Below are 114,129 nucleotides of genomic sequence, written 5' to 3' on the forward strand. Positions count from 1 at the left end.
TCTGCTGAAATCTGCTTGGCTTCTTTTTTCTTTTTTTTAATTGAAGTATAGTTGGTTTACAATATTGTGTTCGTTTCAGGTGTACAGCAAAGTGATTCAGTTATACATATATACATATTCTTTTCCATTATGGTTTATTACAGGTTTATTGCATACAATTCCTGCTTCGCTTCTAAAGAGGGGATTCTCACGTGACCACAAGTTGCCCACCCACTAGAAGCCTGGCATTCAGTGTGTGGCCCCATTACAGTGCTTGTCTTTGTCTCATGGGCTCTGATATATACTGGGAGCAGTTCGATGGACCCAGCTTGGGTCAGGTGCCCTCTAGGAGCCAAACACTGAGCTCAGTTGATGAGAATCATCCTCTGATTAGCTGGGTCCAGATCAGGGCCTGACCCTGGGGTAGGGGAGCGTGGGAGCCACCCGCCCCCCAGAAGGAACAAGATGATTCTGGAGTAGGAGTGGGGTGCTGGGAAGACCAGCATAATTCTTCTGTTACCACAGACGACTACTGTAGTCTGCTACTACTACTGCTTTTTCTACTGTGCCTACAACAACAATGACAACAACAACAAATAATAATAATACCTTTTATTTATTATTGAGTCCATGCTAAGGAGGCAGCACTGTGCCAAATGCTTGGCCTTCCTAATCTGCTCCCCATCACAAGCAGCTCCACATTCTTCCTACCGGCATTAGCTCCATTTCCCAGAAGAAGACGCTGAGGCTTGGAAAAGCTGAGTACGTCACCCAAGTTTACACAGCTAATAAGTGACGGAGATGGTGACCCAAGTCCATCCAAATCCGAAGCTTGTGTGGTTTCCAATCGCGCTTGTGCTGGGGCTTGCAAGATGAATAAACTAGGAGTCTGCCAGGTTAGACTGGAGGGATTAGGGAAGGGTGTTTTAGACAGAGGGAAGGGCACTGCTAAGCTATGGAGCAGTGGGACACCACGTTGCGACTGGGAAGGCAACTCAGTAAGGCCATAGCCAGGCCAGAGAGCCTCATGGTAGTTCTCTGTCCAGGCTGCGTGTTAAAACACCTGGGGGGAGGGGGACTTCCCTGGTGGCCCAGTGGTTAAGAATCCGCTTGCCAGTGCAGGGGACACAGGTTTGAGCCCTGGTCCGGGAAGATCCCACATGCCATGGAGCAACTAAGCCTGTGCGCCACAACTACTGAGCCTGTGCTCTATAGCCCGTGAGCCACAACTACGGAGCCTGTGCGCCACAACCACTGAAGCCCAGGCACCTAGAGCCCGTGCTCCGCAACAAGAGAAGCCACCGCATGAGACGCCCGTGCACTGCAATGAAGAGTAGCCCCTGCTCGCCGCAACTAGAGAAAGCCCACGCGCAGCAACGACGACACGATAAGGCCAAAAAAAAAAAAAAAAACACCTGGGGGGATGGGGTGTTCATTAAACACACCCAGAGATTTTGATTGAATTGGTCTAGGATTGGGTCCCAGTGTCAGTAGTTTAAAACTATAAATAGAAGCAAAAGCAAAAACTCCTCAAGAAGTTCTAACATAACAGCACAAACATGGTAGCAAAGTCCAGATTTTGGAGACAGATGACTTTTTTTTTTTTTTTTTTTTTTTTTTTTTTTTGCGGTAGGCGGGCCTCTCACTGTTGTGGCCTCTCCCGTTGCGGAGCACAGGCTCCGGATGCGCAGGCTCAGCGGCCACGGCTCACGGGCCCAGCCGCTCCGCGGCATGTGGGATCTTCCCGGACCGGGGCACGAACCCGCGTCCCCTGCATCGAGCAGGCGGACTCCCAACCACTGCGCCACCAGGGAAGCCCTATACGATCTCATTTAATCCTGACGACCACACTTCAAAAAAGGCTTCAGAGGAGGAAACCGAGGCTTCCTGCAGTGGACGTGCCCACAGCTCACCCCCTGCTGACTGGCAAGAGCTGGAAACTGAACTTGGACCTCTGGGACACCAAAGCCCGTGTTGTAGATTCCAATCACATCCATGCTAATAACAAGCTCATGGGGGAAAAAAAAATCAAACAATCATAGGGCTTGTGCCAGAGTGCTGGAGTCATGGATTATTATTTTTTCTTTCATATCTCTTGATTTTGTTACAGTAATCAATCTTCACTTGAGAGTAGAAAAGATACTTATTTTCATAGGCTAAAGGAGCTTGAAAGAATGCTACACTATTTCTTCCCACCCCCAGCTGTCTGTCTGGCAAGAAAATAAAAAATGTTAGGTGAAAATCAATGAAAAATAAGGAATTCTTTGATGAATGGGAAAGGGAAGGGTTTGTAGGAGTGACTGAATCAAGAAACATGAAAGGGGGCTTCCCTGGTGGCGCAGTGGTTGAGAGTCCGCCTGCCGATGCAGGGGACACGGGTTCGTGCCCGGGTCTGGGAAGATCCCACTTGCCGCGGAGCGGCTGGGCCCGTGAGCCATGGCCGCTGAGCCTGCGCATCCGGAGCCTGTGCTCCGCAACGGGAGAGGCCACAACAGTGAGAGGCCCGCCTACCGCAAAAAAAAAAAAAAAAAAAAAAAAGAAACATGAAAGGGTATTAAATAGTGACGTCGCCACTTTAACTAATTAGTAATATGAATGTGTTGCAGTTAATGGATTAATCTACATGGTACAAGCTGCCTTCCGTCGTCCCAGTTGATCTCAGTATCTAACCCAAGAGGCAGGCAGGACACACTGGCCTTTCCTGCTTACGTAGGAACTAAGTTACAGAAAATCAATGATTCCTTTGAGTGCTCAAAGTGACTTGAGGCCGGAATTAATGCAACCCAGATCAATGGTGCATCTTACCTTGTCTTATTCCTTTTCTTGAGCACTTTTCCCCCTGGCCAAGGTCCTTTGTGATAGTGGCACCTGTTCTGTTATCTGGGGACAGTGCCCCACCCTGGGGAGGGCAGAGACAAGGACGTAAGTACAGCAGAGAAAGGAGGAACTGCACTGGCAGTGTGTAGGTATTTTACTCAAGAAGAGGCATCAACTATACGAGTTCTGCCACCAAGAATAAAAGAGCAAAGGAAGGTGAAGAAATAAATGGGTGAACACACCAGTCAGGGAGCTGAGAGGAGAGGCAGCAACCTGTGTTCCCTCCTCCATCTGCTTCCTTCCCTCCTCGGGCAGGTTGCTGGGCTGAATTTGATGTTGATGTTTAAAGGTTTAACATATTTGAGATAACATGCCCTGAAGAACAAGCCGTGATTAGGGGCTCAGGGGGACAACCTGAGGATCCTTTCCTTTCTACTCTGGATGAAAAACCCTCAGAGTTGGTTTTTTGTTTTTGTTTTTGCAGTACGCGGGGTTCTCACTGTTGCAGCCTCTCCCGTTGGGGAGCACGGGCTCCGGACGCGCAGGCTCAGCGGCCATGGCTCACGGGCCCAGCCGCGCCGCGGCAAGTGGGATCTTCCCGGACCGGGGCACGAACCCGTGTCCCCTGCATCGGCAGGCGGACTCTCAACCGCTGCGCCACCAGGGAAGCCCCAGAGCTGGTTTTATTAAGTGACACAGAGGGAAGAAGACCGTGTGACAATGGAAGCAGAGATTGGAGTGCTGACGCTCTAAGCTGAGGATCCCCAGCAGCACCAGAAGGTGGAGAGAAGCCTGAAATAGATGCTTCCTCAGAGCATCTATTTGTTACAGCAGCCCTAGGAAACTCATACAGGCAGCATGAGCAGTATGACCTACTAGGCAGGTCCTTTCCCGAGGGAATGGGATTGCTCTGATGGGCAAATTTGGCTCAAGGACTTTTACCCAGCCCTTCCCCATCCCCACTCCTGCCCAGGGGACAGCCAGGCACCAGTGCAGGTCTCTCCCCGCCGCCCCCAGCTCGCTCCCATTTTCCCCTCTTGCTTCTCAGAGCACCTGACCGGACACCCTCATATCTCAATGGTTCTCAAGCTTTCACCTTTTTGGCTTCATCTATTCCTTTTTCCTTTCTGTTTTTTTCTCACGTCTTTTGAAGCAAATCCATCCATCCTGTCATTTCACCTGTACGTATTTCAGCATATATCCCTTAAAACAGGAAGTAGTGTTTTCTAGCGTAATCTCAAAGCCACTAGCACACCCAACACATTTGTTGGTGAATAATTCTCTAGTCTCCTCTAGGCCTTATGTACACTACTAGGTTGTCTCCGAAATGTCTTTTTGAATGAAATAATGCCATTTGCAGCAACATGGATGGACCTAGAGGTTCTCATACTGAGTGAAGTAAGTTAGAAAGAGAAACAAATATCATATTATATCGCTGATATGTGGAATCTGAAATATGACACAAATGAGCTTATCTATAGAATAGAAACAAACCCACAGACATAGAGAACAGACTGTGGTTGCCAAGAGGGAGGGGGCTAGGGGAAGGATGGGTTGGGATTTGGGGTTAGCAGATGCAGACTATTATATTATATATAGGATGGATAAACAACATCCTACTGTATAGCATAGGGAATATCAATATATTCAATATCCTGTGACAAACCATAAAGGAAAGAAATGTAAAAAACAATGTATATATATATGTATAAGTGATCACTTTGCTGTACAGCGGAAATTAACACAACTTTTAAAGTCAACTATACTTCAGTAATATAATCTTTTTGTGTGTGTGTGTGGCTGCCTTGGGTCTTTGTTGCTGCTCATGGACTTTCTCTAGTTGCAGCAAGCAGGGGCTACTACTATTCATTGCGGTGCGCGGGCTTCTCATTGCGGTGGCTTCTCTTGTTGCGGAGTGTGGTCTTCAGCAGTTGTGGCTCGCAAGCTCAGTAGTCGTGACGCACAGGCTTCGTTGCTCTGTGGTCTTCCCAGACCAGGGCTTGAACCCGTGTCCTGTGCATCGGCAGGGGGACTCTCAACCACTGCGCCACCAGGGAAGCCCTATTTTGTATTTTTTTAAAGATTTTTCATGTCAGCTGCATTCTCATACCTGCTTGTGACTTCAGTTGGTTGTGATTAATTGCTTCGATTGAAGTGTGAAGAAAATCCAGCCTCACACAGGGCATGCAGTTGGGAAAGGGAGAGAAGAGTATTTTCCTGAAAAGTATAGTCCTCATAAGGAATGGCCTTTTTTAAGAAAAAAAGAAAAAAAAGGGAATGACCTTTTTTTGGTAATTATGGACATTTTTCTCTGTTGCTCTGTGAAAAGCAGACAAATTTCTTAAAGGAAAATTGGAAAGTGGAATGTGAAATCATCTCTGAATTTTTCGTACACTGTTAGATTAAAGTCCATTGGTCTATCTTGTACTTTGAATGGATCTTTTATTCATGCATGATTTTATAACATCCTACATGGGTCATTTGGAAAATATTGATTCAGTGAGTTATACACATCTTCCAGATGTTGAAATGTTCCATTAGTCAATATTTTTTTTAAAAAATCTCATTTGTTACTATCACCGCCAATCTCATCAGAAAAGTCCTTCAGTGTTGGGAAGCTGCCCAGCTCACAATGGTGGATACATTTCCTCAAATTCTAATTTTTGTTTGAAAGCTTGAATTTTATCATTGGCGATAAATCGTGTCAAATGCACTGAGCCTGTGCAAACCTCACCTTCCTTTCCAAAAAGTCTGGGAATCCTAATGATAATTTCCATCATTTATCGAGCCCTTGTTCTATGCTGAACGTCTTATTAAGCAATTTACGTACCTGTTCTTGTCATTATATTCATTTCTACTACATTCCTGAAAGGTATTATTCCTCCTATTTTACAGATGAGGAAACTGAGGTCCAGAGAGGTAGGTACTTGCCCAAGGTCACACAGCTAGTCGTACTCTTCTATACTCTCAGAGTTTCAGAAAAGAATTTTCCAGGTAGGACAGGTCTAACTGAAATACTCTGACCCCTTGGGCCCAAGAGTTAACTCCTGCTTGTCAGAACATGTATCCATTGGTTCAGATGGGGAAATATGGGTGCCCCCTCAAGATATAGCCATCAAGGCTTAGCTCAAATGTTACCTCCTTGGAGAAAACTTACAGCCTCCCCGGGATACAATAAAAAGTCTCTTAGATGGGCTTCCCTGGTGGCGCAGTGGTTGGGAGTCTGCCTGCCAATGCAGGGGACAAGGGTTCGAACCCTGGTCTGGGAAGATCCCATATGCCGCAGAGCGACTGGGCCCGTGAGCCACGACTACTGAGCCTGCGTGTCTGGAGCCTGTGCCCCGCAACAAGAGAGGCCGCGACAGTGAAAGGCTCGCGCACCGCGATGAAGAAGAGTGGCCCCCGCTCGCCGCAACTAGAGAAAGCCCTCGCACAGAAACGAAGACCCAACACAGCCAAAAATAAAAATAAAAATAAATAAATAAAAATTAAAAAAAAAAAAAACTGACTTCCTTCAGATCAGCGTGAAGGTTGGGACATTTAAAAAAAAAAAAAAAAAAAAAAGTCTCTTAGGGCTTCCCTGGTGGCGCAGTGGTTGAGAGTCCGCCTGCCGATGCAGGGGACGCGGGTTCGTGCCCCAGTCCGGGAAGATCCCACGTGCCGCGGAGCGGCTGGGCCCGTGAGCCATGGCCGCTGAGCCTGCGCATCCGGAGCCTGTGCTCCGCAACGGGAGAGGCCACAACAGTGAGAGGCCCGCGTACCGCAAAAAAAAAGTCCCTCATCACTTATTGATTGGTAGTTAAAAAGTGCTCAGCACCATACTCCATGTGCTAGATGCGTTACTTTGTTTCCTCCTGGCAACAGGCTTGCAAAAGAGGTGGTAATATCCCCTATGTTAATTTCCTGTTGTAACAAATGACCACAAATTGACTGGTTTACAAATTATTATTTTATAGTTCTGTAGGTCAGAAGACTCACTGGGCTAAAATCAAGGTGTAGGCAAGGCTTTGTTCCTCCTGGAGGCTTTAGGAGTGAGTCTGTCTCTTTTCTAACTTCCAGAACCTCCTGCATTCCCAGGCTCATAACCCTACCTTCATGTTCAAAGCCAGCTGCTTAGCATCTTGAAATCCGACCCCCCCACCCTTGTTACTTCTCTGATTGTCTGACCTTCTGGCTTCCTCGCTCCTTTTTTTTAAGGATCTTTGTGTTTATATGGGTCCCACCCACATAATCCAGAATGATCTCTTCATCTCAAAGTCCTCAATTTAATCCCATCTGCAAAGTTCCTTTTACCACGAAAAATTCAGAGATGATTTCACATTCCACTTTCCAGTTTTCCTTTAAGAAATTTGTCTGCTTTTCACAGAGCAACAGAGAAAAATGTCCATAATTACCAAAAAAGGTCATTCCCTTTTTTTTCTTTTTTTCTTAAAAAAGGCCATTCCTTATGAGGACTATACTTTTCAGGAAAATACTCCTCTCTCCCTTTCCCAACATCTGCACAGGTTCTGGAGATTAGGAAGTGAACATTTTTGGGATGAGATTTTTCTGCCTACCACACCTCCTTTTACAAGAGTCATAGAAAGTTTAAGTAACCTGCTGAAATTCACGCAAGCCAGTGAGTGGGAGACTCAGGATTTTATTTCTGGCCTGTCTTGATTCTGGGCTCCTCCCTTGTCTCTTATTGCAAGTTTGAGGGTTTGCTAAGGACTGCAGGGCCCACAGTGTTTGCTCATATTTTCCTTTTCACATTTATCTCCTGGTATTGAAATGATGTGGTACCACCATTAAAAACAAACAAACATAAAACATACTGTTTGTAATCCCTGGCAGTCCGGTGGTGAGAGGACTCCAGGACTCCATTGTAGGGGGCACGCCACGAGTCTGATCCCTGGTTGGGGAACTAACATCCTGCAAGCTACCCAGGGCGGCCAAAAAAACCCCCAAAAAAAAACAACCAAAAAAAAACCCACCCCCCAAAACACCCCAATAGTGTCAACGTTACAAAAAAACTTGTGGTAATATCTCTGTAAGTGATTTGAAAATTAGAACTGAGTATCAGTGATCATAATTTTGTTTTGTTTTTTTTTTTTTGGCTGAGTTGGGTGTTTGTTGCTGCGCGCGGGGGCTACTCTTTGTTTTGGTGCGCGGGCTTCTCATTGGGGTGGCTTCTCTCCTTGCGGAGCACAGGCTCTAGGTGTGCGGGCTCACTAGCTGTGGCACGTGGGCTTAGTTGCTCTGTGGGATCTTCCTGGACCAGGGCTCAAACCCGTGTCCCCTTTTTTGGCAGGCAGATTCTTAACCACTGTGCCACCAGGGAAGTCCCATAATTTTGATTTTTTGTTCAAGAACTGTTATGATGAAAATCATATATCAACCATTATGTCACCAATGTGTTTTCATATCCCTCCCTGTCTTTCTCTATATGTAGGCAGAATTTTTCTGTGGTTTTAACCACAGCATGGATACAGTATTGTGTTGTTTCCCTAGCTTTTTTTTTTTTTTTTGGCCGAGCCGCGGGGCTTGTGGGATCATATTGCCCTGACTGGGGATTGAACCCGGGCCACCGCAGTGAGAGCACGGAGTCCTAACCACTGGACTGCCAGGGAATTCCGTTCCCAAGCTTTTTGTTAAAATTTTTTTTCAAGCATACAGAAAAGTTGATGGTACCACTTAGATCCAACAACTGTTAACATTTTGCATTATTTACTTTCTCTCCCTCTATGTCTATTTGTGTGTGCTTATATAATTTTATTTTTTGTTGCACCATTAAAAAATAGCTCAGGTATTATGACATTCATCCCTAAATTCTTCAGATGCATATCCTAACAAAAGAACATTCTCTCACATGAGCGTAATATCATTATTATATTATGGAAGTTACCAATAATTCACTAAAATCATCTATATCCAAGCCATACGCAACTTTCTCCAACTGTCAAAAAATATTTACCAGGTTAAAAAACACCAGTATCCAATCAAGATTCACGCACTGTATTCGGTTAAGTTTTTTTTTTTAATCTCTTATTTTATGTTTAGAATTTTGTGTTGAAGTATAGTTGATTTAAAATGTGTTAACTTCTGCTGTACAGAGAAGTGATTCAGTTATACGTATATATGTTCTTTTTCATATTCTTTTCCATTGTGGTTTATCGCAGGCTATTGAATATAGTTCCCTGTGCTATACAGTAGGACCTTGTTTTTTATCTATTTTATATATAGCAGTTTGTATCAGTTTAGCTCTTTTATTTTAGACAATCCCTTCCCTTTCTTATATTTTTCATGGCATCCCATTGTTGCAAAGACCAGGCCCTCTGCCTTATGGAATGTGGCAATGGATCTTACTGTTGATTCCCTCTGCTCAGCACGGGGTCTGGTAATAGTAGCCTCTGTGTCTGTTTGCTGAGCACTTGAAAACAGCGATCATGGTTATGAATAAGAATCACAGAAGCTAATGTTTATTGAGGGCTGGTGCGTTCACACGCACCTAATTTGATCCTCACAGAAATCTTGGGAGTTAAGAAATTTTATTAGCCTCATTCACAGGTGAGGAAACCAAAGACCTAGGAAACGGAATTAACTTGCCCGAATCACTCAGCTAGAAGGGACAAAGTAGGTGATAAACTGCATGGTCAGGTAGGGGGTTCACTGTTTCTTGAACCAATGACCCGAAAGCTGGTCTGTCTGTATGCGTGCATGTATGCGTGTGATAGTCAACGCTGAGTGCTTACTATTTGCCAGGCCCCAATCCTAAACGCTTTACCGGTGCGTTTTCATTTTTATTTCTTCAAAATATTCTCCAATGCCTAGCTAAAGGCGTGGCACAGAGTAGACGCTCAGATAGTGTTTGTGGAATGAATGAGAAGTGAATAAATTAATGAATGGACGGATGTGACCTCCATAAACCGGGACTACTCTGAGATCTTCAGCGCGCACTTCGGAGACCCCGGCCCAGGACGACCCTGGGGTTCGTGGGCGCGGGCAGACTTCAGGCCGCGGCTCCCGGGCTCCGGACATCCCGAGTCCCGCCCACCATCCAGGTGGCCTCCCGGCTGGTGAGAAAGCCGGGCCGACCGGGCGCTTTGGCGTTATCACCTCCGTCCACTGCCCTTTCCCCTCCGGCGCCGCAGCCGGCCCCGAGAGCTCCAGGTCCGCGGTGGGCGGGCCCGCATCCGCTAAGGGCCGCGGGCTCGCGGTCCGCCCCGGGCTGACTCCCGCCGCGCACGCCCACCTGTCGGCCGCGCCTGCGCAGCGCGCGCTCGGCGCGCCCGGCTCCCCGCGCCCCGCGGCACGCGGCCAGTGCGCAGGCGCGGCGGCCGATGCGAGTGTGTATGTGCGGGCGAGAAGATGGCGGCGGCGGGGGAAGCAGCGTGAGGAGTCGGACGAGCGCCGAGGCTCATTGAAACGGGCCGCCATGGCCCTCCGCAACCCGCAGGTAGCACCCGGCCGGTGCCCTCGGCGGGAAGGGGCCCCGGGCCGCGGGCGGGTGGGCGCCGGGGCGGACGGGCGGGCGGGCGCACCCCGGCCCCGAGCGAGCGTGTGGGAGTGGGGGAGGGCGCCGGGACACGCTGCCCGGGACTAGGCCCCGAGCCTCCCGCCGCCTCCGCGCCTCCGCCGCCTGCAGCCCGGCCCGCCCCGCGCCAGAGCCCACCAGGCCCCGCTTCAGAGGGGCGGCGGAGAGGGGGCGCCCGGGCCGGCCTGGAGAGGGCGTGGGGGGCGCGAAGGGGTTAACCTCGGGGCTGGACCGCGGGGCGAGCCGGCGGTGCAGATGGGGCCCTGGCTGCCCCGGGAGGCAGCCGGGAACCTTCGGGAGGCCCCGGGGCGGCACAGCCTTCCACGCCCTGTGGTCGCGTCTCTGCCCGGAACGAGCCACCAAGATTTGGGGTGCCTCGTTTTCCCCATGGCCCCAAAGGTTGCTTTCGCAGTTTGATTGACCCGGGGCGGGGGGGCGGCTTGCCGGTGTTCTGACTTTTAGACTCAAGTCACTAAGAAGCAGCCTAAGGTTACTGGTGCAAAGAAAACTCGAAATAACTCGCCAGGACCATACTTGTACCTGCCTTTGAGTGACATCTTTTGCACGAATCCGCCTCAGCCTGGCTGACACTACTAGCGCACCCTGTCAGAGCGGTATCTTAGGGGTCGTTTGTGATAATCCCGTAGTGGAAAGAAAGAGTAAAACTCACGCTTTTAGAGAGAGATGAGTGTAGAGTTGAACTCTTATTCCCACTCCCCCAAATACAATCGGTCTGGATAAAAATCGGCATGTGGTATTATTTGTCAGGCTTGCTGTGGACCGCTGATGTGTTGACTTCTAAGCCCTAGAAGTTATTGCGCGTTTTTATATCATCTCAGTGTGCTGTTGTATTAAATAAGGGAAAATGAAACAAAGTAGCTGTTGGAAAACTGGTGGCCGGTAAATCGTAACCCTTTCAAAGCAATTGGTTTTTCTTGCCCTTTTGGAAATACAGTCAGGTTTTAGTAGCTATTGGAATTAACGCGTGTCGCGGAATTTGAGACTTGATAACTTAAAAAAAATGAAATCTGACAGGAAGCAGCAATTCTGTTAAAACTTTTGGCACTTTAGTTTGCTCTACAACTTTCCGCTTTAAACTTTTGTTCACTTGTACATCTGCGTTTTAAAGTAACTCAGTATAGTTCTTTGCACAAAAAGAAGGGCTTAGTAGTGGTTGAATAAGTTTTACAAGGGTGCAATTCAAAGATTTCTTTCCTTAAGAGATTTGGTGTTTGCCTTTTTCTCACCTTAAATTTTATTTTTAAATTAAGCTTTGCTCTTATTTAAAAAAAATTTAAATTTTATTATTATTTTTGGCTGCGTTGGGTCTGTTGCTGCGCACGGGCTTTCCCTAGTTGCGGCGAGCGGGGGCTACTCTTCGTTGCGATGCGCAGGCTTCTCATGGCGGTGGCTCCTCTTGTTGCGGAGCATGGGCTCTAAGTGCACGGGCTTCAGTAGTTGTGGCTCGCGGACTCAGTAGCTGTGGCGCTTGGGCTTAGTTGCTCTGCCACACGTGGGATCTTCCCAGACCAGGGCTCGAACCCTGTCCTCTGCATTGGCAGGCGGATTCTTAACCACTGAGTCACTAGGGAAGTCCCCACTTCCATTATCAGAAGCACCAATCGCAGTGCAAAGTGAAATGTTAATGAGTGGTGATAATAGGTAAAAGTGATTGTAATTTCATTTACTTTCCTAAATGTCCTAGTATTTATGTTTTATACAGCAATATTGCCTATACACATCTTTAGAAAATTGGAGTGGCAACAGTTAGCTGAACATAATGCAGGGGACACGGGTTCGAGCCCTGGTCTGGGAAGATCCCACATGCCATGGAGCAACTAAGCCCGTGTGCCACAGCTACTGAGCCCGCGTGCCACAACTGCTGAAGCCCGCGTGCCTAGAGCCCGTGCTCCGCAACAAGAGAAGCCACTGCAGTGAGAAGCCTGCGCGGCGCAACTAGAGAAAACACAGCAACAAAGACCCAATGCAGCCAAAAATAAAATAAAGAAATTTGTAAAAAAAATTAAAGTGTGATTAAAATGCTTTTAAGTTGTAGCATGCAGAAGGTAGGAAAGGAAATAGTATGAGTTCTCATATTTTTCTTTCTTTTCCTAATTTTCTTTTTAGAAGAATAGTAATGAAAACAAGTAATGAAACGTGATAGGATTTAATGATTGGATCCTGCTTGAGTCAGGCTAAGCATTTTAATAATTTTGTTTTATTCAGTTACCTGCTGTCCTGAAGGTCCTGCCATAGTCATGGCCATTCATTAATTCAACAAATATTGGTTGGGCTCTCGCTTTCTGCTAAGCACTGTTATTTGTTATTATGCGTCTTACTTGTTTATTATTGGGGATATCAATCACAGATTAACAGTAAGGGTCCTATTTTCTTATATTAAGTTTTTATAAGGGTCCTATTTTAAAATTGGATTTTTAAGGTTACAATTTAAAACATTTATATAGTTTATAGCCTATTTCCATACCAATGATTGAACCCTTTTCCCTGGATTGACATGAAACAGTGCAAAACTTAGAAACTTTTCTAATGCCAGTAGTTTTCAACACATTTTAATAAATACAACGAACTTTGACAGTTGAAGTGAAAGTACATCTCTGACATTTGTTGGCATGAGGGAACTGATTTAAATGATTTGGGGTAATTAATTTGAACTGACCAATTCTGCCGTAAACCAGAAGAGATTTTTGTGATCATTGCAGTCATTTATAGTGAAAACTCTACAATAATGCTTCGTACATCCTATTTGGACATCGTGTGGCTGCTCCCGTCCCGGTCCTGTGCAGCGGGCTCCCCCTCATCTTTTCACTGCCTCACGTATAGCATTGTGGCGCCCACATTTTACACTGTGGAATTTCTTGGATCCAGTTGACAGCATATGGTAGAGTGTTGCTGTATCGTTGAATATCTTTGTAACTGAAAGTTAGTAGTTCTCCAAAGAGATACATTTTTATTGGAGTTTCATAGTGAGCAACTGAAGTAAATAAAATTATTTGAAATACGGGATATTTGGAGATACCAGTTTTCCTTTGCATCGTGACAGCAAAATCTTGAAACATGTCCTAAGACTAGATAAGCCATTTGAAGCTTGTGCGTTGATGGTCGCCTCAGTGGTTTTTACACAGGAGCAGTGGAGATGAGCCTTATCCAGGGCCTCACCCTCATCCTCTGGAGCCTGTCTTGTGGGGACCAGTGTCCTGAAATGAGCAGATAGTAAGTGGACCGCCTCATTCTAAATTCCTCTCTAGAGCAACAGTTAGGACATATATTCGAGAGCTTTTTTATGTGGAACTGAAGTGATTTGAATAGTGGTTTGCATAGGAAAACTTAAAGGATAAAAGAATTCCAAAGCTTAATGATTATTTAATGCCAGGCCTAGTGGCACATTTACTTTGTGCTGTGTTCAGAATATAATATTGAAGTAATTGAGAAAAGTTGTATCGTCTCTGCTTGAGTTATAGTTCATCAGGGTTATTTTTTGTTTGTTCTTGTGTTTTTACAAATTTCAGACAGGCAGATACTTGCTGTGAATGGATCTGGTTTTTCAAGTGGCCCGTTAAGGGTGGCTGCTGAGGACATTTCTTTTTTTTTTTTTTTTTTTTTTTCGAGGACACTTCTTACTGATGATACACTAAATACCGAAACAGTGGGAAGCGCTTGCCTTTGAATCTGTAACTGCGCTGTTACAGTTGTCTTTACTGCCACACATGCAAGAATCACTGTGGCACAAGACAGATAAATCTGTTTGCAATGGAATTTACTGGCCTTGGGCCACTGGATTACTGTCATTTGTCACTTTAGTGCTACTTCAGCAGTGTAGATGTTCATTTCCAAAGACTTACATGTGCTTGGACTGCAGTTTTCCTGTTTATTGAAGTGATCTCCCAATAGGTCTTTCTGTGACCGTTTCTGTCAGTGCAGTCTGTACTAAGAACAATAGGCAAGATAAAGGTAGCCCGTGGGGTAGGTTTATAGTACTATTTGTTTCAAGAATCAGGAATTGTAGAATCTATCGGAAACCTAGATGTGGAGTCTTCAGAGTGTAGACTTTTCATGAGTGGGCTACTTTCTGACTGTTTAAAAGCTCCGCAGATATGACCCCCTTTTCAGCAGGAGACCCAAGAAACCAATAGCTCCATGCTGCTCCCTGTTTTGAAAGGCGCTGTCCTCAGGTTGCCCTCTCCTGGGAACAGGGTCGGTGAGGTGTAGAGTGGAAGTGTGGTTTGGGGCAGGGAGTGAGAGGATACAGTGTGTCTTCCTGGACTTTCCGTTTCTGGCTCACTTGAGAATTGAGAGATGACCATGTGCCTGCAGAGTGTTAGCCCAGGTCTGCACCAAGGGTCTGCGCACCGGGGACGCCTGCTCTTGTCCCTCAGGCCCCTCCCTCCTGGGCTTCGTCTGCAGCTTTACTGGTTGTCATTCTTCAGATCAGTTCTCAATTTATTTTTCTGGTATCAGCTCAAGGGCCATCTCGTAAGTCTACACTCTTCTGATTTAAGAGTCTCACAAGTAGTGCATTAGAAATGAAAGTACCTCCTAATAGAAAGGCTGGTGCCCCACTCTGTGCCTTTGGTACCTGAGTTTTACATATAGCTGCCTGCCTTTCTCTTTCTCTTTCTCCCTCTCTCTCTCTCTTCCTCTCTTTTTCTGATGGTACAGTTTTGTTTCCCCATTTGTACTTGTTTTATGAAGAAATGCTGGCATGCCCGTGCTCTTTTGTGACAAGTAGTCTTTAAAGTTTCAAAAGATTCACCATGACAGCTGCAAACTCATTGGAGCTACTGTGGAAAAAAACCTTAACTGTTAATTGAATAATATTAGAGGTATTCCTGCTGTAAGGAACTGAATGTAGGAAAAAATGCGCATTTAAGATCGCACAAAATAGAGGGGTTCATGTTACAGACCTGTTACTGTGAACGAGCTGGCTGGGGTGGGAAGGGAGGGGTCCCATGAATACCATGCCCCCCCCCCCCCCCCCCCCCCCCCCCGCTCCTGGGGCTTTAGTCCCATGAGGTGCACTGGTTGCAGGGAAGCGGTGGGGACAGCTTTTCAGACCATTTTGTCAACTTACTCTCCTCACTGTTCACAAAAATAGAACTTTATCATTATTGTGAGTACAAGTCAAAAATACTCATTTCTGTGGTTTAAAATATGTTGAATAAAGCTGGATATCTGTATAAATTACAAGTTGCAAGCCATGGGCCTTGTGAACTAGAACTAGCACCGCCCAAGAACATGTAATACATGGCTCTGGGGGGGGAAGTTTTGATGGCCTTTTGGTCTAATGAGTTAGTCTGCATTGTTTAATTGTTCTTGCATAAGCATGATGGTATCCTTTGCTCTGGATATAAGCAATACATGTTAAATTTTATTATATTCATTTAAATTTAGTCAGGGCCGCTCAACTTGTGAATTTATTTGGTGTTCTGATAATTGTCAAGGGGATTTCTGGTGTTCCTCTTCTTTTGTGTCTCTCCTATTTTAGACAGTTCATAACTCCAGAGGAGTGAGGCAGTTGCCTCTTTTGAGAGACTTTCATTGTTAAAATATATACCCTTTCTATTTTTTTTGAAAACATCAATTTTTTTCTTGTGATAGGACTTGGGGGGGGAATAGAAGAGAATTTGAAAATGACATTTAATTCTGGAGTTTTCAGAGATTCTTGCCTGATGTTATACAAAACTTCTCTCGATATTTAAATAGTAATTCCCCTCAAGTGGCTGCCGAGATGTGTGTATTTATTTGAGACCCTGGAGAGTAGGCCTTCTGGGTAGATCTGATAATTGGATAAGGAATAACATACTTATCAAATTAAGCATTGCAGCAGTCAGCGCGTGGAGAAAGTTGTGCAGTGTGTAAGCTGCATGGTTTATGAAGTGCCGTGACTGGTTTGATCCTTACGGCAACTCTGTAATGTATTGTTATTAGCATCATTTTACAGATGAATAAAGTGAGACTCAAGAGGTTGTGGGACTTCCCTGGTGGCTCAGTGGTTAAGAATCCGCCTGCCAATACAGGGGACATAGGTTTGAACCCTGGTCCGGGAAGATCCCACATGCTGCGGAGCAGCTAAGCCCGTGCACAACTACTGAGCCTGCGCTCTAGAGCCCACGAGCCACAACTACTGACCCCGCGTGCCAAAACTGAAGCCCATGCACCTAGAGCCCGTGCACCACAACAAGAGAAGCCACCACAATGAGAAGCCCGCGCACCGCAAGGAAGAGTAGCCCCCGCTCGCCACAACTAGAGAAAGCCCGTGCGTAGCAACAAAGACCCAATGCAGCCAAAAATAAATGAATCAATAAATAAATTTTTAAAAAAAGTTTAAAAAAAGAGGTTGTGATGTGAAGTCGCATGGCTCTTAAATGAGCTATCAGGGACTTAAGAGCACGTCTTTGGACTTCTATCCTTTGCCTTTTCTACCTGGCTGAACTGATAAAGGCCTGATGTTTCACAGTGTGACTTCCCCATGGTAGTTCCTCAGTGAAGGTTCATGGAATGGGCAAATGAATGAAATAAAGGTTTACATGTTTAAAGATATTAATGTGTTAGTAATTACTAAGGGTTGCTAATCTGCTACTAATTATTAATTACAAGATTTTGTGTAGAGTGCATTTTGGTGAAAGTTCTTACTGATTTTATTTTTAATTAATTTATTTTTGGCTGCGTTGGGTCTTCGTTTCTGCGTGCAGGCTTTCGCTAGTTGCGGCGAGCGGGGGCTACTCTTCGTTGCGGTGCGCGGGCTTCTCATTGCTGTGGCTTCTCATTGTGGAGCATGGGCTCTAGGCACGAGGGCTTCAGTCGTGTGGCTTGCGGGCTCTAGAGCACAGGCTCAGTAGCTGTGGTGCATGGCCTTAGTTGCTCCAAGGCATGTGGGAACTTCCCAGACCAGGGCTCGAACCCGTGTCCCCTGCATTGGCAGGTGGATTCTTAACCACTGCGCCACCAGGGAAGTCCCACTGATTTTATTTTTAAATACAGAGTAAAGACTTGCAATTTCTGAAACAGAAATATTTAAAGTAAAAAGTATGTCCTTCTCTTCCTCCCTGATCCCTGGTCCTCACCTTGATGTCTGTCTTCTGTGCCTTTTTGTGTTTGGGCATTGTTGTTTTTGTTCCCTTGTCTCATAATGCGGTCTCTTCTAACCAGGTAGTCACTGAGCTGGAGTTTTTGGAGCTAGTCTTGTTTCTAAAACTGTTGAACGCATCTATTCAAGTATAGGAAGTGTTCTTATTTTTACCAAATTTGGCCAGGGGATGGAGCAGATGTTCTGGAGGTTAAAGTGGTTCCCTGGGACCCGTATACTGAGAACTGTAGAAGTGCTGTAGAAATTTATGACTATTAAAATGCCCAGACCATTATTTTAAAAAGAAATGATATTTTGAAGATGTTCAACCCCTTAATTATAGCAGCCATGCTGTTCAGTTTCTGTATTGTAAAAAAAAAAAATGTCTGATTCAAAATTAAATTCTTGTCTCTTGGTCAACTCTGCACTAAAGATTACTGAGAGGACAAGCCTTTCGTTAGTTGGAGAGGTTGACAGGTCATCAACCCTAGTGCATAGTGGGGAATTGGGTAATGAACCTGGGTTTCCCCCGTCTTCTCCAAAATCAGGCTTTGTTCACCTCTCTCTTTGTGTTTTTGTTTATTTATCATTATATATTTTTTTGCCACGCCATGATCTTAGTTCCCTTACCAGGGATCGAATCTATGCCCCCTGCAGTGGAAGTGTGGAGTCTTAACCACTGGACTGCCAGGGAAGTCCCTCCCACTTTGTTTTTATCAAAGTACTGCAATGGCAAAAGACAGAAAAAAATCCAAAAAAACTCTCCGATCTCTCATGTCAGGTCCTCTCCCCAGAAACCATATTCAACTACTTCTAATAAAGTGCAAAGTCAGGTCTTTTAGGGGTTGCATTCTGTGTCCTTTGGAATTAATTGGTAGGATACCAGACACCTTTATTCAGAACTAGATATGAAGGACTTTATATCTTTTGTAATTGTTCAAACAGAAAATTTTGGTGGCCAGGCATTAGCAGCATAGAGCTGAAAAGAGTGTTTCTGTGCTTTAGAAGTTCACAGGGTAGTGGGAGAGGGAAACAGGCTAATTGGAAAATACTGTTTTAGGGTGTTAATTCCTGTAACAGGTGTGAACAATACAGTCAAAAACTTTCATTCATTCATTCATTCATGCATGCATTCATTCATTCATTCAGCAGGTAGTTATTGAGTGGCTACTGTGTACCAGGCACTGAGGATGGAGTGATGAGCAGAGACGGGCATTGTTCCTCTTACCAGGGAGCTTACTGTCTAGTGAGGGAGACAGACGCTAATCAGATAATCACAGTAATGCCTGTGTCATTCCAAGCTGAGGACTGAGTCAGGAGGGAGGGCACAGGGTCTGTCGGCATGGCCCTGGGAAGTCAAGGATGGGCTCCCGGAAGCGGTGCCTTGGCTGATACCCAGCCAGAGACGGCTCTGCAGCTGGAGGGTGTGGGGAGCCCCTGAGAACTCAGAACGCTGGGTGCTGAGGTGCGGGCGGCCAGCCTTACCCCCGGGGAGAGTGTGGAGGAGGGCGGCATGCGCTCACACTCTGCCTGCCCTGCAGAACCGTCCAAGTGGGCTCACGGGGGCCTCCCACGAGCCAGCGTGGGGAGGGTGCCGTGGAGGTGGGGAGGAGTGGCAGCGTCACGTGGATTGGACAAGGGGGAGCATCAGGGGAAGCTGGGAAGACGACTCTCCTAGAAAGGCGACATTTGAGCAGAGAAGCACAAGGACAGGGTGTGTGTGGGGGAAGCATGCAGAGGAACAAAGTCTCAAAGCCTGTGGTACGCCGGAGCACGTGGGCTTGATGGGTGACTGGCGTGTAGGGTGAGGGGCCGGGACCGAAGTCAGGAGGGGCAAGGGACCTTGCGAGTCCAGCCTAGACGGCGTCTGCCCTTGTCAGCAGGTGGGCATCTGTGGGAAAGCATGGGTTCGAGGAAGTGGGTCGTCCCGCTCTCTGTTAGCGTTGCTAAGGGAGATGGCTGTGCAGAGGCCCGCTTGGGGTCCTGCATGGGGTGGCAAGGGTGTGTCCCTCTTCCGGCTCTCCTCCAGATCTCAGAGTGTTCGCTCTGCTCACCTCAGCACCTCAAGCATCTTAAATCTCAAAACTTTGAGGGGGGAAAAATTAGGACATTCTTTTGGAGTCATCTGAGGCAGATTAATGCAAGGCAAATAGCCCTTGAATATCCTCTGATAGTTGGATAGAGCCGTTAGGTGAAGGTCATTTGGGGACATTATTCCCTTTCTGTTTTGGGGGGGCACCTTTAAAACAAGCAATAGGTACTTGATTATGCTCCTAGAAAATAAAGAAAATATTAGGAAAAGCATCACCCCTAGTAACTCACGACTCTGGGATGAAGTTTGTTAATATTCTGAAATGCTTCCCTTTGGTACTCTTTGTAGTACATTTTAGACGTTTGGGATCCTTTTATGTAATAGTGTGTTTTAAGTTGTGATCCTTGGTCATGGTCTTCTCTCATCAGGTCACCTGGCATCCTGGTGGCCATCCAGACACACTAAGTAGGGACTCCTAATTAGGCCCCCAAGTCTGTGTTTCCCTCAGCCCCCCAGGGCCTCAGCCATATGCAGGTGTCAGAGCCTCCACATAGTTTCTTTTAAAATTAATTAATTAATGAATGAATTTTGGGGGCTGTGTTGGGTCTTCGTTGGTGCATGCGGGCTTTCTCTAGTTGCGGCGAGTGGGGCTGCTCTTCATTGTGGTGTGCGGGCTTCAGTAGTTGTGGCTCGCGGGCTCAGTAGTTGTGTCTCACGGGCTCTAGAGCACAGGCTCAGTAGTTGTGGTGCACGGGCCTAGTTGCTCCGCGGCATGTGGGATCTTCCCGGACCAGGGCTCGCATCCGTGTCCCCTGCGCTGGCAGGCGGGTTCTTAACCACTGCGTCACCAGGGAAGTCTCCCTCCACATAGTTTCGTTTACAGCCTTTTCCCTTAACCTGCTGAGCACTTTTCCATGAATAGGATTAACTAAATCTTATTTTGCACATTTAAAAACTTTTCCAGTCTAGGTTAGGTATGAACAACAACAAAAGATACAGGTTTGTGGCTCTCTGAGAGATAATATTAATTTTAGCACCGAGTAGAGTGAATTGAGGAGCCTGAAAATGTTGCCGTTTGAAGACCTGCCATACTGGGTCTTCAGAATGAGAGTTCAGTGTTGTTTGAAGTTCAGTAACTAACTCATTGACTAATTCCTTCTCAACAAACATGTATCCAGCTCTTGCTCTGTGTTGAGGCCTGTGTTGGGGTTCATAAGCTGCAAAACACAATTACAAATATATATATATACACACACACATACATGAACGTTATGTTCCCCGTAGCCACGAGAGACTGCTGTGCTCCGTGCAGTGAGATGGGGCCCTTGTGGACGGTGTGAGGGCAGCACAGACTCGGCCACAGCTCGATTGAACTGTGCCCGTCTGATGTCCCAGCGAGATGGAACAGAGTTCCTGATTCATCCCGAAGCCCATTTGTGATCAAGATCTCTTTGGGGATTTGTGCAGAGCATTAAGCCAATTTGCTGCCGGAAGCTCTTGCTGCCTTCTTTTGGTTGCTGCTCATGGATTTGTCAGCTTAGAAGTTCTTGTCTCCAGTTTGTCACAAATTGGTGTTAAAATAATCACTCTTGGTTCCGTCTTGGTTCTTACTGAATTCTTGGCTTTTCCATGCCACACTACACAGTGTGAGTTAAGTGCCAGGAGCACAAACTTCCTTTTTCATCTGTGACTAGAGTTCTATTCAGTGAGAACGAGCTAAGAGATAGCTTAAAAAAAAAAATCTTAAAAAGCGTTCTCTTCAGTTTTGGCTGGAAGTTTACTGGCTGTAAATTGAACTTCACACGCAGTGACACTGTAGCAATATCCTAGCCATGACTAGTCCTGGACACAGAGTTGCTGCAGCTCAGTTTGCAAAGAGTTTGCTTCTCACCCACTGACACATGTTGAAAAGTGAGTTTCTTTTCTTTTTAAGGTGGACAGAAAGTAAAATACGTTGCCAATTTGTTTCTTTGCCATTGATTTGTTTTTGGTTGAAAACAGATCTGAGTTAGCTTCCTCCCGCCCACGTATGTCGTGCACAGCGAGCCTGGAGGGTCCTGTGGACTTTGTTTCTGGGGGTGCCGTGTCTTTCCTCCCTGGTCAGTCAGCCCTTCCCGGAGGCCTGCAGCCTGCTGGCCCCGAATGGGCCAAGTGCCTGAGTGGCGGAAGGACAGCATGGCCCTGCCTGGCGGAGGGCACAGTACACAGACAGTCGTCTGGCTAGAGTCTGGCAGGTGTTCAGGGTAGGAGCACAGGAGCCCGGGAGGGGCCTGGGGCTCAGGAAGGCTTTCTTGAGCGCTGAGGGGTCTGCTTCCCCTCCAGTGGCCCCACTGTCGGGCACAGCATCCTGTCCTGCATGTGGGAGCAACTGGCTGGCTGTCAGGTTCAGGACTGCACGAGGGTTTGTTTTGGTGTTTCCAGTTCTAGGAATGAAGATCAGGATGACGGTGTGCAGAACCACACGGGACAGCTTTGCCCTCCCTAGAAATACCTTTATAGTAATGAGAGCTGATGCAGAAGAGGTGGGCTGCTCCTGAGGTATTCAGATCGGTTGTAATTCTTGGATTAAGAATGCAGGTGACCTCTAAGTTTCCTTTAAGGGTTTCACGACTCTCTTTATCTCTGTTGGGTAGTTTCTTGAATCCAGGTGACTGATCTGTGTATCAGCTAATAAGCTGTTTTGTTTCATTCTTTGGGCTGTTTCTCAACAGGTGTAGCTGAGATCAGAGGACCGTTACTGATGTAAATAAAATGCCTTCACCATAGCTTTCCCAGTCCCAGTTAGTGGTCCATAGCATTGATCCTTTGTTGGCCTGCTCTGAACAAATGCCGTTATCCCCAAATTCAAGAACCACAGAGCTGTCTACCTTCCAAGGTGGAGAGCCCAAATGTGTGTCAGCGGTGAGTGTGGAAAGAGGACTTTTCCATTGGCTTGCCTCAGTTATTTTTTGTGTTCGCCACCTTTGTCACCTTAGATATCTCAGCCAATGTCATCGTTTGTCCACTGGTTATTTATTTACTTTTAATAAATAAATAATTATTTATTTTTTGCGGTACACGGGCCTCTCACTGCTGTGGCCTCTCCCGCTGCGGAGCACAGGCTCGGGACGTGCAGGCTCAGCGGCCATGGCTCACGGGCCCAGCCGCTCCGCGGCATGTGGGATCCTCCTGGACCGGGGCACGAACCCGCGTCCCCTGCATCGGCAGGCGGACTCCCAACCACTGCGCCACCAGGGAAGCCCTAAATATTTATTTTATTATTTTGTTTTATTTATTTATTTTTGGCTGCGTTGGGTCTTCGTTGCTGCCATGGGCTTTCTCTAGTTTCAGCAAGTGGGGGCTACTCTTCATTGAGGTGTGTGGGCTTCTCATTGCGGTGGCTTCTCTTGTTGCGGAGCACGGGCTCTAGGCGGGCGGCTGGGCTTTGGTAGTTGTGGCACGTGGGCTCTAGAGCACAGGCTCAGTAGTTGTGGCGTATGGGCATATTTTCTCCGTGGCATGTGGGATCTTCCCAGACCAGGGCTCGAACCCGTGTCCCCTGCATTGGCAGGCGGATTCTCAACCACTGTGCCATCAGGGAAGCCCCATCCACTGGTTATTTTTTGAGCTCAGCTAAGTGCCACAAAAATGAGTACAAATAAGTCCTCTCTACCCGAGACCCTCTGCTGCAGCATGCCCCGCCTCAGTCCACGAGCTTGCTGCCTGGCCCTGGGCGGCTTTCGGTGCGGGTGATGTCTTCTCAGGATGGCCTGCCTCCCTGGCCTCTTTAAAATACAGCCTCCTGAACCCTCACCACCTTCTTGCCTTGCTTTCTCTTCGCAGCACCTACCACCTTCTGATACCCTGTATCTAATATCCTAACATAGTTATTTTGTTCATTTTCTCTCTCCGTACTAGAATGTAAGATTAACGAGGGCAAGGATTTCTTTTGTCCACTTATACATTCCCCGGGCCTAGAATGTAGTAAGTGCTCAAAAATATTATTGATAAATAAATTAATGAAAGATATAACACCGTCGGTATATTCAGGAAGTCCATGGTTGAATGTGGGAAAGAGTCTCACCACCTGTTGAAATCCAGAGTGAGTAGCTCATCAGTTTGTTAGGAAAGTAGTTCCCGAAGAGGAGACTTTGGAACTGAGTTCTGCAATGTGAGGAGAAGCCCGTGGCGCCCCTCCTGGTGGGAGAGAAGGCGCTCTGGGCAAGAGACCCCGTGTGGATGGCCCTGAGCCTGCAGTTCTGGGCGGGGGGTGGGGGGCGCAGCCCTGGGGCCTCTTGCGAGCTCTGCTGGAGCCTGTTGTCTTGAAAGGTCTCGGGGGCCTTGCAGGCCTGTTCCTAGGGACCAGAGTAATCAGGTCCACATTTTAGAGAAAGCAGTGTGGTGGCTGCATGTGGTTTGGAGGGTGAAGGATGAGTCGGGGGCAGGAAGACCAGTTAGACACTCAGTGAACCAGTTGAGAAGTGCTGAAGGCCTCAACTCAGCCTGGGGCAGGGGGTGGAGGAAGCGAAGGCCTTGGGATGAGCAGTTGGCACGGGATGCATAGGGAACAAGGCAGCTTCTTTGTGATGTATTTGTGATAATGCATTTTCTTTTTTAATAACCTAGGACTATGCTGTATGTTGTTTAGTATTTTTCCCCCATTTCTTGTATTGTAAACACTCTTGATTATTAAACATTTTTCTTCAATGTTATTTTTAAGTACTGTGGAGTATCCACAAGTTATATTTTATGCATGCTAAAAACAGTGATGTTTGGCATTTTTTGGCTCCATTTATTAGCTGTTTCTCATTGTGAGTGGATGATCTTATTTCCCAGAGTTAGTTAAAGCACAGTATTGTAAAGTGAAAGATGAACATCTTTAATTCATTGGTTACTTGGAGGCAGAATGGGAGATACATTTTGCTTAGTAATATTAAGGAAATGATTAGTGGTAAATTAAAACATGAAGTTTTTTTATGTTTTTATTTTTAAACTACATACTGATTTGATCAAAAGCAAGTTACACTATGAAATATTTGCAGAAGATTGAGGAAGATCTTTTTATGTAATATTTGTCAGTCAGCTGGCTCATGTTTGCTGAAGGCTGGTTTAGCTACTGCTCGTAGCTGCTCAGGAAGGCAGCCAGAGGGTTCTGACCCTGTGTACGTAGTGGGTGACTCAGCAGGTGACTGAGGCAGAGGGAACCACTGGGTTAGGTTCTGAGATGTGTGATGTGTTGAACTAGGTGCTGCACATGTCAGGTTCTGCAGGGGGAATTCAGGGAGTGAAGGAAGTGGGCAATGAGTGACCTTGAAAATGAATAGGATTTGGGCAAATGGAGAGAAAGGAGGAGGGCATTCCATGTGGGAGGGTGAGTAGGACTTAGGTTTCAGATTAACTTTTTTTTTTTTTGCCTTTTGAGTGATCTTACTTGGTATGAATCTCCTGGATCACGCACTCCACTTCTGTCTCAGGATACTTTTGATAACAAGTAAAAGAAAGCTCAGCTCTAACTGGCTTACACCATAAACTAGAGATCTACTGGCTCACGGCACTAGAAATTCTGTAGGTAGGTCAGGCTTCAAGGTTGGTTTGATTCATCAGTTCAGTGACATCTTTGAAGACCTGGTTTCTCTTCACTTGTGTTGTATCGCTATTATCCTAAGCCTAGTTTTCTCCCCAATGGCAAAATGGCTACAGTAGTTGCGGGCTTCACATTTGTGCCCAGCACACAAAGCGGCGCACGAGAGTGTGTGTGTGTGTGTCCCGGAATTCTTAGCAGTGCCCTGAGCTTTGTGCCCTCTGGGTCACCCTGAACCAAGTGCTCTGGGCTACAGGGGTGGCATGCCGTGCTGGCTCCCCTCTGGAGTGGGGGGTTTCAGCCTTCTGAACTGGGTGACCGTTATCCAACAGGGGAGGAAGAGAATGAACATTGGGAGGATGGCCGCAAAGTCCTTTACCTGACGCTTCATCCCTCCCCACACTTGTTCCAGGTTTCTCATTTCCTCCTGGGCTCCTCAGACTTTCAGACTCTGTCCTTTCTCCTTGGCAGGTCATCCTGGACTGTCTGATGGTTTCTTATTGTATCTTATAGTCTTCCTTACGTTTTTTTTTTTTTTTTTCCTTCAGTATGCGGGCCTCTCACTGTTGTGGCCTCTGCCATTGCGGAGCACAGGCTCCGGACGCGCAGCCTTAGTGGCCGTGGCTCATGGGCCCAGCCGCTCCGCGGCATGTGGGATCCTCCCGGACCGGGGCACAAACCCGCGTCCCCTGCATCGGCAGGCGGACTCTCAACCACTGTGCCACCAGGGAAGCCCCCCCCCTTTTTTAGTAATCTTATTATTGAGGTATATTCTGTGTTCAGAAAGGTTCTGCTCGTGCCTTTGACTCACTGAGATCCTGTTCTCTGGATCTCAGGTGTGGGTGTATGGGATGTCAGGATGCATCACTTAATTGGAATGCTTATTTCAATTCATGCAGTTGCTACTGTTTTTACCAGATAAAAATTTTTGAACATTTTGATGAGATTGTGCCAGGAGTTGGGGTATATAATTCAAGATAATCTTCAAGGTTTCTCATCTAGAAGATAGGAAGAACAGTGAAGTTTGCTATTGGCATAAGTGTAAAACCTGGTTTTGAGAAAATAATGGACCTTTTGATTTTAAGGTTAAACTAGAACATAACAGTGGAAGAGCCTAGGGGCTGGCAGCTTGAAATATGGAACTGCAGTATAGTTGGGCAATCCAAGTTGAAGATGTGGGTTTGGAATTCATCAGCATACTTGAAGCTGAGAATAGGTGAGCTGCTTAGTGGGGGAATATCCAGGTGCCATCCCAGAGGAGAGAGAATGGTTAAAGAAACAGGACCAAGTCTTGTAGAGTTACGGAATCCCCTGAAGGTAAAATTATTATGAAAAGTGCGTGTGAGAGAGATCTTATTACTAATCAAGTGCTTGATGGATTGACTAGCTTAAGGAGGTAGAATGATCTTGGTTTAGATTGGGAGGTCATTTTTGAAAAAGCAGAATGTTGGAGGTGAAAGATTTCACTGAGTGAAAAGAGCAAATGGGAAATGAGTTCAGTTACAAAGAAGTGTCTGTGGAAAAAACGTTTCTGAAAAGTTGCATTGGAGAGGAATTTTTCTATCAAATTATTTCTAGCTTAGTTGCATTATAGTTTTTCTTCTGATTGTTTGCCTTTAACTTGTTAATGATAAATAAATCCTTAAAAGCACTAAAATCGTTCCCATTTTAAAAACATTTGCTCTGGTTGTTCTTCATCAAGCAGTGGGTCCTCCTGTAGAGTGAACAGTCATCTCAAATTGTTTTATAGTTTCTTCTGTCTGGTTTGGGGGCATACTTGAGTGTCGAAATAGCTCTGCTGGCCCTCCCTCCAGTTGTCTGCTTAGTTTCTCCCATCCCTGAATCGCTGGGTGTTGGAATGCCCCTGTGTTCAGTGATTCTGAGCCCTGACTGCACATCAGAGTCACACAGGAAGCCTGCCTCCCACCATTGAACCCAGAATTGTGGCCTGAGGGTCCTCAGGTGATTCTAAGGTATAGTCAAGGCTGAGAAGCACTGCTTGAGGCCTTTGTTCTGCACAGCTGACCCTGTTCCCCTGCTTGGTGAGCTCTTCCTGGGGTTGGTTTTCTGTCTTTATATGAAAAACAGAGTATTGTGAGTTGATTGGGTGAAAAAAATTTCTTTTCTAGGATACTGAAGTCCTGAGCTTCACATACTTAACATAAGGGAGACTTTCTGGAAAGTCTTGAGTTTCATTTTTCCTTTTTTTTTTTTTTATTAAATTTATTTACTTATTTATTTGGTTGTGCTGGGTCTTAGTTGTGGCAGGCTGGCTCCTTAGTTGTGGCTCTCGGCCTTCGTGGTTGTGACGTGTGAACTCTTAGTTGCGGCATGCATGTGGGATCTAGTTCCTTGAGCAGGGATTGAACCTGGGCCCCCTGCCTTGGGAGCGGAGAGTCTTAACCACTTTGCCACCAGGGAAGTCCCAAGTTTCATTTTTCTAGTAAAAGATTTTTAATCGTAACAGTGAACTTACATAATTCAAGAATGGAGTGCAGTCTGTTGTTTTGGCTGGTAAAGTAAATGTACCTCCGTAATTACAGTCTTCGGAGGCTATTTTTCAACAGGCCATCAGGTGGAGGTTAAATTGAGAAAGTAAGCAGTGGACTGCTTCCTCAGTAGGCATGGTGGTCCTCACGCCCTCAGCACCTGCTTTTGCATTCTCTTATTTTCAGCAGATAGTAATTTTGCAGCTTTTACTGCTTCAACCAACTCTTCTAACTTTGGTTTTCATTAACAACCAAAGTAATTCATGAAAGGGAATATTCTCTATACTTCCTCCTTAAAATTGGAAGGAGAGGGGTGTGTGTAACAGCTAACATGAGTCCTTTTTCGTAGTCATCTCTAGATTTTCCAAGGTGTTTGAAGAGACCATTGGCAGTGACCATTAGATTAGAAGAAAATAATGTAGGTAGTCACACTTCGTTTTTCCTGGATGTCTTTTAATGCGTACCTCTGGTTTAGTGGTGCACTCTCCTTTCTGGCAGGTGGCCTTCAGTAGCCAAGCTTTTGTTGGTTTGGTTCCAGCATATTTCATTAAGTGAAAAGTCCTGTAGAACAGATGGATTTAGCAGGTTTCTGCTCATGGAGCAGTCTGTTTAGTGCAACACTAGTTTCCATTCAGCGTTGTGGGCAGTTATTGTCTGCCTGTAGTGTGGAGTTTGAGTAGGTGGTCAGGGGATCTAGGCAGTTATAAAGGCCAAGCCAGTCATGAACCATCTGAGGTTGGAGGCTTAAAGGAGCCTGTTACAATGATAACAGGTAGCGCAATACAAATGCATGCCTACTAGTTTAGGTGGTGGTGTGTAGCACTAGTTAGAGTCTTTGAACCAAGGAACATGAAATCTTAAAAAAAAAAAAGTCCTGATGTGTGAATATTTATAGAGTACTTAAGAATTCTACTTATGTAAATGAAAAATCAATGTTATGGTCTTTGGTCTTCAAGAGTTGTTTTTATAATATAGCTGCCTCATCCACCTTATTTATAGATGTGCGTCTAATTAAAGTCAGCCATATTGAGGTATAATTTAATACAATAAACGTACCAATTTTAAGCTTGCAGTTTGAGTTTTGACAAATGTATATACCAGGGTAACTGTCACCATGGTAAAGATATAGAACATTTTCATTGCCCAGAAATTTCCCTCATGCCCCTTCACCATGAATCCCCATCCCTTAGCCAGGCAATTACTGTCACTGTCCATTACTGCTTTCTGTCACTGTAGGCTAAGTTTCTGTTTTCTGGAATTTTCTTTATGTGGAATTATATAGAGAGTACTCTTCTATCTGCCTTCTTTCACTCAGCATAACGTTTTTGATATTTGCCCATGTTGTGGGAGTTCCTTCCTTTTCAGTGCTGAGTAATAGTCCATTGTATGGATGGACCACAGTTTATCTCTTCACCTCTTGACAGACATTTGTTGTTCCAGTGTTGACTATTATGAATGAAGTTGTTGACTACATTCATGTGCAAGTCTTTGTGTGGACATATGTTTTCATTTCTCATGGTTAAAATACCTAGAAGTAGAATGGTTGTATGTCATAGGGCAGGTGTATGTTTTATTTTGTGAGAAGCTGCCAAGCTGTTCTAAAGTGGTGACATCCTTTCCCGTCTGCAGCAGCAGTGCCTAACTCCCCTTCTGCAGCCTCATCGACACTTGGTACTGTCAGTCTTCTTAATTTTACTGTGCCTCAGTTTTAAAGGAAAGACTTTTTGTCCACAGGAACATGAGTCACATCTATGACAGAAAAGTGAATCTGTCTGCAAATAGGGAGTTCTTAGTGAAGTACGGTTTTATTTATTTTTTTAATGCATTTATTTATTTTATTTTTGGCTGTGTTGGGTTTTCGTTGCTGCTCTCGGGCTTTCTCTAGTTGTGGTGAGCGGGGGAAGCTCTTCGTTGCAGTGCGCGGGCTTCTCATTGGGGTGGCTTCTCTTGTTGCGGGGCACGGGCTCTAGGTGCACAGGCTTCATTAATTGTGGCACACAGACTCAGTAGTTGTGGCGCACGGGCTTATTTGCTCTGTGGCATGTGGGGTCTTCCCGGACCAGGGCTCGAACCCGTGTCCCCTGCATTGGCAGGCGGATTCTTAACCACTGTGCCACCAGGAAAGTCCCCTGAAATATGTTTTAAAAAAGAAGTTTAAGTAGGAAAGAGAGGGGGCAAGAAAGACTAGAGAATGCCTCCTTCATGCTGGACACAGGAGACTTACTTGGTGGTCAGGCATGTAGGGATGGGGAGTAAAAATGGACTTTCAAAAGGTTGACCTGCCCTGATGCACATCCATGGTTTGTTTTGCCCTTTTTTTTTCCCCTTCAAGATTTAACATTTTGGAAGTTGATTTTTCTTTAGTTTGGGAGACCACGTGATAATTGTGAATTATTTTTCTCTAGGTCAGAATAGGTATCCTCTTATTAATGTTTTCTGTAAAGCTTTAATTCTGTTTTCTTGATTATGTTTAAGTGTTACTTTTAAAAATTAAATGTTATATCGTGACTATATTAAAAGTTTATATTTAAAAATGAAAATTGTGCCCCTGCTGGCGCATCTCTGGCGATAGTAAAAACAGGAGAATAAGAAACAATGAGTAGTTCAGTTGGAGTTTTGTTGCCTGCTGACATCTGGGAGTGGAACTGTTGCTGTAGAGCAGTAGAACTAGAGGTCCTCGTTCCTCAGCCCTGGAACTTGTATTTGTTGTGGGCTTTGCTTTTCTTCCTCCTCTACCTGAATTTTTTCAACAGAACTCTTGAGCGCCTGCTATAAGCCAAGTACTGCATTAACTGCAGGCGATGGAAAGATGAATTGAACTTGGTGTCCCTTTTTTAAAACCAGCTTTATGGAGGCATTATATATGTGCAGTGAATTTCATTCATTTAATGTGTATAGTTTGATGAGTTTTGACAAATGTTTCTTTTTTATTGGTGTTCTGCTTTTCCCCTTCCCATCCCTTCCATTTCCTTCCTAGATTAGCACCAAGGTGATTGTAATGGATATGAAGATAGGTGGAATTTTGAACTTCTTTCTGCTAGGGCCATCCCAGATAACAAGCACTGACTCCCTAACTTATCAGCTCTGTTCCATGTGATAAAAGTCTGTATACCAAGTTATTGTATAATGAGGGCTGTTTAGTAATAGTTTAGAGCAAAACAAGTTAAAATTTAACTGGCATTGTGTAATGTACAATAGGCCTTGAAAGTTGGTAAAAGTGGATTTCTGTTAAGTGAATCATGTTTTCTAATTTGGAGAATGCAGTCTGTGCAAACAAGTTTTAGCTTAGACTCTCCACGAGAGCACTTAAAGAAATACATCCAACCTATCAAAAATCGTACTTGGAAAAGTGAGAGAATAACTTTTGATAGGACTTTAGTAGTCAGAATGAAATACACAAACCACATGAAGCTAACACTAAACTGTAGTAGGTTGACATTTGAATCCTAAGGAGGGATGCTCTCTGTGGGAGTGGCTTTGTCACCGTTTTTCCATTTGTTCCCTTCTCAGGACTCCTTGGCCCCAAGAAAGTAAGCAGAATCCTGCTGCTACCCAGTCAGTGGAGGAATCAGCCTTTCTCTGCGTCCCTCTTCCTTTGTCTGCTTCTGCCATTTGTAATGCTCTTTGCAACTTGCAGTCCACTTGCACTGTGACAAAACTATAATTGTCGTGATGTCCCAGACCTTATGTCTGTCTTATTCAAAATTTATTCTCATAATCTAGCACAGTTCAGTGTGGATCGTTGGTGCTCAATCCATACTGTGAAATCAATGGCATTTCTGCTGTGCGTTGACTGAACAGTGTCATCTCCAGGTGTTCCCCAGGCCACCCACACCACTTTCCAAAGTTAAGAGCACACAGTGACTGTTCAGTAGATGTCAGCTAGCGTCCTCAAGTACTGGGTTCTGATAAAAAAAAAAAGTTTAGTAAAGAAATCTAAATTTTTTTAATGCAAGTACTTACCTGATTTTTTTACTTCATTTATTTAGTTGAAATAATTTCATGCCATAGGATTCTCCCATTTAAATAGCTGTACATTTTGGTGGTTTTTAGTATATTCACAGAGTTGTGCAACTATCACCACAGTCAATTTTAGAACATTTCATCATTCCAGAAAGATTGTACAACAGAAACTAGCACAGCATTGTGAAGCAATTATACTTCAGTAAAGATGTATTAAAAAAAAAAAAAAGAAACTTCTTGTCCATCAGTGGTGACTCCCTAATCCCCTCCCCACCCAGCCTCTGGCAACCACCATCTACTTTCTGTCTCTAGGGATTTGCCTCTTCTGGACATTTCACATGAAGGGAATCATACAACGTGCGGCCCTTTGAGTCTGGCCTCTTTCAGTCAGCATGATGTGTTCAGGGGCCAACCACCTGGTAGCCGTGTTAGTCTGAGAGCATTTCCAAACCTGTGTTCTCCTGGTTATATCCAGGAGATCCTTTTGGAGCTGGGAAGAACTTCGGAGGTTGTTTAGTCTGGCATACCCTTATTTTAGAGCTGAAATTAAAGTTTTTATCACTTGGAACAGTTTATTAGCCCTTAATGTTTCCTCCTGTCTCCCAAATTCAGTTTCCTTGGGTTGGGAAAAGAGAGAGAAGACTTTGTACTTTTTGTGCTTGGTTCTGTCATTGAACCCTGCGAGGCTTGGCTTTGCGTCTGTTCTCGGGACATTGTCCCAGGGGCTGGGTTCACAGTGGTTCCAGTGATTGCCTTGGAACCTGTACAGTGTGTACAGTGCACACGCAGCAATGTGTTTATTGGTCATGCCTTTGTATCCTAATTTTTTTTACCTCAGAGGCTGACGTCTTATTTTCCTGAGTCCTTTTGAAGGCAGAGGACATGGATTTGGTGGCAGCCTATATAATTACTCGTGTTTCTGGAGATGGAGCTTTGGAAGCTGTGCTCCAGCGCCCCCTAGTGCCGCGTTCTGGTGGTCGTCCTCCGTGTCCCCTGCTTTCTGTAGAAAAAGCAGGAAGTGCTGTTTCCTGTGGCTTCATTAGAGCCGTGGAGAACCAACTGTAGGTCATGCGGGCGACTGGCAAATGTCTTTCCTTCTTCTTACCTCCCTTGGGCTGAGACTGTGTCTTTGCTTTCCTTTAGCAGGAACACGGTTATTTCCAGTTCGGTCTGCCCCTTCCCCAGGCTGTACAGCCCTAGGCCCTCTGGGGCCAGGCTCCGAAAACGCAACCCAGAGCAGCCATGCCCCCGGGGCTGGGCTGCAGTGAAGTGGCTTGTTTCCACCCTAAATGTGCTGTGGGCGTGCCCCTTTTCCTGATGTGTCTCTTTTCTTTCTTTTGTCTTTTTTTACTTAATAAATTATTTATTTTACTTTTGGCTGTGCTGGGTCTTCTTTGCTGCACGTGGGTTCTTCTGTAGTTGCGCCAGCGGGGGCTACTCTGTTGCGGTGCGCGGGCTTCTGATTGCGGTGGCTTCTCTTGTTGCGGAGCACGGGCTCTAGAGCGCAGGCTTAGTAGTTGTGGTATGCGGGCTTAGTTGCTCTGCGGCATGTGGGATCGCCCCGGACCAGGGCTCGAACCCGTGTCCCCTGCATTGGCAGGCAGAGTCTTAACCACTGCGCCACCAGGGAAGTACCTGTCCTGTCTCTTTAGCTTCCTGTAATCTGGAACTTTTCCACAACCTTTTGTGACATTGAGTTTTTGGAAGAGCACAGTCTTCCCCCTGCTTTTCGGTAACATTCTTCATTTTGCCAAACATCTAAAATAATTTGTGATTGAAGATTAGGAAAATTTGGGGGGATGGTGAGACTTGAACATTTTAATGGCAGTTGGCTGCCCTGAATTTCTGTGATAAACTCTTTGGTGTCACGAGACTTGTGATGCTTTAACCTTTACTCAGATATAGTTTTAGTTAAATAATTGTCACTAAAATGCAGGGCAGTGTGATTTATGTCCACTCGCTGGGGTTGCAGTTGAATAAATACTTGGCCTTTCTTTGCTTTTGTAGCTTTAACTTTGTAATTTAACTTTTTTTTTATTATTTGTTTAAGGTAAATTTTACTGTACAAGCAGTATTTCTGTTTGCCTTTTTGGAACAGTGTGGTTAAAAAATGCTTCTTCATAGTAATGCTTCCTGTAATGGTTTTTTAATGATGCAGATGATTTTGATAAGCACTGAAATGAAGTCATAGCCTCCAGGTTTATGTGGCGTATTTTATTATATCACTTCCCACAAATGTTTGAGTGGTTGCCAAAGAAACATGACTTTCTTTGCCTGTGAAAGAAATATTTACCTTCTTTTCACAGCACTGTGATGGCAGGAAATTGTCTTTTATCCTTAATCTCCCCTTACTTGAGACCTCAGTGACTTGACCTTTGCTGACCTTTGAGAATGAACTCCCCAACTATTCAGGCCTTTCTTTATCTGCAGTTACTATGTTTCATTTGAATTCCTGTTTGAGTCTAAGAAATATGTGTACAGATACATAGGAAAAAGACACATGTAGTTTATCTGCCGTGAGCATATGGGAAATACTCATTGTACAGGAAATAGAAATCCTAACCAAAACTCTGGGCAGTGAGTACCTTGCAGAGACGCTGATAATACCAGCTTCTTAGCAACTCCCTCTGTTATCTCAGTCGCAAAACTGAAAGGACTGTTTTTTATATTGTTGAAATGTAACTACTTATTTTAAAAAACTCATGCATTTTAAAGGTAGAAAATAGGTCCGATTAGGGCAAGAGGATGTGATTCATGTGTGTTTTGTTGGAGTTGTTTATTGATATATGTGGGCTGGTGTTACAGGAGTTACATTGGAGCTCAGAGCAGCTCTGGCTAGCAGTTTGCCAGGTGTTAAATGATACTTTAGCGTTGCATGTTTGATAGTTGGCAGTTGCTTATGGTATCTTTTTTGGATTAAATGTTTTCATCAAGTCCTAGTCTCTGTCCTCAGGGAGATCTTGAAACTAACATAGGTGCAAACACAACTTTGCAAAATGCGTATATTTGAATAGTTGTACAATGATTTGTTTACATTGACTTTTTACAATTAATATTTTGAATAGATATTTATATGGTTCAGAACTAAGAACTCTGAAAAGATATACGCTAAGAAATCTCACTCCCTGCTCCACTACCTCCACAGGGATCCGCCCCGCCCCCCGACTCTGAATAGTCGAGGGTTTTACTCCCTTCTTGGTTCCCTCTCCAATATCTATCTCTTTATGCAAACACAAATCAATATTTCTGTTTTCCCCTTTTTTTTTTTTTTTTTACCTAAAGAATGTTTTCTGTTTAACAGTGTCTTGGAGATTTCTTTTTTGCCATGAAAATTTCTTTCTTTTTTTTTTAACATCTTTATTGGAGTATAATTGCTTTACAGTGTGGTGTGTTAGTTTCTGCTTTATAACAAAGTGAATCAGCTATACATATACATAGGTCCACATATGTCCCCATATCTCCTCCCTCTGCGTCTCCCTCCCTCCCACCCTCCCTGTGTCTGGAGATTTCTGCTCTCTGTACTTGCTCCTTCCTCAGCCCCACCCCCACCCCACCCACCCAGTGAGTTTGGTGTGTGTGCTGTTCGTTTTGTTTTGGCCTCACCACAGGGCATGCGGGATCTTAGTTCCCTGTGACCAGGGGTTGCACCCGTGCCCCCTGCAGTGGAGTCCTCACCACTGGACTGCTGGGGAATCCGTGTCCTGCCCCGCCCCCCATGTGGATTTTGTAATCAGGTTAAAGGTGCATATCGGTGAAGTTGTTAACATGAAGTTGTAATGAGAAGGCACATTTAAAATCTATAGCAAAGTTTTTCAAATAATACTTAACAAATAAAGAATTAAGTAAAAATAGTAAAATTGAAAATAATAGAAAAAGGCTTTCCCTGGAGCCTTTCTAAGCATTCTGACTGTTGACCATGAGGTTGCTCCCAGCAGACTGGCACAGGGACTTGACAAGAAGGCTTGCAAGGTGTGTGTGTGGGGGGTGTCACGGTTCTATCGCCCCTCCCCCTCCACTGACAAGATTTTATTAAATCTTTTGGAATTTTAATTCTCTTATTGGATTAGCCAATTTCTCTTTTTTAAAAGACTTTATATAGGAACTCAAATAAAGAAATTTACTTAGAAATGTGATTTAAATGAGCATTTCATTTATTTTTATTTTTCCAAGAGAAAACCAGCGTAGGGACTTCACTGGTGGCGCAGTGGTTAAGAATCCTCCTGCCAGTGCAGGGGACACGGGTTCAAGCCCTGGTCCCAGGAAGATCCCACATGCCGTGGAGCAACTAAGCCCGTGTGCCACAACTACTGAACCTGCGCTCTAGAGCCCGTGAGCCACAACTACTGAGCCCATATGCCACAACTACTGAAGGCCGTGCGCCTAGAGCCCGTTCTCTGCAACAAGAGAAGCCACCACAATGAGAAGCCTGGGAACCTCAACGAAGAATAGCCTGTGCACAGCAACAAAGACCCAAGGCAGCCAAAAATAAAAATATATTAAAATTAAAAAAAAAAAACACAACAGCCTAAAGAGAATAACTTAGACCCAGCAATCCCACTACTGTGCATATACCCTGAGAAAACCATAATTCAAAAAGACACATGCACCCCAGTGTTCATTGCAGCACTATTTACAGTAGCCAGGTCATGCAGGCAACCTAAATGCCCATCGACAGACGAATGGATAGAGAAGATGTGGTTCATATATACAATGGAATATTATTCAGCCATTGAAAGGAATGAAATTGGGTCATTTGTAGAGAAGTGGATGGACCTAGAGACTGTCATACAGAGTGAAATAAGTCAGAAAGAGAAAAACAAATATTGTATATTAACGCATATATGTGGAATCTAGAAAAACGGTACAGATGAACCGGTTTGCAAGGCAGAAATAGAGACACAGATGGAGACAACAAACGTATGGACACCAAGGGGGGAAAGCGGGGTGGGGTGAATTGGGAGATTGGGATTAACATATACACTAGTATGTATAAAATTGATAACTAATAAGAACCTGCTGTATAAAAAATAAATAAATTAAAAAAAAGAATAGGGGCTTCCCTGGTGGTGCAGTGGTTGAGAGTCCGCCTGCCGATGCAGGGGACACGGGTTCGTGCCCCGGTCCGGGAAGATCCCACGTGCCGCAGAGCGGCTGGGCCCGTGAGCCATGGCCGCTGAGCCTGCGCGTCCGGGGCCTGTGCTCCGCAAGGGGAGAGGCCACGACAGTGAGAGGCCCGTCTACCGCAAAAAAAAAAAGAAAAGAAAAAGAACATGAGTCTTCATGTTTGCATTGGGCTCCACAGCTGCAGTGTCAGTCATCTTTTGGATCCTCTTTGTTACTGCTCATGTATCTCTTGAATTCATTTTCTGGAATTCTTAAGCAGCCCACCCCACCCATCCCTAGGGTGTATGAGTGTCAGAGAATTATTTTGCCTTTTGCACTTGAGTAATAAACTATAGAATAGAATTCTATGAAAACAAAAAGGAAATATTTTTTTCTTGGAACTTTCAAGGCATTGCTCTCTTGCTTTGTATTTATTTTGTTGATTCTACTTTAAGATCTTCTGTTGAGCTTGTAAATTTAGTAATTTAAATTTAATAATCTTCTGATTTCTGTGAATACTTTCTGGTTCCGTAATTGTTCCCCCCCCCCCCCTTTTTTTTTTAGCGTTACGCGGGCCTCGCACTGTCGTGGCCTCTTCCGTTGCGGAGCACAGGCTCCAGACGCGCAGGCTCCGCGGCGTGTGGGATCTTCCCGGACCGGGGCCCGAACCCGTGTTCCCTGCATCGGCAGGCGGACTCTCAACCACTGCGCCACCAGGGAAACCCCCCCTTCTTTTTATTTTTATTTTTTGCGGTACGCGGGCCCCTCACTGTTGTGGCCTCTCCCGTTGCGGAGCACAGGCTCCGGACGCGCAGGCTCAGCGGCCATGGCTCACGGGCCCAGCCGCTCCGCGGCACGTGGGATCCTCGTGGACCGTGGCACGAACCCGTGTCCCCTGCATTGGGAGGCGGACTCTCAACCACTGCGCCAACAGGAAAGCGCCCCTCTTCTTTTTAAAAATAAATTTATTTATTTATATTTTTGGCAGCGTTGGGTCTTGGTTGCTGCACGCGGGCTTTCTCTGGTTGAGGCGAGTGGGGGCTACTCTTCGTTGTGGTGTGCGGGCTTCTCACTCCGGTGGCTTCTCTTGTTGCAGAACACGGGCTCTAGGCGCACGGGCTTCAGTAGTTGTGGCGTGCAGGCTCTGTAGTTGTGGCTTGTGGGCTCTAGAGTGCAGGCTCAGTAGTTGTGCCGTGCAGGCTTAGTTGTTCCGCAGAATGTGGGATCTTCCCGGACCAGGACTGGAACCTGTGTCCCCTGTATTGGCAGGTGGATTCTTAACCACTGCGCCACTGAAGAAGTCCCCGGTCCCTGTTTTTAAATAAAAAAAAACTCTTTTAGGGCTTCCCTGGTGGCGCAGTGGTTGAGTCCGCCTGCCGGTGCGGGGGACGTGGTTTCGTGCCCCGGTCCGGGAAGATCCCACATGCCGGGGAGCGGCTGGGCCCGTCAGCCATGGCCGCTGAGCCTGCGCGTCTGGAGCCTGTGCTCCGCAATGGGAGAGGCCACAGCAGTGGGAGGCCCTGCGTACCGCAAAAAAAAAAAATATATTTTTCTGTACCCGGTCTTAGTTTCAGCATGCAGGATCTTCGTTGCGGAATGTGGGATCTAGTTCCCTGACCAGTGATCGACCCTGGGCCCCCTTCATTGGGAGCGTGGAATCTTAACTACTGGACCACCAGGGGAAGTCCCTAATATGTCCTTTTTTTCATGGCAATCTGCTTATTTTACCTGCTAGAATTTCTTTCAGGATACAGATTAGAACTTTAAGTTCTTTTCTGTTTCCTATGTTTTGTTTACGCAGATTCATTTCACCCTGATTTTAATAGTAACTCTCTTTCTTGCTGTTGATTGCTCCCTCACGTGTCTTGTGATTTTTTGTTGTCCATTCACATTCAAGGGCTGAAACCATTAGTATTTTCGTGGGTGTGTTTCCTTGGCAGGTAGGGAGTTTACTATTTCTCTAACAGGCTTGCCCTGTGAATATTTCCATTCCCCGTAAAAGTTCCCGTGTGCCTTTTTGTAATCATTTCTTCTCCAGGCCTTGGCAACCACAGGTCTGTTTTCTGTCCTTAGAGCTTAGCCCTAGAATGTTATGTAAATTCAGTCATGTAGCTTGTGGCCTTTGAAGTCTAATTCTTCACTTAGGTGATGCTTTTGAGAGTCATTGAGCAGTAGTTCATCATGTAGCTGTATCACATCCCCCTCTTGATAGACATTTGGGTTCTTTTCAGTTTTTGGTAGTTATGAATAGAGCTGCTGTAAACTTCAGCATACAGGGTTTTTTTTGTTTTGTTTTTTGTGGACATAGGTGTTCATTTTTCTTTGGTAAGTACTTAAGAGTGGGCTTCCTGGGTTGTATGGTAAGTAACTTTATAAGAAACTGTCAGACTCTTTTCCTGAGTGGCTGTATCATTCCGCATCCTTAGTTGCTTCACATCCTTGCCAGCAGTTGGTATTGTCTGGAATATTTTTTCCCATTGTATCGCTCATCTTTTTATTTTCTTCTGAGTAAATTTAAAGGTTTATATCTAGACTTAAAGATCTCTCTGCAGTGGGACTATAAAGGAATGCCAGGCAGCAGTGTCATTTCTTCCCCTACCCCACCTTTCTTTCTTCTTATTTAAAGATAACTTTCCCTTCCATTACTTTGTGTTATGCTGGAGTGAAATTAAAATAAGCTTTTCCCCAGTTTTGGTGATGTCTAATTAAGGCCACAATGACATTATTTCAGAAGAAGACTGTTTCTAAGTTGTTTTTGGGACTCTGCATTTTCACCATTACTGTCAGTGCACAATTTCTTTGTGGACTTTTGCAAGTGTACGTAAATATTATGTCAAGATGTTTTTGTTTTTAATATATATTCACGGTTTTGGTAGCTACTGTGAAAGAGCCCTCCAAAAAAATGTTTTCCCCAGAAATACTGGTACATTCATTCCTTTTTTTTTAAATAAATTTATTTATATATTTAATTTATTTATTTGGCTGCGTTGGGTCTTCATTGCTGTGCGTGGGCTTTCTCCAGTTGCGGCAAGCAGGGGCTACTCTTTGTTGCAGTGCACAGGCTTCTCATCTTGCGGAGCACAGGCTCTAGGTGCACAGGCTTCAGTAGTTGTGGCGCACGGGCTTAGTTGGTCTGAGGCATGTGGCATCTTCCCGGACCAGGGATTGAACCCCTGTCCCCTGCATTGGCAGGCAGATTCTTAACCACTGCACCACCAGGGAAGTCCCTACTGGTGCATTCTTACCAACAGATTTTGAGACTTAGTTTCCATTTACTCAGTTACAATAATAATGGTTATTATCTCTTTATATATGTTTAGATACTGTAAATTTCCCCACAATTTATTAGACTGCAGTTCTGTTAGAGTAGAGGAACCACAACTCTGCTTTTGCCATTTTTATATCTAATACCGATTGTTGTGCATGACACTTAATAGGCTCTAAATAAGTATTGATTAAGTGAGTGATTCTCTGTTGTAGAAATCAGGTCCTACTGATTCTTATCAATGACTTGTTTCTTGAAGCTTCAGGGAGAATATGAACTGCTTGGCGCTCGTCAAACTTCCATGTGGGTTAACCAGTTTTTCAGAAAGTAACGTTCAGAATTCTATGAAGTGAGAGTTCACAGCGAGGTTTGTGTCTGTCGAACAATATGTTTATCTGTGTATCACGTTCCAATGTACTTTTAAGGTAAAAAAATTACACATATATTTTTAAAGTTCATCCATCAGAATCACTAACATTTCCCTTTTTTGGGTTTCCCTGTCTTCCCGTTGGAACCATGTTTTTTGCTTTTCTTTAGTATGTATGGTAGGGAAAGCTGAAATGGAGGTAGTGACATGAGTCAGCCGAAAGGTAAATGGAACAAGTAGAAATGTTTGTGAACCAAAAAATTTCTCCTGCAAGCAGGAGTCTACTTACAAGTTTGGTGTACAGAGTTGACCTGTTTCAAAGTGTTGCCGAGCTGTGGTCCTAAGCCCCAGCTGAGGCCACCTGTCTCCGCCAGGGAGGTTCTTTTTCTGATCGGATTTGTGCAACCAATAACAAAACCGATGCTGAGACTGGAACAGCACAAGCTTTATTCAGTGGCCAAAGAATGGAGAAGCGGGAACCTAGTTCCAAATCAACTTCTCAACCCAATTTGGGCAGAGATACCAAATATATAGGAGGGTCAAGGTAACAGAGAGGGATTTGGAAAGAGTGGGAGGAATATTCATGACTTATTGGAGAACAGGGGTGTGGTTTGGACCTGGGACTGTTGCAGTTCTCCTTTTCAGCCCTTGTATGGGCTTTCTCAGTTGTCATGGCAGTCCTCAACTGGTGCCGGTGGGTGGGTCATTTAGCATATGCTAATGTATTACAATGAGAATGTAATGAGACTCAACTTCCGCTGGAAGTCACATCTTCCGCCATCTTGGGCCTTGTTGGTTCTAACCGGTTGTTTTTTCCTCTTTGCAGCTTCCTCCCGAAACTTAGATAAGAATAAGGTTTCTATTTGAGGGAGGGGCAGGGGTATGATTCTGGGGCAACAGCCTTCGTAACAAAAGTAAGCTCTATTAACCTTAGGCTGTTCTTTGACAATTTATGGAAAACCTAAGTATTTTATTATTTGTAATTGGAAAACACTCCATCTAGAAATCTGTTTGCAGATCCTTGATTTGTTTAATGGAGAAAGGGTGTTGGGGGTTCTGGCCCAATTATTCATAGGATTGAGATATAACACTTTTTTTCTGAAACTGTATGATTTGTGTATTTTATGTGATCAGTAATTCTCTTTTTTTCAGTATATTTTTGGAGATTTTAGCCCTGATGAATTCAATCAGTTCTTTGTGACTCCTCGCTCTTCAGTTGAGGTAAGACACAACTTTCTTTTATTGAGTACGTGCATAGGTTTAATTGATGGTTGTTTTAGTTCTTGTTTTTTAATATATGCCTTTTGATTAGGAGTTCCAGTGTACAGAAGAGTGTAGAGACTAACATGAGAAATGACTGAACCCACCAATCAGATTTGACTACTGTTAACATTTTGCTATATTTATAAATAGCAAAGCATTACAGTGGAAGCCCCCATTGTATCCTCTCATCCTCCTTCTCCAGAAACGCTGACTCTGCTGAAATTGCTCAACATTGTTTCCTGACTATGGTTTTCACCTTGTACTACATACATATGTATTGATAGATAGTACAGCGTATTGTTTTTGTGGTTAAAAATGTCACATAAGTGGTTTCATACTGTATCCATTGTTTTGTAGTTTGTTTATTTTAAGTTAAATATTCTTTAGATTTATCTATACATTTAGTTCTCGGTCTTTGATTTTAATTGTTAAATTGTTTGGTTTTTTTGGCCGCGCCCTGCGTGGTTTGTGGGATCTTACTTCCCAACCAGAGAATTACCCTGGGCCCACGGCAGTGAAAGCACCGAGTCCTAACCACTGGACCGCTAGGGAATTCACCGTTAATTGTTAAATATTGAACATACCTTCTCCCCCGTTGAGGAGTATTTAAGTCTTCAGTTCTTCCACTGTTACAAAAATGTGGCAGTAAACATATTTTGTCATGTCTCCTCATGCTCCTCTGTGGGTTTCTCCAGGAAATATTCCTAGGAATGGAGTTGCGAGGCTCTGTAAGGAATAAGAATCTTTAGTTTTATTACAGACTGTGCATCTGCCTTCTAAGTGGTTTTAACAGTCTCCCTTTCCATCAGCAGTGCATGAGGGTTTTTAGATCTCATTTTTTAAAACAATTCTTCTTTTTTCTTTGGAGCTGCTTTGGCTCTTCGTTGCTGTGCACGGACTTCTCATTGAAGTGGCTTCTGTTGTTGCGGAGCGTGGGCTCCAGGCACGCGGGCTTCAGTAGTTGTGGCTGGCGGGCTCTAGGTGCGCAGGCTTCAGTAGTTGTGGCATGCGGGCTCAGTAGTTGTGGCTTGTGGGCTCTAGAGCGCAGGCTCAGTAGTTGTGGTGCATGGGCTTAGTTGTTCCATGGCGTCTGGGATCTTCCCGGACCCGGGATTGAACCCGTGTCCCCTGCATTGTAAGGTGGATTCTTAACCACTGTGCCACCAGGGAAGTCCCTAAAAAAATTCTTGCTAATTGTCAGCATAGACATAGTTAAAATTTTTGTTAATCTGATGGGTAATAAATGGATTTTCATTATTTTAATTTGCATTTCGAGATTACAAACAATTGAGCACCATTACATTACTCATATGTCTGTTGGCAGTGTAGATTTCTACTCTTCTGTTAATTACCTGGTCTCTATCCCTTGTTCATATTTTTATCAAATGGCTTGTCTTTTTTTTTTTCTTTTTGCGGTACGCGGGCCTCTCACCGCTGCGGCCTCTCCCGTTGCGGAGCACAGCCTCCGGACGCGCAGGCTCAGCGGCCATGGCTCACGGGCCCAGCCGCTCCGCGGCATGTGGGATCTTCCCGGACCGGGGCACGAACCCACGTCCCCTGCATCGGCAGGCGGACTCTCAACCACTGCGCCACCAGGGAAGCCCCGGCTTGTCTTTTTTTAAAATTGATTTATAGGATTAATAATCTTTGGGAGTACATTTTTAAGTTTTAATGTTAAATGTATTGATTTTTTTTCCTCATGGTTTGTGGATTTTTGGTTTTTAAAAAAATATCTTTAAGAAATTCTTCCTTTCCTTGAGGTAATAAAGACATTTAAAAAGTTTTAAAGTTTTTGTTTTCAGTTGAGTATATAATGAAACTGAGATTGTGGTGTTGATCGTGTGTGTGTGTGTGTGTGTGTGTGTGTGTGTGTGTGTGTGTGTGTGTGTGTGTGTGTGTGTGTGTGTGTGTGTGTGTGTGTTAACCTCCCCCCACCCAATGGCAATAGCAAGTTGTCCCAACACCATTCACCCTTTGCTGGGGTGCCACAGTCAGGCCGCACATCTCCACATGGGCTCAGTGGGTTCTGGTTCCCCTGTTTTAATTGCAGCAGCTTTATAATCAGTCTTACGATAGGACAGGCACCCTTTTATACTTACAGGTACTTTGTCTCTTATTCATCCATAACTCTTCCCTAGGAATTTATGATCAGCCCTTGAGGTTCCATGGAAAATCCTACTGAAATTTCAATTGGAATTGTGTTAAAATTATGCATTAATTTGTAGGAGAGTTAACATCTCTGTGATAGTTTCCTGAACAGGATTGTGCTGTATCTCCGTCCAGGTCCTCTTTTATGTCCACTCTTCATGTGATTGATGGTTACTATTTTAGTTTAATAAAAACTTATCTGGAACATTTTTTCAGATTGATGTTTTAAATATGAAGACTGTTGAAATTGCATTGAAAAGGAGAAAAGGGAGAAGTAAGTGTATATATTAAGTAAAATCTTAGTTAACTTTTAATGAAATCTAACTAGCCTTTTAGACTCCTTAATTTTGGATATTTGCATGCATATTAGATATTCATGTATGGAGTTCTTTTGTTTGTTAAAATGGGGCAGGAGAAGTTAAGTGCTTGAAACAGGGTTAGTGTCTGGGTGGGCCACTTACATGTGACCTTGGCAAATCCTTGGCTCTTGACCCTGGCTTCTTGAATTCTAAAATTTTTTAGGATTGTGGAAGTAGGATTAAATGAGAACATATTGAAAGCATTATGTAGGCTATGCAGATATAAGAAAGATTTATTACTTGTTTTCTTCACTTTAGGAAAAAGAAAGATATCAGAGAAGATAAAGCTTATATCAGGTTTTATTTTAGAAAATGAACAAGTTCAGCTCAATGCCATCTCTGTCTTTTGTGTTTGTTGATGTTAGCAGTTATGATTTTAAGAAATCTAAGGATATGAGCTGGGAAGTAGTGAAAGCTAGATGATATATTGTATTTCCTCAGGCAATAAAATGTATCTATGCATTTTAGAATTCTGTGGAGTAAGGATTGAAGTTTAGTCTTTAATGATTTAAAAAACAGTTAATTAGGACAAACATAATCAAATCCTATATTCCCCAAGTGCTAGTGTTAATTGAGGTTATACTCTGTGTACTATATTAATGATTCAAGTTTTAAACAATTTCTGTCTTGACTCACGCTAAAGTATGGTGGTACTTGCTGGGAACACCACAGGCTAACTGTAACTGTGCTCTTTGTGATTAAGAGTTTAAAAAACCCATAAAAGCCCAATTCTGTACTTTATAGCTTGTCTCAAGTGAGTGTGTGTGTGTGTGTGAGAGTTTGTGAGTGCCTGTTTGCAAGTAAGTGTCAGAATAAAAACTTGGGCTTTCCTGTGGTATGAAAATGGAGAATGTACCATGTATCAAGTCTAAAGAGCTGGGTTCCTTTCTCCCTTCGCTACTTAAACAGGCTTGATGGTCTTGGGCAAGTTTCCTCCATCTCATTGTGCCTTTTTTCAAAACTGTAAATTTGGAAAGCGGAGGATGCTTATTTACCTCACAGAAATGTTGGGAAGCCGTTAATGTATTGTGTAGTATTTCGTGTATACCAAATGTTAGTAGATACGAAGGATTTTGATAGTAAAGTTACATCAAACTTTTAAAAAATATTTATTTATTTATTTGGTTGTGCTGAGTCTTGGTTGCAACACGTGGGATGTTCAATTGTGGCATGCGGGATCTTTAGTGGTGTCATGCGAACTCTTAGTTGTGGTATGTGGGATCTAGTTCCCTGACCAGGGATCTAACCCAGGCCCCCTGCATTGGGAGCACGGAGTCCTGTTCACTGTACCACCAGGGAAGTCCCCAGACTTTTTATTTGCGGAAACTATATAGTTGTGTGTCATCAGTGTTTGGGGGGAGGTATGACAGGTGTTGACTATCAGAATCACATATGGTCCAGTAACCTGCAAAAGAGAAACACAGGCTAATTAACATGATTAGGCTGAGTTATCTTTCTCACTGTATAATTATTATAACACAGGGGGCTGGGTTATAATAGTAGTATCATCACATGGGACATGGACTGCTTAATGGGGGTGGTGTGTGGTTGCATTGGTGGGTGAGGAATGGTTATCTCATTCCACTGCATAATCATTTGTTTGACCGTTTATGTCAAAGATAAAATAATTGCACCTCATACCTTCACAGTTCCTTCCATGTGGCCATGGCATAAATTAGAACCCTGTCGTATAGTTTTTTGGCTATTAGGAACTTTAAAGTATTTTTTCTCTGCTTGGGACCAAGGGCTGAGAAACCAAATTTGAGAAATACAGGGTGTTAAAATGTAAAAATAGTCTGACTTTCTACAAAAGCATCATACCTCTCAACTGAGAGTTTTGATACCTTTTCTAAAGCTGTCTTCCAGTTGATAAGCCAGGGCAATTTAAAGTGAATTTCTCCAGCTGGGAACAATGTACAGTGTACTGACTGAATAAGCGTATTTTGAGCTCCAGTCGTGATCCTATTATACTGGTGTTCGAAAATAGGGAGAGAATGCTTATTGTTCTTGAAACTTTCCAGAAACTCAACTTCGGGCAACTCTTGCACCTCAGCCAGCCGTGGAATAAACAAGCCCAGGATGGCATAGTCCAAGCTGCAGAGGTGTGTGCCTGCATGTGTGGGTGTGTGTAGTGATGCAGAGCTAAGACAGTTACTCTCAGTGGTTTGGTGTCTTACTGGGATTTCAGAGGGGAGATTCAGGGTTCATGAGGGTCTTTTAGAGAGAGCACAATAAACAGTGGCAGCACCAAAACGATGTTAAAATAGTCCCTTCTTATTGAAGGGCCCAAGTATTGACCTCACAGTGTGATAGCACTATTTTCATACTGAGTCGATTTGATTTTGTATCTAATATAACTAGATTTCTGTTTTTTACACTGCTCAGTTTGCATTTGTGTGTGAGATTTTATATTTCTGCTGTGCTTTTAAAATTCTCTATTCTTGTAAGTAACTATGAGAACATTGAACACGTCTTACATTTTTATTCTGCTGTGTATTTATTATACCACTTACCACAGACTAAGGGGCATCTTACAAGGGACAGAGGTTCATTGAATTAAAGGCGCCATGTATGAGGCTATGGAATAAAAATAAAACACATTTTTTCTGTGCCTGAACTCCAGCATTCAGTAATTCCCACAGTTATGCACTTACCAGATTAGTAAATCAAAATAAATGTTTTAAATACACTAACAGAAAATGGTAGTATTGCCCTGGAGTGTGCCAGGTTTCAGATCCTGTCTCTACCACTCCCTAGAGTTTGTGGAAGTGCAGTGTGATTTTAAAAAACAAAGTAAAATACTTTGAGCACCTTACAACTGTGTAATTTTCATCACCAGGGGGCACGCTGGTATCACTGATGGAAGCAAAAAGGCAGTTCTGTGTATGGGCGTTTGCTAAACGTCCTGCGTGACTGCCGAGTGACACTACCCTGATTTGTGGCTTCCCCAGACGCACCTTTCTGCTCCGTGTGTCCATGCCAGCGGTAAATGCTGGGGCACCGGGTGTGAGCGTTTGGATGTTATGTGGAATGGTCTTGCGCTGCAGGTGCCAGGCCAAGTGCAGCCCACCTGGGCTTTGCCGTGATGAATGCTGGGGTGCCCCCGTGTGGTGGAAACTTGTGCTGCTCTCAAGTCCAGAAAGCGGTCAGTTCCTTTCAAATCTGCCTTTGTTTTCTTAGCTTCTTATTTGTCATTAATTCTCTCAGGCGAGAACTTTTATCCTGTGATTGTTGAATTGACTTAGTAAGTTTGACTGCAGAAAGCAGCTGAGGAAGCCACTTCAGTAGTTCCCAGACAGTCGTGGGCATGAGAATCTCATGGGTGCTCTGAACATCGCAGACTCCGGCACCCCATCCAGGCACCCGAGGCCATTGTACTGTGTGTGCTGCAGTGTGCAGACTTCGAGAAGTTCTGTGTTAGGATGTATCGATAATTGTTTTGTTCTTTTGTTCTGCTTTCAGGTAGCAATTATCTGTCCACTTGCCTTACCTCTTCCCATCCTAAACTTTCTCATCTCAAACATATCCATTTGAAACATTTGTAACTCCTCTAGGTATTATGGAATAGCTAGGAAGGAACATTTTGGTATACTCATGATACCTTCCTGCATTTACAAAGAGCTCAGACACCTGCTGTTTTGCTTTCTCTCTTCCAAACAAGGAATGTGATCACTAGCCCTTAATTCCCTTATCTAAGGCCTCCTGTTAAAAAGGGAGCCACGATTCCCAGGCTTTTCCTTCTCAGGGGCTTTGTCCACTCTCTGCCCCTGGGCCTGGTTCCTGCCTCTGGCTGAGTGGACATGTAGTGATGGTGAACGTCAAGCGCAGATGGTCACGAAGACTCTTTACTAGTGGATGGAGAAAGACAAGCACTGTTGCATTGGTGGGCAGTCTGCAACTCCTGTGAAATGAAGGGTGTGTCCTGAGCCTTTTATTGTAGTGGATTGACATGTCCATTGGAGCCCATTTTTATTTTTTGCCTCATTTTAGAATCTGTTTATTAACAATAAATGTTTGAAAGCATTTCAATGGTGTTTTAAAATGAAGATGTTTAATCTTACTGTCTCTCAGTCTGTGTTATTTTGTTAAAATGTCACGAGAAGTTGCATGGATAAAGTGTTTTAATGAAGGTTGCTTTAATGAAATAGCATGTTTTGCTATTGTTTTAACGATTGGTTGAATTAAAGTTTGTTTTCCGGTTCCCTGTGCAGCTTCCTCCGTACGGTGGAGCAGTTCTGTGTGGCGCACAGGCCGCTGGTGAGCTACCCGATGGTAAGCCTGAGCTCTCCTTCATTCCCTGGCGTGCGTGCGGGGTGGGCAGGCCCCCTGGAAGCGGTGTTCTGTTGGCCCATACCTTTTGGATAAGCGTTCCCTTACCGCTTGCTGCTTTTGCTGTGAGCCGTAGCAGATTTAATCACCGCCCCACTTTCTGTGCTTCAGAGTGCCGGACGTGCAAAGGTGAGTTAAGGGAACAGTTGCTCATTTCTGTTTTCTCCTAACAGTCCTCAGTGACACAGATACATATTCCTTCATAGCCAAAGCTCTTTGCAAAGGTTCTGAAGTGCGCTTTCTCTCTGAATGCGCTGGCTGCTGGGTCCAGAGCTGGCGATTCTCTGAGCCCGTGCTTTCTGCCTGGTTCAGTGGCAGCTCAGGTCTGTTGTCCTGCAGTCTGTGTTTATGTCACCAAGGCTCTTGGGAATTCAGGTGAGCTCTTCACCTCTTGGCCTGTTGTTATTGATTGATTGATTGCCTCTGTCCCAGACACTGAGCTGATCAGTGGAGATGGCCGTTGTTGAGATGCAGCCCTTTCGTATTATTTAAGTGCCCAGTGTTACTAACAGCAGGGGCCTTGCACACGTCAAACCCGTGAGACCATTTTTCAGTTTGCATTGTGTTAAAGGTTCTCGCTGGCCTTGGAGAAGCTAAAAGCCTAACCTTTTCTTTGAGAGCAGGGATTTGGTTCCCTGTTTCTTTAGCCTTGTCTGACCTATGAAAGGGTTTTATTATAGTTTAGATTTAAATATAAACCCTGAAAAGACTATGTAAACTTTCTGTCTATAGTAAAACGAGAAAGTGATTATATCTAAAATTATTAGCAACTTTGTAAGGAGCATAGGGAGAGGACAGTTCCAATGATTGCTTAGGACGACAGTAAACTAAGCGATGCTCCAGGGACCCACATGCCCTTGCAGGGCCGCCCAGCCTCCAGACTGGCTTTGTTATCTGTGGGTTGAGGTTCTCCCTATCTTCGTGTACTTGGCGCATAGGAGGTGTGCCACAGGTGTTTACTCAGTGCTTAACAGATGTCTCATTATTTTCCCTGTCATAATAGTCCTTCCGTCCTGGTCCAGGTAGTGGCCTCACCATCCTCCCAGTCGCTTAGGCTGGAGATGGAGGCTGCACCTCCCCCTCCTCCCCTCGTCTGACCCCCCCCAGTGCTCCAATGTCATTCGCCTCTAATCCATTTCCTTCTTCTATCTCTCTCTCTCTCTCTCTCTCTTGCCACATCCCTCCTTCTAGGCTGGCATCCTTGCTCAGTTACGCTTCTTGACTTTTTTTTAAATTATTTTTGGCTGCGTTGGGTCTTTGTTGCTGTGCGTGGGCTTTCTCTAGTTGCAGCGAGCGGGGCTACCCTTCATTGCTGTGGGCGGGCTTCTCGTTACGGTGGCTTCTCTTGTTGTGGGCTCTAGGTGCACGGGCTCCAGTAGTTGTGGCGTGTGGGCTCAGTAGTTGTGGCTCACGAGCTCTAGAGCGCAGGCTCAGTAGTTGTGGCACACGGGCTTAGTTGCTCCATGGCATGTAGGATCTTCCCGGAGCAGGGCTTGAACCCGTGTCCCCTGCATTGGCAGGTGGATTCTTAACCACTGCGCCACCAGGGAAGCCCCTTCTTGTTTCTTTTTCTCCATTCTCTCCTCTCTCTTCTTAAGTCCATCTTTTAACCCTCCAAAATCACGGCTGCTCACACTGTTAGTGACAGGCCAGCTTAAAGGCCCCTTTTCTCCAAGGCCTTTTCTGCTCTGTTTCCGTTACTTTTGTTTCTCCTGCAGTGCTAGCTCACTCTGCCTCCCTCTTTAGGCTGAGTTCAGCTGTGGGTGGCAGAGACCACAGTTCATCCGTTTCTGCGTTTAGCAGCTGCACAGTGTAGTATCTGCCGTGCTGTAGACTCTCAGGATGTTTTTTTTGTTTGTTTTGCGGTACGTGGGCCTCTCACTGTTGTGGCCTCTCCCTTTGTGGAGCACAGGCTCCGGACGCGCAGGCTCAGCGGCCATGGCTCACGGGCTCAGCTGCTTCGCGGCACGTGGGATCTTCCCGGACCGGGGCACGAACCCATGTCCCCTGCATCGGCAGGCGGACTCTCAACCAGTGCGCCACCAGGGAAGCCCTCAGGATGGTTTTGGATGAACACTTTAGAGGGATTTGTTCTATTGCCCACCATAGCCAGCGACTCACGCTCTTGGCGGGGGCCCCTGCACAGCGTGCCTTTTATACTCCTGCCTTTTTAAGTCAGTTCCCAAAGAGGGAAATAGCCCCTACCTCTCACCACCCACCCCATCCAGTTATCCTGTCGACTCCACTTACCTCTCTCTAGCTCCTGATCGAGGTAGATCTCTTTTCCCTGTGTCAGGAAGCATTCTTTTTGTAAAGCTGTGAGGCCTCATCTTACCCACCCTCTGCATGGTCATCTCCCGTCTTAAATGTTTGTCTCCCTAGTAGATGTAACTCCTTGAGGCAGAGACCTTGCCTTACCTCTGTACCCCACCCCCCTCCCCGATAATAAGCGCTTTGCACATAGCTAGGTGCTCCGTGATTGTTGAATTGACTCACTGAGAGTTGATCGGAGAAATCAGCCGAGGAAGCCACTTAAGCAGTAGCTCTCAGACCGTCCTGGGCATGAGAATCTCCTGGGGGCCTCTGAACATCGCAGACTCCGGGACCCCATCCGGGCACCCCAGGCCACGGTACCGTGTGTGCTACGGTGCGCAGACTTTGAGAAGTGATGTGTTAGGATGTAATTGTTTTATTTGAGCTGGTTTTCCTTCCCTCAACAACTCCACTGGCTGCGTGACCCGAGTGCTCAGGAGCTTCCAGGCCTTCCACCACTCTTCTGGCCTGACAGCTTGGGCCTTGTCCTGACCTCTCTGCCCTGGAGGGCAGTGCACGTGTGTGTCCACGACCAGTGTTCCTGAATAGGAAAAGGAACTGTTCTGGGTAGGAATCGGACTTCCAGGGATGTGGTCAGATACTTTGTTGGGTAAATGTTCTGATGACAACTGTAGCATATTGAAATGGTTCCGTTAATGTCACATCACATTCTAGAATGTTGTATGATACGATAAGATTAAGAATTGAGATGTGGAAGGCACTGTGTCTATCGGAAATAATCAAAATGTGGCACGCACTGCATGGTACAGCACATACTAATTTTTAGCGTGATTCACAAAGTACATCACAGTCTTCAGAGGGCAGCCTCCTCATGCCGAGTGTCCTTCACTTCTTCACGTACACCCATCTCAGTCCACTTAGCAGCATTGTACCCTTGAAACCTCACAGGATAGGGGATACCTGGAAGGAGACTGGACAGTTCACTTTTGGGTATAATAATAGAGAAATTAATTTCTCTGTGGTGATTGTTTTCAAAATAAGGAAACAGCAGATCAGCTCTCAGGGGCCAAAGGATTCAAATTGTCCTATCGGCGGCTTTATAGTAAAGCCTGCTGTTAGGCATAACCATCATTAGTATTCTTTTTTCAGGAACTTTTTGTTTGTCAGGCTGTTGTATTCCCCCTACCCCCAGGGCATGTGATATCAAAACAGATGGAGAATTAGGAAACTATTTAGGGCCCTGGCCCCTCTGTGGGGCTGTTTTTTCTTCTCTAAAAAGACTTCCAAAGTAAAATATATTCAGTTTTGTTAACAGAATATGATTATTTTGGTATGGTGATTTTTTTTTCCTTGAAATACATACCTTGGAAAAAAAGTGTGTCTCTTGTTCTAGACTTGGAGAAATCTTCAGTTATGCACGAAAAATGAGTTAAAAAGCACGTGTCCTTTCCTTAACTTCTAAATGTATAACTACTTCATCAGATGTAAGATGACATTAGTGCTTGGTGTCTATTGAAAGACTCAGTTGATTCTAAAACTCAACCTAATTTCTGAGATGTGGCCTATGGAAAAATGTCCATGTTAGAATGGATAGAATAGATGGTTTTCCATGTTAGAATGGATAGAATAGAATAGAATGGATAGAATAGATGGGGAGAAAGTGAAGGATTGCAAGGAGATTTTTAAAGGTTTGCAGTCCTAACTTTATCTTTTTGGGATTTTTGGAAGTACCTTCATTACCCATGGAGTTAATCTAGTATGAATTAATTTAGTAGAATTCACATGCACTCATGTAAGGCCATTTTTGGACTTCAGTTAAGGTTGTCAGTAGAGAAGATCCGGGAGATGGATAATTTGAAAGAGTGCTTTTGTGTGAATCATATTTTTGGAATTACTAAATTACATGAATTAGAGAAGCCATATATATATATATTGCATTGATTTTTAAGTCCCCATGTTAGTCATCTTGGTTTTTTAAAATTAAGTTTTCCAAGATACATATGCCCTAGTCTCACGCTTATAGAGTTAGCTAATAAAGTCAGATATCATTATTGAGGGATGTGTTTAGATAGGCAGAATATTATTTGCTTTCTATTATAATTTTGTTTTAATTTCTACCTTCTGAAAGTCTCCCTTAGCTACCCTGAGAGTGGAAAATAAATACAGGCTTCTGTATTTCATATCCCCAGGTTAAATACAATTTTGTAGTTATTTATTTCAGCAAATTATTTACTCAGCACAGAAATTAAATGTCATAGCTTCGTTAATTACTATAAGACTTTAGGTTTCATTTTCAAAAAGGCATAATTACTGAGACTTTTATAGTTTGTATAGCTGTGTTCTTAACTAATGGGATGTTTACTGATCATTTTCTTTCTAAACAGGGCAGGACTGTCAGAGAATTGAATTTGGTGTTAATGAAGTAATTGAACCCAATGACACTTTGCTGAGAACTCCCAACTACAGTATTTCAAGCACATTGAATCCTCAGGCCCCTGAATTTATCCTTAGTTGCACAGCTTCCAAAAAGATCCCCAATGACATCGATAAAGAAGTGAACTACAGCTCAGCTGACTGCCAGTACCCAGGCTCTGCCCTCGCCCTGGATGGCAGCTCTAACGTGGAGGCGGAAGTTTTAGAGAACGATGGCGTCTCGGGTGGTCTTGGACAAAGGGAGCGTAAAAAGAAGAAAAAACGCCCCCCTGGATATTACAGTTACTTGAAAGACGGCGGCGAGGGTGGTCCTTCCACAGAAGCCCTGGTCAATGGCCACGCCGGCCCAGCAGTCCCCAGCAGTGTAGGCACGGAGGATGTGGACTCGATGGGTGATGTGCCCCCCGTGGGGACACCCAGGACTTGGGGCAGCCCCCAGGACACCGCGGACTTCGTCAGCGACGCCGTGCCTGCTGGTTCTTTCCCCGGAGCCCTTGACAGCGGGGCCAGGACTGCAGGGCAGCCTGAGGGCTGCCCCGGGGCCAACTTGGAGCCCTCTCGCCTCCCTGCAGAGGCCAGCAGGGACACCCTGTTGAGGACAGCTGTGGCTCAGCCTGCCGTTGGGACCGATACTACTGAGAACCTTGGAGTCACTAACGGACAAATACTTGAATCCTTGGGTGAGGGCACGGCTGCCAATGGGGTGGAGTTGCACACTGTGGAGAGCTCGGACTCGGAGCCCGCCAGGGCCGAGAGCGGCGCCCCTCCTGCGGACGCCGCGGCCTCTGCAGCGGCCACCGCCCCTGCCGGTCACAGTCAGCCCGCCAAGTCGTGGGCCAGTCTTTTTCATGGTTCTAAGCCCCCTTCCTCCTGCGCCGCCCCCTCGCCTGTGGTTTCCATGGAAGCTAAGTATTCCCCTCCTGCCACATCTTCCCTGGTCTCTGAAAAGCAGGCCGAAGTCAAGGAAGGGCTGGTTCCAGTTTCAGAAGATCCTGTAGCCATAAAGATTGCAGGTATAGTTCAAAAGATACAAGTGTGAAGCCAAGATGGGAGCAGACAGGCTGGGCTAAAAACTTTGCTGGTATGTTGTTGCCCACAGCGGTAGTAGATTGATTACCCGTGTGTTAAGAGGAATTTCTGAATAATGCCTGTACCTTAAATTTTACTAAAAGTATAATGGTATATGAGCAAAATGGGGTGAGGAGGGGGTGTCGTGCCTTTATGTTCAGTGGAAAAGCCATGTCCATTACCACTTTTTTTACCAGTCCTTTCCTATTGACAAGTTACATTTCTCTTTCTTGCCTTTTGATCGAGTGACTGTGCTCCATTGTGTGACTGTGTAATAGGCAGCCCCATCTGTGTTCCAGCTGTTGTGTACCTTTGGTGTCATAATCCCTGATTTGGACTCACTTTGCATTGTTTCTTTATTTCTCAGGACATAAGAAAGTATTTGGGTTTTTTTCTTTTTAATGCCTATTTTGGATGGAGTAAATGGATTTTACTCAGTTTTAGCACACCAAGGCCAACTCTTGACAAGATGAGAAAGACGGTAACAGTTTGCCGTAAAGTTAATGTTTTATTCGACGTGCTGAGGCTCAGAAGTAGGACCAGTTCACAGTAAAACTATAAAGCTGCATGACTTGTGATTTTTAAAGTTAAAGTGGAAAGTCAGAAACAGAGGAGCCGTGTCTGTTTATATAGGTCTAAGAAGCAGGGGCTGCTCTTCAGGTTTCATTGTACCGAGGAGTTTACTAGTAACCACCTTTTCAGGTTTTTGCCCCTGAGCCGAGTTAAAGTTAGCTGTCTCACTTAGGCTTTACGTGATGTTTGCTGATATCACATCTTGGTATGCCTGACAGCGTTCATTACCAGGGTGAGGGGGAGGGCAGTAGCAAGATGCAAAATGCATGCCCTTTTATGAATGGCCAGGGCTCCATCAGATACAGAGCGCATCCTTTTGATGGCAGTAAGAGGACAGCAAGCAATACTTAAACATCTTTTCTTTGTTTTTGTTTTGCGGTACGCGGGCCTCTCACTGCTGTGGCCTCTCCCGTTGCGGAGCACAGGCTCCGGACGCGCAGGCTCGGCGGCCATGGCTCACGGGCCCAGCCGCTCCGCGGCATGTGGGATCCTCCCGGACCGGGGCACGAACTCGTGTCTCCTGCATCGGCAGGCGGACTCTCAACCGCTGCGCCACCAGGGAAGCCCTAAAAATCTTTTTTAATGAGCATTTTATTCCTTATACAGAATACATTATTTTGAATAATCTAGGTATCTGGAGTTCTCTTAAAATGAGAAGTTAATTGATAGATGAATCACCATTTTGGGCTTTAAAGTGATAACTTTTAGGTTATTTGGGTGAATTTTTTATTATAAATATTAAAATGCTATTAATGTTTTATTATTATTAAAATGTGTGCATTGCAAGGGAAAGCTGTCAAGGTCAGGAAAGGGGAGTAAAAGCCTTTGAATAGATCATTGTTAAAAGTTTATTTTTAGTCTGTAATGAGAGATACGTGGTGTGACGCTTTTAAAAACGTGCGTTCTGAGTTTAGTCAGAAGGCATTGTAATTCTGTTCCTAAAAATTGCTTCACAAAGGAAAAACCTCCCATTCCTGTGAAATTTTCTCATTCTTTATTTAAAATAAGAAAGAAAAGATTCATTTTAAATGTTTTAAAGCATTCTAGTCATATGACTTTAAATGTGGTTTGATGCGTAGTTTGCCGTGTATGTTAAAATCTAGTTGACCTGCTAAAATCTAACGTTAACCTGCTTTCTAAAACACTGTGAAGGGAATTCCCTGGTGGTCCAGTGGTTAGGCGCTTTCACTGCTGGGGCCTGGGTTCCCTGGTCGGGGAACTAAGACCCTGCAAGCCCCACGGCACGGCCAACAACAACAAAAAAAGAAAAGTAAATTAAAATGATGTAAAAGTAGAGGCTCTTAGTTATTTGTATTAATGGAGAGTGTTGCTACAATTTAATCATGTTTGAGTTGATGCAGTGTGTTCCTCCCATTGCTGTGGGGGGGACCCCCGTTTATTTTCTTAATTCTATTTTTGATTAGGTCAGTTGTAAAGATGTTTTAATTATCTGAGCAGAAGTGTGGTTCCTTTTAAAATACTTCATTCTTTTGAGCCTGGTTATCGAACCTTAGAAATATACAGTGTAGTTGCTGACAGTTTTCAGTATTTCATGTTGTGAAATAATGCAGTGATAGTCGTCACTCTTGGAATCATACCGAGCTTAGGTAAAGAGGATTGCTTGGAATTTTTTCTTCTGTCACATTCTCCTCCTGAGAGGTTTTACTTTATAAAAACGGTAAGGTAGGTTCAGTTTATTGTACAGGTCACTACCACAGACTCCCCCTAAATGGGCACGCTTTTAAGCGTAGGCCCACTTACTTTAAGCGGTATTTAACTGTGTGAAATTCTAGCTCCATTAAAAGATCTGTTGATGTTGGTTATCATAGAATTTGACTTGCATTAGCGTCTAAGTGGTTCTACTGAGAGAATAATTTTTGTGTTTATCATTATAGTTATTGACTTTGGGGAAAGAAAGAGGAGGGAACAGCCGCTCAGATAAGTTCACTCTTTTCTGAGTTCTTAGAGTAATATCAGTCTCCACAGCCAGTTTCTGACCCCAGGGCCGTTTATTCTGGATGTCTGCATTTCTGGATCGTCTGCCCTGTCCTTAAGTCTGTGCTTAACAAATGCCAAATAGTTTCTGTATAACCGCAAGTGAAACACAAATCAACTGTAAACAAAGAATTAGAATCACATAAAGCCTTTTGAAATGAAGCAGCCAGCTTTCAGTTACCCACGGTAACTGGGTTACCGTTACCCACGGTCTGTTTACCCATTGCTGTAATGGCTTCTGCTTTTACCTTTTTGGTGGCAAGGCCGTCTTCCTGGTGTCATTTGTCAACATTTTTTTTTTCATTTGCTGTTTTTCTTAAGTGTAAACTCTTACTTAAGAAGGAGGTGGAAGGGAAGAGCACTTACACTGAAGCACCAAATGCCTTCCCTAACCTCGCGGGGAGTATGAACCTGCACAAGAGGCCCGCGGGGTCCGTGTTTCAGTGAGTGGTTTGTGTCTGCGAGGGGATATGTGCCATTTTTCAGTAGGAATAACTGAGCTAGGAGGTGAGCAGAAGAAACTTGAAAATCTTAATTCTTATAGCTTGTATTGAAAGCAGTTGCAAAACTTGAGGCACACCCCTGTTGGAGAGTAAGTATGACAAATACCAGAAAAGTAGGAGTGATCTCTGCCTGTGCTCCCTCCATTAGCTCAGGGTCAGAGTTTGAAATGAAACATATCCTTGTGATGAACATTACACTCTTCCTGGTTTTTTACTGAGGATCACTTGTCCTATCCCAAACCTAAATTGTATCAAATGCTTTCGAATCACAAATAGAGCTGTTTTGTATTTTATGTTTTGCATCAGTGTATTTTGGTTTAAAGGAGTGTAAATAATGGTGGGCGAGGAGAGAGACTAGGCCAAATGCCCAAACAGAAGGAGTTAAAATTCCAGTGTAAGAGAACTAGGTAAACTGAGGTCGTAGAAAGCTTTAAAAAAAATTCTATTCTGTGGGGGACTTGAGGTATCTAGTAATGTCATTTATTATGAATTTTGGTAAAACACACTTAGTAGATGATTTTGCACAGTTTTATACCTAAAAATTGTTGCTGGAGAGAGCGACAAAATCACTACAAGTTGGATCTGCTCAGAAAAATGAGTTCCTGGGTCTGTATTTATTGTAAACAAACATATACCCCGATTGATCTTTGTTTTAGTGGTTTATAAATCACATTTATATTCAACACTTTCCCTGTTCTTGGGAAATAATTCTCCAACATTTTGCATTTTCTCTTCAAATTCTCCGAAGCAGCACAGGCAGTGACCATGCAGCAGGCCCTGAGCTGAGGAGGTCCAGCACCTGTTTGCAGAAGTCACACTTGTGGGGTGAGAGTTCAGTCCATGTCTAACTTGATAGGTGTATGTCCTTGCTAATATTTCTGTCATGTCTCTTTTAAAGAACTAAATGGACACTCCTCCACTTACAGAACATAAGTTGATCTATAGCCAATGGGTAGTGGTACATTTTGGTCACTTTGCTGTCCTCCAGCTGATTAGGTAACCAAGATAGCGTGTGTTCTTCCAAAGTGACGTAATGAGGAAAAGAAGAACACTTGGAGAATGTTCTGGACAGTTAGGAAGATGACAGAAAAGCAGGTCGGCAGCATCAGAATGTCAATTACGAGCCGGTTATTGAGCCTTAAGAATCAGTGAAAGTTCTGCAGCTTGCGTTTTCATGGATTTTAAATGATAATATGACCTAAATGCTAATTTTAGGAAAACAAAATTTGATGCATAAAAATATAAGAATAACCCTAGTTTATATGGACTTAAAAGTTTACAGTGCCAGTATTGCCATTGCGTTTATGGATCATTTCATTTGAGTGATTTGTGGTTATGTATGCGGGCTACTGTATACGTCAGTGTTCGAGCTGTTACGAAGATGAAGATAATGCTTTCAGTTTCATATCTTTTATGTGATACGCAGTCATTCTGGCATTTTGTGCCATGCCTATAACGTCATTCCGGGGCAACCCTGCCAACTACTGTGGAAAAGATGGTTTGAGGAGGCCACCTTCGTAAAGTTACTGTCTAAACAGATCTGAGTAATAAATTATACCAAGAACAATGGATTGAAAAGAAGGCCTCTGGGGGGAAGGTTTGTTACTACAGTCAACTTCTGATAATTTGCCCTAAAAGAAAGTAAAATAGAAAACCAACAGTGATGACTTGGGACCATAGGTCAGATTTAACGGTTCAACCTCAGGAAATACCCCACTCTCTGTCTTCTTTGGCTGCCCTTCAGTGCTCATTGGACTTTAGCAAAATCTAAATGGAAACGGTGATGATGTTATTATAAAAGGAACTTAATTAAATAGAGCCAACTGTTATACCAAAAAATTAAAAGCAGTATTCCTACTCGCTTGTCTGCATTCATGAATATTGACTTCTGAAATACAGCAGTAAGACTCATTTATTTTAGGAGCATTCAGTAACAGGAATGGAGATTGTTTACAGGAATTAGCCTTGTCTTTGCACCGGTGCTGCTTGACTGGGTGGGAGAAGAGGAGCTTCGGCGCTCCGGAGCACGGCGGACTCCGTCAGACGTTAGCGTCTGGCTCAGTTTGTGGTCCTTGAAATTCTTCAGGGGGAGGAACGCTCAGTGTACAGTGTGTTATAAAACTGAACATTTAAATTGTGTGGATGTTTGGTTTTTAAGAGAAAATCTTAGGCAATAAGATATTTACTCTTAATTTTTTACAACCTTTCATTCCTTTTGAAATGTGACTTTATTAATATACTGTATACTCACAAAATATTCAAAACTTAATTTTAAGGAATTGAAGCAAACATTTCTTTTTGGAGAACTGAAAAGTGTTGGTTCTCTCAAACTCTTTTTTTAAATATAAACTTATTTATTTATGTATTTATTTTTGGCTGCGTTGGGTCTTCGTTGCTGCGCACGGGCTTTCTCTAGTTGCGGCGAGCAGGGGCTACTCTTCGTTGCGGTGTGCAGGCTTCTCATTGCGGTGGATTTTCTTGTTGCGGAGCACGGGCGCTAGGCGTGTGGGCTTCAGTAGTTGTGGCTTGTGGGCTGTAGGGTGCAGGCTCAGTAGTTGTGGCGCACGGGCCTAGTTGCTCCGTGGCATGTGGGATCTTCCTGGACCAGGGCTCGAACCCACGTCCGCTGCGCTGGCAGGCGCATTCTTAACCACTGCGCCACCAGGGAAGCCCCTTGCTTCCCCTTCGAGAGTGGAGTTGGCCTGTCATAAATGATTGTTTTTAGTTTAACAGGATATGCATCCAAAGCACTTTTAGCTACGTATAAAGTTATTTTTGAGTCTGTGAAAACAGATGCATGGAAGGGAAGTTTCAGATAGATCTTGCATGCCTGCCCCTGATCATTTTCTTTCTGTTTTCCTTCAGTGTCTGTATTGAACAGGAATTGATATTGTCAAGCCAATTCCCCTCCCATCTTCACCCCTGCCCCCAACCCCGGGAGACTTTGCTTCCAGTATCATCAAGAAAATTGAGGTTGCTATTTCATTTCTTTCCCCACCGTAAACTGTGGTGAGTCTGCCCTTCCCTAGCTTCTTCCGTCCTGCGATCCTGGGAGGCCCTTAGTGACCCCCTTCTTTTGTCTTACTCCTCAGCCAGGCTCCTGGCCAGGGGAGCCTGCACGAGTGGTCTCCACTCTTGCTTTCCTCCTTGAGGCCCTCGAACGTGCTTCTGCTTCCACCACTGATTCCAGCCGCCCTGTCCTCCTAGATCACCATTACGGATTCTCCTTAGCCTGTCGCTTGGACGTGGGTGGTGCTCAGGGTTCCGCTTCTGACCCACTGCTGTCAGAGTGTACAGTTCAGGCCCCGAGCTGCAGGGTCGTGTGTGTGTGTGTGTGTGTGTGTGTGTGTGTGTGTGTGTGTGTGTGTGTGTGTGTGTGTAGATATGTTACGGTCTGGTCTGTGAGTGTCAGTGTACCGTTTACTGGTGTCTTCCGCGTACCTTTTTATCTGAGCCTCTGAAACTCTTAAAACTGAACTCCTTACTTCATCCCTGCCCAAAGCAGGAAAGAACCCGCTTGTCCTGTTGCATTTCTCCTCTGGGTGGAAGGCACCATCACCCCAAGCTGGAGACGTTCTCCTGGTACCATTTGCTGTCACAGGCCCCTGGCCACCTCAGGTTTCTCCAGTTCTTGGATAGGGCAGGGCATCCCCACCACTGCCCCACCCAGCTTAGCCTGCACTGTGTGGTCCCTTCTTCACTGGTCTGCAGGCCCTGCTACAGCAGGGCCACTGCTCAGTCATCTCTGCACCTGCAGGTCCTGGTGCCCAGGCAAAGCTTAGCCAGTTGCAGCATGTCATTTATCAGAGGTCCTTGTGTTAGGAAGGCAGCTGGTTTTGAGTTGTATGGTTATGTGAAAGCTTAATATTGTTTTCAGATAGAAAAGTACTATGGCAAAGATTCACAGGTGTCTTGGTGGGGCGTCATTGCGGACTGATGCTTGTTTGAAAATGCACAGATGTTTTGCAGAGTAACTGTGCGAAGTAATTGCCATTCTGTGACACACGTCGGAAATTATGGGCTGTTGTGATAAAATGGCTCAAAGACGGATGTAAAAATCCCCGGTGAGAAGAAGATCTTCAGCTTGTGGGGAAAAGTTAGTATCAGAAACCTTAGAGTAAAGGACCTTAAAGCAGAGTCCATTGTCTCCTGAGAGCAAAGAGCCCGGCTTCTGGGACCCAGGCTCGTAGGTCAGCGCAGTCATGCACCCTGCACCAGTTCCCTAACCCCTCTGGACCTAAGTTTTGTCACCTGTGAAATGAGGATGATAACGGTGTCTCTTTGACAGGGTTGTTAGGTCGATTATGAATAATACAGACGGAGCTCCTAGCGGTGTCTGTGCGGGGTGTCAGTCACGTGGGCGTGTGGTTCAGTTCTGTATCTCATCTGTTCCTCCGTGAAGGCCCAGCGCTGTGCCCCGTAGTGAGAGAGACGAGAGGACCTTGGCAAGCTTAGTCTAACTGAGCAGATTCCATGGGTTCTCTTGGGTCGCTTATGTTTCCCTTTTTAATAAGTGGGGAAATTATTCTCTGTGCTTCCTCAGTCAGAGGCGAGAGGGCATTTACCCTCACAGGAGAGAGGGAGGGAGTGTGTGTGTTGGCATTAGAATCTTGCAAATTAATTTCTTCATTTAATTCTTAAGTCTGGCATCTGCCAGTGCAACTGTGTTTTTCGGGAACAAAGGCTCCTTTTGTGTGAGTGATGCTTTGGGTGGCGGGTGCGGATGTCAAATGCGTGCTCCCCAGTACACAGCCTAAAAGTGACGGGGGGGCTGTGTCGTGTGGCCGCAAGTCATGGATTTGGGCACCGACTGTGCTGCCTGGCTCCTGTGAGGTCACAGGCAGGCGCGTTAACCCTGAGCCTCTGTTCCTTTTGGTGAAAGCGGGATGGTTGGTGGTACTCTGGGATCCCTGAGGATTAAACGCAGCGAGTTAACGTTGTAAGTTGTAACGCACTTGCCAAGAGTAGAAGGTAGCCAAACATTGTGGCTGTCACTGTTAGAGGATTCGTAAGGGACGTGGGGAGACCTTGTTACAACATTTCTAAAAAGAAAAAGGGCCAGTTACTTACCAATATTTAAAGCATTCTTTTGTAAAGATGGCATTTACAGCTATTTTAAGACTATGGGGAAGAGTGATGTCAAAAGGTGAATCTGAGGATAACGAAGCTTATTTCTAAATGGAGTAAGGGATTTTAGTATTCCGAGTGGGACTTCTGATGAAAATACAGTTCAGTTAGTAGGAGATCATTGTCCCCAAAAGAGGGATCATCATTTGCTGAACAGTCACCGAACACCCACTGTGATGTGCTGGGCATCCAGACGTGAACGAGACGGGTCCTGCACGGAAACACCTTTCTGGATGGTGTCTGATTGAGGAGGCCTGCCCGGCTGTCAGTGTTAAAAGAGCCTGTATCTTTTAAGTCTGTTCCCGAATACTGTTACGTCGTTTTTTAAGCCCTTTCTGTTTCTTATTAAAACAGTCTTTGTGCTCCCTAGTGATATTATCACAGGAAGATAAATAAATGTCATCAGTGTTTGGGGGGAAATAGTTTTGAAAATTTTAATCATTAAATAATTATGTGATGTTGAACGGAACGAAGCTGTAACAGCCTGCCTTCGCTTTGGATGTGACGTGTGCTCTGTTGAACAGGGTCCCCCTCCCAGGGCAGAGCGTGAGAGTTGTTCACGAGATGCCATTAACGTCTTCACTGTGCTTCCCTCTTTCAGAGTTACTGGAGAACGTAACCCTGATTCATAAACCAGTGTCACTGCAACCCCGCGGGCTGATCAATAAAGGAAACTGGTGCTACATTAATGCTGTATCCTTCTCAGAGGCTGTCCCCCAGGCTGGCTTTCTGCAGGTTCCTCTTCCTTGGGCACATTCGACTTAGTTCCGCTTCTGTGGGGTGTCTACCCCACATTTTGAATCCAAAACCTCGATTTCTTACTGCTTATTAACTGGGCTATTCGTGACCAAAAAGAGAGAGATGATTTGTTGACCTGTGACGGACAGAATCAGGCAAGTTTCTCATTAAAATGGTCCTGAATAACAGGGCAGAGTGACCGCTTAAACTGGAAATCCTGTGTTAATCGATTTGATTATCTTGGTTGAATCCCGTTCTTATTTATAAACGACTTGGATGTCACAGGGCAGTTATCCCCGGGATTATTTGGTTTATCCCCTTTGTGTTTACATATCTAAGTCGTTCCGTGTCCTTGGCTTGCGTAGTTTTATATGCTCTTGTGTTTTACATGCCTTTCCCCAGTTTGGAGCATCGGTTTTATTTCCTTTACGCTTCCTTACTGCCATCATGTAGACACTGCAGGCACTGGTTGCTTGCCCTCCGATGTATCACCTGATGAAGTTCATTCCTCTGTATTCAAAAGTGCAAAGGCCTTGTACGTCCACACCCATGATAGATAGCTTGTAAGTAAGCTGCTGAAAATGTGTTGAGGGGTGGGCTTTCCCCCTCTGATAATTAGATTCAAATGGCAAAGTTCTTGATCTCCTGCAAATGAATCCTGTAATTCTATTTTTTTTTAAATGTGCTGTTCATGATTTTCTATGGAAGTTAACCAGAAATGGAATTGGAACATGGTTTAGCTGTGTTCTTTAGATTCAGTTGAATAAATTTTAGTGTTTACCAAATTATATCACTTGAAATATACCAAAAACTTATGTAGAAAAGATTTACGAGCTCACTAGCTATTACAGCATTGGTTATCTAAAGTTTGCTGTCTTCATACTAGGTAACATTCTACTTAGCCATCAAGGCTTTTTAGTAATAGTATGTCTTCTAAAAAACAAGTACTAAACATTTTTTCCCCCCCGTGTCTAGTGTTCGGCTAATGAATGAGTTTACTAATATGCCAGTACCTCCAAAGCCCAGACAAGGTGAGTAAAAGCGAGGGTTCCGATGCCATTACATTTTGGGAGGTGTGGAGTCAGGTGACTGAGTTTGAGGAATTCAGGCTTGCTGGAAAAAAAATGTCTCTTTACGTGCAGGTTGCTACACCTGTACTGTTCTCAGCATTGGGCGGGTGTTGGGGGGAGTTGTGATGAGTATGCCTTTTGTCATGTTAAGACTTCTTCAGTTGTAAAGATCTGTGTCCTGTTTCCGTTGCAGCTCCTGGGGATAAAGCCGTGAGGGACGTCCGCCCGGGAGCTGCCTTTGAGCCCACGTACATTTATAGACTGCTGACAGTTATCAAGTCGAGCCTGTCTGAAAAGGTTGGGGCTGCCGTTGCGTAGCCAGCGTGACGCTTGTGCCTTACCTGTTGCGTATTCAGTGCCTGCCCTCTGCTTGCACTGCGGCGATTAAGTGGGTGTTCAGTGGATCTAGGCTTGCTCTGGAGTCAGTTGCTAGGATGAATTAGAGTATGGGATGATAATGATGGTAATCAGAGACAACTCGTGTCATTTACTGTGACCAACCACTGCTGTAAGTTCGTTCCATCCGTTAACTTACTTAACCCTGTGAAGAAAGTGTGATTAATGTCTGCTTGTTCCATTTGAGAAAAGGGAAGTCACTGTCCAAGGTCACAGCTAAGAAGTGGCAGAGCCTGGCAGCGGAGTTAGCTCCTTCACTTCCACACGGACTGCCCTGCAGCAGGGACGGGGGCATTCAGGAGTGCTGCATCTTCTCCACGCTCCCTCGGGGCTGTCATTTTTAATCATACACTTTGCTGCTGAAGGCATGGGGCCAAGGGCCACGGAGGTCTTGAAAAGGGCCCTGACGGCGTTCAGGGTAAATCAGGGGCAGCCTTTGCACAGTTAACCGGAGCGTTTCTTTCCTCCCTGGCAGAGTTCGTGATGAGTCAGTACAAGCAATTGAAATGATGCTAGAAAAGGGGAATTCTTTAGGAAATATTCAAGAAAATTGTGTTAAAACTGACTAAAGTAGTATTGTTTGCAGCCCCTTTGTTTCGAAGAAGAGGGAATACTCAGGGCACTGCAGCAGCATACCACCAGGGGCTCTTCATGTGCCCATGGCGTAGCCTTTGCTGTTAAGCTCAGGATTTGGGGGTGTTGCTAGTGTTAGGAAGGCGGGCATGGAGTAAACGGTGCCCTCTGCTCCAAAGAGCACCTCGTCCAGGAGGGGAGTTAGTACTTGAAGTACTAAGACAGATGAGTGTACAGATGCTGTACAAGCCAGGGGCGGGGCCCCGGCTCAGGGGGAGCAGAGGTAAAGCTCAGGATGCTTCTCGTGGCTGAGCAGCGCTGAGATCCCGCAGCTTTCGAAGTTACATTACTTGTGGCTTGTTGGGGTCTGCAGGACCACCCTCAGGGTTGAGGATTCGCTAGAAGGTCTCACGGGACTCAGGAGCTGTTACCCTCAGTTCGGATTCAGTACAGCCCAAGGACACAAAGCAAAATCAGCACAGAGTGAAGACTCGGGCAGCGTCTGCAGGAAACCTCGAGACTCCTCTCCGGTGTAGTCACACAGGACGCACTCAGTTCCTCCCACAGCAGACTGTGGCCGCTGTGTGGCTTGTGGTCCACCAGGGAAGCTCCTCAGCAGCTCAGTGTCCTAGGGTTTTGCTGGGGGCTGGTCACATAGGCACCCTGCCCTCTGCCTCGCACAGACTCCTGGGGGGAGAGCCAGTGCTCAGCACAAACCACACTGTTGGCACAATTGGGCACGCTCCCTTTTCAGTTCCTGGAATGGCGGGAGCCCTCCTGAAATCCAAGTCCCCGGATGCCGGCCAAGGACCAACCCAGCAAGCAGGCCTTTCCCAGCACTGTTAACTCTTTTCTGCATCTTGGGCTGTGCCAGCCTCTGCCCTTTCCCACAGACACACTCACACCACACAGCCCCGTCCACAGCTATGGTTCCATTGGAGCAAACAGATCTACTCAGAGACCGCAAGCAGAAGAATTTGCAGATCCTTGGAACACTCACGCCGTTATGCTCCAAAGAACGAAATATGAACCAATCATGATACATTATATAATCAGATGAAACCAATGTAAGATTATACAACTAGTGTGTGACCATATTGTGTGATTCATCTGCGAATGGTTGTGCTGATGTGTATGTGTAAAGCAGGCAGCTAAGTCTTTAAATCAATAGAGTTTTTCACGTATAATTTGGGTCCTTTCTCCTATGGTTGCCCATCATCGAAAATAAAAGGAGACATACAGGGCTGCTAATTTTACAACTTGCAGTGTGAATGGTAACCCCCGGGGTTGTGCATTCTATTTCATTTAAACAAAAAAGCAACTTATAAAATAACTTTTTTATTATAAAGGTAACGTATACTTATTGTAGAAAATTTCGAAAATACAGAAAAGCAAAATTAAAAAGAAATCCCTGTTTTATTGCTTAGAGATATTTAATCCTCCCCCGCTCGCACGCCCAATCTTCCCCACTTCACACATCTTAACTGTCCAAAAAAAATTCATGTGATTTTTGAGAAACACTTTATGTTAAATCTTACTGAAAATTTAAGAGAAGGCATAGTTTGTATATGCAGGTAACACATTCCGTGCAGGTGTTGAAGAGTAATTGGTTAAGATTAACGTGACCCTGTTTGACCTTCTCAGGGTCGACAAGAAGATGCTGAGGAGTACTTAGGCTTCATTCTAAATGGACTTCACGAGGAAATGCTGAACCTGAAGAAACTTCTCTCACCAAATAATGAAAGTAGGTTATGGTGTGCTTGCTACAGAATTGGGTAGAACATTTTCTTAAGAATTATTCTTAAACAAATGCTGTATATATGCTCATATAGTAAGCTGCCTTTCCCCCCAACAGTCATTCGCCCTTCAAAAATCACTTATTTACTCATTATGATAACTAGTTACTTTTACATTGCTTATTGTGTACCATTGAGAATGTTGTGTTTGTATATTTCAAATACATAAATGTATTTCCAGAACCTCTGCTTTTTCCCCTTCAGTTTGTAATTAGGAAAATGATTACACGTTTTCCCCTTCAATTTGTAATTAGGAAAATGATTACACGTAGAGAAAAACTGAAAGAATAGGTCGGTTACCTGCATAACCACTGGGTTCCACAGTTGCTACCGTGTCGTCCTTATTGATCTCTCTTTCTCCTTCCCCAGCCCCCCATGACATTTTCCCCCAAGGGATTCAAAATCAAGTTGCACATGGCAGTTTAGTTCACCCCAAATGGTAAAGCATGGGTCTCCTGAGATAGGGGTGGCTCTCCCACATGACCCGAGTTCCTTCGCAAATGATGGAGTCCGACTGCAGTTACACAGTAGAGTCGGCTTCCCCGTCCCACCTGAGTTCTTCTCCAGGTGTCCCACGGCATCTTCTGTCGCCGGTCACACCAGCAGGGAGATGCTGTAGCATCGCACACATTGCTTTTGTCCTCAGTGTAGAATACACCCTGATCTCACTTTAAAGCTCCAGTGGACAAACCTGTGGAGGTGGTTTATGTAGAACTTTTGTTTTTTGCTCTTTGTGTAAATAGTAGCCTAAGCAGAGTCTGCTTTTCAGAACTTACTGTTTCCAATGGACCCAGAAGCCACTCAGTGAACGAAGACGAGCAAGAAGAGCCAGGCGAAGGAAGTGAGGACGAATGGGAGCAAGTGGGCCCCCGAAACAAGACTTCGGTCACTCGCCAGGCGGATTTTGTTCAGACCCCCATCACTGGCATTTTTGGTGGCCACATCAGGTTTTAAGCTTTTCTGGAATAATTTAGCATTTGCCTTTTTCAGGGTTTTGCCATTTTGCTGGAGGGGGGAGGTGTAAGATTTGTCCTAAGAAATTTGGGACTGTGGGTGGTTTGCCTTTGCTCCCTGTGCCCGCTCTGTTCTTGGACTTGCTGACGCTTGTCCTGCCGGCCCCACGGCTCTCACACAACCCACGGCGGCTTCCTGCAGAGGGCGCTGCCCCCCCCCCCAGCCTGTCTGCCAGGGGCTCCCCACCCCTCAGTGACACTGACATTCCCTCCGTCCAGCTGCTCACAGCCGGGTAGGAAGAGAAAGACAAGTTAATGGAAATACATGTTTTGTTAAGAGAAGAAATTCATGTGTCTGATTGGAGGAATTGTAGGCACGGGAGCCAGGTGAGCTCGGAAGCTTAGAGAGTGCAGAGGGAGCTGCTTGTACACAGAGGAGGACGTGTGGCCTTCTGGAGTACCTGGGCACCTCCCCTGCCCCAGTCCCCTCAAACTGGCTGCCCTTTGCTCATTCATGGAGTCCTAGAAAGTTTTTTTTTTTTTTTTTAACCCACATTTGTTTATTTAATTTTGGCTGTGTTGGGTCTTCATTTCTGTGCGAGGGCTTTCTCTAGTTGTGGCAAGCGGGGGCCTCTCACTGTCGCGGCCTCTCTTGTTGCGGAGCACAGGCTCCAGATGCGCAGGCTCAGTAGTTGTGGCTCACGGGCCTAGTTGCTCCGCGGCAATGTGGGATCTTCCCAGACCAGGGTTCGAACCCGTGTCCCCTGCATTAGCAGGCAGATTCTCAACCACTGCGCCACCAGGGAAGCCCTAGAAGGTTTTTACTTATTTACATTAGAGCCGTTCAGTACCACCATTATGTGGAGTTCAGTAGAACTTGCACTGACTCCGAGGACCTCCTTACTCATCCAGAGTCTGAAAGGACCGCATTATAGCATGATTTCCTTCTGAAGACCTTGCAGCTTCACCTACAGGAGTGTGTTTTTGGTTTTTTTAGTGAGCCTCTTAGCCTTTCGTCATCCCAGAACAAGAAGTAACACCCTTTTCAAGGCATCGAAAGTCAGTTCAGTCTCTCTGCTCTAAAACAGTTTAGGTTGAGCACCTTGCAACAGGCTAATGAGATCCTCAGACATGTGCCCGACCCCCTCCCAAGCTGGTCACACGACACTGAACCCGTCACTTCTGTGCCCTCGCTGTGAGCTAGACTTTGCAGGCCCCTTTCTGTTGTGGAGCTCATGTCAGCCTCCCGACGCCCAGCCCCACCACTGTGGCTGCAGCTCGTTCTCGCCAGATGCAGATCCTCGGGAAGGGCCCTTCTGGGAGAGGAAAGCGGGGCTCCAGTTTGGTGACCAGCAGTGAGAGGAGGCTGTCTGCGCCCTTAACTCTGTTAGCCGAGCAGCCTGATGTTGTTCCCCCTCGGGGTGCTCACTGAGGGTGGGGGAGAAACGAGGGCACAGCCCAGTGGCTGTGTCGAGGGCTCCGTGTTTGTGGGATGGCACAGCAGCCGGATTGCAAGGCCACAAAGATCCCAGATGTGTTTGAGAATAAGCAGTGGGAAAAACCAGAATCCACTTTGGAGAAATTTCTGGCTTGCCCCAGATGACTCTTCATGGCCCTGTAGCCTCAGCCTCTGTAGGCCCTTTGCATTGAAATTGGGTGTTGATTTTTTTTTTTAACTATAAAGCAAAGATACAGAACTACTCCTTGTAACTTAGGAGCTGCTTTTGTGTGTGTAGTAGGCACCATTGAGCATGATTCTTAATGGTGTGTGGCCTGCGGGATCTTATTTCCCCGACCAGGGATCGAACCCAGGCCCCTAGCAGTGGAAGCACGGAATCCTAATCACTGGACCACCAGGGAACTCCCAAGCATTATTCTTTATTCAGACCAATGGAAAGGTTTTCTCCTAAAATTCACGCTCTTTTGTTTTGTTTTGTTTTTGAGGTATGCGGGCCTCTCACTGCTGTGGCCTCTCCCATTGCGGAGCACAGGCTCCGGACGCACAGGCTCAGCGGCCATGGCTCACGGGCCCAGCCGCTCCGCGGCATGTGGGATCTTCCTGGACCGGGGCGCGAACCCGCGTTCCCTGCATCGGCAGGTGGACTCTCATCCACTGCGGCACCAGGGAAGCCCAAATTCATGCTCTTTTGGTGCTTTTCCAGTTACCCCAAAAAGACCAGCACTTTTCTCCACCTTGTCCACCCTTTTGGTAAAGTCCAGGCCCATTACTGCTGTTCCCATATTTTCCCACTATTCCTCTCTGGAACCAAGGGAACGGCCGCCGCCTCAAGGCTTCCTCCTCACAGGGAGCCTGGAGGTGCTTCCTGTGCTGTGTGTCGGGAAAGCAGTGTGTGAGACGGAAAGCTGGCAAGAGAGCCGCTCACCTGCCCTTCGCAGCAGTCTGACTACCTGTCCACCCCTTTTATTCGTGTATAAACTGGGGCACTCAGGCTGCAGAGAGACAATCCCACGTTGAACTCCTGGAACACCTCCTTGCTGAGGCTACGTGAGACGTGGGCCCAACACAAATTTTTACTCAGAAAGACTTGGACAAAGAAAAGTGAGGTGAACACCCAACTAAGGAAGCAAGGCTGAGCTGGCAGCCGCCTCCTTGAGGGTGGTGGCCACTTTCCTTTCGCACACACCCTGCTCCCCTTCCTTTGTAAAGTCGTTTTCATAGGGGAATTGCTATCCAAATCATTCCTTTTACCTCAGGGTTTCCTCTTTTTTATTACAACAGGCTGTGACGCCTGAGAGGATAAAAAGTGTCAGCATTTTGACTCTGGGAAGATTGTCTCCTTTGCTAATCTGTGCATTAAATAAAGTGGAGGGGGGGCATTTGGAAGGTGAAATAGGCCTTCTTCCAGAGCTATTAAGCTGGGAAAATTTTCAGCTGGTGGATTGAGTTGCTAGAAATTCTTTCGAGGTGGTATTGAGTGGAATTATTTTAAAATTCTTCGGTGTGTTTTTAGCATTTCTGTTCTCTGGTCTTCTGGCAGTGATACTGAATAATCTCGCTTGCAGTGTTTGTTCCTCTTGTCCTGCTGCATATAACCTCAGGGAGAGTGGGAAGGCGAGCTCTTAGATGCGGTGTGTTTTCCACTTTCAGGTCTGTGGTTTACCAGCAGAGTTCAAAAGAATCTGCCACCCTGCAGCCGTTCTTCACGCTGCAGCTGGACATCCAGTCGGACAAGGTACGCACCGTCCAGGACGCGTTGGAAAGCCTGGTGGCAAGAGAGTCTGTCCAGGGTTATACCACCAAAACCAAACAAGAGGTACGTTCACAGTTGGTCTTGGACCTTTATCCAGAGGCCCTCTGGGGTGGGCGAAAGAGCACAGACTCTGGAATGAGGAGAAGTGGGTTTCAGCTCTGCCTCTCAAATCGGTTGCTTACCTTTTTTTTTTTGGACTGAAAGTTTCCACATTCTGAGAATGAAATGGTTGATCCTCCCAACTTCCCTTGGCTCTAAGTCATGAAACACAGGTCACGATCTTTGGGGTTATTTATGCTGAGCTGCGTTTCATTTGCTGGCCATCCAGTCATGGCACCATAGAGTGAATACCACCTCTGACAGAGGCCGATAGCTCGTTCACATTCCTGATACCATAGAGCACAATTTCATGAGATGGTTAGGAGATAAAAGATGTTCTAAAAGATGTTCTAATCTGGTTTGCATTTGACTGCAGATCTTCAAGGACATTGAGAAATAGAAAGTAATTGTTCTGGTGCCTGTTACTCTTTGATTTGATCTGAGAAAAAGATAAAGTCTTGAGTCTTTCAGCGTTCAGGAGTCAAGAGGAGGCATGTCGGCTCCGTCGAGAGAGGCGATAATTCCCTGCTCTCTGAGGGCTTGTTAGCTGCTGGCCGTCCAGATGCGCCAGTTAGGCCCGACTTCTCATCCGCAGTAGAGGGTGCCTTCTCTGTTTTGTATCCTAGGTCGTGGCTGTGCATTCATAGAGGTGTGTTGGGGAGATGAATGTAGACTGGCTAGGGCGGTGCCTTTTTGAACACTTCAGAGTGTTCCTGTGAGGCCCGATTTCAGTAGCCGTGTGTGATGGCTACAGGGAGAACCAGCACGGCCCAGCGTAGGAAACCTGCCAGCACCTCGTGGGGCCAAGGGCCCTGCCCTTGCCTTGCAGCTCGGGCTCCATCCACGTGAAGAGGAGCAGAGGCGGGGTGTGGAGAGCTTCTGTCCGTCTGCTGTGGGTTGGTCAAGCCAACCTCTCGGGGCATCTGCAGAAGTTAGGCCTAGCTCTACCCCGTGTTTTCTAATTGCTTCTCGTGGACAATTTTGTTCAAAAAGTAAAAGTGGTAGGAGCCGGAAGAGAATCCCGGCAGCTTTTCCTTAGAGAAATGGTGGAACTTAACGGGAGAGAGAGAGTGGGTACTTGTTCTCGGGAGGCCGGGTCACGTACTGGCTGTGGGACTGTCCACCTGCTCGTCTGGGGCAGCCATGACTCCAGAGGTGGACTCGCCATCCTGGCCCCTCCCCACTGGAGCCACTGATCCTGCTGGGGAGGGGGGCACCCTGTCCCTGCGCTCCCAGGACAGCCCTCTGAGGATATGTTTGTTCTCCTCGTTTGCCCCTGCTGCAGTTAAACTGCTGTTTGGGCAGAGGTGGGTGGGGCGCGATGACTGAGGTAGCGGTGGCTGTGGTTGTTGGCCCGGGGTCAGAGGAGGGTGAGGAAAAGGTGATGGATTCTAGGTGGCAGGTTTGCAGGAAGGAGTCACGGAAGAAGTGGCATCTCGGTGGAGCCTTGAAGACGGCAGAGAAGGCTGCTGGCCGTTTTCGCTCCGTGGCTGTGGAAGCAGGTGTCTGAGGAATGAGCTTGTACAGCGTGTCTGTGAAGAGCAAGTAACACATTTTCTGGAATGTGATTTTTTAATTTACTTTTCAAAGTACCCACTTGAATTTTATTAGGTTTTTAGGTCAAAAGTTGTTTTTCTGTGGGAACACAGGAAGATTGTGGGAAAATATGATTATACAAAATACTAGCTAAATAAAAAGGTCTGGGTTTGTTGGGTGTTAGAAAGTGTGGCTCAGTTTCTCTGGAAACGCGGAACACTCAGTTAAGGATTTGAGATTAGCCCCTTAACGAACAGAATCGCGCGTCACTAGCACTGAGAAACCATCCCAGAGGTACTTTAGTCTGACTATCATTTTATAAGTGAGGAAGCTGGAGTCTTACATCGTCATCGCTGGTTTTGACTGTGGAACTGGAGTCATGCTTTTTTTCATTCACAATTCTTGTTGGATGTGAGACACTGGACTGCAGAGACTCAATGGGAATGTCGAGGTGATCGGGCCATTTCCATGCCTGGGACCTCAGTCTGGGTGGGAAGACGGGCCTGAAAGGGTCTTCTGCCCTAATACTAATAAACCAGGTGGCGGTGACCGCTAGGCTCGCTTCAGGTACCTTCAGCCAGATACGCGTGTAGTCCTCCGAAAGCTTTCTGGGTGTTTATTATATGCCGCTGTCTTTCGGATTGTTACGTGGACAAGTACTTCTACCGAAAGTATTCTCCGTCTAAATACCGGAAGCATCAACACGTTTGCAGATACAGAGAACAAACAGTACATAAAGGGGTTAAGTTTGCTTGTGAAGATGCATTTTAATAAAAAGCAGCGTTCAGTAGACCGTGGAAGTTCATAAGGGGCATTTTGAATTGATAAAAGCGGAACTGTTATAAAACCAATGGTTACACTAAATAGCCTTGGAGTTATCTAGAGCGTCTAATTCAAGAAACACATTGGCTTCAGCTCTATCAGTACTGTGAGAGTTATTAAAAAAATAAGTTAATACATACGTAATTCAAGGTATTACTAAGTTAGCTTCTAAATGTTTATGCCAATTTAATGCCCTCGGACAAAGGTTCTTAACTTGGCTTGGGGACCTTTGGGACCCCCTGCAGTTGTGTCTGTAGGGATATATGCACTTTTCTAAGAGGAAGGTCAGTACCTCTCAAAAGATCCCATTCGATTCTCCAGAGACCCTGTGACTCAGGAAGCTTTGAGAAGCATTGCCCCGGAGCATTTGAGTCTTGGAGCGAGAGGTGGGGTGGCGTCTGCCGCTCGGAGTAAGATGGCGTTACCTGTGTGCTTGTGTGTCTCAGGTGGAGATCAGTCGAAGGGTGACTCTGGAAAAGCTCCCTCCTGTCCTCGTGCTGCACCTGAAACGGTTTGTTTACGAGAAGACAGGTGGATGTCAGAAGCTTATCAAGAACATTGAATATCCTGTGGACTTGGAAATTAGTAAAGGTAACGACTGTAAGGCAGGAGCGTCTGTGATGACAGTCCTGGAAGCAGCCAGCTTCTTGATGCCTCAGCACTTTCTGTGTCATGTCAGCATTCAGAAGCTCTTTCATGACTTTTTTGTTTTAAATTTCTTGACTGTTAATAGACCTTTAGGTTAAAATTTCTCACTAAAATGGCCTTTTAAAAATAAAGGCAAAAATAAACCATATGAAAGTATTACTAGGTGAGAAAAATACTAAATATAAAAAGTTTATGGGTCAGTGGTAGGAAATACCCTTCCTCATACTAGGCGTTAACAGCTGTGTGGAGCAGCCTGCCTAACGGGGCTTTTTAGCGGGTGGGGCGTGTTTCCTGCGGGCCCCGGGGCTTCCCCTGCCCTCCGGTGGCAGGGACCCCGGCCTTAGAGCTGCAGCCCCAGCCCCGGGTCTCCGCCGGGTCTCCGGGGCTCGGCAGCTTGGGCACATCGTGGTGAAAGCACCTGGTTGTCTTGCTAAAAGTGAGCTTGAAGGAAAACTTTCCAGGAAAGCTTCAGAATTTGTGAGAAATGTTCTGTGCAACAGTGAAGTTCGATCAGGAGCGTAAAGAGCTAGAGGCGATGCTCAAAGTGTCTGGGGGCCTGGAGAGCAGAAAAGAGCACTTGGGCCGTCTTCCCTGGTCTCCTGGAGGAGCAAACTGCCGTCCTCCTCCCTCCTCCCTCCCCACGCTGCCCGGCACTGGGACCTGCCGGGCAGTGGGCCTGGGATCACCATCGCTTCACCTGCACCCAGGCACGTTGCATTTCCTTCCCCCTAAGATTCGGACTCTGGCTCTCAGCCCTGTTCTCACGAGTTGCCACCTTCGGCTGATAGGTTTGCCTCCTGTGCCAGTTCATGGTCCGTTTGAGGACCGGAAAGGGGAAGAAACGCCAGCCGAAAATCATCTTACTGTTGATTGGAGTTTTGTGGTCTGACTCACATGTAAAACATTTTAAACCTTAGGCTTTCCAGGGCAGCTTTGCTTTTGTTTTTTTCTTCCCCATTTTTTAGAACGTCTGCTTGTAAGGGGTTTCTAGCATGGGCTAGAGGCTCAGTATATGCCCCTGTCCTCTGATGGGTGGGCTCTGGTGACCTCCGTTACTACCCTGCAGCTGGTCTTCCTCGCTGCTCAGTTTTTATGCAAATGAGGGGATGGAGTTGTGTTTGGTCTCCCTGGTCCACTGGGTGGGTTAGTTGATTGGAGGCTGCTGTCTGCCCCTTTATGGGAGCTCTGTGTGTCAGCGCTTTTATAGATTAAAGCTCTTGATATTTTGTTTTTCAGAACTGCTCTCTCCAGGGGTTAAAAATAAGAATTTTAAATGCCACAGAACCTATAGGCTATTTGCAGGTAAGTCAATTTGTACGACATTTTCCTGTGAAAGCAACGATGAAAAGGTTTATACCCTGGCACAATTTTGCTGTAATGCCACTTAACGTAGAGAATAGATTATTGGTATCCCTGTGGACTTTATAAGTCCGGAAATCATTTGAAAATGTGCGTTTTACCTAAAATTTGGTGTGTTTGGAATTTGACAGACTATTCTCTTGGCTCTAAAAGCTCAGCCCAACGTGAGACGTCGTCTAACACGACTGTCTCTGTCTTGGAGCCAGAGGTGTGGGGTTGCCAGGCTGGGAACCCTCCCTGCCGCGGTCGTGGTGCCTGTAGGAGTGGGTGCTGAGGCGTGGCCACAGCCAGGCTAGGGGAGCGCGGGCTCCTTAGCCGCCCACGACCTCCTGCCCCCCCCCCCCCCCCCGGGCTCCCCGCGGAGCCCATCCACGTTCTCCGCCTCCTGTTCTTCCCTCCTCCTTTCTCTTTCACAGCCCGAGTCTTTTGCGCCTTTGAGGCCTTCTGTGTCTTTGAAGAGTTGCTGGTCGCAGCAGTTGTGTTTGCGCCCCTGGCCGTTTGTCTTAGAGTTTTCCAACTGCTCTCCCACCGCTTCTCTTGTGTTGCCTTTGCGGAGCCTGTCTGTAGTGACTGCTGTTTGTTAGCCCTCACACGTTCATTGAGCCTTTTCACTGGATACTTTTTATGTACTATCTCATTTAGTCCTTACAGTGTCCTGGGAGGTATGTGGCGCTATCCCCATTTTGTAAAAGGACAAACTGAGACTCGTGGAGGAACATTGGCCGCTCTGTGCCCTTAAGTGGCAGAGCAGAGCTTCACACTCCTGCCCTCGGTCCACCCCTGAGCTCTTGGGATGTTGGATTGGGCCCTGGTCGTTGGGTGGGTCGGGTGCCAGGTTAGAAGGTGTTGGGCCCGGTTGGCCCTTTCTTCCCACCAGGACCTGCTCCCTCCGACTCGCTCTTCTCCCCGGAGGTGGCTGATCACGGCCTTACCCCAGCCTGCTGGGACCTGGTGGGCAACACACTCCCGGCGTGTAGCCACCCTCCCCCTGACCTGCCTTGGGCTGGCAGCTCGGAGGCCTCTCTGTGGTCTTCCTCTGAGACCAGAGGGCCCCCAGGGTCCAGCCTGGCTCCCTGGGGTTTGGCACTGAGGTCCCAGGGTGATGACGTGTTTCTCCGAGTCTCCCTGCAGCCTCCCTGGGGTCCCTGTCAGGGCAAGGTGATGATCAAGGGCAGGGTTAGCAAGTCTTGTCTCCTGGTCAGGGGGCCCTGGTGTGAGTGCACCCCTACCACTCCCGCCCGCCCCGGCCCGGGGCTTCTTCTGGAGTCGCTCTCGCCTGCACCCCTGAATCTGAGCCTTCTAATCTCAGAAATACGGTCACCGGATTGGTTGCAGTTTTCTGTAAACTGTGAGTAAAGAGGTGCTTTTAAAAATGGTTTTGATTGCGGGACAAAGAAAATCAGTTAATATAGCGCGTGAGCTTTTGGAAAACTCATTCTCAGCTCTGCTTCTGTGACGTGGGCTTGCCGGGCGTCTGTGACACATCACCATGTTAGGTACAGGTCTGCTGCTTGAGAAACCTGCATACGGGTAGAGCGCTTCTCTTCTGAATATTTAAAATGAAGTGTCGTAGAGGAAACGCAAATCAGTTAAACCCACAGGTCCTTTAAATCCTACTGAACTGGTCACTTTAAAAAACCAAAACCAAGTCTGGTAGGTCTTAGAGGTGAAAATCCAGGACAGACGCCCCACAGCTGGATTTGGGGTCAGAGGGACATGCTGGTGTCGGGGCTCCCCTTGCCCTGCGGCAGCCTGTCCATCTCTGTGACCTGCAGGACTCGATGCAGCCGTGAGCTGCTGCTGGTTCCGTTGCTGGTTTCCCACTTGATGGCCCAACAGTCTTGCTGTCCCTCAGCGACCAGTCGCGTTCGTCCCCGGCGGGCCAGGGCCTCAGTGTTCTCTGAGCCCCAGCAGAATGGCCTCTGCGCAGAGCCCGGCTCTGGGTGGATTTGGATGTCCCTACAAGTGGGGGAGCGCGCTGACGTTCAGCCTATTTATTGCTGAAATTTCGTACCAGATTGTGCCCCTCTCTCCAAGTGACTGTCCTTCATGCCACTCACGGCAACGCACAGCTCACCCTGGCCACACTGCAGCCCCCCTCCCCGGAGTGTCACTGGAGGCTGTTTCCCTCACACAGGGTCAGGTCTGCTGCTGGCCCAGCCACCTCCCAGCCCCTTCTCTGCATAGAAGGGGGAGGATGTGCCCTTCCACTGTCTTTAATACCTTTTCAGCATCTTCCGACAGTTATATTTGTTTTACACCTCTGACTAAGGCTTCCTGTTTGAATTACACAATTTTAATGAACAAGTACATGGCAGGTAATTTTTTCTGTTAAAACATGGTAGTAGAAAAATCGGAAATTTTTTTTAAAAGAAAAAAAGAGCAATGACCGGTGTCTGCAGGGTGACTCAACTGCCCAGTCAGCCCAGCTAACTGCGCTGGCGACCCTCCTGGGGCGGTGCTGTCCTTGTCACGGGTGACAGTCCACAGAAAACCTCAGATTCTTGTTTTTTTCATGTAATGTAAGCATATTCTTACACCGCCAAAAACTTCTAATCAGGTCAACGAAAAAATTCACCTTCTTGTAATGTAATGCACTCAGCATTCCTTCGAGTGTGAATATAGGCTTTTCCATGTTTTCACTTTGTCCAAGATTCAGATACTCTGTTGGAACAGTCTAGAAGTGGAATTGGCTGGATCAGGGCCTGATGTTTGGGCCTCGGTGTGCGTTCCCAGAGGGACATTGGCTGATGGCTCTGCAGGGAGCGTCTCTGTGTCCTCCTTCCTAGGGGACTGTCTCCTGTATCAAGTCTTAAGGCGGCTGACGAGCCTGCCTACAGGGCTGACAGATGGGACGACCCCATTAGTTGACATTTCTTTCATAGTTTGTGAGGTATTGAGCATTTTAAATATGTTATTAAGATGTAGATGTATGACTTCGTATTGTAAATTGTTGAACGGTTTTGAGTTGAAACAGCATTGCTTTGTATAACCCCACTTCTCTGTCCCACCTGCCTTGGTGCCAGGCCTTTCGTGGGACAGGCAGGTCTGTGGCGGGGGCAGGCGGGCACCTCAGGCGCTGGTGTGCGGAGCCGCTCTCACGGGCGCCCGGGCCCTCTCTTGCAGTGGTCTACCACCACGGCAGCAGCGCCACGGGCGGCCACTACACCACGGACGTCTTCCAGATCGGTCTCAATGGCTGGCTGCGCATCGACGACCAGACGGTCAAGGTGATTAACCAGTACCAGGTGGTGAAGCCCGCTGCCGAGCGCACAGCCTACCTCCTGTATTACCGCCGCGTGGACCTGCTGTAGCCGCCGCTGTGTGTGCCCGACGCTGCTTGTAGAGCACCGGCTCTCACCGACTCCCCTCCTCTCTTTAGTGGCTCTTTAGAGAGAAACTCTTTCTTCCTGTTGCAGAAATGGGCTAGAATGAAAGGAGACGCCTGGGGTTTGTGCACAACATAGTTCATGTTGACTTCTAGCTTCCAAATCAAAGTCATCTGGTCGAGACAGACTGTCGCCTGATTTAAGCAAAAACACAAAATCCACATTTCCGAAATAATGCCAATTCCTGAGTAAGAAGGGGAACTTGCATTTGATTCCCAGTCTAACTGCATAGTAGAATAAATCCTGCACCAGCAACAACACTTGTAAATTTGTGAAAATGAATTTTATCTTTCCTTAAAAAAATAAATTTTTTAATCCATCACACTTTCTTCCCTCACCCTTTAGTTTTTGATAAATGATAAAAATGAGCCAGTTATCAGAGAAGAAATAGTTCTTACTTCAAAAGATAAACAAACACATAAAATGAGTTGCTGGTTCCTAATAGGAAAAATACATTTTAATAATCGTGCGATGAGAAGCTGCTTACGTACACATTGCAGATCAAATATTTGGAGTTAAGATGTCAGTCACATAGATGGGTGATTGTAACTTTATTGCCATTAAAAGATTTCAAATTGCATTCATGCTTCTGTGTACACATAATGAAAAATGGGCAAAATGATGAAGATTGATAATTCCCTGCGTCTGCTGTCTAATTCTGCTGTCTGCTCTTCTACGATGCCGCGTCTCTAATTGTACACAGTTAGTGATAGCTAGGAGTATAAAGTTGTCGCCCATCAATAAAAATCACACAGTTGGTTTAAAGCTGCGTGTGTGGTGTTTCTTTGACGGCAAATGCCTTTTCCAGTAACCGGAGTTCAAGTGGGCATGACTGGGCTGCTGGAATTAAAATAAGCCCTTGGGGAAGCCTGACGTGTTCCTGAAAGCTTACCCAAGCCCTCAGATGATTCTTGTTTACTATTTGCAAAGTTATTAACTCTAGTGATTCGGATAAAGGAATTTTTTTAAATCTTCAAAGAGCAGAAAAGAGGAGGTAAGCTCTCTCTCCGTTGTTTTGTCCCCTGCATTGCTGAGTTCAAGGAGGGGACGGACGTGGGTCAGGGCTGAGCATCCTTGTCATTGCCTGCTACCGAGCATCCTACCTGTGCCTCAGATGCCACCTCCAGATGCGGAAAGGAAGCCTTTCGAGATGGAAGAGATGAAGAGGAGAGCCGTCATACACGTCAGGCCGCTCCCGGCAGCTCCTGTGCCCGTGGCACCCTGGTGCCAGAAGGCCCTGTGCAGGCCGCTCGCAGTAGTGTGCTGGGGTCCCCAGAGCAGCGGGCTTATGTGCTCCAAGCCTCTCCCCGAAGCTGTTCCTCTTACCGTCCGCTGTTCCTAATTGTAGCCATGTGCCGCTGCAGGTTCGGAGCTTAATTTTAAAATTACAGTACTGTATAGCATAGGGAACTATACTCAGTATTGTGTAATAACCTAAAGGGAAAATTATCCGAAAAGGAATATATACACATATATAACGGAATCACTGTGCTGTACACCTGAAACACAACATTGTAAATCAACATACTTCAATAAATATATATTTGTATAAAAATTATAAAAACGTGCAGTTCTAACGTTGCCCCCTTGGCCCGCCTGCCCTCCTGTAACCCTACTCTGATTTGCTTAGCTACTTAGAAGTCATCATTAGCCTCTCATTAAAATAATGTACAATTCTTATGGAACATGTGGACTTCGAACGCTAAATTAACTTTGGGGGATGCAACCCACACCAGCAGTAAACCAGCCACACGTGGAATAAGGAGCCTGTTCTGAAGCCCGGCGTTGAGTTCTGCATTGTGATCCGTGAGCCAGGTCAGGTCCGATCTGTACAAGTGGCTTATCTGTCTTGAGTATGCAGCCTCCATAAGCGATGTTGGCTAAAGTGTCCCCGTGAGTCAGTGAACGCCCTGTCCAGAACAAGGCCTCTCTCAGGGATCTGTAACAGGAGCCCGGACATACAGTGCCGTCGTTGGTACACCAGCCTGCTTCCAAGTGTTAGAACACATCTTGTGCATTTAGATGAGGAAATTTTCCCTCAAATGTCGTTCGAGGGTCTCTACATAATCATTAAATTGCTAAGTTACATATTCTGTCAAGCCCAAAATATGTTGGAAACTGAGATACTAAGGCCTTCCGTTGGAAGGTCTCGTCTCTCTCAAAAGTGGTTAGAGATGAATTAAGTGCAGTGGGGCCTCCAGTGTCTCGGGTGACCCTGTAACGTGCGGAGAGGTACTGCATTCACGTCTTAAATTTTATTTCTGGCTGTGTTGGGTCTTCATTGCTGTATGTGGGCTTTCTCTAGTTGTGGTGAGCGGGGGTTACTCTTCATTTTGGTGCATGGGCTTCTCATTGCGGTGGCTTCTCTTGTTGCAGAGCACGGACTCTAGGCGCGCGGGCTTCAGTAGTTGTGGCACAGGGCTCAGTCGTTGTGGCTCGCGGACTCGAGAGCACCGGCTCAGTAGTTGTGGCGCACGAGCTTAGTTGCTCCGAGGCATGTGGGATCTTCCCAGGCCAGGGATCGAACCCGTGTCCCCTGCATTGGCAGGTGCATTCTTAACCACGACGCCACCAGGCAAGTCCTGCATTCACTCTTCAGGCTACTGTCCCCTCTGGCACATCGGACTTTTAGATTCAGCTGTCTGGTAGCCCTCAGATGGCTCCTCTGTTACCCTGTACATGAGTGTGTTGTCTGAAAGAGCATGCATATTCCCACACCCCCTGACAGCTCCAATTGTATGCATGACAGATAATAGCTTCCCAATTTTCCTGTGCTTAAGTGGGATCGGGATGCCCAGCTGCAGGCGAAGAGCAAAGCTCCTAAAGGGGCCGAATATATAGCAAGGAGACGCTAGCCTGGAGTTCACGATTACCTGCATTTGGTCCCTGCAGTGATTGATCGGCCCTTGGATAGAAAACCCGATCATTCTAGCAAATCCAGTGCTTTCTAGGGTCCCAGGTGAATTGTGGGCCTGTCCATGTTGTTCTTGACATTTTGAGCTAAATGTTTAGTGTTTCCTGCTGCAATTTTTAGTGTTTTTATAATTCCAAGACTATTTCGTTGGCTTTAGGGTCATTTACACTAAGAACTTGGCCCCTTAACCTTGGTGCTGGGGATATAAATTTAGTGATTTTCCTTCATTAGCATTTGACATGTCTTTCTCAGTGGCTTTTAAACCACTGTGAATGCTAGGGTACCGTCAGAAGTACAACACAGGGAGATTTTTCTTTACTGTGTGAAATATTGCTAACAAGACTTGGAAGTTGTCTTACACGAAGAACGTAATCAGGTTTATCTGGTTGGTGTATTGTTTGCCCCAAGCCAAGAAAGTGCATGTGCCTCTTTCAGAAGGAGAGAAGGAAAAATGGGTTCCATTCAGAATGAAAAATGGCGGTCCTTCCATTGTCCTGTTTGTACAGCCATGTTCAGCTGCCCGGTGGCTCAGAGAAGCTGTTTCTTTAATTTTTCAGGTGGTCAGTCATGTAGTCATGGTCCAATGTGTGGGTCCCGCTAGTAGTAACTTTGTAATCAGCAAATGCATCATTTTATGTCTTTTCCTTAGTGGAAATTTCTGGTGATTGTTCTCATAGGGTGCTTGTACTTGACCGGGCCAACTAGTTAGAAAGCTAAGATTGCAGTCAAAGTCAGTTGCTTTGGATTAACCAAGTAAACCTATGAGTTCAGTGCTGCACAGCTCTCAGCTCACTTTGCAGGAGTCGGCGTCCTGCCAGTGTGGCCACTTCACTCATGGTTCGTTAAGCTTCTCTTTGGAAGTGCTTAGTCCATCAAGAGAGACCAAAGACTTCTCTATTACTTCTCTGGCTCAAGAAGGAAAGATGCCTTGTCGACTGGCCCGGTGAGGGTAGTACCCATTACACCAATTTCCTGAGCGTCAGTGGGCTTCGAAAACATTAGGAAAAAAATCTTAGAGTTTAAAAAAAGTCTAACAAGGCCGTGTGTTAACAGCCTGCTCTACACATAATGCTATTTTGTCTTTTTAAAATCAATCGCAGCAGATTGCCAAGCAGGTGTGCTTTTTCCTCATCAGACGTTTGCTCTTGCTTCCTAGGATTTTTTTTTTTAATCTGTTGTTATTCATCTTTTGGACTGACTATTCCCATCTTACTTATACCTTTTGGAGACAAATATGTTTGTTTGAAAAATGAGACTCACTTTGTAGCTTGGCTTCACCCTGTGGTGATGTTCTTTCTCTTCAGAAGTAAATAAACGAACCAGTGAACGAATGCTTGGTCCCTTTCTGATCTTTCACTCTCTTTTCTTACCTCCCCCTGCCCCCCACCCCTACAAGAAAGGGTAGATCATCCTAGTTAGTGAGTGTGGGCTGCTTTTAGCAGATTTACACTGTAAATTTGTTTGCCAGTTGGGCTTCCCTTTTGTTTCTCAGGCAGTCCGGTCATAATTAGGGGTGACTTGCTAAGCTCTTGATTTGCTGAGCACAGTAGCATTTTGTCAGGTGTCTTCTGTTGGAAACAGCTGGCAAGTAAGCTTTTAAATTTAGTGGGGTTTTCTAAATGTCCATCGACAGAGGAATGGATAAAGAAGATGTTATATGTACACACACACACACACACACACACAATGGAGTATTACTCAGCCATAAAAAGGATGAAATAATGGCATTTGCAGCAACATGGATGGACCCAGAGATGATCGTACTAAGTGAAGTAAGCCACGCAGAGAAAGACAAAAACATGTGATATCACTTATATGTGGACTCTAAAAAGATGATACAAATTAACGTACTTACAAAAGAGAAACAGACTCACAGACTTTGAAAACTTATGGTTACCAAAGGAGAAGGTGGGGGGGGCGGGATAAATTAGGACTTCGAGATTAACATACACTACTATATATAAAATAGATAATCGAGAAGGACCTACCGTATAGCACAGGGAACTCTACTCAATATTCTGTAATAACCTATATGGGAACAGAATCTGAAAAAGAATGGATGTATGTATGTGTATATGTATACCTGAATCACTTTGCTGTACACCTGAAACAGACACGACATTGTAAATCAACTATATCCCAATATAAAATAAAAAGTAAATTTAAAAAAATTAGTGTTTTTTTTTCTTTCAGTTAAGGGGATCCTAGCTGCCGTGCGATTTAGGAAGTGTTTTGACTCTAGGACTTCACATTGATTGAGTGATGCCGTCCAAGATGTTTTCATCTTCATAAACTCCATTTCCTCCCAGATCCCATTTAAGTGCTGCTCTTTGTCTTATCTATCATGTTATCTATCATGTGTTGGAAGTATTTATTGTTGGTTTTCTAACGAGTAAATATTAGGGTAGCTTTGTTCATTCTGTGGTAGCAATCCAGTCAGATGCGTGTGTGCGTTTGAAGGGTTCCCGATCCCTTCCTGAGAAACCCCATGTCCCTGTCGGCAAGTTCAGGAATCGGGTAAACCTCAGCCCCGTGGGGTTTTTTTGTCCTTTTTTGAAATTGCAGTTGGTTTTTGTTTTTCAAACATCTTCACCCATGCGGAGTGTTTTTGGTTTCAGCTTTCGGGCCCTCTGAGAGGGTTGCGCCGTGTTCGGGGTGGCACTGGGATGCTGGGGTTGGGTCTGGTGAACCTGACCTTGAGCTCATCTGTCCTCCAAAGAAAGCAGATCTCTTCACGCATTTTATGAGCATTTGGGGATTCCCTACATAATTTAAGAAAAAAAATAATCCCTCTGCTTAAAAAAAAAAAAAAAAAGATTGAAGGACTCTTACTTAAGCGTGGATTTCCTGCCAGGTCTGAAAATGGACTCATCCTTGTTTATTCCCTGTTGCCAGCAGTGGGCCCAGCTCTGGACTCTGATACCTGTGGGGTCGGATTTGCTTTGTGCTTATCTTATCACCTGCAGCTGAAAGCCGAGCACTCCTGTGCTCCGTGGAGAATCAGTCGGTGCCTCCTGACCTTCTTGAGGACACTCACCCTTCACATCCGAGGCCAGCAAGGGGGTGATGCACTGATGTGGAATTTGTTCTGTGTTCGTAAAGGTGTGAATTAACTTTGCAGTGAGTAACATTCCCTTTCTAGGAAGATTTCTCCTGTTTCTTATGGCTGCAAACCCTCCCTGCTGCACTGGGACCACACCTCCCACTGCAAGACCACTGACTCCAGTGGAGCCCTCCACCGGGGGTGCTGCCGACGTGCGGCTCGTGACCTGGAGCAGATCCAGGGGTGTCGGGACCAGCGACTCACAGCAGCGTCCTCTGTGGTCACCCTTGGGGCGCTCCTGCTTGCCCCTCTCCCTTCCCCTCTCCGGACAGCATATTTTCTTAACGTGCTCATAATAGCTAAGAAGACGTGGGGCTTCCTACAGACCAGGCCCACTTCTGCTTTTAAATTACTTTTTAAATTAATTTATTTAATTTATTTACTTTTGGCTGCATTGGGTCTTTGTTGCTGTGCAAGGGGTTTCTATAGTTGCGGCGAGCAGGGGCTACTCTTTGTTGCGGTGCTTCTCATTGCGGTGGCTTCTTTTGTTGCAGAGCACAGGCTCTAGAGCGCAGGCTCAGTAGTTGTGGCGCACGGGCTTAGTTGCTCCGCGGCATGGGGGATCTTCCCTGACCAGGGCTCGGACCTGTGTCCCCTGCATTGGCAGGCGGATTCTCAACCACTGCACCACCAGGGAAGCACCGGGCCCACTTCTGAGCTCTTTCCAGGCACTTGGCCCTCTGACAGTCCCGGGAGGACTTTCTGCCTACACCGCGCAGCTGGGGAGTTGGCATCGGCTCAGAGTCTGCTCGGAGCCCCTGCACTGTGCTGTGTGCAGGCGCCCACCCCTCATCCCCGCGGCCTGCCCAGGTCAGTCCTGGCACTCGAGAGTAAACTAGAGTGGCCAAGAGAGGCTGGTGATACAGCAGAGAAACAGAAGGGAAATCTGGATGAACTCTCAATGCTGTGGCATTAAAACAAAACAAAGTAGTGAAATGATTAAAAACAGGGGTGCGGAAGCACCCAGCCGGTGCTCCAAACTCTCCCTGTGCTCATCAGCCTGTGATCTTGGGGCAGTGGCCCAGTGTCTGAACTGGCTGGGGGTGGCACTGCCCCACGGGGTCAGGGACAGGGTTAGGCCAGGTAACAGGTGCGATCTCTAAGCAGAGCCTGGGGGCTCAGTGAGCCCTGCTCACCTGTGTCCCTTCTGGCGTCATCACAGGGCTTGGGGCCGGGCCTCATCTCTGGTAATTCACCTTTTGAATTTCCCATCTTTTCCTGCCTCGACCTTTGGCCCTGCTTGCCTGTCCCCTCGTTTGAGTTCTGCTGTCCTGTCAGTTCTGGATGCTTCTGTTGAAGCCAGGCAGCTGGGCACTGTCTCCTGCCTGGTCAGGGCCCCTCAGGATAGGGACATGTTTGCTGCTGGCTGAGTTTCCACTAGAAAATAGTGTGAGTGTCTGGGTAGTGGGCGGCCTGTCACCACAGACCCCGGTGCCCCCTGGATCGCTCAGTAGAAATGTTCATTCCTCCCTGTCTTTCTTTTATGCAGATGCCCACCCAGGGCTAGCTGCACACACACACCCTGGAGTTTTCTGTTACTGTTCTTCTTTACAGCTGTCATGGGACTTTTTTTTTTTTTTGCGGTACGTGGGCCTCTCACTGTTGTGGCCTCTCCCGTTGCGGAGCACAGGCTCCGGACGTGCAGGCTCAGCGGCCACGGCTCACGGGCCCAGCTGCTCCGCGGCATGTGGGATCTTCCCGGACCGGGGCACGAACCCGCGTCCCCTGCATCGGCAGGTGGACTCCCAACCACTGTGCCACCAGGGAAGCCCTATCATGGGACTTTTTAAAGAAAGAAGTAAAATTCATCAGTGCACAGAAAAAATGAACCAAAGACTGGTCCAACCTAAGATTTGCATCCAACCTAATGTTTGTTTTCAAAGAAATAAAGTTTAAAAGTTCAACTCGGGCTTCCCTGGTGGTGCAGTGGTTGAGAGTCCGCCTGCCGATGCAGGGGACACGGGTTCGCGCCCCGGTCCGGGAGGATGCCACATGCCGCGGAGCCGCTGGGCCCGTGAGCCGTGGCCGCTGGGCCTGCGCATCCGGAGCCTGTGCTCCGCAATGGGAGAGGCCACAACAGTGAGAGGCCCGCGTGCAGCAAAAAAAAAAAAAAAGTTCAACTGACCCACGTTTACAACTAAGAAGAAAACATACACTTCATTCAATAAACACAGCAAACTTGAAATCTGCTTTTATTCTGTCTGGTGACCAGTTCAGGGCACAGAAGGGATGATACCGTGGGAGAGGCAAAGGAGATGGAGGTTAAGAGGGGAAGGAAGGGTGGCGGGGAGTGGGGCGCAGACCCAGGGGAGCGCGTGGGTCCAGCCTGGGCCTCCTGTGCAGACGGTGCTGACAGTGAACTCAACTTAACACTAGCCCCCGGTCTCTACAGGGAACGGCCGGTCATCATTTCTCTTCTGGAAACAGTTTATTCCGAGCTCTGAAGGTCTCAGTGTCTTCGTTTAGACCTTCCTTTTGGGTGTAGGGGGCTGTCCACCTACTCGGCCTGTTCACTGCTCATTGGCGGGTGTGTCGCCTTCTCAGGCACCCCGTTAGGTCGCTGTGCCTGAGGCTGTCCTTTGAAGCCCACATTGTTTCTGACCTTTGAGTGCTTCCCTTTTGAAACCAAGTCTGTTTCAGTGTTTTTGTCCTGTTAGTCCTAATGGTGACAGTACGTAATACGATTCAAAGGGAAAATAAAAGGCACTGCAAAAAGAATAGAACAAATGGGCAGCGGCAGCCACAGCAAGACATCCTCACAGGGTCCGGCCAGGGCATCCTTCAGCCTGCCCTTGCCCTGGGCTGGATGGGTGACATCGCAGCTCATGGTGTGAGCACAGCCAGCGGCTGAGCTCTCAGATCTGACCTCCTGGCCCACTGAGCAGGTGACCCCCGGGTCTTTACACGCCCCCAGCGCTGACACCCCAAGCAGGTTTGCAGCCGGTGGAGCAGGAAGGGGTGGGCCAGGCCCTCCCTGCCCGCTTTTCACAGAACTGCTGTCTGCGTCTGGGTGGTTTGGAAAATATTGTGGAAAAGAACCAAGTGGCTACCATGAGTCTGCACGTTCACAAGGTTTGTGTTTGACTTGAAGCGCCCACAACCAAACCCTTTAATTTCACTTGAATAAAAAGTGATGCGTTGACGAAAACGCCTTGTCCTACTTAAGCGGGGGCTGTGGCGAGGGTGGTGATATCACACTGGAGGGGACCCAGGCTGGGCCCGGCGGGGCCGGGCCTCGAGCTGTGACTTGCACGCGGCCAGGCACTCATGTCGAAATGGACAACTCAGGAGCCGTTTGCATGTTTATTTACCCGTGTAAACGTGTAGCGTATTTCCAGGGCCCCAGGGCCCCCAAGCTCCCTAAGGGTCACCAGTACCTGAAGTCCGTCATACATCACTTCTCACCCTCGGCACCGTGGACACCTGCGTGTGGCCAGCTGTCCTGTGCATTGTGGGATGTGAGCATCGTGGCCTCACCCACTGGATACCAGTTGCACTCCCCCTCCAGTTGTGACAACCAAAAACATCACCAGACATGGCCGAATGTCCCCTGGGGAACCAATCACCTCTAGGTGAGAACCACTGCCATAACGAATTTGACCGCTTAGGACTTCATAGAAACAGCATCATAAAACATGTACTCCAAAAAAAACAAACAAACAAAAACATGTACTCCGCACCTTCTTTCACCCAAGATAATCTGCAGTTATAATCGTCCCCATCCCCGTAGCAGCGTTAACACAATCCCTCTGTGTCGAAATCCGCAGGGGGCCGGGGCCGGCTGCGGCCAGGGCCAGGGTCAGGATGGGAGGCAGATTTAAGCTCACAGAAATATATGCAGAGCGCCAGTTACTAAAGTATCAGTGTATCCACTGGTAAATGATTCTCAAAATGATAAACTCTATAGTCCGGATAGAAAACCCTTTTATTCCTGGTTACTGGTGATTGAATGGTCACCTGATAAGCAAATGCCAGGGTAACCAGGTGACATTGAGTTTTCGCACAGCATCTTCTTAATCCTTGCCAAAATCTTAGGAAGGGGGCCGGCTAGTCCTGCTAAACGAGGAAGCAAGCTTACCTGGTGGTGGTTTGCAGTCGCTGCGTTCCGTCCACCGTGGAGCGCCTCCTGTCAGTCCGCCTTGGAGAGACGGTCAGAAAACAGTGTCCCTGTTCTCTGGAGGAAGTTTGCTGAGTGACAGTGCCGGGATCCTGCTTTCTGGTCCCCGGGCCAGCTCACCCTGCTGCCCACAGGAGGGCGACCAGTGCATCTTGGTGGCTCCAAGCTTTAGTGGAGGGGCCAACGGCTGGTTAATCACACAGCCCTGCCCCTTCATCTCACCCATGCATTTGCCACCTTGAAAGCCAATTCCGAAAGCCCAGTGCAAAACAAAAACAGAACAACCCCCTTCCCCAGAAAACCTGAAAGCAAATACCTTCATCCAAACATCACCAGTGCTTGTCTCCGTAGGTACCTGCCCCCAGTCTATTCGTGTATTCCAGTTTTTCTACACAGGGCATTTTTTACTTTCTAAGTTTAGAAATATTTTCTCCTCTGTGTCTCCAAGCCTGTGTTGCCAGACCAGGTAGCTGCTGTAGCCCCCCCTCCCATCCCCCACTTCTCGAAGACCAAGGGTCCGGGGTTCTCTAAGTTCTGAAGTTTGGCCATGTTGCAATGCCAGAGGCTTATCTTGATTCCAGTAATTAGAGAAACACATCTGTCAAACCAGTACCCTCTTGGAATTCAAGCACTGGTTTGAGAATTAATACGAAATTCAGTTGAGTGCATTCGAATGCAAGCATCGAAGTCCACGTTTGAATGAATACAGAGAGCACAAGTTGTCTGGGCACCGCGGGCCGTTCTGTTGGGATGAGTTCAGCACAAACAAATCCTCAATCTGCGGGTTAAACTCTTATGTAAATGCTTATGGGTTTACAACTTCTGGGGGAAATAATGCCTGGGAAAATGTCTTTGGGGTTTCATCGAACACTTGGAAAATAATCTGAAAACATTTTTCCAAACCCCAGGTAGTTCCAGCCCGGTCCTGATTGATAATAACTGTGTCTACACGGCCCTTCTCTGTCCATTCTTAGTACCGTAAATGCCAAGGAGACCTTTGCGCTGAGAATTTATGCTGGTGCCAGTGGGGTCTGGGGATCAGGCAGCTCTGGCCAGTCTGTCTCCACCATCACATAACAGCCTCCCCCTCCTCCAGGAATGCTCGTAACTATTATGAGAATCAGATCTTGGGTTAATTTTAACTGAATTTAATTCATTCATCAGACCATTATTTGGTACCGACTCAGTGCTAGGTTTTTCTTCTTGTTGCAGGCAGCTCATATATGAAATGAGGCGAGAAGTCTGACAGCTCCCGTCTTGAAGGGTTCACAGTTAGTGGGAGAAAGCAGGACCTAGGCAGTGGGGTGGAGAAAGCAGTGAGTGCTGGTCACAGAACAGGAGTTGGGGGCTGGGAGAGCTCAGAGGGGGGGCTGTCTGGGCAGTGTGAGTTCAACCCTAGTCTTATTGTAGATGTCTTTTACCAGATTAAGGAAGTTCCTTTCTACTCTGAGTTTTTGAGCGTTTTTAATCATGCATGGGTGTTGAATTTTGTCAAATGTTTTTTTCTACACCAATTCATATGATTCTGTGTTTTTTCTTCTTTAGTTTATTAATATGATGGAGTGTGTTGATTGGTTTTTTAACACTCCACCAGCCTGCATTCCTGGGATAAACACCATTTGGTCATGGTGTAGTGTATTTTTTATACATTGCTGGACTCTATTTGCTAATATTTGTTGAAGATTCTTGTGTCTGTGTTTGTGATGCACACTGGTCCATGCACATTTCTTGTAATGTCTTTGTACGGTTTGGGTGTCAGAATAGTACTGGCTTCTTAAAATGAATTGGTAAGTGTTCCCTCCTTGTGTAGGACTGGTGTTATTTCTACTTGAAACGTTTGGTAGTTTTCACTAGTAAAACTATCTGGGCCTAAAGATTTCTTTTTCGGAAAGTTTTAAACTACAAGTTCAATTACTTTAATACATACAGGACTCCTGGATAATCTCTTTCATCTTGGGTGAGTTTTGGTCATCTGTGGCTTTTCAGAAATAGTTCTCATTCATCTAAGTTGTTGAGTTTAAGTGCAAAGAGATGCTCAGGGTGTTCTCTCATTATCCTGTTAGTGTCTCTGTGGTCTATCTATGGTGTTAACTCCTTTTTATTCCGCATATTGGCCATTTGTGTGTGTCTGTCTGTCTCTCTCTTTTGTCAGCCTTGTTAGAGATTTGCCAAATTTTACTGGCCTTTTAAAAGTTTTAGCTTTTGATGTCATTGATTTTCTCATTGGTTTTCTGTCACTGGTTTCAGTGTCATTAATTTTTGCTTTTCGTCTTTATTATTTTGTTTCTTCTGCTTGCTTTGGGTTTATTTTACTCTTGTTTTCCCAGTTTCTTAGGGTGGGAGCTTGAATGGTGGATTTGAGATCTTTATTATTTTTTTCCTAGTATTTTCTAATGCTATAAATTTCCCTCTAAAGATGGCTTTAGTTGCATCCCACCAATTTTGATACTTTGTATTTTCATTTTCAGTTCAAAACATTTTCTAATATGTCTTGAGAGTTCCATGCATGTGCAGCACAGAGATGAGCCTAGGAGTTCCTCTGCCACTTCATGGGTCGCTTTCTTGAGTTCCCTCCTCCTCCCACCTCCCCAGACTCGGGTTCTCCTTCCCCCTCCCATGGCCACAGAGCCTGGGCCTTAGTTCCTGGCTCTGCCATGCTCTTCCTGCCCCTGTCTACCTCCAGGACCAAGTGGCAAGAGGTCAGAGTGAGGGAAAAGCTACGGGGGTGCCCCCGCATTCTTGGGACCACAGTTTTTCTGATTAGAGAGAAGCTTTTCGGATTTTGAAGTTCCAGGTGCCTGCCCAACCGCCTCCCTGCCGCAGACTCCCTGGAGGCCGGGACAGGAGACAACGGGGAAAAACAGAACAAAGGGAGAATAACTCAGGGCACTCCCCACTCTCTCTAACTCTTCCTTTTGCTGTTGCCCAGTGCAGAAACAGAAGGGTTCTCTCGGAGCTCTCTCTGCCCCGCCTGGTGCGCGGTTCCCTCCCAGTGCCTATGAGCTCAGGCCAGGAGATACCAGGAGAAGCGTGGAAACTCACCGCCGCCCCAGGATGCCTTGAATTCTAGCTCTTCCCCCAGTCTGTCTGCCTCTGTTTACTTCTGAGTTGATTTCAGCGGGAGAGGCAGGAAGGACAGTGCTGGTGCATCTTGACAGCACCAAACCTCCATGGTTTTATTTTTAACAATGATAATCACTGTGGGAGCCCATGACAGCTGAGGGTGTCAAGGAACTCAGCACGTCCTGGCATCGCAGGGACCCAGAAGTCAATCAGCTTTAAGCTTAGAAGCCTTTTTCCTCTACAATAGTTTAAGGTTCACCCTGAATTCAACTCTCCTGGGCGCGTGTGCGTCCATCTCCATCCCGATTGTGTGTGTTGAGCTGATTTTCGTTCTGCTTTTCGTTGGAAAAGTGGAGAAGGTCAGAGTGGATTGGGTTCTTAGGGAGCTGGCTGAGGCCTGTCATGTTACAGACGGAGAAACTAAGCCACAGAGAGGACAGGTGTGGCAGAGTGAGGGTCCTACCTGGTCTCTGTGTCCCGGTCCCAGGCTGTGACACCACTGGAGGGTGCTTGGGGTCTCGGCTAACAGAGCACGATGCATCTAGGCAGTGGAACACTTGGGTCAAACGCACGTGGAACAGAGTCTGTATTTTAAATACTAATTATAAGAGCTACCACTTAGTAAGCACTTAATGCGTCCTGACCAATATGCACTTCATAGTCCTCTCGTTTATCTCCACGGCGGCTCTTGGAGGTAGGTCATGCTTACCATCCTCGGTTACAGAGGGGAGTGAGGGCCAGAGAAGGCAAGTCATTTTCTCAAGGGCACACAGCAAGGAAGCACTATGGCAGGGATTCAAACCCAGGCCCATTTTTATGGTGCCTCTTAGCCAGGATAAACTAAAAAATCAAATTCTGAAGACACGTCTTCCCGGTAAACACAGCGGGCTGGCTGGCTCATCCTTCAGGGACATACTTTCGCAATTTCAGCGTTCTGCTGGTCACAACCTTTCTGATTCATAACCGGTGGATCAGCCCCTGTGTCACAGAGACCTCGTAAACAGCTAAGTCGTTAACCTCTCAGATGGGTTTTGTTTACTGGCAGGAAATACTGGCAAAAGAAGAGTTATCCTTGAAGAGTTTGTACGTTGATGATGTTTTGTTTTGATTAAGAATTCTGGGAGGCCAGAGATGCCTTTCTCTGTAGAGAGCTGCCGTTTCCCTGCCAGAGTTGGCTCCTTCTGCAGATGCAGCAAGATCCCGTCACTCACGGGACCTTTAGAACCTTCTCTTCCGCTGACCCATGCCTGTCCTGGTCAGCAAGACTGACTCAGCGGCCCGAACCCTGACCCGTCGTCCCCTAGGGCTTGCCAAGAGGTGGAAGTAGGAATTTCCCTTACTCATTTTTTTTTTTTTGGCGGTACGCGGGCCTCTCACTGCCGTGGCCTCTCCCATCGCGGAGCACAGGCTCCGGACGTGCAGGCCCAGCGGCCATGGCTCACGGGCACAGCCGCTCCGCGGCACGTGGGATCCTCCTGGACCCGGGACGCGAACCCGTGTCCCCTGCATTGGCAGGCGGACTCCCACCCACTGCGCCACCAGGGAAGCCCCCTCCTCATTATTTTGATCAATCTCAGAAACAGACCGCAAGTGGGGCTACCCTGGGACCCCACCCACGCACCAAAAGCACTTGATCCCCATCATTTGTGCGTGCGCCGCACAGAGGCCGGAAGTGGATTTGCTTGCTCTTCTCAATTAATGGGGAAGCAGCACCATGCCTCCAGCTGCCCTCAGTCCATACTGAGGACAGACCAGGCGGCTCGAGGTGCGAACTGTTTGACAGGCACGTGTCTCCTCCACGTTCACCGGATGCCCAGCTCTTGCAGGTACCTGGCAGGTCGTCATACACTTGATGGTGCCTTAGAGGGTGGGGAAGCCCTCCCCCATCTGTTGTCCAAGATCCCTGGCAACAGGTGTTCCTTTGCGCCCTCTGTTCCTCCCCCTCTCCCTTCTCTCCTTGTTTTTTTCTTTCTCTTCCCTCCCTCATATTTCTTTCATTTTCCTGTTTTGCACATTTCCCCCTAAGGTAATACGTGCTCACTGGAAACGTGTTTGTTAGTCATTGAACAGTAAGGAAAAAAATCCCAAACCTCTGTAATCTCAACATTCATATGTGTGAATATTTCTTTTTGGCCTTTTTACATTCACACACTCACACACACACACACACAGACACACACACACGTATGTATATGTATGTTTTTAGGCTTGTACCCTTATATGATGCTCTTTTTCTGTTTTTGCTTAGTATGTTTTAGAAGTATTCCCTCTTGTCATGGAAAACACCATTATTATTATTTTTTTGGCGGTACGTGGGCCTCTCACTGTTGTGGCCTCTCCCATTGCGGAGCACAGGCTCCCGACGCGCAGGCTTAGCGGCCATGGCTCACGGGCCCAGCCGCTCCGCGGCATGTGGGATCTTCCCGGACCGGGGCACGAACCCGTGTGCCCTGCATCGGCAGGCGGACTCTCAACCACTGTGCCACCAGGGAAGCCCAACACCATTATTTTTAATGGTCGTTCTAGGGATTTCAATAGGCATCTTTAACTGATCACAACCTACGTAGTGTTCATATTGAATTACTCCAGGAGAATACAGGACCCTTGCGACAGTATATTTTCATGTACCCCTCCCCCATACTAAATGCCACTGTAGCCACATATATCATCTCTCTACACTTGTAAACCAACAACTCATCGTCATCCCATTTATCAACTTGTTCTTTTATGGATTGTGCTTTTGATATTGTATCTAAGAAATCACCTCCTAGCCCAAGGTCTCAGAGAGTTTCTCCTGTGTTTTCTTCTAGAAGTTTTATGATTTTAGGTTTTACATGTAGGTCTCTGATTTGATTGAGTTCATTTCTGTATATGGTACAAGGTATAGATCAAAGTTAATTTTCTGCATTTAGATATTTAATTCTTCCAGCACCTTTTGTTGAAGGTACTCGAAATCCTTTCCTCATCAAATTTGCCTTTGCACTTTCACAGACAAAAAATTGACCATATGTGTGTGGGTCTTGCTTTCTGTTTTATGTTAACAATCTTGAATAGGAATGTAAACCTAACTTTTTTTCTTTTTTCAAATTTGTTTTGACTTTTATATTCTTTGTGTTTCCATGTGTATTTTAGGATCTGCTTGTTAATGTCTACCCAAAATAACTTGCTGTGATTATTATTTTTTGTTATTATATAAGTATTAGGTATACAGCATTATAGTTCAACATCTGTATATACTACAGAGTCGTCACCACCATGAGTCTAGTTACCACCCATCACCATACAGTGGACCCTCTTCACCCTTTCCACCCACCCTCCAGCCCCTTTCCTCTCTGGTAACCACTAATCTGTTCTCTGTATCTATGAGGGTTTTTTTTAATTGAAGTATAGTTGATTTATAATGTGTTAATTTTAAGTGTACAGTCTATGAGTTTTTGTTTGTTGGTTTTGCTTTGTTTTTTAGATTCCACATACGAGTGAAATCATATGGTATTCGTTTTTCTCTGACTTATTTCACTTAGCATAATACCCTCTAAATCCATCCATGTTGTTGCAAATGTCAGGATTTCATTCTTTTTTATGGCTGAGTAATATTCCATTGTATATATTCACAGCATCTTCTTTATCCATTCATCCATCAGTGGACACTTAGGTTGTTTCCATACCTTAGGCTATTGTAAATAATGCTGCAATGAACATAAGGGTACAGGTGTCTTTTTTTTAATCTTTTCTTTTGTTAAAAAATTTTTTTGAGTTATTTTTGGCTGTGTTGGGTCTTCGTTGCTGCATACGGGCTTTCTCTAGTTGCGGTGAGTGGGGGCTACTCTTTGTTGCGGTGCGTGTCTCATTGCAGTGGCTTCTCTTGTTGCGGAGCATGGGCTCTAGGTGCGCAGGCTTCAGTAGTTGTGGTGCATGGGCTCAGTAGTTGTGGCATGCGGTCTCAGTAGTTGTGGCTCGTGGGCTCTAGAGTGCAGGCTCAGTAGTTGTGGTGCATGGGCTTAGTTGCTCTGCGGCGTGTGGGATCTTCCCGGACCAGGGTTTGAACCCGTGTCCCCTGCATTGGCAGGCGGATTCTTAACCACTGCGCCACCAGGAAAGTCCCCAGCACCTTGCTTTTTTATACAATCTGACAACCTCTGCCTTTTAATTGGAGTGTTGAGATCAGTTATGTTTAAAATAAATAACATCGTTGGGTTAAAACCTGCCATCTTGCTCTTTGCTTTCCATTTGTCTTATCTTTTGTTACTTTTTTATCATTTTTTCTTCTCTTCTTTTAGATTAATTGCATAGCTTGTCTGATTCTAATTTATCTCTTTTATTTACTTGTAGATATTTAGAAAGTTGAAGTTTCATTAGGGATGTACAGAAAGTAGCCATTTTCCCTAAAATAATGAGACCAGTCATGAGACAATTAATTGGTTAAGGAAAAGGTCAATAATAATAAAAATGCATATTTGGGTTTGCCTCTGGTTACCAGTAGGAAACAGAGTAAACCTACCCCAGAAGCCACGTGCCTTTTATTCCCCAAGCTCACAGGTGTGGTGTCTATGGTTTGAATTGTCAAAGGAGCAAGATGGAGAGTTCTGGAAATTTGGGAGAAGTGAGGTGATGGCTAAAAGCCCAGCCCGCAGCAATGACGAGCTCACCTCGGCTCCCCTTTTCCCTGTGGTTTCCCTCCCTTCCCTTGTGCTAAGCGTCTCTTTGCGGAGCTGCGTGTTCCATGCTCCAGAATGTCCCTGGCCGCAGCGTACTTCTGACTAGTGTTTTCCAGTAATTACGAAGTCCAGCAATTACTCTTGGGTTGGCTGGCGTGTCTCTCCAGCGCATCGGTTTTAGGGCACATTGTGGTGACGGGCGTGGGTGATAGCGCAGCAGGCGCCACGCTCAGAGCTTTGTCTGCGTCAGTTCATCTGCTCCTTCCAGCAGTACTGGGAGGTCCCCGCTGTCGTTAGCCCCACTTTGTGGGTGATGAAACTGAGGCTCCAGCCCTTCCAGCAGAGGCTGGAATTCACGTCTGGGCTGTCCACCCATCAGAACCCATGCTCTGAACCCCGGAGCTGTCCCCGAGAGGGCCCGTTGTGCTCGGATCTCCCATCTTTGTCTGTTCTCCCCCACGGCTGAGATGAACAGTGAAATGTTTAACAGGGCCTTCTGAAACGTCTTCCCCTTAGGAATCAGCCCTGTGCTGGTGCTGAGCAGACAGAGGGAACGAGACATGGTCTTTGTCGTAGAGATGCTGTTGCTGGCGTCACCTGGCTTCCACGTCTGCAGGTAGCTGGGGAGGGGGGTGGGGATCACCTGATCTGTGCCAGGTTGCGCTGGGCTTGCCTCCAGGCGGCAGGTTGGATCCCATTCCAGCTCCCACATCTTTGTTCTGTGCCCAGTCCCCCAAGTGTGGCCTGTTCTCTTTGTGGCCATCATAGAAGCCCTTTGAACAAAGAAAGTGATCAAACATGGCCAAGTTCAAAGCCAAGAGATGGGGCGTAATCTCTGCCCCCCAGCCATGCAAGCCCCCAGGCCATGGGGCCGCAGAACAGTCTTCCAGCCTAGTGACGAATCAGTAATTCAGTTGATTCCATTTACTTCATCCGTTTTGACAGGTGAGTAAAGTAAATTGCATGATAAATGCAAGAAAAGAGGAAGCACAAGGTGCCGCTGAGGAAGACAGTGACCTAAGCACCTGTGACCTGCCAACCATCTGTCTTCACCGAGGAGGTAGCGTTTGTGCTGGGTCATGCGAGGCGGGAGCTCCCCAGGCGGAGGGGGTAGAGCACGTGCCAAGGCCCAGGGGCACGGAAGGGCCCTGTGGGCTCAGCGGCAGGAGGCGGAAGCATGGGCGGCTGTGTGTGTGAGGGGAGGCGCAGGGAAGTGGGTGCAGTAGCGGGAGAGGACCCCGGAAGGCAGCCAGGGACGAAGCTGGAGTGTCTTGGTCAGGCTTGAACTTTCAGATGACAGTTCTGGCCGCAAAGCGGAGAAGAGAGGAGGCACAGCAATAATGACTATCGCTTACAGGTTTTTAAAGAAGTGCTGGGCACTTTGCGTTTAAACCTCACAACCACCTCATGACATCTGTATTATTATTATTGGGGGGGGGGTGGTTTTTAATTTTTTATTTTTTGGCTGCTCTGCTTGGCGTGTGGGATCTTACTTCCCCGACCAGGGATGAAACTTGTGCCCCCTGCGTTGGAAGCACAGAGTCTTAACCACTGGACTGCCAGGGAAGTCCCCTGTATTATTTTTTTTAGCATACAAATCAATGAGTTTTAACTTACTGTAAAGTCTTTCCTCACTGGCCAGGCTTGACGAGCTGGAGGCTTGAACGTGCTCACCTATAGGGGAAGGGAAGGGTCATCTCTTAATGCACTGTATGACCCCATTTACAGGACCTGCTGGAACAGGCAAAGCTGGGGGAGGTGGGAGGGGGTGGGAGGTGAGGGAGGGCCCAGGGCTGACTGGGGAGGGGCATGAGGTGGTGGAAACATTCTACCTGTGATTGTGGTTGTGCGGTATAGACGTTTGTTGGAACTGGTTGAGCTCTATTTGAAGTCGACCTCCTATAGGTTTGATTTTAAAACGCCTCTGCGGCCCCCTGCTGGTGGGTTTGGGTCAGTGTGGGCGCCGCTAGTCAGTGGAAGGGGATCATACGAGAACACGCAGATGCCCCTTCCTCTTTTGTGTTTCGGGGTACCTGGCCTTTCCCCTTCTCAGCTGAGGCTTCTGTCTGCCTCTGGGGGACCAGGGATGCTTCAGGAGCTCAACATGAGAGAGGAGTCGGAGTCTAGCTTTTAGAGTTCTTACTGAGATCAGAGGCCTGAAAGTGGACACCGGTAAAGAGAAAGGTTTTCTAAATCCCTTTAGCTCCCACTTATGCGTCAAGAGCCAGGCCTGTTATCACCAAAAATTCTACAAATAACAAATGCTGGTGAGGGTGTGGAGAAAAAGGAACCCTCCTACACTGTTGTGGGAATTTAAGTTGGTGCAACCACTGTGGAGAACAGTATGGAGGTTCCTTAAAAAACTGAAAATAGAGCTACCATAAGATCCAGCAATCCAACTCCTGGGCATATATCCAGAAAAGGTGAAAACTCTAATTCAGAAAGATACACGCGGGCTTCCCTGGCGGCTCAGTGGTTAAGAATCCGCCTGCCAATGCAGGGGACGTGGGTTCGAGCCCTGGTCTGGGAAGATCCCATATGCCGCAGAGCAACTAAGCCCGTGCGCCACAACTACTGAGCCTGCATGCCACAACTACTGAAGCCCGTGCGCCTAGAGCCCCTGCTGTGCAACAAGAGAAGCCACCACAATGAGAAGCCTGCGCACCACAACAAAGAGTAGCCCCCACTCGCCACAACTAGAGAAGGCTTGTGTGCAGCAGCAAAGACCCAACACAACCAAAAATAGATTAAAAAAAAAAAAAGATACATGCACCCCAGTGTTCATAGCAGCACTATTTACAGTAGCCAAGACATGGAAGCAACTTCAGTGTCCGTCGACAGATGAATAGATAAAGGAGATGTGGTACGTATATACAATGGAATACTACTCAGCCATAAAAAAGAATGAAATAATGCCATTTCCAGTAACATGGATGGATCTAGAGATTATCATACAAAGTGAAGTAAGCCAGACAAAGACAAATAGCATATTATATCACTTATATGTGGCATCTAATAAAAGTGATACAGATGAACTTATTTACAAAACAGAAACAGACTCACAGGCATAGAAAACAAACCTGTGGTTACCAAAGGGGAAAGCGTAGGGGGGAGGGATAAATTAGGAGCTTAGGGTTAGCAAAGACACGCTACTATATATAAAATAAACAAGAAGGACCTACTATATAGCACAGGGAACTATACTCAATATTTTTTAATAACCTGTAATCAAAAAGAGTCTGAAAAACAATATATATATAACTGAATCCCTTTGCTATACACCTGAAACTAACACAACATTGTAAATCAACTGTACTGCAATTAAAAAAAAAAAAGCGCATTGAATTTGGCCTCCACGCTGATCATGAGCCATAGGGGAGTAAAATTCAGGGCTTTGTGAAAGGGGCATCCTTGCAACACAAGAAGGTGGGAAATCCTTCCTTCCCAGCTCCAGCCGGGTGAGGGAGGGGGGAATGAGAAAGAAATGGGGGTGGCGAAGTGCCCTGGGCTGTCCCCCTGGGTGCCCCCCCCCCCGCCAGAGCTGAGGGAAGGAGGGAGATTAAGGGGGAGGCTGAAAGCAGAAGGACTCAGAGCCACCCCCAGTGCGACATGGAGGGGAGAGCACCGTGCACCGGGCGAGCTCCAACATGGGGCAGCGCCGTGGGCCCAGGCTGCTGCAGTGGCCTGGCTAGGAGGGAGTGGCCGTAGCTGAGCCCAGGCTTGCTGGAGTGCATTGAAGGGGCCTGCTAAAAAGCTGTGTCCACGCGCCAACCCCCAGAATGGCGAGTGTGACCTCGTTTGGAGAAAGTCTGCAGATGTGATCAAGTGGTCATGTAGCAGATCTCAAGATGAGATCATCCTGGATCACCCAGGTGGGCCCTCACTGCAATGACCAGTGTCCCTCTGAGAAGAGGAGAGGCTGTGTGAGGACGGAGGCAGAGATTGGGGTGATGCAGCCACAGGAACGAACGCCTGAGCCCCCAGAAGCTGGAAAGGGCGGGAAGGATTTGCCCGCACTTTGATTTCAGACTTCTGGTCTCCAGAACTGCAAGAAAATGAATTCCTGTTGTCTTAAGCCCCCCTGTCTGTGGTCATTTGTTCTGGCAGCCCCAGGATGCTAATATTGACTCCTGTGTCTCGTAAAAGGATCTGGGGGTTGGGTGGGTTCCCCTCCCCCGGGAAAACCACAAAGACCCTAAACTTTCCTCCCACCGCAGGAGGCATCACAGGAAGGAGAGAGTCAAGGAAGAAGCAGCCGTGAGAGGCTCTGGGTGGCGCATCTCAGATTAGTGACCTGAGACTTTCTGAATGAGCAGAGATGCTCTCAAGTGAGAGAAACTGGGATACTGCTTATTGTCAAGTCCGAGTACCACTTCCCACATCACCTCCAACCGCCCCGTTATAGACAATAGAGACACACCTCTGAGCACATGGTGTGAGCGTAGCTGTCAGTCCCACGGGGATGAGAAGTGCACGGAGGAGCAGGACAACGAGGGGAGACGCCGAGGATGCCCGGAGTCTCTGCCCGCGGTCTCGGCCACGGTCACGTCCAGTCTGGTCCGAGCTTCTGCGGGCGTCCTGGGGCTCCCCCAATGGTGGAGGGTGGCTGCTGCCCACGGGGATGAAGGCTGAGCCTGGCCCCTGTCCGATTTTTGCATCTGGAAAGTGTTACTTGATTGCTAGAAAAATAAGCAGGCGAACCCGGGTCGTTTCCGGTGAAGAGGCTCTAAAGCGGCACCTCTGGAGCCAGACGACTCAGGGCTGAGCCGAGTGCCGTGTGGTGTGCGAGCCGCGCTGCGTGGAAGTCGTTCCCTGCGTTGCAGCTGACTCACGGTTGTTTCCCCTTTGAGGGGCAGCACGGGAACCTGTGGCCCAGCTTCATGACTGCCCCGATGCCCTTTTGCAGTCACAGCGAATCATGGATCAGTGTTAGTGTCCTCTGGCTGCTGTAATGAGTGAACCAAACCTTAGAGACTTAAAACAGCATATAAATCAACATAAATCTATGGTCTTGCAGGCCTGCAGGTCAGAAGGCCAAAATGGGTCTCACTGGACTACAGTCAGGGTGTCGCAGGGCTGGTTCCCTCTGGAGGTTCCAGGAGAGAATCTGTTTCCTGGCCTCTTCCTGCTTCTAGAGGCGCCTGCATCCCTTGGCTCTTGGCCCCTCCTCCAGCCTCAGAGTGCACCCCTCCAGCCTCTGCTTCTGCATCACACCTCCTCCTTCTCCGACTCTGACCCCCACCTCCCTTTTCTTTTTTTTTCCTGTTGAATTTTTCTATTTCTGTTCAGTAACAATACCATAAAAATAATACCTTGAGATTTTTATATAATTTCTTTCTTCCGTGAACACATTTATCGTCACAACATCCCTGTGAGGTAGGGAGAAATCAGGTACTCTTTTTGCCAATTTCAGGAAGGGAAACTGAGTCACACAGAGGTTAAATCACTTGCCTGGGACACAAAGAACACCAGCAGAATAAAGTCGGGGAAGTGGGAATGCCAGGGTGAATCACTGCTGAACTTAGGAACCAAAACATTTTCAGATGTGGGAACATTTGGCATAGATTCCAGAAAACTAGAAATGAACTACTTCCTAGTGTTAAAGATTAGAATATTCGTTATTCTTTTAAAAGTGATATTAGAGGATTACTTCCTGAGTTTTCCATTCTTACACTGAGAAACAATAATAAGTACTAATAAGGAAAAGGAGCTATGACTTCACCATTAGCATAATCAAAATAAGATTCACCTATAATTTTTTTATTTTTTATTTTTTTGTGGTACGCGGGCCTCTCACTGCTGTGGCCTCTCCCGTTGTGGAGCACAGGCTCCGGACGCGCAGGCTCAGCGGCCATGGCTCACGGGCCCAGCCGCTCCGCGGCATGTGGGATCTTCCCGGACCGGGGCACGAACCCGTGTCCCCTGCATCGGCAGGTGGACTCCCAACCACTGCGCCACCAGGGAAGCCCACCTATAAATAATTTGAAGTGACTGTTAAAAATAATAACACAAGTCCTAGAAAACTGAACTAGCATCAAGGAACCTAATCATACTGTGAAGTCAAAAAAGCACACAAACAAAAACAGATAAAAGCTTATGGAAGATCTTCACTATCTGAAAAAAAAAAAGGGAAGAGAAAGATGGGTGATGGTAGGGGCAGAGTATCTCTGACAGACTAATTTGTCACATAGTGACACAAATTTTCTTTAATTGGAGACCAGACATGTTTTGCTCTGCCAGGGCTGCTGCTAAAAAGGCCATAGGTTGCAACAGAGAGACCTCGAATGCTGTCTCCCCTAGATGCCCGGTGAGGTTTCCAGTGTTCCCAGCCCCTGTCAGCCTGGTTGCCACGTTCTGTTAAAAGTTTGAATCCCCTTGGAAATTCCCATGATTGTTTGGACCAGACTCCATGGTAGACGTACCTTGTGCATTTGGCATCATTCCTGGTGGTGGCTCTGCCATGCTTTGCTGTCCTGAAGCTACTCTTTGGGCAAACCCAAGCTTGAGCCAGTGCAGCCCAGCCAGTCTGGCTGGGATCCTCCTGGTGCTGGAGTGACTGCATCCGTTGTTGCTGATGCCAGGGCCACTGCTGCCAAGGCTGTCCTCCTCGAATCCACATCCTGACTCTTAAAGTATATCTGACTTTCTCAGAGGTTCACCTTCTGTTTAAAATTTAGGTGGATTCACAACTACAGCTTGGAAGCATAGCAGCAAGATTACTTACGCCCCACTCCGGTTCCGGAACACCGTGTCGCCACTGTTCCCATAATACCCTGCCTCGCTCTTGTAAGGACGCTTGTGATCACACTGGACCCACAGGATAATTCAGGATAACGTCCTCATTTCCAGATCCTTAATCACATTAACAAAGTCCCTTTTACAATGTGTAGTGGGTTGACTAGCACTCCCCCAAGTTTCATCTTCACCCAGCCCGCAGAATGTGATCTTATTTGGAAATAGGGTCTTTGCACCTGTAATCAAGTTGGGCTCCCACTGGAATAGGGTGGGTCCTCATCCAGTCACTGGTGTCTTCGTAAAAAGAGGGAAATTTGGACACAGACGCACAGGGAAGATGGCCGTGTGACCATGGAGTCAGATTGGAGGGATGCAGAGCCTAGGAACCCCAACTTGCGACCAGTGGAAGCTGCCGGAGGCGTGGAACCCATCCTCTCCCAGAGCCTTGGAGGGAGCAAGGCCCTGCTGACACCTGGATTTTGGACTTCTGGCCTCCAGAACCGTGAGAGCATAAGTTTCTGTTGTTTTGAGCCTTTCCATTTTTGGTCCTTTGTAGTAGCCGTAGGAGGCTAACGCGTCATATAAATCACATTGACGGGCTTCAGGAATCAGGATGTGCACATCTTGGGGGGCCGTTATTCAGCCTGTCACAGAGCCTTGGAGGAGCGGAGAAACTTCCATGCTGGGGAGGAGCTGAGTTGCTGGAGACTGCAGTTAACCCAGGTATGAAGTCTAGGTTTGCTACCATGGGCTTTAGCGCAAGTGACGCCATTTCGGGCCTGCGGTTTTCTTTTTTTTTTTTTTTTTTTTTTGCAGTACGCGGGCCTCACCTCTGTGGCTTCTCCCGTTGCGGAGCACAGGCTCCGGACGCGCAGGCTCAGCAGCCATGGCTCATGGGCCCAGCCGCTCCGCGGCATGTGGGATCCTCCTGGACCGGGGCACGAACCCGCGTCCCCTGCATCAGCAGGTGGACTCTCAACCACTGCGCCACCAGGGAAGCCCTGTGGTTTTCTTTTTAACAGACTTGAACATGCAGATTTGGGGGGTGGGGTACACAGTTCAGCCTATAAGAGAAATACAAAATATTCCCTGGGATTCTTCCCTGGGAAAGCTGGCTGTTTGGAGGGGGAATGTATGGCTTTCAGAACATTCTATCCTTGACCAGGTTACATGGCGTGGTCTGTTTTGGTCAGCCTTTGCCATGTAACAAAGCATCCCGAATCATAGGGGCTTCACACAATGCAGTGTATTATCCTCAGGTTCTGTGGGGTGGTCCTGTGGTGTCACTGCAGGGGACTGACAGCTTGGCCAGGGCTGAGGGTCCAAGGCCGCTCGCTCATGTGCCTGGCGGTTGGGGCTGGCTCTCAGCTCAGGTACTGCGGTCCCCAGCCCCCCGTACTCCCCATCGTCTCATCCTCCAGTGGGTTAGACTGGGCTTCTTTATAGCACAGTTGTCTCTGGGTCTGAGGGAGTGACAGCAGAAGCTGCAGACCCTGTGGGTCCCAAGCTTGGAGCAGGTGCCCCATCACTTCCACTGTAATCTATTGTTCAAAGTAAACCACACAGCCAAGCCAGGTATGAGGGCCAAAGAATAGACTCCACCTGGTAAGGAGCTGAGGGGCAGAGCCACAGCGGGGCGAGGACACGGGGAGGCGGGGGTCACTGGGAGCCGTCATGCTAACGATTGGCCACGTGGTCATGACTCTCCTGAGGAGACGATTCCAGGTTTGGCTTGGGTTGACAGCAAGCCCCAGTGAGCAACAGACCCAGGTCATTCAACTGACGATTGGGAACACATGTGCGCAGGGAGAGGCCCTTCTCACAATTGTTCCCGGGTCGGAGACCCGCTAGGGCTTGCACATCTGCACGAATCCACTGACTCACCCCGCCACAGCCTGCCAGGGACTCCAGAAGTCTGTCTTCCATTAGGGCCAGTATTTAATAGGAACACAGAGGCCGCCCCATCATTTGGAAATAAGAATCTCAATTTATCTTGGTTTAGACAAGAAGGAAGACAGAGCCCTGTCACGTTCTATTCAGTAGATCATGGGGTATTAATGACTTCGGTTGTTGCCATTGTCGAGTGCTTTCTTGGGAGTCAGAGATGATTCTGTTACAGTCAGCAAACATTTGATGACCGCCTTCTGTGTGCCCGGCCCTGTGCGGTAAAAGCAAGGAGCGGATTGACCCTTCCCGTCCCTGTTACCTATCGCTGCTGTACAAGAAACCACCGCCAAACTTACCACCCGAGGACAGCACCAGTCATTGGTTTTGCTCGTGCATCAGCTGCGTCTGGAGGACCCGCACTTGCAACTGCATGTTGGTGCTGGCTGCCGGCTCTCCTCCCCGGGGCAGCTTGGGCTTCCTCACGGCATGGCGGTGGGCTTCCAAGTACAAGCGCCCCATGAGGAAGAAGTGGAAGCTACCAGGTTCTTAAGGCCTAGTACAGCGTTACTTCTGCCGTATTCTTGGTCACACAGTTCAGAGTCAAGGTAATAGTGTCCTTGCAAAACCCATGTCCGCTGGAACCTCAGAATGGGGCCTCGTTTGGAAAAAGGGCCTTTGCAGGTGTAATACCACGAGGTCATACTGAGCTAGTGTGGCCCTAATGCACTGTGACTAGTGTCCTTATATGGAGAGGAGGGGACACGGCAGATCAGAAGCTGCAAGAGGAGAGCAAGGATCATCCCCTCCAAGGTTCCAGAGAGAGCCTGGCCCTGCCGACGCCTCGATTTCAGACTCTGGCCTCGGATAGTGTGAGAGAACAAACTCCTGTTGTTTTGAGGCACCCAGTTTGTGGTCATTTGTTCTGGCACACCTGTGACACGGGTACGCTCATTTACCCTGCTTTTCAAACTCTGACCGCAGACTCCATTTATTTGATAGTTTTCTGGGGTGGGGGAGATTAGGGAGGGTGTCCCATAGGCAGTAGTGCTTGGGAGGGACGGTATTTATAGAAACAGGAGTGACAGGACTTCCGTGGTTAAGAATCCAATGCAGGGCTTCCCTGGTGGTACAGTGGCTGAGAGTCCGCCTGCCGATGCAGGGGATGCGGGTTCATGCCCCGGTCCGGGAGGATCCCACATGCTGCGGAGCGGCTGGGTCCGTGAGCCATGGCCCCTGGGGCTGCGCGTCCGGAGCCTGTGCTCCGCAACGGGGGAGGCCACAACAGTGAGAGGCCCGCATACCGCAAAAAAAAAAAAATCCAATGCAGGGGACACGGGTTCAAGCCCTGGCCCGGGAAGATCCCACATGCTGCAGAGCAACTAAGCTCATGTGCCACAACTACTGAGCCTGTGCCCTAGAGCCCATGAGCCAGAACTATTGAGCCCGCGTGCCACAACTACTGAGCCTGCGCCTCTAGAGCCTGTGCTCCACAGCAAGAGAGGCCACCACAATGAGAAGCCTGCACGCCGCAACGAAGAGTAGCCCCCGCTCGCCACAAGTAGAGGAAGCCTGCGTGCAGCAACGAAGACCCAACACAGCCATGAATAAATAAATATATTTAAAAAAAGAAACAGGAGTGTTGACGACTCAGAGGACAGGGGTGAGAGGGATGATACTGAGAACTCTTGACAATTAACTCGTTACTACAGCAGCTCTGTAAAGTGAGTCTGTTACTATTCCCATCTCACAAATGGAGAGATCAAGGGACGGGGAAGTCAAAGCACTTGCCCAGGGTCTCAAGCCAAGAGGGATAGAGCTTGGATTCAAGGTCCAGCAGGAGATCTAGAGGCCCAGGGCCCCTCCCTAGCAGGAGGGTGCAGTGCTGTGATTCCCTTCCTGGGGGCTGGAGGGGAGACCAGTTTTCATTCTGTTCATCTGTCACTCCCCCGGCTGGTGTGCAGGGGTCCAGCTCACATAAGGACCCAGCACACACACTGGGGGGTGCCGTTCGTGAGAGAACAGGCAGCATGGGGATGCTTGGCTTCCCCCCAGGCTGGCAGAAAGGTTTAGGATCTTCCAGAAATGCCACACCTTGGGTGTGAAACCCAGGGCCCAGCCTCCTCTGGAACAGCCTGATCGTCATCCGGGGAGAAAGCAATCACCGTTGTAGCGTTTGCCAAAAGAGCTGCGTTTCCTGAGGCGTTCCCAGCCACAGTCATCCGTGTTCTCTGGCTCTTCTCCTTGGATATTGGAGAGAAGGGGGGGGGGCAGAAACCCTGGTGATGGCGGGAACCCAGGCATGTTTCAGGTTAATGATTTCAAAGCAGTGTGAGCAGAGTCTCATGAAATTGTGAAATGTAGTCTTCCCGTTTTCATGAAGATATAATCATACTTCCATTTTGTTGTTTGCCTCCAAGAATGAAGAGGTTCCAGACGGATGATTCAAAAGAGAGAAAACAGGGACTTCCCTGGAGATCCAGTGGTTAAGATTCTGCACTTCCACTGCAGGGGCCGCAGGTTCAATCCCTGGTCTGGGAACTAAGATCCTGCATGCCGCGCAGTGCGGCCCAAAAAAGCCCCAAAAAACCCAACCAAACAAACAAAAAAACAAAAGAGAAGACAAAGAAACAATAACAGCAGAAAACAGCCTCCCTTGTTCTGACGTTCGATTTATTATCACTTTTAAACTAAAGACGTTATCAGGATTGGCTACTAGGGAGGAACAAAAACCCCACCCCTCCTCCCCACCTAAATAAGCACAGAAGTTTATTTCTCTTTTATATAAAAGAAGTCCGATGTAGGTAGTAGAACTGATATAGAGACCTGTATCAGTCATGGACCCGAGTGCCACCATTTATGGCTTCTGTTCCCAAGGTACCTCATGGTCCAAAGTGGCTGCTGCACTCCAGCGATCATGCCCATATTCTAGGCAGGAAGGAAGAAGGAGAACCGCGAAGGGCAAACCTCCCCCTCCCTTTAGGGAGCCTTCCTTGAAGCCACACAAAACTATTCCACTCACTCCTCCTTGACTTAGATGAAGTTCTACAGAAAGGAGAGGGTGCAAGCCTGGCCGAGAAGTATCATTTTTTAGCTGAGTGACAGTGCACTCGGTTAGAAATCAAGAAGCTTCTTATTTTTAAGGAAGAAAAGAGATGAGCTATCTGGAGGCAACTTGAGCACTCTGTGTCGCTGCTGGGGAATTGTGTGGTGAAAGGGACCTAGCACTGAGATGGAGCATTGGGAAGCTGGCATTATTGTCCCAGGGTGGCCACAAACTGTGTCACCCTGGGTGTTGATGATGTGGCAACCTTATCACTTTTCATAAGCTTTTCCTCGGTTGAGGAGGAAGGATTCACGAGTGTTCCAGGATAATTGTTTGTACTTCAAAACCATTAAAGTGTGTCCATCCCAAATCCTGTAAAAAAAAGCTCCCTGAATGTTCTAGTACTTTCTAACCAAAGAATTTAATAGGTTACTCCCTTATGACCACCTCCTTGCTTCCACAGGTATCCCTTGCTAGCTGGAAGCTCACAGTTGGAACTCGGGACCTGAATAGATTCAGAAAGAGAGGGAGGGAGGGAGGGAGGGAGGGAAAGAAAGACAGAGAGGGAGCCCCCCATTGGACCTATTAGTGATCAATTACCACATCACAGATTTGTTAAAAGCCCAGGTTTTGGGGTCCACTGGGCTCACAGCCTCTGTATCTCTTGTTGTGAGATCCTGGGCCGCCTATTTATGCGTGTGAACCTCAGTTTTCTTTTCAGTGTAATGGGGATGCCACAGATCCCGCCTCACAGTACCGGCATGAGGATGGGAGACAGGATTCATGCAAAGCACTCAGTAGATGATGAGCTGGGGTTCCTAGTTCCCTCCTGTGGGCTCGGGGTTCACCCAGCACCCAGGTGCCCAGAGAGAAAGGGAGCTGTCTGGGGGGCTGTGGCTGACTGTCCTCTTTGGTGCCAGGAGCTCCCCCCAAGACATCCATTCCAGCTCCCCTGGCCCCGGGCCATCCTCCCCATGGCTGCCTCATGATCTTCCCCAGATGGAAGTCTGCCTTTTGGGGGCTCCTAATTCTCTCCCCCCAGGTTCACATCTACATTGCTTAGCAGGCTCGCTCAGGCTCCCACCCCCAGCCTCGCCTCCCCAATATGTCCCTGTGTTCCCTGTTCATCCTTCTAGACCCATCTCTCTGGGCCAGCTCTCTGCCAAGCCCCCCTGCCTTGGATCCTTCCCCACTCGGATCAACAGCTCTGGCTGCCCCGGCCACTGGGTGAACACGTGCGCCGGGTCCTGTCCCCCGGCCACAGGCTTGTGGTGATGGCTGGGTGTATTAGTTTGGGTTCCCCCAAAACAGCCTGTGAGACAGGATGTGAGTGCAAGTAGTTTATTGGGGAGATGATCCCAGGAAATACCAGGAGGAGGGGGAAAAGGGAACGAGCGAATGAAGAGTGGGCATCATGTCAGCTATCACTGGGGCACCTGGAGCATAGTCCCCTGGGTTCTCTGGGAGCAAGTGTCATTCCCTGAGCGGTGAGGGAGCTGGGGTACCTATACTCCAGGTCTTATTCAATTATTGGTTGAGGGCTTCCCTGGTGGCACAGTGGTTGAGAGTCTGCCTGCTAATGCAGGGGACACGGGTTCGAGCCCTGGTCTGGGAGGATCCCACATGCCGCAGAGCAACTAGGCCCGTGAGCCACAACTAGTGAGCCTGTGCGTCTGGAGCCTGTGCTCTGCAACAAGAGAGGCCGTGATGGTGAGATGCCTGCGCACCGGAGTGAAGAGTGGCCCCCGCTTGCCACAACTAGAGAAAGCCCTCGTACAGAAACGAAGACTCAACCCAGCAAAAATTAATTAATTAATAAACTCCTACCCCCAACATCTAAAAAAAAAATTATTGGTTGATGCTGTTCCAATGGGTGTGATTCCATGCCAGTTTTGGCCTGCCATGGGCATCGTGCCCAGAGGCAAAGGAATGTCTGCCAGCAGCTGGAAGGCAGGCAGGCAGGCACTGCAGCCGTCAGGGTGTAAGGACCAGGATGGGGCATGACGGCATCTCCTAAAGTGGACGTGTGGCCTGAGCAGGGCCAATCGTGTCTTTCCCTGGGATTTTACTTCTCAATTTGTAGCCAGGTGGAAGGTGTGGCCTGTTGAATCATAGCTGCCAGTGGCCACCTTCTCTGCCTCGTGGGGTGAACAGAGGAGCCAGGCAGAGCCCAGAGAGATGGGGGGAGGTCAGGGGAGGGGAGAGGGATGTGACCATCTTCTTTGAGGCCCTGGTCCCAGGTGTACCTGAAACTGTCTCTCCTCTGGGCCTCCCACTCATAGTAGCTGATACATCACCTCTTTTTCTTCCTCAGTCTGTCCTAGTTACGTTTCCATAACCTGCATCTGGCCCCCCATCACGTCTATCCCTGACGCCTCTGTTCACCCCTCGGTCCAGACACCCGCCCCCTCTGGGCTCCTTGGAAGCCTGTAGATCCCTGTCACTGCCCTCAGCACGGAGGATGCATTGACTGTCCACCCAGGGTCCCCCTGTCACAAGGCTTGTCTCATGTCTGCCTTATTCATCTCTTTATTCCCAGAATGCCTGGTCCAAAGGAAGTCCTCAGTAAATGTCATCAAATAGAATAAAAAGTGAACTCCAGCATTCATTTATTTTAAAAATATATTTACATTTTCTGCCTGTATTACTTCTTGGCGGGGTAACTTGAGGTGGATAAACTTGCTTTTCACTGTTGGCTGAAGAATTCCTTTAATTTGCTCTAAACTACCTCTCTCGAACTTTAAGGGGGTGTTCATCATATTCTGGGATTTGGTGTTCACTTTTCCTGTGTGAGTCATAGTTTTTATATAGTTAAATAATACCACAGCTCAGCCTTTGGCGTCCCAATTTCTTCTTGTAAAAAGCCTTCCTCTTTGTATGGCTAGACTTTTTCAGTTCTTTCCTATTTCTCTCCTATATTTGCCCGCACTTTGTCTGACATATAGTAGGTGCTCAACTAATATTCAGTGCATAGAAGAATGAAGGCACAGATTTCCTCAGAGAATAGAGAGACTCCTGGATTTCCTTCCCTAGACTTCAGGGTCCTCGTCTTAGTTTGGGTTCCTAGAAGCAGACCCTGAACTGAGGATTTGAGGGCAGGCAGCTTATTTGAGAGATGCAAGGAATACGGGAAAGAGATACAGGGAAGGGAAGGAACGTGGTAAAGTGTACAGCATTCAGCCGACAACTGTGTGATCGGCTGGAGAATCCTGGGAAACATCCACCTCGGAATCATCTCAGCCGAGAGCGCAGGATCTGGGGTATTTACACCCCCAGCCCTGTTAGCCTCTGTCAGCCGATGCCTCAGGGGCATTAAGTAAGTCCCAGGCATTTGGGGGCTTTGGTCTCATTTGATTGGCCGTGGATTGACATTTGCTCCCAGCAGGGCCCGTTAGATTCTCTCTCTACGAAGTTAGAACTGGGAGATGTTCGGGCACAACCTGAGCTGGAACCTGGAACAAGGGAGATGATAACTCCCATGCTGGTGGGATGGTCATGTCCACAGGGGATGGGCAAGGCCTGGCTGCAGAGGGAGAAGGGAGGGACCCCTTTCAGAGTGTGAGACATAGACAGTACTGCCAGCGTGCTTGACACCCTTCCAGGACTCATGCTAGTTCTTTGAGGGTCTTGGCAGTGCTTGAATTCCCCAATAACCCAGTATCCTACCAAGAGCCCCCCTTCTGAGCTTAAGCTAACTTGAGTGGGTTTCTGTTACTTGCAGCTTCAATTGATCAAGATCTTACCCTGGATTTACACCCCCTCCCCCAAAGAGTTGCCTGCCAATGTAAGATGCGGAGCTCACACTTGTACCCTTCCTCTCCGGCAAGTCAAGCAAATCCACCCCACTGAGATCCCGGAGGACCGCGTGATCGGCACCTGTCAACAGAGGTGTCATCATCTTCCCCGTCCTTTTCGTTCCTCTTTCTAAGCCATGCCCATCACAAGATGGTACGCCTGTGTCTCCTTGACTCAAACTGTTAGTGGTCTTTGATGCCGAATTGAGGCTCAGTGCAGCTGCTGAATGGGTGTGGCAGGAACAGACGAGAAGCTGGAACTCCACAGCCTTAGCTCTTGGTGTCCAAATCAGAGGCGCCAATCAAAACAACTGGTGAGAAGATGTTGGTGTGAGTTCAAGACCCATTAGTTCTATGGCAACCACCTCACGAGATAGGAAGGAAAGCCCTTGAGGCCGTCTGGCGCAACCCCACCGTTTTGCAGACGTGTGTGGTCCTCCCATCAGCCCACCTTGGTTCCAAGAGAGCGAGTGGAGAGAGGGGTGGAACCTCTCCAGGCCGGAGCGTTCCTTTTTCCAGATCATGCTTCATTATGACCAGAAGGGCCTTTTCCTTGGTCTCAGACTCTCCATGACTTAACTCCTGCCTGGGTACAAACGGGATCCTTTGCTGGGATTTCCAAGGATATAAGTGGCCAGTCCCTTCTCAGGAGGACTCTTGGGTGCCTCTCGGTTCTTTCCTATCCAGGACCTCCCAGGAGCCCATTTGCCCATGACACACCATTTTATCCAAATTCAAATGTTATTTTTTGGAAATTAGAGTCTAAGATTGCACAATGATGGAAAAGTTGATGGAAAGCAAACCCCTCTCTCTGTACCTTGTTGGCCCCTAATAACAATAATATTAACTAATACTTGCTAAGTGCCAGGCCGTGTTCTGTTTTCCATATATTAACCATTTAATGGCAGCCCTGAAGAAGGAAGATGCTGTTATCATCACCGCACTCTACAGATGGGCAGCTGAACACAGGCCAGGCTTGGAAGTAGAGGAGCCAGGATTTGAACTCAGCTCCACTGGTTCCGGAAGGTGGCACGACCCACAGGCTACAGACTCAGACTTAAGCTGCCCGTGGGGTGATCCAGCCTGGGAGGCAGTTGCAGCTCAGAGAGGCCAGGTGACTTGAGCAAAGACACAAAGCTGGTGGAGTCGGGATTCAAACATCCATCTAGACCCTCCTTCCCCTGGACTAACTAGTTAGCTCCCTGAGAAGGATTGATTATCTTTCACTGAGTGTCTGCTCGGTGCTTGGCACTGTCTGTGTGTTTCCACATATTGTGTCTGTTTTATTTATTTATTTAACTAATTAACTAATAGATTTGGCCGCGCGGCACAGCTTGCAGGATGTTAGTTCTCTGACCAGGAATAGAACCCAGGCCCGTGGCAGTAAAAGTGCAGAGTCCTAACCACTGGACTGCCAGGGAATTCCCTATCGTGTCCGTTTTAAAACTTGGAGAGGATTTAAAACAAGCCTGCAGATTCTTTGATCTCTACCTGTTAAAAAGTGTGGTCCGTGCCCTCTCTCCTTGACTCCAAGCAGGCTGTGTCTTGACCAAGGGCACGGCAGCCGTGATGTTCTGTGACTTCCATTGCCAGGCCACTAAAGGTGCCGCATCTTCTGCCTGGTTCTCTCGGGAGCCTTGCTCTGGGGGAAGTAAAAAGTCTGGCTACCCTGAGACTACCTTCCTGGAAAGGCCACGTGGCTCTCCTACCACGTGGGTGACTCAGCTCGGACGACCAGCCCAGTGGAACCTTCAGACGTCTGCAGCCCAGCCAACCTCTGACTGCAACCACACAGTGAAGCAAGGAAGAACCATCCAGCGGGGCCCATCCCAGATTCCTGAGCTACAAAACGATGAGCAAAATAAGATGGTTGTTTTAAGCCACTACATTTTGGGATGTTTTGTTACACAGCACCAGTGGCCATAACATCCCGTCTGAGAAGTGTTAACCCCACTGAGATGTTAAAGAGAAATGAAGTCGCTC

At 46.8% G+C, this 114,129-nt stretch overlaps 1 protein-coding gene and 1 pseudogene across 1 annotated transcript; one reads left to right on the plus strand and one right to left on the minus strand.

Moving 5' to 3' along the window:
* Window positions 1-10,105: 10,105 nt before the first annotated feature.
* On the plus strand, window positions 10,106-79,600 carry USP10 (ubiquitin specific peptidase 10). The gene is made up of 14 exons (XM_067720660.1): window positions 10,106-10,231; window positions 41,325-41,393; window positions 48,154-48,214; window positions 52,930-53,991; window positions 62,846-62,937; window positions 63,436-63,545; window positions 63,958-64,013; window positions 64,246-64,349; window positions 66,666-66,765; window positions 67,587-67,764; window positions 70,880-71,045; window positions 73,886-74,030; window positions 75,324-75,389; window positions 78,573-79,600. The coding sequence occupies exons 1-14, from the start codon at window positions 10,211-10,213 to the stop codon at window positions 78,758-78,760; spliced, it is 2,418 nt and encodes an 805-aa protein (XP_067576761.1). The 5' UTR covers window positions 10,106-10,210; the 3' UTR covers window positions 78,761-79,600.
* Window positions 79,601-102,877: 23,277 nt separating this feature from the next.
* Window positions 102,878-103,454, minus strand: LOC137214547 (arginine/serine-rich protein PNISR pseudogene; annotated as a pseudogene).
* Window positions 103,455-114,129: the final 10,675 nt, after the last annotated feature.

The sequence above is a fragment of the Pseudorca crassidens genome, chromosome 20, assembly GCF_039906515.1.
Source record: "Pseudorca crassidens isolate mPseCra1 chromosome 20, mPseCra1.hap1, whole genome shotgun sequence".
NCBI lineage: Eukaryota > Metazoa > Chordata > Mammalia > Artiodactyla > Delphinidae > Pseudorca > Pseudorca crassidens.

Bases quoted from the DNA above. Each gene is read 5' to 3' on its own strand.
- USP10 (XM_067720660.1), top strand. From the start codon at position 10,211: ATGGCCCTCCGCAACCCGCAG. The intron at 10,232-41,324 runs GTAGCACCCGGC...TCTTTTTTTCAG, and splicing joins TGGCCCTCCGCAACCCGCAG to TATATTTTTGGAGATTTTAG. The intron at 64,014-64,245 runs GTGAGTAAAAGC...TTTCCGTTGCAG, and splicing joins ACCTCCAAAGCCCAGACAAG to CTCCTGGGGATAAAGCCGTG.